The 130,482-nt window shown below is 53.8% G+C and overlaps 45 protein-coding genes and 1 non-coding gene across 46 annotated transcripts in view; 22 read left to right on the top strand and 24 right to left on the bottom strand.

Moving 5' to 3' along the window:
• The window catches only part of SETTUDRAFT_37704 (uncharacterized protein), a gene marked incomplete at both ends in the record, with an annotated part of 2,158 nt that extends 1,481 nt beyond the window's left edge, over positions 1-677 (top strand). Inside the window, one exon of the mRNA XM_008024716.1 lies at positions 1-677. This exon is cut by the window's left edge and continues 1 nt beyond it. Within this exon, the coding sequence (XP_008022907.1) occupies positions 1-677 (677 nt within the window).
• A 10,770-nt stretch (positions 678-11,447) lies between these two features.
• SETTUDRAFT_105303 (uncharacterized protein) lies at positions 11,448-13,047 on the bottom strand (the record flags this gene model as incomplete). Its single annotated transcript, XM_008024833.1, has 5 exons — positions 11,448-11,879; positions 11,929-12,102; positions 12,152-12,205; positions 12,258-12,389; positions 12,445-13,047. 5 exons carry the CDS (start codon positions 13,045-13,047, stop codon positions 11,448-11,450), a joined length of 1,395 nt encoding a protein of 464 aa, XP_008023024.1.
• Positions 13,048-15,730: 2,683 nt separating this feature from the next.
• On the bottom strand, positions 15,731-16,629 carry SETTUDRAFT_167739 (uncharacterized protein; the record flags this gene model as incomplete). The annotated part of the gene is made up of 1 exon (XM_008024834.1): positions 15,731-16,629. A coding segment is annotated over one exon (423 nt), but the record flags the coding sequence as incomplete, so codon positions are not given.
• A 2,476-nt stretch (positions 16,630-19,105) lies between these two features.
• On the top strand, positions 19,106-19,606 carry SETTUDRAFT_37707 (uncharacterized protein; the record flags this gene model as incomplete). Its single annotated transcript, XM_008024717.1, has 1 exon — positions 19,106-19,606. The coding sequence occupies one exon, from the start codon at positions 19,106-19,108 to the stop codon at positions 19,604-19,606; it is 501 nt and encodes a 166-aa protein (XP_008022908.1).
• A 3,525-nt stretch (positions 19,607-23,131) lies between these two features.
• Positions 23,132-24,064, bottom strand: SETTUDRAFT_127726 (uncharacterized protein; the record flags this gene model as incomplete). Its single annotated transcript, XM_008024835.1, has 1 exon — positions 23,132-24,064. A coding segment is annotated over one exon (890 nt), but the record flags the coding sequence as incomplete, so codon positions are not given.
• A 165-nt stretch (positions 24,065-24,229) lies between these two features.
• On the top strand, positions 24,230-25,277 carry SETTUDRAFT_167741 (uncharacterized protein). Its single transcript, XM_008024836.1, has 3 exons — positions 24,230-24,538; positions 24,600-24,786; positions 24,852-25,277. Exons 1-3 carry the CDS (start codon positions 24,236-24,238, stop codon positions 25,139-25,141), a joined length of 780 nt encoding a protein of 259 aa, XP_008023027.1. The 5' UTR covers positions 24,230-24,235; the 3' UTR covers positions 25,142-25,277.
• A 388-nt stretch (positions 25,278-25,665) lies between these two features.
• SETTUDRAFT_167742 (uncharacterized protein) lies at positions 25,666-30,376 on the bottom strand. Its single transcript, XM_008024837.1, has 3 exons — positions 30,196-30,376; positions 26,032-30,115; positions 25,666-25,977 (listed from the first exon to the last, which is right to left on the bottom strand). The coding sequence occupies exons 1-2, from the start codon at positions 30,283-30,285 to the stop codon at positions 26,042-26,044; spliced, it is 4,164 nt and encodes a 1,387-aa protein (XP_008023028.1). The 5' UTR covers positions 30,286-30,376; the 3' UTR covers positions 25,666-25,977; positions 26,032-26,041.
• A 959-nt stretch (positions 30,377-31,335) lies between these two features.
• On the bottom strand, positions 31,336-32,881 carry SETTUDRAFT_175939 (carbohydrate esterase family 15 protein). Its single transcript, XM_008024838.1, has one exon. It carries the CDS (start codon positions 32,698-32,700, stop codon positions 31,528-31,530), a length of 1,173 nt encoding a protein of 390 aa, XP_008023029.1. The 5' UTR covers positions 32,701-32,881; the 3' UTR covers positions 31,336-31,527.
• Positions 32,882-34,539: 1,658 nt separating this feature from the next.
• On the top strand, positions 34,540-35,982 carry SETTUDRAFT_175940 (uncharacterized protein). Its single transcript, XM_008024839.1, has 2 exons — positions 34,540-35,391; positions 35,454-35,982. Exons 1-2 carry the CDS (start codon positions 34,557-34,559, stop codon positions 35,933-35,935), a joined length of 1,317 nt encoding a protein of 438 aa, XP_008023030.1. The 5' UTR covers positions 34,540-34,556; the 3' UTR covers positions 35,936-35,982.
• A 903-nt stretch (positions 35,983-36,885) lies between these two features.
• Positions 36,886-38,708, top strand: SETTUDRAFT_147487 (uncharacterized protein; the record flags this gene model as incomplete). The annotated part of the gene is made up of 1 exon (XM_008024840.1): positions 36,886-38,708. The coding sequence occupies one exon, from the start codon at positions 36,886-36,888 to the stop codon at positions 38,509-38,511; it is 1,626 nt and encodes a 541-aa protein (XP_008023031.1). The 3' UTR covers positions 38,512-38,708.
• A 671-nt stretch (positions 38,709-39,379) lies between these two features.
• Positions 39,380-41,937, bottom strand: SETTUDRAFT_105640 (uncharacterized protein; the record flags this gene model as incomplete). Its single annotated transcript, XM_008024841.1, has 5 exons — positions 39,380-39,533; positions 39,913-40,387; positions 40,447-40,695; positions 40,746-41,440; positions 41,492-41,937. 5 exons carry the CDS (start codon positions 41,935-41,937, stop codon positions 39,380-39,382), a joined length of 2,019 nt encoding a protein of 672 aa, XP_008023032.1.
• Positions 41,938-44,470: 2,533 nt separating this feature from the next.
• Positions 44,471-46,009, top strand: SETTUDRAFT_105426 (uncharacterized protein; the record flags this gene model as incomplete). Its single annotated transcript, XM_008024842.1, has 2 exons — positions 44,471-45,079; positions 45,281-46,009. The coding sequence occupies 2 exons, from the start codon at positions 44,471-44,473 to the stop codon at positions 46,007-46,009; spliced, it is 1,338 nt and encodes a 445-aa protein (XP_008023033.1).
• Positions 46,010-46,618: 609 nt separating this feature from the next.
• Positions 46,619-47,415, bottom strand: SETTUDRAFT_159609 (uncharacterized protein; the record flags this gene model as incomplete). Its single annotated transcript, XM_008024843.1, has 3 exons — positions 46,619-46,812; positions 46,887-47,192; positions 47,340-47,415. 3 exons carry the CDS (start codon positions 47,413-47,415, stop codon positions 46,619-46,621), a joined length of 576 nt encoding a protein of 191 aa, XP_008023034.1.
• A 1,177-nt stretch (positions 47,416-48,592) lies between these two features.
• SETTUDRAFT_127743 (uncharacterized protein) lies at positions 48,593-50,607 on the top strand (the record flags this gene model as incomplete). Its single annotated transcript, XM_008024844.1, has 1 exon — positions 48,593-50,607. One exon carries the CDS (start codon positions 48,593-48,595, stop codon positions 50,366-50,368), a length of 1,776 nt encoding a protein of 591 aa, XP_008023035.1. The 3' UTR covers positions 50,369-50,607.
• Positions 50,608-50,671: 64 nt separating this feature from the next.
• Positions 50,672-50,756, top strand: SETTUDRAFT_t109. The gene has a single exon. It is a non-coding gene; the product is annotated as a tRNA-Ile (tRNA).
• A 321-nt stretch (positions 50,757-51,077) lies between these two features.
• Positions 51,078-52,114, bottom strand: SETTUDRAFT_175944 (uncharacterized protein; the record flags this gene model as incomplete). Its single annotated transcript, XM_008024845.1, has 4 exons — positions 51,078-51,475; positions 51,528-51,761; positions 51,818-51,989; positions 52,050-52,114. The coding sequence occupies 4 exons, from the start codon at positions 52,112-52,114 to the stop codon at positions 51,152-51,154; spliced, it is 795 nt and encodes a 264-aa protein (XP_008023036.1). The 3' UTR covers positions 51,078-51,151.
• Positions 52,115-52,955: 841 nt separating this feature from the next.
• SETTUDRAFT_105665 (uncharacterized protein) lies at positions 52,956-54,206 on the top strand (the record flags this gene model as incomplete). Its single annotated transcript, XM_008024846.1, has 1 exon — positions 52,956-54,206. The coding sequence occupies one exon, from the start codon at positions 52,956-52,958 to the stop codon at positions 54,204-54,206; it is 1,251 nt and encodes a 416-aa protein (XP_008023037.1).
• A 2,240-nt stretch (positions 54,207-56,446) lies between these two features.
• Positions 56,447-58,668, top strand: SETTUDRAFT_127750 (uncharacterized protein). Its single transcript, XM_008024847.1, has 2 exons — positions 56,447-56,895; positions 56,970-58,668. Exons 1-2 carry the CDS (start codon positions 56,594-56,596, stop codon positions 58,345-58,347), a joined length of 1,680 nt encoding a protein of 559 aa, XP_008023038.1. The 5' UTR covers positions 56,447-56,593; the 3' UTR covers positions 58,348-58,668.
• Positions 58,669-61,213: 2,545 nt separating this feature from the next.
• SETTUDRAFT_127754 (uncharacterized protein) lies at positions 61,214-64,220 on the top strand. The gene has a single exon (XM_008024848.1). The coding sequence runs from the start codon at positions 61,695-61,697 to the stop codon at positions 64,017-64,019; it is 2,325 nt and encodes a 774-aa protein (XP_008023039.1). The 5' UTR covers positions 61,214-61,694; the 3' UTR covers positions 64,020-64,220.
• A 2,617-nt stretch (positions 64,221-66,837) lies between these two features.
• SETTUDRAFT_167746 (uncharacterized protein) lies at positions 66,838-68,445 on the bottom strand. The gene has a single exon (XM_008024849.1). It carries the CDS (start codon positions 68,284-68,286, stop codon positions 66,892-66,894), a length of 1,395 nt encoding a protein of 464 aa, XP_008023040.1. The 5' UTR covers positions 68,287-68,445; the 3' UTR covers positions 66,838-66,891.
• A 183-nt stretch (positions 68,446-68,628) lies between these two features.
• On the bottom strand, positions 68,629-69,009 carry SETTUDRAFT_26425 (uncharacterized protein; the record flags this gene model as incomplete). The annotated part of the gene is made up of 1 exon (XM_008024671.1): positions 68,629-69,009. The coding sequence occupies one exon, from the start codon at positions 69,007-69,009 to the stop codon at positions 68,629-68,631; it is 381 nt and encodes a 126-aa protein (XP_008022862.1).
• A 3,254-nt stretch (positions 69,010-72,263) lies between these two features.
• On the top strand, positions 72,264-73,527 carry SETTUDRAFT_167747 (uncharacterized protein). The gene has a single exon (XM_008024850.1). It carries the CDS (start codon positions 72,280-72,282, stop codon positions 73,420-73,422), a length of 1,143 nt encoding a protein of 380 aa, XP_008023041.1. The 5' UTR covers positions 72,264-72,279; the 3' UTR covers positions 73,423-73,527.
• SETTUDRAFT_167748 (uncharacterized protein) lies at positions 73,509-74,415 on the bottom strand. The gene is made up of 3 exons (XM_008024851.1): positions 74,048-74,415; positions 73,609-73,992; positions 73,509-73,558 (listed from the first exon to the last, which is right to left on the bottom strand). Exons 1-2 carry the CDS (start codon positions 74,351-74,353, stop codon positions 73,849-73,851), a joined length of 450 nt encoding a protein of 149 aa, XP_008023042.1. The 5' UTR covers positions 74,354-74,415; the 3' UTR covers positions 73,509-73,558; positions 73,609-73,848.
• A 205-nt stretch (positions 74,416-74,620) lies between these two features.
• Positions 74,621-75,341, top strand: SETTUDRAFT_26428 (uncharacterized protein; the record flags this gene model as incomplete). Its single annotated transcript, XM_008024672.1, has 5 exons — positions 74,621-74,663; positions 74,719-74,780; positions 74,950-75,096; positions 75,164-75,271; positions 75,330-75,341. 5 exons carry the CDS (start codon positions 74,621-74,623, stop codon positions 75,339-75,341), a joined length of 372 nt encoding a protein of 123 aa, XP_008022863.1.
• A 151-nt stretch (positions 75,342-75,492) lies between these two features.
• SETTUDRAFT_26429 (uncharacterized protein) lies at positions 75,493-76,038 on the bottom strand (the record flags this gene model as incomplete). Its single annotated transcript, XM_008024673.1, has 4 exons — positions 75,493-75,614; positions 75,663-75,739; positions 75,788-75,879; positions 75,934-76,038. The coding sequence occupies 4 exons, from the start codon at positions 76,036-76,038 to the stop codon at positions 75,493-75,495; spliced, it is 396 nt and encodes a 131-aa protein (XP_008022864.1).
• A 272-nt stretch (positions 76,039-76,310) lies between these two features.
• SETTUDRAFT_167751 (uncharacterized protein) lies at positions 76,311-77,154 on the top strand. The gene has a single exon (XM_008024852.1). The coding sequence runs from the start codon at positions 76,401-76,403 to the stop codon at positions 77,103-77,105; it is 705 nt and encodes a 234-aa protein (XP_008023043.1). The 5' UTR covers positions 76,311-76,400; the 3' UTR covers positions 77,106-77,154.
• Positions 77,155-77,835: 681 nt separating this feature from the next.
• SETTUDRAFT_127772 (uncharacterized protein) lies at positions 77,836-79,388 on the top strand. Its single transcript, XM_008024853.1, has 3 exons — positions 77,836-78,274; positions 78,324-79,198; positions 79,264-79,388. Exons 1-3 carry the CDS (start codon positions 77,846-77,848, stop codon positions 79,268-79,270), a joined length of 1,311 nt encoding a protein of 436 aa, XP_008023044.1. The 5' UTR covers positions 77,836-77,845; the 3' UTR covers positions 79,271-79,388.
• A 749-nt stretch (positions 79,389-80,137) lies between these two features.
• On the bottom strand, positions 80,138-81,729 carry SETTUDRAFT_26432 (uncharacterized protein; the record flags this gene model as incomplete). Its single annotated transcript, XM_008024674.1, has 2 exons — positions 80,138-80,539; positions 80,593-81,729. 2 exons carry the CDS (start codon positions 81,727-81,729, stop codon positions 80,138-80,140), a joined length of 1,539 nt encoding a protein of 512 aa, XP_008022865.1.
• A 704-nt stretch (positions 81,730-82,433) lies between these two features.
• SETTUDRAFT_26433 (uncharacterized protein) lies at positions 82,434-83,650 on the bottom strand (the record flags this gene model as incomplete). The annotated part of the gene is made up of 2 exons (XM_008024675.1): positions 82,434-82,853; positions 82,904-83,650. 2 exons carry the CDS (start codon positions 83,648-83,650, stop codon positions 82,434-82,436), a joined length of 1,167 nt encoding a protein of 388 aa, XP_008022866.1.
• A 744-nt stretch (positions 83,651-84,394) lies between these two features.
• SETTUDRAFT_37733 (uncharacterized protein) lies at positions 84,395-85,989 on the bottom strand (the record flags this gene model as incomplete). Its single annotated transcript, XM_008024718.1, has 3 exons — positions 84,395-85,153; positions 85,208-85,887; positions 85,956-85,989. The coding sequence occupies 3 exons, from the start codon at positions 85,987-85,989 to the stop codon at positions 84,395-84,397; spliced, it is 1,473 nt and encodes a 490-aa protein (XP_008022909.1).
• A 345-nt stretch (positions 85,990-86,334) lies between these two features.
• Positions 86,335-87,653, bottom strand: SETTUDRAFT_26435 (uncharacterized protein; the record flags this gene model as incomplete). Its single annotated transcript, XM_008024676.1, has 4 exons — positions 86,335-86,640; positions 86,689-87,392; positions 87,436-87,501; positions 87,614-87,653. The coding sequence occupies 4 exons, from the start codon at positions 87,651-87,653 to the stop codon at positions 86,335-86,337; spliced, it is 1,116 nt and encodes a 371-aa protein (XP_008022867.1).
• A 662-nt stretch (positions 87,654-88,315) lies between these two features.
• On the bottom strand, positions 88,316-90,271 carry SETTUDRAFT_37735 (uncharacterized protein; the record flags this gene model as incomplete). Its single annotated transcript, XM_008024719.1, has 1 exon — positions 88,316-90,271. The coding sequence occupies one exon, from the start codon at positions 90,269-90,271 to the stop codon at positions 88,316-88,318; it is 1,956 nt and encodes a 651-aa protein (XP_008022910.1).
• A 651-nt stretch (positions 90,272-90,922) lies between these two features.
• Positions 90,923-93,697, bottom strand: SETTUDRAFT_167753 (uncharacterized protein). Its single transcript, XM_008024854.1, has 6 exons — positions 93,524-93,697; positions 93,196-93,473; positions 92,649-93,146; positions 92,268-92,549; positions 91,786-92,218; positions 90,923-91,735 (listed from the first exon to the last, which is right to left on the bottom strand). Exons 1-6 carry the CDS (start codon positions 93,666-93,668, stop codon positions 91,116-91,118), a joined length of 2,256 nt encoding a protein of 751 aa, XP_008023045.1. The 5' UTR covers positions 93,669-93,697; the 3' UTR covers positions 90,923-91,115.
• Positions 93,698-95,083: 1,386 nt separating this feature from the next.
• On the top strand, positions 95,084-96,154 carry SETTUDRAFT_104952 (uncharacterized protein; the record flags this gene model as incomplete). Its single annotated transcript, XM_008024855.1, has 1 exon — positions 95,084-96,154. One exon carries the CDS (start codon positions 95,084-95,086, stop codon positions 96,152-96,154), a length of 1,071 nt encoding a protein of 356 aa, XP_008023046.1.
• Positions 96,155-96,332: 178 nt separating this feature from the next.
• Positions 96,333-96,778, top strand: SETTUDRAFT_175956 (uncharacterized protein; the record flags this gene model as incomplete). Its single annotated transcript, XM_008024856.1, has 2 exons — positions 96,333-96,606; positions 96,632-96,778. Exons 1-2 carry the CDS (start codon positions 96,469-96,471, stop codon positions 96,776-96,778), a joined length of 285 nt encoding a protein of 94 aa, XP_008023047.1. The 5' UTR covers positions 96,333-96,468.
• Positions 96,779-97,430: 652 nt separating this feature from the next.
• On the bottom strand, positions 97,431-98,840 carry SETTUDRAFT_37738 (uncharacterized protein; the record flags this gene model as incomplete). Its single annotated transcript, XM_008024720.1, has 1 exon — positions 97,431-98,840. The coding sequence occupies one exon, from the start codon at positions 98,838-98,840 to the stop codon at positions 97,431-97,433; it is 1,410 nt and encodes a 469-aa protein (XP_008022911.1).
• A 512-nt stretch (positions 98,841-99,352) lies between these two features.
• On the top strand, positions 99,353-100,126 carry SETTUDRAFT_167757 (uncharacterized protein). Its single transcript, XM_008024857.1, has 2 exons — positions 99,353-99,485; positions 99,543-100,126. The coding sequence occupies exons 1-2, from the start codon at positions 99,380-99,382 to the stop codon at positions 99,941-99,943; spliced, it is 507 nt and encodes a 168-aa protein (XP_008023048.1). The 5' UTR covers positions 99,353-99,379; the 3' UTR covers positions 99,944-100,126.
• Positions 100,127-101,879: 1,753 nt separating this feature from the next.
• SETTUDRAFT_26441 (uncharacterized protein) lies at positions 101,880-103,872 on the top strand (the record flags this gene model as incomplete). Its single annotated transcript, XM_008024677.1, has 4 exons — positions 101,880-102,252; positions 102,298-102,485; positions 102,535-103,583; positions 103,659-103,872. The coding sequence occupies 4 exons, from the start codon at positions 101,880-101,882 to the stop codon at positions 103,870-103,872; spliced, it is 1,824 nt and encodes a 607-aa protein (XP_008022868.1).
• A 509-nt stretch (positions 103,873-104,381) lies between these two features.
• On the bottom strand, positions 104,382-105,641 carry SETTUDRAFT_159625 (glycosyltransferase family 8 protein; the record flags this gene model as incomplete). Its single annotated transcript, XM_008024858.1, has 1 exon — positions 104,382-105,641. The coding sequence occupies one exon, from the start codon at positions 105,639-105,641 to the stop codon at positions 104,382-104,384; it is 1,260 nt and encodes a 419-aa protein (XP_008023049.1).
• A 189-nt stretch (positions 105,642-105,830) lies between these two features.
• On the bottom strand, positions 105,831-107,876 carry SETTUDRAFT_167758 (uncharacterized protein). The gene is made up of 4 exons (XM_008024859.1): positions 107,490-107,876; positions 107,053-107,435; positions 106,596-106,998; positions 105,831-106,548 (listed from the first exon to the last, which is right to left on the bottom strand). Exons 1-4 carry the CDS (start codon positions 107,645-107,647, stop codon positions 105,912-105,914), a joined length of 1,581 nt encoding a protein of 526 aa, XP_008023050.1. The 5' UTR covers positions 107,648-107,876; the 3' UTR covers positions 105,831-105,911.
• A 4,353-nt stretch (positions 107,877-112,229) lies between these two features.
• SETTUDRAFT_167760 (uncharacterized protein) lies at positions 112,230-113,523 on the bottom strand. The gene is made up of 5 exons (XM_008024860.1): positions 113,381-113,523; positions 113,033-113,248; positions 112,886-112,949; positions 112,780-112,837; positions 112,230-112,733 (listed from the first exon to the last, which is right to left on the bottom strand). The coding sequence occupies exons 1-5, from the start codon at positions 113,429-113,431 to the stop codon at positions 112,607-112,609; spliced, it is 516 nt and encodes a 171-aa protein (XP_008023051.1). The 5' UTR covers positions 113,432-113,523; the 3' UTR covers positions 112,230-112,606.
• Positions 113,524-114,132: 609 nt separating this feature from the next.
• On the top strand, positions 114,133-117,174 carry SETTUDRAFT_147537 (uncharacterized protein). Its single transcript, XM_008024861.1, has 4 exons — positions 114,133-114,847; positions 114,896-115,210; positions 115,262-116,604; positions 116,664-117,174. The coding sequence occupies exons 1-4, from the start codon at positions 114,249-114,251 to the stop codon at positions 116,858-116,860; spliced, it is 2,454 nt and encodes an 817-aa protein (XP_008023052.1). The 5' UTR covers positions 114,133-114,248; the 3' UTR covers positions 116,861-117,174.
• Positions 117,175-120,161: 2,987 nt separating this feature from the next.
• SETTUDRAFT_159629 (glycoside hydrolase family 5 protein) lies at positions 120,162-121,577 on the bottom strand (the record flags this gene model as incomplete). The annotated part of the gene is made up of 2 exons (XM_008024862.1): positions 120,162-120,983; positions 121,038-121,577. The coding sequence occupies 2 exons, from the start codon at positions 121,575-121,577 to the stop codon at positions 120,162-120,164; spliced, it is 1,362 nt and encodes a 453-aa protein (XP_008023053.1).
• Positions 121,578-124,551: 2,974 nt separating this feature from the next.
• SETTUDRAFT_175961 (uncharacterized protein) lies at positions 124,552-128,415 on the top strand (the record flags this gene model as incomplete). The annotated part of the gene is made up of 6 exons (XM_008024863.1): positions 124,552-124,887; positions 124,943-125,060; positions 125,109-126,359; positions 126,415-126,739; positions 127,307-127,752; positions 127,791-128,415. The coding sequence occupies 6 exons, from the start codon at positions 124,552-124,554 to the stop codon at positions 128,354-128,356; spliced, it is 3,042 nt and encodes a 1,013-aa protein (XP_008023054.1). The 3' UTR covers positions 128,357-128,415.
• A 337-nt stretch (positions 128,416-128,752) lies between these two features.
• On the top strand, positions 128,753-129,361 carry SETTUDRAFT_105417 (uncharacterized protein; the record flags this gene model as incomplete). The annotated part of the gene is made up of 1 exon (XM_008024864.1): positions 128,753-129,361. The coding sequence occupies one exon, from the start codon at positions 128,753-128,755 to the stop codon at positions 129,359-129,361; it is 609 nt and encodes a 202-aa protein (XP_008023055.1).
• Positions 129,362-129,806: 445 nt separating this feature from the next.
• SETTUDRAFT_159632 (uncharacterized protein) overlaps positions 129,807-130,482 on the bottom strand; it is a gene marked incomplete at both ends in the record, with an annotated part of 1,768 nt that continues 1,092 nt past the window's right edge. Inside the window, one exon of the mRNA XM_008024865.1 lies at positions 129,807-130,433. Within this exon, the coding sequence (XP_008023056.1) occupies positions 129,807-130,433 (627 nt within the window). The remainder of the gene's footprint in view (positions 130,434-130,482) is intronic.

Below are 130,482 nucleotides of genomic sequence, written 5' to 3' on the forward strand. Positions count from 1 at the left end.
TCGTATTCGGGGTCATGGTGACGGCACTCTTAGGTAAATTCAAGCGCCTCAAGATGCAGATGATTACAGCATGCGCAATACAGACTATATTCTGTGCTGTATTGGCTACTGTGGTTCCAAAGAACAAGTATGCATGGTCTGCATTGCAGGTCTTCATACTAGGCCCTTTCTCGTGGATTGTTATCTTATGCTATGTTGCAGCCGGCGTGAATATTCCGTTACAATATCTGGGTCTAGCAACGGGCCTCATCGGCACATTTAGAAGCATGGGTGGTAGTGTTGGAAACGCGATTTTCAACGCTATACTGAACGGTGTTGTGAACGATAACTTGGGCAACGCTATTGCCAAAGCCGCTCTTTCAACCGGACAATTTGATCCAGCTAACATCGGCCGTCTGATCGGCGCGACCGTCGAAAATGCCGCCGGCGTTCCTGGCGCGTTCGCCACAGTTCCTGGTATCACTCCTGCAGTCGAGGCTGCCTCGGCTCATGCACTTCGAGAGGTGTATGGGAAGGGGTTCAGAATGATTTCATACAGCACCATTCCTTTCAATGTCATTGCCATCCTATTGGCTCTTGTAATGATGGATCCATCACAGTACCTTACGAATCATACTGCGGTGCGATTGGAAAACGAGCATAAGGATGGGAAGGATGTTCTCAAGGGTGACAGCTAAGGTGTTATTAGAAACCACATTTCTGTACTCCTAGTCAGCTTATTTCTTATCCTCTTAATTAGTTCTAGATATACAAACCTCTAGTCTACCTAAAGAGACTCGAGATTGATTTTGTAAATATACTACATTTTACTACTGCCTATAATCTACTATCGCTTGTTCTATGTCTAGTAGCTACATAGTTGTAGTCTAACACGGAAGAGGTCCTAAGAAGTTCTGTTAAATTCAGAGTACATAGATACTTTACAACTACGCTACATCTCATACGTAGTATTATATATTTTTTCCTCTACTAAAATGTACATGCTATGTAGCCTAAACGAGGTATTGACAGAATACTTCTAGCTTCACTTGGACTTAATCCTCCACGTTAACATCTCAAACTAGCCTTATTCGTAGTAAAACTTGATTGTTCATTTGAATATCAGCTAGAAAGATGATGTGCTGAATCTCAGTAGTAAACAACCCATATTTATTACATCCAATTTGCCGAAACCAGTGGATACATGACCTCCCGATTCAAAGTTGAGAAGATGAAGAGAATCCTCCAGGTGGGCTATCTGTCCACAACTGGCACGTACATAACGAGCAAAACCAACAGTGGAAGCTTGAGGTCGTCAAGGACAAGGGGACTAGTCGCCCCGTCTTCATGATTAAAAACATGAACTCTCCAAGCAGCAAGCTCTAATTCGAAATGAAGTTCAAAAGGCTTTGTAGTTTATTGAGTTTCGATGCTAAGACGTCTGCAGAATGCCTATATCTTTACTGTGGCGACGGCGAGGACGGGACCCCCGATCACAGGATGGCAATTTGGAAAGGAACTCAACGAACACCAGCTCTGGTACATTCACCCCAGAGCTAATTGGGTAAGGAAGGGACAAATAGTCAGGTGAGTCACTAAATGGTGGTCTAGAAATTGGGGATAGGTGTCTAAAGAAAGGTCTAGGATCCAAAATCATGGTACGATGACCTTTGTGGATCTGTTCACTGGCGGTTCGGTGAACGGGTGAGGTTATTTTTTTTCTTCTTCAAATCTTCGAGGATGAACATGTTCAGCTAACCACTGCTCTCATACGATAGAACGCGTATTGTAGGCTGGCAAGGGAGCCTTGACAGCGTAGGCGCCCATCAACTCTGGCAGATTGAGTTTATATGATAGTATATGATAGTGATGAACTTGGTGCGACTGTAGCCGTACACAATACTATTATGTGCAGAAGCTATCATCTGGTGTAATTTGTTTTCATCGTCTACTTTGTTATGATACTCTTGTAAAGGAGGCTACGTCTAGGGTGGCGAATCAGATCCGTATATCGGGTGGCTTCAGCCCCACTACGTACTACCTTTTTAATCTGTATGAGTTGCGAGGTAGTAGTACGTAGAGCCACTGTAGCCAAAGCCACTAAATGCCGATATCTCATACGCCAGTCTATAACGATGTATCAACCAGCGTATTATTCCTAGCCTTTACTATATACCGTAAATTAATGCACGGGTTGGTCAGCAAGCCAGCCACCGATAATGGCACTGCACATGCCACAGCCCGTGACGGCCATCAGGCGCTTTTCCCGCCACGTCTTGCACCAGCACCAGCACGGGGCGTGGGATGGATTGCATGCATGACATGGAGCTTTGACGGAGCGCATGCAACGCAGCAACGCACATGACGGGGCAACCTGTCGACCAAAGGCTGCAGCTCCCAACGTCCAACATGTCCCGTTGAGAACCGTGGTCCATGTAACCACGTACTTGACGCAGCAACCAGCATCGGCATAACGGTTACCGATGAACCACCATGTCGCGCATTTTGCACAAACAGCCACGCTACCCGCCGGGGCACGATTGGGGGAAACCGACAGAAAGAGAGCAAGAGACTGTGCGTGTGCGTGTGTGTATACACACCGCCTGTCGATTGCCGGCCGCACACCCCTCGTTCGTTCCATCCCAACAAGACGGAATGATTAGTCGGCTGCTACTGTACTGCTTGCACTACGAGGGGTCTCTTTTTGCTTCCCACCAAGCAACCGCGCCGTGCTGCATATCAGCGGTGTAAAATCAATGCAACTCCGACAACAAATCCAACTCGATGCGAGAGGAATCACGTTACCCACCACCACTACCACCACCACCACCACTCGTCGGTGTAACTGTTTTGCGACGCAGATTTACCCCGTCGGACAGGCATGACCCTGGGTGGTGCGTGAAGAAGGAAAAGAATGGATCATGTGCGCAGTAGGGATGGCAGTGGTGGTTGTGTATGTCCATAGTATCAACAGCGCAACATCACCAAGTCCCCCAAGGAAAGACATGCACGCCTTTCGCACAATCATACTGTGACTACACACTACACACATGCCACGCGCCTCACTGCCGTTCAGCAACCAAAAAAAAAGAGGTTGTCTTCCCCTCCTCCAAACACGCGCCGCACCGCCCCTCGCTAAAAAAAAGCAAATATTGAATGGCTTTGAAGTGCGCATGGGATTGGACTGGTGGTGCTTTTCTCCACACCTCCACTAGATACAAAAGCGGCCCGATGGAGCTTAGCGAGTCTTCCTTCCAACCACTGGTGTTCCCCCCTCGTCTGTCTCTCTCTCTTCTGCGTTCTTTTTCGCCCAATCGGCTGTAGTCAAGGGCGACATCGGAAATAGATGGCTAGATACTGTATCCGTGATCTTTCACCGCTACACGTCCATCTGTCGGTCTGTCGGTCTGTCGGTCTGTATGTATGTATGTATGTATGTATGTGTGTGTGTGTGTAAGGATGTACCGATGGATGTATGCCCTCGGGCCGTGAAATCAATAAACGCAACTACACCTACTATGGAGGATGCAGAGCTAGTGAACCACGGTCGACTCTCGCAACCAAGAAATCAGGGAAAAAAAATAATCCAAGAAGCGAGTTGACAAGTTAGTTTGTGAGGGAGTGAGTGAATGAATGAATGAATGAGACGTCCTAGTAACAATGATTTGAGTATTGCGCATCAAGACGGAAATGAATAAACGAACGCGTGCTTACCGCGCCTCTACCGAACCCTATCCAAACCCACTTCTCCACCGACCACGGATGAATCCATTCAGCGCGTTAGCCCTCCAATCGCTACACCTAGTTTAGCCCAGCCGGGTGAGATAGACAGACACAATCACAATGGAGCCAGCGGCGGCGGCGGCGGCGGCGACGGCGCGCCATTGCCATGGCCAACTGTCTGTCAAACAAGGTTTGCGCTGGCGCGCGGGGGGGAGGGGGAGTGGGAGCGCCCACGCAGCTAGCTACCCAAGATACCGGTAGGGACCCAAGATATAGCTAAGCGAGGCGATTGGTACGGGTAAACATGGCGAGCGAGCCAGCGAGTGAGAAGAGAACATAGAGACGACAGATCGGACAGTGAGAGAGTGTGTGTGTAACACAGGGCGCGCGCGCACGCCACGGTAAGCGAGAAACGACATGGGGGGGTGTATAATATTTCCGTTTTTGCATGCTGCGTTGTTGGTGCATGCAAGGTTTGGAGCGTGGTAGTGGTAGTGGGAGTGGGAGTGGTAGTAGTAGTAGTGGTAGTGGTAGTGGGTCGAGTAAGTAGCGGCGCTTACTTGCAGCCTGTCACTCCATGTACGTCGTGTACATACACTTGGAGGGGGGTGCAAGGATGCAAGAAGTCAGGTACCGTGGGTTTTAGACTACCCAAGTCTCTGTTCCAAAAGTGTGGGAAATCTTCCACCTGGCCAACAGGCGCGCAGCGATCACGACTAAAATAAAAAGAACGTGGGGCTTACCCGTATCGAAATCCATACGCCATGGAAATGTACTCGGCATCGCTTTGAGGGCGGGTTTACTCGTCCCATTCTCTCTCCCTCTCCCTCTCTTCCACTCCTTGGTGAGCTGCTCACATCGGCGGTACCGACGTGAAATGTTTCAAAACCAATATATAAATAAACAAAAAAACAGACTATGGTTGTTTCGGAAGGTTGGAATTGGCTTTTTGCTCGAGTCTTGGAAAAGAGGAGCGTTTTGGCTGGGTCAGGGTCAGCTGTAGTGTCCTGTACTAGCATGTATGTAACCTTTGGCTGCGAGTCTAAACAGGGGAGGGTGGAGGGCAAGGAAGAATGCAAGCGAAGCGTGCAGGCCAGTTTTGACAGGAAACGTCTGCTGTGGGTAATCCGGTGAGGATTCCATCCTCGTTGACTTGTGGCAATAAGGGGGGTGGGGGGGAGGACAAAGGGGATCGAGCTTAATCTGCGGTCTAAACGAATGATGTGCAGTCGTTTGGATGCATCTCTCGTGGGTAAACCTTGTTCGGTCGCGTGGATCCCTCCCTTCCCCGCTGCCTACATGTGCATGCTCAGCTAACTGCTGCATGCCAACGCGTATGCAGGGTGTCATCATGGCGGGCGCGGTATCCTTTCCCCCCCTCCCCACACACACACGTCCATGCTCCGCGGAGCGTAGCTCGGACGCTTTACTGTAGTACCTGCTGCTACCAATTTCGATCTACACTCATTGTGGTAGCCTGCTCCGCGGAGCGACGAGCATGTAAGAAGGGTTTCCTGGTCACTGGATAGTCGAGTACTGCCAGTCATGCCTCGCCATGTATCCTCGAGTACATGATTTGATGCGCTTGCTTGCCACTGTTCTGGCATGTCGCTCCTCCAGACGTAGCAATCTCCGGTGACCTGACCTGCCCAAGACAGCGCACGGGTCGGAGCACATGACAGCAGCCGGGCATCGACTTGTGAGGGATAATATCGGGTCGCTATACTTTGGTCGAGCGTCTGGGCAGCCACGTAGGAGCTACACTGCTGCTGTGCAGTACCCCGTGTACGATCTGCGTATATTGATGTCGGGGGTGCTGGCAGGGCTCTATAGGTTTGGTCAGCCATCTGGTCGTGATGCATCGTGTGTTGTGGAAAAGCTGCGTCATGATGCCGCCGCGAAATCGACGCAGGCCAGGTGTCCAGCGTGCAGCGGAAAGCAACAAAAAAGCCGAAAGGTACCGATGAACAAGGCAGAAGCCCTGATGTCAGCGACACATGTACATGTCCAGTCATCATCTCCTGAAGCACGAGTATGTTCGACCAAAGATCGTGGTGCATCTGCCGGATGAGCTGGCACTTGGCCAGGTAGAGGACAAAGTAGAAGACAAAACAGAAGACGGGAGGACGAAAGTGTCTTGACTGGCCTCTAGGTTGATCTTGTAGTAATGACTTTGGACATGATGTCTACTTGGTAAACGCTCAGTGATGGCAATATCAAGCAGTGCCTCAAGGTGGGTCTTTTCAGACTCAAAAACATGTCGTCAGAGCAATGTCAGTACTTAGTTGCTCCGCCAGCTTCCGTGCTTGCGTTAATGCACCATCACGTCAATATCAAAATGACAAAGACATTGACGTTCCCCCCCACGCCTCACGTTCTCGCCAAGTCGGACCTCGCGCCTCTCCTTCTTTTTGTCCTTGATGCCGTGCCACTGCATGCCTTTGTGCAGTCGCACCGCGCCCTGGCTCCCGTGATTCCACAAGAAGCCGCAAAAGACAAGACATGTTCCCGAAGTCTCACTGCAGCTACAGAATGAATCTTCTAGTATGCAGCCCCATGACCCCGGCTCCCGAAGTTCCCCTGGCTTGCCAGGTCCCGAGCGGGCTCGCTAGGGCCTTCTCGGCACTGTGCGACAGGGCTTGTTTTTGATAGATGAGAAACAGGAGGGCGGGGTGGCTTGATATGGACTCACGGAAGGCATTGACTGGCCAGATGGAGTATTGGACATGGCGTATACAGACGATGGTCATGGAAAAGCAACATGGACGAGAACAATTTGTCGGCATGCCGAGGCTTCGGCTTCAACGCAAGCGTGGCGGACAGCCCAGCAGCACAAGATACGAGCAGAAAGATGCATAGAGTCGGACATGTCCGGAAACAATAAAGTTTGATCATCAAGTTTGGAGAGCCGAGCGTCATGAGGAAAGTCCCGTCGCGGCGAGCGTGTAACCGTCAAGACGGGCAAAGGTGGACTGCAGCATGCACCAGCACCCATGGCCCAACTCACCCCCCGATGCTGAGCTGTCTGTAGATGATGCAGCTTAGCGAGGGAGTTGGCTGAGTCAGTGTGTGTGTGAATGGGACATGGCAGTCGCACGACTGCACGTCGTTCTCGATGCGGACATGGCTCGGCCCAAGTAGGAGAAGGCGTCGCACCAAGGCCACATGCTAGGTACCTGTGCAGCTGAGTAACAGAAATTTGACAGGATACAGGTGGAGGCCTCGCCGTGTGTGGACGCGACGTATGCATTAACCTTGGGGCGAGATGGGTAATGGACGACGAGCCCGAGATCTCTTGAGGCGCCGACTCGACAGACAGAAGGAGGGGTCCAAGACGACCCACTGCGCTCGCTCTTATTTCTACATACATACTTCAAAGGCCTCCGCATTTTAGAGTTTGGCCCTACTGCAAAAGAGTATGTATGCAGACGAGGCATGTCCACAGGCATACCAGGCCCTGCGTTCATCTTGTTTTTTCCCGCACAATTCTCCGATGACCACAACAGGACGATACTGCAGAACGCGGGCTGCACTGCGGTTCAGCAACGAGGGCGTCGTGTGTGCGTGAGTGTGTGTCTCTTGACGTGCGTTTCAGGGCCACAGGTTCGCAGCGCGACAAGTGGAGACGACAGAGTCATGAACCCAGAAACGGGCGCAGCAAGGGCCGTATCCATACATGTACGTACTAGAGTATGTACGCACAACCGAAGCGGAAAAACCAGAGGCGGAAGACGGGGGGAATCAACGAGCGAGTCCGGGGCGCTTCCAGGATCGGGATGTGTAACGATTGATGTAGTCGATTCCGCGCAGGGCCGTCGAGGCGCTGGTGCTGCCAAGACATGGGGTACTTTGGGGCACACGAGCTGAGCACGACGCGTCCATTGTTGCGCTGCTTTGGGGCTGCTCCGCCGACGACAATGATGAGGATATTGGACAGGATGGAGGCTTGCACGTCGTTTCTTATGCATTGATGCCGGCCAGTTGGGCGCAGCGGCAACATCCAGATGGGTTCCCGGCGCACGGCCTCCATTTTCATTGCCGTACAGTAGGTAGGCGTCGTTCGGGTTCGTGTTTGCCAGCGCACTCTCTTCCCCATTCCACGCGCAACCAGCACGACTCATCTTCCCGGCTGGCGACGTGAGGCTCCTCACGGTTACGCCGTGGGTGCAGGTGGATACCCAGCTGGTCGTCAGGGCCCGCAGAACCGCTGACTCGGCGGGAGACGGCCCCTCGCCTCTTGGTTCAGGTGGACCAGGCCAGGTACACGGCCACGAACGAATCGGCTAAGGTGCATCATCAGCGGATTTGGGATTGAGCCCAATCATCAGGAGCGCACGTACCGGCAGGTGCCATTTGGAGACGGCAACGGGCAAAAGCTTGTGTGCATGCTATCGATGTCGTCAAACGTGTTGGACGATTGACAGCGGCCCGCTGCCGACCTCTCCCACGACCAGCATGGAACAAGAACAAAGGGAAAAACGAACACGGCACGTCTTCCCGGCCGTCAGTGCCCAAGGCGCGCACCACGATGCCGTGAGAAGGGACCTTGTGAGAAGGGGCGAACAAGACTGTGGTTTTGGTTTGACGTGGGGCAGCGTATAGGACGCTAATGATGACATTTAGCTCAAGTCGTGAGCCCCCCCCCTCTCTCCAAGGTCTTGCTCTACCGACGACACGCCATTCCCCGACTCTCCGGTGTCGCCTTGGCCCCCCACGTTGGGAATAGGCGGAGAAGAAGAAGACGTGCACTATTGCAAATAGCCTTACTATATTGCACCATGTACAAGCTGCTGTTCGCTTTGCAAGGTACGAGGGTATATACGTGAGCGCTTGCAAACCATAATCAAGCCCGTACAAGGCCGTCGCTGAATCACAACTGGCGCTGGGACTGACATGACGACCCCACAGCGGGGCCTAACTGGAATAGTACCCGGCTCTCCCTCAGGCATGGTTCAGCCCAAGCCTCTGATGGACAACAAGTGACCTGCCCAACTCGTATCGTGAGCCCCTCGCCCCTGGTCCACAAGAAAAATTCCTCACCAGGGCACAGCATGTTGACTCGCGAACCCTGGATGGGGGGGCAAGGGGAGGGAGGGAGGGGTCCATGTACGTGACGCTTTACGGTCACTTGCAACGTCATTGCTGCTCTGTATAGTAGAGGGCGCTGCGTCTGGAGCCGCATCGACTGTCAAGATCGACGGCTAAGGATGCAGATCGGGGCCGGACAAGGCTGTGAGTAGTGTCGACATGTCAAGCGTCAAGCGCCAGTGTCAGATATGTTAGGCGTTGGCAACAAAGGGCGCCGTTGGCTTGTTTGTGGTGGCAGTGGTAACTTGCATGTTTGGACGTTGGGCGCGTGTGCAAACTACTCGTCGGCTAAAGGAAAGTGAGGCTTTTGGTTCGTCCGTCGGGCTGTTCGTCTGCTGGTTTGTTCGTCATGGATCAGCGCCCATGGCGGCGAGCCGGCCGGTGACGTGATGCTGCATGTTTGAAAGATAGTAACAGGCGCGCGAGAAACCGCCGGCTGGAACACGGTGGGCGGTGGGTGCTGGATCCGTGAGGCCGAAAACATAGTACCTAGGCCCCCGTACTGGGGCCAGCAACCCTCAGGGATGCCCGGCGCGGGCAAGAGAGCGAGAGCAGCCACTGTCCACCTAGTCAATGGCCACTTGGCATACGGGCGCCTGAGGCCCAGACACGCAGTGTACCCTTTGGCGCATGAATATGAGAGCGAGAGGGCGAAAGCGAGAGACGCGGGCTTAGGCTGACAGGTCGAGTGTGCAGCCAATCAGACGCGGCGCCCTTTTGATACCCGCGATGCCCATGAATAAGTTTTTCAGCGGAAGCGGCCCTCGCCTCGCTACCAAGTTCCCTCTACGACAAGCTGTCTAGTCAGCGCGTCTGATCGATCGTCGGATGCGTGTAGCCGTCGCCGCCGCCGCCGCCCTGGTGATGACGGCGTCGTCGTCGCCGTCGTCACATTGCCAGAAGGGTCGCGGCTGTCGTCGTCCAGGCCAAGGGTTGTAGCGAGCAGATGCACCTACACACACCTAGACCTAGACCTATTCCTAGTCAGCCAGCTCATACGTAACCATCTAGGGCTGGAGTCCATAGTTACACCGAGTTAGCGAACTCTTTCCACGCCAAGCTCTAGGCCCTTTTTCCGCTTTCCATCTAAGCGGCAACCAGCTCCGAGTTACAGGTGACAGCCCCCCCCCCCAGCTGCCGCCGCCTCCCGCCTTGGGCCAATGGCCGCGCCTCGTCGGTACATGCTGGGCTGGGGGCATATCCGTCGTGGCAAATGACAGCCGAAAGCTGTCTTGGTTGTCGTTGTCGTCCTGGTCCCTGTCCTTCGGGGGAGGGGGGCGAGATAGGGAGAGAAGGGAGAAGGGAGAAGGGGAGAGGGAGAGAGGGCGACGGTCAGGCAGCGGGGGGAAGACGAGGGCAAGAACGCCCGCTCGCCCCCACCAAGCACTCTCTTTCCCTCTTTCCCTCTTTCTGTGTGTGTGTGTCTGCCTCAGTCTCCCGCACGCTCATCAGCCAATCCCATGCTCGCTGTTGCAATCTTGCAAGTTTCATCGCCAACATCATCACATCACATCACCCACCAACCTCTCTCCACCCCACACGGACACACACACACACGCACACACACGCACCCCCTAACAATTAAACTCACCGGCTGCGTCTCGCTTCCGGAGATCGAGAACTTTCTCTGCTGCCCCAAAGGGTTTGCACTGCCACGCCTCCCCACCGCCCCTCGTCCCATGTGCCTGTCCAACCCTTACCGCGTGTCAGGGGGGTTGGGGCCTCCCCCCCCCCGGGTTCCAGGACGTGTATTGTAAAGTGAGTGTAGATGCGGTAACAAGCACGAGGTGCGGGCGGGCGGGTGGGTGGGTGGGTGTGTGGCGACAGGAAGGGCTGCAGGCGGACATGACCAGCACGAAGGATCGTCTTGCAGACAGTCAGCAACGCAAGATGCAGGTAAGGGGAGAGCATGGCGCGCATGCACATGCAACATGCTTTAGCTCCGCAAAAACTCTCTCGTACGTACATACGGGTCGTGAATCAAGCGGTGAGGCGTCAGTGACTTTGCATCCCGAATCTCCTCCTGTCTGCACTCTCTCGTGTCCTCGTGCCCTCGTGCCTTTCCCCCCCCTCTTCGCTGGCCGTTGACTTGTCGTGTCGTGGCACTGTCATGTGATGGAACAACAGATGCGATCGAGATGGTTTCAGTCTTGTCAGATTGATCGATTGATTGATTGATTGATTGCTATTCTAATCCCAAAAACTACTGCTTGCTTTGCTTTGGTGATGCAACCCGTATCCACGATGTAAATTGCTCTTTTTTTTTGAAGTCTTTTGCTGATGCTGCGCCCCCTGCAGGCCAAACGATCAGCGTCGGTATACTTGATTTTTTTTGGGTCGCGCCGGGGAAACAGCGCATCGTGTAGAGAGTGATACAGGACAAAGCATCAAACACATTATACTGTTACTTGCGCAACCATGCCGTGGGGAACCCAGTCCCCCCCCTTTCCCCAACTTCTAGAGACCATATATCAGAAGCAAAGAAACAAAAACATGGCAGTGCCCGTCGCTGCGCTAGCTTGGGTACTGATCACCCGTTGCCCACCCCTAAATGCCCAACTTTATTCCCAGCGCCGATATCCCGTAAAACTCCCGAAACATTGCCAAAACAGTGCTCAAATGATGCTACATGATAATCAAACTACCCTGCCCACGGCCTAATAAAGCTTGCGCTCGGGGAACACCATATCGTCGTACCCACTCGCTGGCGGTTGATGGTAGCCCGTGGGCATGGGCACGTTGAAATCATATCCACTGTCGACTCGCTGGATGCTGTCTGATGACATGGAAGAGCTTCGGCTGCTGCGTTCGCTGCTGTGCTGGTGGAACGGGCCACCGAAACTTCGCGACAGTGAGCTCATGGGTAGCGCCGCGTACGACGATGGGTATGACGACGCCGAAGATGACATGGCCGAAATGCGACGGTCCTTTCCGCGTCCCTTGATGCCCTTGTTGGAGTTCTTGTAGAGCGAGGCAAAGTATTCCCAGAGCTCCTTGTCCTCCTTGGACACCCAGTCACCCATGCTGATCGTGGCAAACTTGGTGGTTAGGTACCTGAGTGTGGCAGCGTGAAACTTGTTCTGATGTGACTGCGTCTTGTCAGTGACTGGTCGTCATTTGTCGGCAGGCAATACACACCTTGAGATTGCCAAGCTGGGTGAATTGCTTGCCACAGTCGTCGAGCTTGCAGGTGAATGGCTTGATTTGTTGATGGACAATCTTGTGTGCGCGTACGTTGCCGCGCTGAGCAAATGTCTTTCCGCAGATGTCACAGCTGTATGGGCGCTCGCCAGTATGCCTTCGCTCGTGCGTCTGCTAGTGTCAGTATGGTTGCAGGGGGCACGCGCTGGAGGAAACATACCTTGAGGTTGCCCAACTGGGAGAAGGACTGTCCACAGCCTGGAGCCTTGCAGTTCTGCGGTCGAGTGTCAGAGAGATTTGGGGTTTTTGTGTCAGGATAGCCTTACAAATGGCTTAGCTCCAGTGTGGGCACGGATGTGGATCTCTAGGTGTGTCTTCTGGTAGAAGCTCTTGTTGCAGTTGGGCACTGTGCACTGGTATCGTTTTCGGGGTTTCTGCGAAGGCTTGGTGGTTTCGTCCTGCTGCTGGGGGTTAGGCACAGTAAAGACCAAAAGAGCGGTGGCGGGCGCGTACCTTGGGCTCTGTTGGCTCCGGGGCATTTGTCTGCTTGGCCTGGATGGCCCTCATCAGAGTGTCGACATCGGTCGAAAAGTTGACAGTGTTGCTTTCTGTGGGCTCCGAGTTGGAGCGCTTGCAGTCTGCCGAGTAGTTTGTGTCGCTGTTGCTGTTGTTGTAGATGGGATTTGACTGCAGTGGCGAAGTGCTCTCAGCCTTGACCATGGGGTTGAACAGGTTGCGGCCATCGCGTACCGTGGGCAGTGACTGGACATCGGAAGATGGCGGATACGAGACGGGGTTGGGGATGCTCGATGAGTAGTATGAGGACTGCGGCATGGTGTAGGGGTTCACTGAGGCCGGGTCATATGCGAATGCTCCTCCCGACTGGTAGGGGGCCGAGGTGGGGAGGCCGTTTGACGTGTACAGAGGCATGCTCATGTCCATCTGGGTGGATGTGGGTTGGAAGCTGCGGGAGACGGGTGCGCTGGTGACGGAGCGTGTAGCGTCGTACTGGGGCATCATGCTCGATTGGTGCATGCTGGATGGCATCTGGAAGGATGGTTCCCGTCGTTCTTGCCAAAGACCAGGAGTTTGATGAGGTGCAACAACAGCAGCCATGCTAGAGGGAGAAGCTGGTACCACTGGGTAGACGGTGACAGATTGGGGAAAGAAAGCAGTAAGTACGGCTTGGGCCGGAAGCTACTGGAAAAAGAGGATATCAAGACGGCAACACGGTGAAGGAAGAAGGATACAAGATCGGATGACGTGGGAGTATTGTAGATTTGCTCGATCGATCTGGTTGGGATTGGGGTGCCTTTTGGGCTTTACATATGGATGGGCCAACCCGATACACTACCACACTGAGCATCCCGCAAAGCAAGGATGGTTGATTGTTGTGGAGCCCGAGTGGCCTAGGGACTGGAGCGGACATGCTTGCAGCAGGACAGACAAGGAACATCGCTCTCGCATGCAGCCAAGAAAAGATGGGTGGTGGTGTTAGTGCAGAGCTGACGAGCAGGGGGGGGTACGGGGCCCAGCATCCGACCGGGATGTAGCCTCAGGGCAGAACCGGGGGTACTGTCCCAGGTGTGAACGGACGCAAAGTGTCGCCGTCTCATGTGCAGTGTGGGGGTCGTCCCAATGAGGTCGCCCAAGCCACACTGGATTGGGCGAAACATCGATGGCCGTGATCTTTGGCACTAGCCACTGGAGCCAGCGCTGGGGACATGGCGAACGGCGCCCAACAGCTTTGCGACTCCCATGATACACGCATCCAGGGCTGGCATTAGTGTTTCGAGGGGGCTGGCAAAACAGCACGGTTTGTTTCCAGCACGGTGTGTCTGTGTGTGTGCGTGTGGTCGGTGTGTGTCTAGGTACGTGTGAGTGAGTGAGTGTGTGTGTGTGAGAGAGTATGGGTGTGTATGTGTGTGTGCGTGTGTGTGCGTGCGTGTATGATGTGCGTGTATGTGTGTGTATGTGCGTATGAGCGTGAGTGTGTGTGTGTGTGTAAGTGCGTGTGAGTGTGCGTACGTGTGCGTGTGCGTACGTGTGTGTGTGTGTGTGCTAGACCCCTCTGTCCCTCTCTGACAGGCCACGGGAATTTGTTGGACCTTGTCGGGAATCCCGGTGGTGATCATCGCATGCTGGCGTTATCGTGGCTGACCTGGTCTTTGGTGTGTGGCAGCGTAGTGTCGAGGGCGGCCCACGGTATTCCGTACAACCACACGTGGGTACAGATACGCGCTATTGTATTCGAGCATCGACGGCGTCGTGGCGGACGACGCTTCTTCCCGGGGCGTTGACGGGACCGCAGATGAAGCGCATTCCCCCCCTCCCCGCCCCCCTTCACGGAGCGCCAATCAGGCCAGCATTGGGTAAGGCTCATCAGAGGGCGCGCGCGAATTGAACGCCTCGCATGGCAAAAGGCCTTAGGTAATGTGAGGTTCCGCGCCGACGTGAAGCTGATTGTAACTTTCCCGACAGGCCTTAGCTTGTATGGGAATCCCCGACTGTCATCGGGGGGAGAGAGGGCGAGCCTGCCGCCCCACTGCGGCGCTAGCCCGACGTCCCTGGGGCGTGTGGGTAGTGCGTGCGTGCGGGTGTGTGTGTGTATGTGTGTGGTGTGCGGTGTGTGTGATTGTCTCTCTCTCTGGGCGGAAGCTGAAGATGCGACTTGGGCCGTAGCAGCAGCATGGTGGGTGTGTGATGCGAAAAAAAATGGATGGATGGATGGATGGATGGATGGTGGGTGGGTTGGGGGAACAAGGTTGGCCAAACGAGGGGCGGCAGGCGGCGGGCAGCGGGCAGCGCTCGAGAGGAAGGAGGGGAGGTGGGGGGGCACAGGTCACGTGGCCAGCAGGATGCCAAGCCAGCCACCAGGCGCCCACTTGCTTTGTTTATTCACGCCATTACGGCAGCTTTGAAACAAGATATCCAGCCCGCTCGAGTGGTTGGGTGACGCCCTTCCGCTCGGGCGGGCTCAGGCGGCCGTGTGCATCCTTCTTCGCCCACAGCCTTCGATGGGCGGCGAGGCCACGTACAGAGCCTTCCCCAGGCGCCTGTCCGCTCACGACGCCCAGGGTGTTGCAGGCGATCTCCTCCCGCCCGGTCCACCCTTCATCTCAGATCTCCCGTGGCGTTATCGTCGGCGACATGCTCCCCCCCCCAAAAAAGGCCCCCGCTACCCACTGCGCACACACGCTGCCACTGTGCGCCGTCGCAATTGCGCCATTGCCATCGCCGCCAACGGTCCCTAGTACCCCCATCCCGGGGGCCCTCGCATCCAAAAGACCCAAATTTGGAGCTCCACATGGCCTAAAGCCCTGGCACGGTTAACCATTTCCAAGCTTCCGTCCACGCCGACAGGGCCGCCCGCCGCCGTGTGCTGTGCGTTTGGCGGCCGTTTTGGCAGACGGCCATTTGGAATGGCGGGCTGATGTATTCAACCATGTGCACCACCATATCACGAGAGCATGGACATGTAGCTAACGCCAGCGCGCTGACCGAGCACGGAATGCCCAAGGCCCGACACGACGCTCGACAATGCCATGGTGCAGACAGGCCCCTTGTGGCCACACGGCTTTGCATTCCGAGTCCCCTTGTCTCTTGGTGGCCGTCGGTCGTAGCCTCGACAGATGGGTGTTGAGAGGCGCATGCAAAGTGGCCAGGCCAGCCGCTCGCCCCTTGGACATGGATATGGCGTCCCAGTGTCCAGAGCAGGCAATCTGACCGACTCTGGAGCCTTACAGACAAAGAGGTGGAGGGGCCTTGGAGGGCACCGATTAGCGAGAGAGGGAGGGAGAGAGAGAGAGAGAGAGAGAGAGAGAGATGCTGGGGCCTCGGTTTGGCCACCATGGCATGGAGCACATGTGCAGGGGGGCATTCCGTCTGGCGTGGGCGGCTCCATGTCGAGTGGTGGTGCCGGTGCTGGGGATGCTGTGTATGACGGTGGTGGGTGAGTGGCTGCGTCTGTTAGGGAAATTCAAGATCCAAAATGGTGGACCTGCAGTAGTGTCAAACATGGGCTCGATACGCTGGTGAGCTACACTTTGCGAGTCCCCCTTCTGGAGATTGCCGAGTGGTGACAGGCCATCGGTCAAGGCTGGAGAGCCGTGCTCGCAGGCACAAGCGTGCAGTCGACAGTATCATCTTGATGGACACGGACTGCAGGTGGGTTGGCGTGGGCAGTGGGCGTGGGCGTGGGCGTGGCATTGGCAGTGTCAGTGTCAGTGCCAGTGCCAGTGTCAGTGGTGGCAGTGGCAGTGGCAGTGGCAGCGGCAGCGGCAGCGTGGGGAGTCGAGGGGATTGGCATAGGGCGGCCAATGACAGAATGCGGCGGCGACTTCTGGCAGCAGGCGTCGGGGGCCGGTGAACTGGCGGTGGTAGTGGCAGTGGTGGAGGGGCAGCGTGCGGCGGGCGTGGGTGGCATGGCAGATGGAGTCGAGTCGACTGCAGTCGAGTTGCAGTCGAGTTGCAGTCGAGTTGGTGGGCATGTTTCCGTCACGGGCGGGCCCAAGCTCGCTAATGCGGACGGCAGCAGCGGCGGCGGTGCGCGGAACCAGCGGCAGCAAGCCGCGGCCCTTGTTCGGGCGAATGCGAGGCCGCCATCACCGTCGCGCATCCTTGCCCGCGGTTGGTCGCCATGGCCTTGGAGCAGTCGGGTGGAGCATCTCGTCCAAAGCCTTCCACCACCAGCAACGCTACACTAGCAGCATGCAAAATGTCACGTCGTTGGGGCCATGTCGCGCGTCTCTTGTCGATGCACCCCCATCCATCCATCAACACACACACACACACACACACACACACACACACACACACACACACACACACACACACGCACACACACCCGCCCATGCACGCATGCATGCATCTTGCAGTTCGTCCTGTCAGACCCACCTGGGTTAGGATGCGATGGACGACCAGGGCTGCCCGCCGTGTCACTGTCCAAACGGATAGGCCCGAGGCCTTCCCCGGGGCCGCTGGCGAGACGGCCGTACCCATGTTCCCTGCACGCCATCCATCCCATCTCAGATCGCCTTGCCCACCACCATGACCATCGACACCGATATCGACTCCTCCACCGACACCTTGGACACCACCAACATGGCCGCCCTGCATCGCGTCTGCTCCACGTACGTCTTCACCGCATCGCCTCCCAGGTAATGGCAACCCCAGTCACGCGCCAGGCCGCACCCTTCACGTCACCGCTCCTCGACAGCGTGCCGGTCAACATCATCACCACCACCATCATCATCACCACCATCATCGCCAAGTCTCGCATCCTGCTGCGTGGCCAATGTCAGCCATGTTTCGTCTGCAGTCGCATGCCCTCTCTCTTCCTGCTCACCGGACACGGCCATGCAGGGAAGAAGACGAGGGATTCGCGCTTGTCCCTGGCCATGGCATGCCTCGACGTCGAACCTTGCCCAACAGAAAACCTCGGTGCCCGTTGGCAAACGGTTGGTTGGGGCCATCCCAAGGCGACGGTGCAAAGGGCGCCTGTGTCATGTCATGCTAATACATGCATGTATCATAGTCGTCCTTTTTTCCCTTTGCAGACTTGTAACCACTCTTCGGACTTGATACTTGTTGAGTCGCTGCAGGCGATACTGCCTTGAATCCATCACTATTGCCGGCCAGTGGATAGGCCCGTGTTCGGCTTGGTTGCCCAATAGGCTTGCATCCATGTCGCCATTCTTCCTCTCGCGCCCACTCTCACCCCAACTAAGTACTCGCTGCTGCATACAAGCGACACAAGCGTTCCGGTCCATACTCAAGACATGGCACCCGCACTTTTGGTACACTTGTGCCAGCCCGTCTTGCGCGCCCCCATTCCACATGCGCTGATTGACTGTCGCCAATATTCATGGCTGCGTGTGTGCGTGTTCATTTTTGGTTGTTTCTTTTCTTCACAAATCAAGCCATGACATGGGGAGCGGTATGCGAATTTGCTTTGCAGCGGGCCGCAGCGTGGTGCAACACGTGGGAAGTGTCATGGGGCACTGGTGGTGATAAAAAGCTGGCGGCGTCCTGGCCTTGGTGCGTAACCCCGTCTTTGCACCTCAGCCCACGCCTGGCTGTCTGGCTGTCTGTCAATCTGTCTGGCTAGCAATGGATTGCCGTGTCAATTAGGGTTTGGACATGTTCGGCCTCGGATGCACGTCACCCCGCCCGCCCTATACGCACACACACACACACACACACACACACACGCGCGCGCGCGCGCTGCACGCTCATCAGCAGACCCGACAGATGGGCTTGAAACTCGCCATGGCTCGACAACCGCAGCGCAATTGGTAAGCAGCCGGCTGACGCGCATACAACAAGGCGCCATTAGCGGCAGGTTGAAGCTTGGTGGGTAGCGCGCTTGCAAAGGCAATACCTGACCAAGCACCCACCCAAAACGGTACCTGAGAGGGTGTGGGTGTCGAGTCAGCGCCCCTTTCAGGCTGTACGTACGTATATATGTATGTACCATGTATGGACGCATGTATGTATGTATGTATGTGTGGAGATGGGTACAGATACGAGAGCAAAGCATCTATTACTCCACAGGCCCCCCTGCTCCATGCTCGACATGGCCATGGCCTTGTCCTCCCTTAGGCGACTACAAGCTAGCAAGCTGGCCTCGGAACACAACAATGACGAATTTGTCACATCAGCCAGGACAGGGCGCAGCAGGCGCAAGGATTATGCGAGTCGGCCATACTCCAACCGACAAGACGTGCATGATCTGAAAAGGCGATACCGATGTACCTGAGCGATCCGCAACAGTGGGGGCCCTCGATGAACCATGGTGGATATACATGGAAGGATGGACGGCGACGTGCCCATGCGTATGCTCGTGCTGGTCATGGTGCTCGTCCTGGTGCTCGTCCTGGTGCTTGGGGGAGAGAGAAAAAACATTGCGTCCGAGGGGCGGCGTGGTGTTGCAGCCAAGTACATAGGCCCAACGGCCGCAAGCCATGGATGCATGTCGAGGGACCGTCTCTGGTCATGGCCTCTTTCGCTGCTGTCCAAATTCTGGCCAAGCCGTGTCTCTGAAGGGGCTCCACCTATATGTCAACATGGAGGATACGGTTGCCTGTATCCGCGCCCACGTCCGATGCATACCGCTCGAAAAGGAACCACTGGATGAGTGGTGTGCCATGCCGTCGACGGGCCAGGCCAGGCCATGGCCGCCATAGGGGGAGGCGAGGGGCGCCATTCCAGCTCGCGTTTACGTAGCATCCCAACGGCAGGGCGACCTGAGCGTCACCACCGCGGTGGCCATGACCACGGTGGTGGTGGTGGTGGTGATGCTGCTGGTGATGATGATGATGATCTCCCCGAGGACGATGTGCGGCACATGGCGACTCAGATTGGCGAGCTGCTGTGTGCCTGCGCCATGTTACGTCGAAGCTGTGCCAGCCTGCCGGTTGCCGGCACCCTCTCCCGCCAATGTGTGGCACTGTCGAGGCGTCTTGTCCGCGGCGTCTTGTCGTCGTGCCAGCCTTCCAACGCGCTTCCCAGCCTGGTGGTGGTGTCGGTGGTGGTGGTGGTGGTGGTGGTGGCGGCTGCATCGCTACGCCGCGTGTCCATGCATCTCATCTCATCTCATTCCCGCCCGCCCGCCTGCCCCGATGCACTCGCAGATGCAAGAAGAAACCCTCAGATCTCTTGCGCCCACCCGTAACAATAGATCGAATGAGTCTGTGTGTGTGTGTGTGTGTGTGCGCGCGCAGTCGGCCCTTTTGTGGAGTCCGCCCCCAGACGCTCATCGGTGAGCGGCACCCGCTTCCGCTTCCGCCTTTCGTCAATCGCGCCTGGTGTGAGCCGTGCCTCGAGATCTCTTTCGGTTCCCTCGACACGCCTCCACCAACCACGGCCCCAGGCCCCCTCCTATAACGCCTACACCTACACGTGCAGCCGCCAAAGCCTCAATGTCCATCACGAAACCTGGCCAGCGCCCCCCCCCGTGCCATCACCATGGAATCAAGGGGCGGTTGGCCAGCCTGCCACCCCCATGATACCCCTCAACACTCGGTCGTATTCGCTTTGCCTTCTCACGCATTCCTTCCCAGCCTCGAATCCTTTCCAACCTTGCGCCCCACGCCGCAGTCCCCTCCCTCACCGTCATAGCAGGTTTTCTTTCCTTTTCTTTTCTTCGCCGCCGTCAAAGTGAAGCGAAGGGCCGATCATGTCCCCTCCCAGTCCCTCTTCTGATACCGATATTCACACTCACCACTCCGGCACAATGGCTCTCCGCCATGTCTATCACCAGATCAGTAATCGTCCATGCCCATCTCTGTGCGTCACCGCTGCTTGCCACCCTCCCCGTTACATCCTCGCACTGCTTTTGTGCCAGGAATTCTGATTCTGAACCCGCGTACCCGACATGCTGGGCCTTGGTTTGAAGCCCACGCGGGAGAGTCACTCGCCAATCTGTGCATACACGCACACACACACCTGCTTGCCTCACGGTTAAACCCGTCTCACCCACATGCACATGGCCACAAACATGTATCTTTGACTAAACGCACCCAAAAGCCTGCCTATCTGCCTATCTCTGTTCCCCACCATGTCTCTTCCCACTCGCTTCAAGCCATGACCTCAGCCCATGTCCACAGCTACATGGCATATGTACACACGGACAATCTACCACTACACATCCATCCGCCCCTCTCTTTCTTCCCTCTCTTTTGTACATGCCGTCTTTCTACTCTAGGACATTCCATTCCCATCGCGAAACACACCCCCGATCCATCTTGACCCAATCCAGCCTAGCCTCAAAACATTGCACGCCCTTTCGCCTCCCCCCACCACCCTTGCAACGCCAAAAAGAAGAAGGGAAAAAAAAGTAAAAAAACAACACATGGATGCGCACGATATATGCCCTGTATACACGTTAGCGAGTAACACCATCTCCATCTGTGTCTATCTGCAGAATGTAAAATTAGCCCACAACCCCCCCTCCCCTCCTCCTGTCGTCTCCTCTGCTCTGCTTTGCTGTGCTCTACTCTACTCTCCCCTCCCTTCCCTTCCCCTTTGTCGCCTCCGCGGTCGCCTCTCCTCGGCCCTGCTTCCCCTCGCCTCGCCTCCTCCTCCCAACCTCCATGCATACAAACCCCCAAAAAAGGCCTCCAAATCTCCTGATGCAGCTCCAGATCCTGGTCCTGATCTCTCGTCATGACTTGTCTAGTGATGCTCGCCTAGCCGCTTTCGACACTGACTGCATATCCCATCTACTTAGCCGGTTTCGACTTGAAGCGGGGAGCGCAATGTGTGCCTGTGGTTCATGCGTTGTTTTCTTCTTCTTCTTCTTCTTCTTCTTCTTCTTCTTCTTCTTCTTCTTCTCCCTCTTTGCTGTGCCCTGTTTCTTGGTGTCTTCTTTGCATGAAACGTCCATCCATCTATCGATCGATGTACGCGCTGCTGGATGCAGTAGAGTCGGGTGGAGTCGAGTGGAGGATGGGGGGAGGGGGAGGGGGCGCCTTGTTTCATCTTCACTCGCATCATGTTCTAGAATACGTGTGGAAGCAATCAGCATGCATGGAGGGGGGGGGGAGCAGACGGAGAGCGAAGGAAGCCTCCGTATCTCCACCTTCTCGTATCCGTCTATTTTCCTTTTTTGTTTCTTTGCGCCCGCCTTGCTTTGTTGCTGGGCTTGATTCGCGTGGCGCTGAATATGGGGCTCGATATAGTGGCGTGCCTTTTCTCCTATTCTTCACATTACGTATCTAGTCATTGGAGATAACTTGCTCCTGTCTACAATAGAGCACAGTACAGTGAGGAAAGGTGGGGACGCCGACGCGCGTTGCAGCACTTTTCGGATACATGGTTTGTTCAGCTGCTTGCATCTGCCATGATTCACGCATGCTCAATTAGCATGTTCAGACCTTGAGTGTACATTTGGCGTTTTGCTGCATTTGCAATGTCATGTCTGTGGTTATCTATCTACCTGTGCCTATCATGTGCATGGCTATCCAGTATATTACGTAGCCGGATAAACACGGAATAGTATTGATAAGAGAGTTGAGCCAACATGATAGCATCAACACAGTGTCGTTTCCAGCCTTTAATATCGAAAGCGGGTAAGTCGCGGCTATGGTCGCTATGTCGATAGGTTAGATGGGGGTTCTTCCTATCATTCTCTATTCCGAGAGGAAATCGTAGACACAAATCGGTAGGAGAATCAAATAAGGCCGACATGAGTGTAGTTAGTTTGTACATGTGTTCAATTCCTATTTTCAGATAGTTGTCACAAGCTTCGTCTGGGGACAGCATTAATTTACGCATATACGTGTGAGAAGGATGTTTTTCTACTACCATGTCAAAGAGAATCATGTGCTAGGAATTTAAAACAGCTAACTACTTGGAGTCTTCTTTACATCTTAACCAAGACGAGTTGGCTTGTTTGGAAGAATGTAAACAAGAGGGGAATGAATATCTGCTGAACAATCACATCAAGTTGTATGTTGATGTAGATATGAGCTTGAAATCTTGATGGAACTCAAGCAGAGAGTATGATGTGTTATAGTTGGATCAGTTACTCTAGGATTCAGGCTTGAAATTACTCATCTAATCTTGTACGTGTTCTGAACACTCTGTTTTACTTCAACTGTATGTTATTTACTTCACAGCAACTATCAATCAGGAGAGACACGTTCTATTCCTACCGAATGAATGTACATTAATTGGCTTCAGGCCCGTCCTTTTACAGGTTTGCAACTGGATATCTGTCGAAAGCATGGAATTGATTGGTCAAGTCATCAGGTCGTATTCATGGTTATATATCTCAGGACTACTGCATGATAGACGAGAAGAAAAATACACAAGTATCATACTTAAGTAGACAGATTCTAAAACTGTAGCCATTACAAATACCAAAAAAAATACAATTCATTCATTCTAGAATGCGGACGCAAGATGTATGAATAAATGTTGGTGTTTTACATTTACAAACTACGGATTACTGTACTCGCGTCTTGTAGTTGAAATTAATAAAACGTTTGTCCTCCGTCTCATTCATATTACCAAACACTACAGGCTCGTTTCAGCAGTTCTCGACATATTTCCTTCTTGCCCTTTCGTCATTGGCAGCGAATCTCTCGTGACATGGCACCTTTCACTTCTATATTTATAGTCGCCTATTTGCCACCCTTGCACAATCTTGTATCACTGAAAATCAACGCGGATGACAGCTTCTCAACTACGCGTCATTGCTTCATAAACTGGGTATCATTTACACTCTAGCCTCCTCCTCACCTCTTCCCCTTCTTCCCCTTACTCTTGGCACTACCCCCACCAGTAATACTCCTAACATCCTTTTTGCTCAAACTCAACGTGCCACCCCTAAACTTGCCTATGCTAGGTCCGCCAACGCCCCTGTCCCTCTTCCTCTCCACCTTCTTGCCTGACGCGGATTTGTTCTCCCGCTCCAACACGATACCCGCCTCCTTGGCCTCTGCCCTGCGCTTTGCCTCTGTTGTGCGCGCCTTGAGCTCCATGTGCTTGCGCTGCGCCATGGGCATCTTTTTCTGCGTAAAGATGGAGCCCTTTGCGCCGAGTGACTGGAGATGCAAGTCCATGGATTTATGGCGGTCGACACCCGTGGCGGTGAGGGCGCTGGGTGTCGAGGTGCCCGAGGAAGAGGCGGAGAGGAGGTGCGATTCGCGAAGCAGTTTTTGCAGCGCAAGGTCGTTTTTGAGATTCGTGGCTTCGGTCGCGTCGGCGGCGTCGGCGTCGTCTTTTTTCTTTCTGCTCTGCGCCGCCGCGGCGCTGCGCGAGACTGACGTGGGCGGTTTCGACGACATGAAGGCTTTCATTTCTGCGCGTTCGGTATCGTCGAGCTCGTGCTGTGTGTCGTGGTATTCGACCACTTGGACGTCGTTTTCATGGTCGCTTATGCCTGACCAATCTGATTCTTCTTCTTCCGACTCGTCTTCCTGTACCGGAGTTCCTTCTATCTTGGCCTTTTTGGGTTCTGTAGGCAGAGGCTTGAACTTTGCTTCAAACGCGCGCCGGAAGATGTCCTGGAGATGTTCGCCTTCCGAGTCGTCGTCCGAGCCCGACGAAGGCGAGGGTGACCGCGAGGACTGCTCGAGTTCTGCACGCGTGACACGCTTCCGCTTTCCTAGTGCTGGCGCCATTGTTGTTTGTCTCGGTGTGTTGCAGAGGTGGTGACGGCAATGCGACGCAGCAGGAAAGTCGCCAAAAAGTTTGGAGCAGCGGAAATGCTTAGCGCCAAAACCGGCTCGGACCGCCGCCATGTGTGACGCCTCCCCCGCCTCCTCCAACTCTCTATCCTGCCCGCAATCGCACCATGACGCGCTTCCGCCCGTGTATAGACCTGCATGCCGGCAGCGTCAAGCAAATCGTCGGCGGCACGCTGAGCACCACAGCACCCGACGAGCTAAAGACCAATTGGACATCGTCGCACCCATCGGCATTCTACGCCGACCTCTACAAGCAGCATGCCCTAACGGGCGCACACGTCATTATGCTCGGCCCAGGCAACGAGCAAGCCGCGCAAGAAGCGCTCGAGGCCTGGAAAGGCGGCATGCAAGTTGGCGGTGGCATCACCGAGAAGAATGCCGCAGAATGGATTGACAAGGGCGCAGACAAAGTAAGCGGCATGCATGGCGGACCCGACAAGGCCCAGGCCAGGACTAATGGAAGCGCGGTAGGTAATCATAACATCGTACCTGTTTCCCTCGTCAACCCTCTCCATGGACCGTCTACAGGCCGTCCTACGCGCCCTGGACAACGACAAGTCCAAGCTCGTCATTGATCTTTCGTGCCGGCGGAAAGACGACAGGTGGTTCGTGGCTACAAACAAGTGGCAGACGATTACCGATTTTGAACTCAACAAAGGTATCTATATCAAAACTAACTTCATGGCCAAGCTTTGTGTATACATCCGTCTAACGGACCGACAGACTCAATATCGCTTCTTGAGCCGCACTGCTGTGAATTCCTGATTCACGCTGCTGATGTCGAGGGCCTGCAGCGAGGCATTGACCACGAGCTGGTTGAAAAGCTGGCAGAGTGGTGCAGCATACCCGTTACCTATGCAGGCGGCGGCCGCTCAATCGAGGATCTGGAACTCGTCAAGAAGCTGAGCAACGGCAAGGTCGATCTTACCATTGGCAGTGCTCTGGACATTTTCGGCGGCTCCAGCGTCAAGTTTGAAGACTGCGTCAAGTGGAACCAGGCACAGGAAGCATGAGCTGTTATACGTAGCTTGATACAGCAGCCCTCCACGTCTGGCGATGAGACAACAACAAAAAAAAAGCATGGCAAGAAAGCAACATGACACTACTACTACTACTAACACGGACACGCAAAACTCCAGTCCCCTTGAATTGAAAGCCCATAATCGTACATTCTCTCTTGTCTCTAGAACCTTGAAATTAAACATGAGAGCCTTTGTTATCGAGAAAACAGGGAGGAGGGGGGGCTACAAATAAAGAGAGCTAAAAAAAAAGCTACTGTAGCCATGCAAATCAAACCCCATTGCAGAGAGAGAGAGAGAGAGAGAGAGAGAGAAAAGAAAACGAAAAAAGTACCCCAGAACCCCTGAATCATGTCACTCAATCAAGCGTACCAAAGCATTCCTTAGGCCCTTTCCCCGCCCCCCACCCACCACACCCCCTTCCCCCAATGTGTGAATATGAAGAACACACACACACACACAAAAAAAAACAAGCTTACTTGCGCCCGTTCTCGTGCCCAAAAACAAAGACGAAGAAGAGAGAGAGAGAGAGAGAGAGAGAGAGAAGAAAAAAACGCCTGGAATGCGTCTTCTTTGCGGATTGGTCAAGTTAATCTTTTTCTTTTTTCTGTGTGTCATTTTCCCCCCTTCCCCAGGTCTTTTGCAATCTTGTACACATGAAGGCAAAAAAAAAGAAAAAGAAGAAGGAGAAGGAGAAGAAGAAGAAGAAGAACTTAGCAGACATGGAAAGAAGGCGTGAAAAAAATAAAATACTAGGGCTCAAGGATCGTATTTGAACCGAGCCGCAACCGCAACCGTGTATAAAACAAAACAAAACTACGTCCTGTCATCTGGCAACAGTTAGCGAGAAGCGCAAACCAACGTCTTTATTGAACACGACATACCCCTTCAAGTTCAAGTCCGTGGCGTACCGACCGCGCTCGTCATTGCCGTGCTAGCACCTCCCTGAACACTACTACCATCATCATAATCTTGCCACTCTGGGTGCTCCGCCGTAGCCTCCTTCAACTTGTCAAGCGCAGTCTGCTCAATCAGATTGGCATCCGCAAAGAGCAGTGATGTGTCCTCGTTGTACGTCCGGCAGTTATTGCACAGCAAGCCGAGGTCTTGACGGAACTGCTTGACAGACTGATACTCTTTCTTGTTGATCTTCTTTTCAATCTGCTTCATGCAGATGGGGTTCTTGATGAGCTGGTAGTAGTCTGGATAGTCCCATTTGTCTGGCAGCTCAATGAAGGGATCAATGATACCACGGTTGGGAATGTTGGGGTCGGATGACTCTTCCTCCAGGTCGTTGAGAGCTTCGTAAACAACATTGACAATCTTTTGAAGCGATGTCCGCTGCCCCGCCGGCAACAAGTCTTTGGTAGGTGCAGGTCGGCCACGTTTCCGTGGTGCAGGATCGGCATCGAGCGAGGCATCATCTGCTTTGCGCTTCTCCGCCTTCGGCTTGCGGCCTCGTTTTTTCGGCGCAGGCTCCTCTGAGCTGGCGCGTGATGGTACTGGGGACTCCTCTTCCCGCGAGGCCTTATTCCTACCGCGCTTGGCGACCTTGGCCTCCTTGCGTGCGATAGCGGCTTCAATGGAGTCATCGTCATTGTCAACAGCCTCTAGCCATTGCTCTTCGGTGAGACCATCGTCATACTTGACACGCGTACGCTCTCGGGCGCCACGACCGGCAGGGGTATCGTCCTTCTCGTCAACGACAGGTGCCTCTTCGTTCAAGTAGATATCTGGCAGTTCGCTCTCACCAATCAGGCGGCCAAGAGGCTTACCCGGACCATAAGGATCTTCGGCGATGCGCTTGCGATCCATTTCCTGGAATATTGCCAGCTCTGACTCATGTCGCATCATGATTTGGTTCAGATCGTCATCATCCATTTCCTCTTGTTCGAGACTCTCAGCTGCTTCGGCAGACTCCAACATGATACGCAACATGGCGTCTCGCTCGTCGTCTTTGGACTTGTTGTCGAATTTACCAGCTTGAATGACCTTGCCATCCATATCCAACTTGTAGTTGGCTCGCTCGAGAATCTTCTCTTCAACCGAGTTGGATGTAATCAGACGCAGAATGCGGACCTCGTTCTTCTGACCGATACGGTGAGCACGATCCTGGGCCTGCAGATCCTGGTGAGGATTCCAGTCAGAGTCGTAGATGATGACGGTGTCGGCAGTCTGAAGATTCAGTCCAAGACCACCAGCGCGCGTCGACAGCAAGAAACAAAAGTACGGTGAGTCCGGGGCGTTGAACAGTCTCAGCAGGTCTGAACGATCGTCTGCCTTTGTCGCTCCGTCCAATCGCAGGTACTGCATGCCTCGAAGTCGCAAGTAGTCCTCCATGATGTTCATAATCTGCGTCATCTGGAAGAACATGAGGACACGATGGCCGGTAGCTTTGAACTTGGGCAAGATTCGATCCAGAAGCTCGAATTTACCTGCCGAACGCCACAGGAGATCGTTGGTGCCCTTGGTAGGGTTGATGACATCCTCGACCTCTTCAAAGACAAAAGGATGGTTGCACAGCTTTCGCAACTGCATAAGCATGTTGCTCAAACCACGCATACCAGTCTTTCCACCCTTGCCGTCGCTGACCATGAGTCGGTTGTGAGTGACAAGCTGCTTGTACAGCTTGGCCTGGAGGGTAGAGAAGTTGCACTTGATCACACGCTCGGTCTTGTCGGGGAGATCCTTCTCGACATCGCGCTTCAGACGTCGGAGCAAGAAGGGCCTAAGAACCTTGTGCAGACGACGAATGACGAGCAACTGCTCTTCTTCAGTGAGCTCCATCTTATCTTGGCCTCCGGTGTTCGCAAAGGGCGTGTTGAACCACTCATCGAACGACGTAGCCGACTTGAAGATGTTGGGAAGGACGAAGTTGAGCATCGCCCACAGTTCTGTCAGGTTGTTCTGCAGCGGTGTACCTGTCAGAATGAGTCGATAGCGTGTTGTGTAGTATTGTGTGATGGTCATGCTGAGCTTCGAGCCGGCGTTCTTCATACGGTGACCCTCGTCGACAATCATGTGCACCCATTTGATCTTGCTGAGAATCGGCCTGTCTTTGATGATGAACTCGTATGTGGTGAGCAGGACCTGGAACTGACCCCAGCGGATTTGCTGCTGGTACTGCTTACGCGAGTTCGGGGGACCCTTGTACACAATCTTGCTAACGCTGGGCGCCCATTTCTCAAACTCATTTGTCCAGTTGGTAAGCGTACTCAGCGGCACAATAACGAGATAAGGTCCGGGCTGTCGCTTCTTCTCAATGAGGTAGGTAATCAAACTGATTGTCTGAATGGTTTTTCCGAGGCCCATCTCGTCGGCGAGGATACCGTTGAGGTTGTTGTTGTACAGTGAAATCATCCACTGCAGACCCTTGAGCTGGTATTCCTTCAGAGTACCTCCGACCAAGTTGGTAGCCTGCTGGGTAACCTCTTCCTTGATGCGGTGAGCAATCTCGTAGTAGTCCGTCTTCTTCTTGCCCGGTCGGTCTTCGTCGCCAGATTCGTCGCTGCTGCTGTCCGGTTCAGGCTCGTATGAGTTGTTTGCAGATCGCTGTTGCGCCTTGACAGAGTTGGCGAGCTGCTTCAAGAAACCATCGGTCTGCTTGAGGAGATGTGAGATACGAGTGTCCTTGGCTTGGCCCAAAAGCTTGAGGTACGTCTCTTCGTCGTTGGACTTGAGAGCCTGGAGACGCTGCTTGGCTGTCCGCTCGATGCGCTTCTGTTCCTCCTTTTCGATGTTCTGGTGTGTTGTAATCATGGTACGGCCAAGCTTCTGCAGGCGTATTCGCTGAGCCGCGCCAGCCTCCTGTAGCTCTGTGCGGTGCTTGCGGATAGCGTCGATGAACTCGTGGTGCTTCTTCTTTTCCTTGGTCTCGCGTGCATCGCGTTGCTGCTTCTCGAGCTTCTCCGTAAGGCGGGCTTCGCGCATGGATTGCTTCTTGAGACGCCGGTAGACGGTTCGGTTGGCGGTCATGGCGAGGTTGTCGGCGTGGATCATCTGCTGGGCGATTTCTCTCCGCAGCTTTCGTTGCTTCTCAAGCAGGTTCAGCTTCTTCTGCTCAATGACAAGGGCCAGCTTAACCTTTCCGTCATCTTCAGGCGTGTCGGTCTTGCTGGTATCCCATGAGCCGATGTTTGCATGCATCTTCTCCAGCTCCGCCTTCCTTGCGGTGAGGCGGTTGTAGAGAAGAATCTCACGCTCCTTGCGCATTTCCTCCATACTCTGCTGCACAGCATCAATGTCGACGCCCTGGGGCATGATTGTCGCGAGGTAGGGTCGGTTCTTGCGCTGCGTGTGGGAAATGTAGTTGACGTCGCGGAAGACTTCGCTGCTCCAGGGATCGATAAAGGTATCCGGAAGACGAGGCAGCGTGCGGGTCTCTTGCACAGCGCCGCCTGCTGTACTTGAGGCACTGCCTGCACGTGTCGCGTTATCGAGCATCTGAGAAGCAGCGGCGACGGCATCAGCAGCATTTTGGGGCTTCTTTGTCTGGTGGTGGCCAAAGATTTGCTGCTGCATATTCGAAGGCAGGGGAAGGCCTTTGGAGAGATGCTTGAAGGCTCCGATCTGAGCGCGCAGCATCAGAAGCTGGTCCTTGGACAGCGCCATCGAAGCACTGCTCGCCGAGGTGGGAGTCTGGCCGTCGGTAGCGGGAACCTGTGCTCCGGCAGTCGCAATCTGCATGGTAGACGACGGTCCGCTCGAGGCCGGCGCGGGCACCGTGGTCTTGCCATCAGCAGGCACAGGCGGCTTTGTGCCGTTGGGCATGCCGGTCGGGGTGCCGTTTTGTTGCGCGACGTGGGGGTCGACCTGGCCCTGCTGGCGCTGCTGCATCTGCTGCTGCCGGAGCATCTTCTGTTGCTGCTGGTACTGGTTCTGCTTCTGAACCATTGTGAGGAGGTTGCGCGCCTTGATGAACTCGGGATTGGACTCGGGGACGCCTTGCTGCTTCATGGCGGTGTAGCGCTGGAGCGGGCGTCAGTAATGGGGGGATATGCGAATGCGCCGAGGGGGCGAGCGAGAAGCATGGCGGGCCGAGGACTTACTTGAAACACATGCTGGATCTGCTCGCGGGTGATGTTGGCGGGCAGCTGGCCCTGGCCGGGCATCTCCGGGTTGGCCTGGACGGAAGCCATGGCGGCGTGGGGTGACGGTGCTGGTGGAGCAACGGGTGCGCAATCGAGGGCTGATGGAGAGGCTCTGTCAAGTCGCAGACGCGGTCGCCGCACGTGGTCTGGGCGCCCGAGATCGCGCGGGTGGGAGGGAACGACAGTCGAGGGGTGTGTTGTGGCGTGTGTAGCGGCCGTCTATGACATTATCGGGCGGCGTGGTGGTGGCAGAGGGCTGTTTGGGGATGGAGGCGATGGAAGGGCGTCGGGAGTCCGCTCGTCGCAGAGTCGCGTCGTTTCCAGGAGGCGGAGGCAAAGCGCGCAATTTGCGAGCGGGCGGCGGCAGCGGCACAGGCGCACTCAGAAAGCGTCGAGGACCGCTCTACGCGTCGGGAAGAGCGTGTTGCGGGGATGGGGAGATGCGGGCGCAAGTCTTGGTGATATCGGGATGGGTGGTGAACGTCTGCGAGGTCTCTCTAGCCTGAGCGTTTGTCCGCGCGCAAAGGGAGTTAGCGGCTTGGCGGGCCGGCGGGTCATGTGATGGATGCGAGGATGCGCGAGACAGGCCACGGCGGCGGCGGCGGGCGTGGCGGCGGGCGTCTGGCTTCTGTGCAATTGCGCCTGTTCACGCTCACGCTCACGGCACGACGGAGTTGTGGGGTGAAGACAAACAACGCGCTTGACGTGGGCTAGTGCCGAAATGAGCCACCGCTTCGGAGGCGCAAGGAACGAGTGGAGTGCCACGTCCATGACCCCTCCAAACCTGCTACCCAACCCTCCACCGAACATCAAACCCGTCGTTCCACTCTTCGCCGCCATGGCGAACCCCCGAGCCCGCGCCCCAGCCGCCCCAGCGGGCCTCCAGCCTGCCCGTGGCGCCCGTCCTTGTCCCCAGCAGCCGCCGCGCCCACGAGAAGCGCCTTGGTGGTGAGGTGCCCAAGTGCGCCCGGCACGCCAGCGGGAGACGCAGTGCACTCGCCCGTCTCCCCCATGCCCCCCCGGACGCCAGAGCACAATGCAATGACTGCCCATTTGGGCCTTTTCGACATGTTGGCCTCCTCCCTCGTCAAGTGGCGTCTGCCAAGAGTTGCTGCTTATCCCGGGAGTCGACGAGCATCAGCTGACCAACCCTCGACACATGGCTTGTGCAACAAGGCTGCTCGCTTTGCAAGCATTGGCATTCAACTACGAGTCGTTGCTATGTACATGTATCCCGCTCGGAGCCACCTGAAACCACACGCCCCTTTTGCCATCACGAGACCACACATCCTACGTGAGCGTGGGCGCCGTCCAGTCAATGTAGGTCGCAGCATCCGCGCCAGACGGGCCCTTTTCGATGTTGGCCGTGTTGGCGTTCTGGCCAAGCAGGAACCGGCTGATGAAGGCACTGAGGTCGGCCTGCTGGCTCGACGGGAACTGGCAGTGGTTGTGGTTGCCCGAGCCTGTAAAGCCCATGTTGTCTGGCACGCCAAGAGCCTTGTAGATGAGACGACCAGCCTTCATGCACGCGGTTGTGGAAACGGGCCCCAACCAGTCGATTTCGTTCTCGATAACAAGCAGACCACGGGGCGCAACCATACCCGCGAGCTGATGATGGTCGGTAGCGAGCGTACTGGACCGAGTGCTGAATGAGTTGAATCTGGGCGAGAACCACACATTCTCGCCGACAATCTGGCTCGACGTCTGGATGTTCTTACCCTTGGCCTTTTCCGAGTCAGAGATGCGCCAGCACGCAGCACCGCCAGCACCAGACTCTTGAGGCAGACCGAGAGCAATCCGGTCCACCAGGGCCGCCGCAACAAACGCACCCTTGCCGTTTCGCGAGCATCCAGTCACACCAACGCGCTTGGGGTCAATGCCCGCAGCAGGAGTAGCCTCGAGAGCATCCATGATTCGGTCCACTCCCCACGCCCACGCAGTCAGGGCACCGGCACTGTGGCTCGAGCCGTACAGATCGTAGAACTTGCCCTTTCCACGGCTGCTCTGGCCCGACTGCTGGGCAACTTCATCGTTGTTGAAAGTGATGGTCGCTACTTCGCTCGGAATTGGGATACTGGCAGCACCGTAGGCGATGATGGCTGGGAATGGTCCGTTTCCACTGGGCTTCTTGATGGAAACAGAAAAGGAGACGGATTTCCCAGCCTCGGTCGAAGTAATCGAGAGCGAGGAGCCTGAAAAGCTTGCAGTGACAGTGGAAGGCTTCTTGGGGAAATCACCAAGTTCTTGGGCCTGCAGAGCTGCGCTGACCTCTCTGTTTTTGCACGCAAAGTCGTCTTTGGTCGTGACGGACCTTCCGTCGAAAAACTTGAAAGGGTTGGGTAGCTTGGAGTTTGTGGTCGACGGGAACGTTGTGGGGACGTTGCATGTTGCCTGGCGCTCCTCCAATATAGGCGCCGCAAGAACAGCACTATACAAAAGTGAGAAGACGACTGAATGCTTCATACTGGGCTGGTTGGTGGTATTCTACACGCTATGTGCTCAAGTCAGTGTTTCGGCGAGTGTCTTGACCTTTTATATGTTGATCCTTCTCTCCACAAACACTCCACATGTTTCTGGCATAATATAGCTCGTAAATGAAGCTACGGAGACGGCCTGCTGGATATGTAGCATGCGTACGGTTCAATCAAATTCACTGCCTTGGCATCTGTTGGCGCCCATTCCTCGTGCCACGCGAATGTGGGACATTGGTCAATGGCATGGGGAAGGCCCCAGTCATACCCCGCAGATCGCACTACATCCTCTCGTCGAATAGAGGAATATTGACCGTCTCTTTCAAATGGACTAGGCGCCGTGGTCTGTTTTGTCGTGATAAGGATCAGTATGACTGATGACATCTTTCAGTCCGAGATTTATTCCATTGAGCTACCGCAGCATCACCTCACGTCGTCTGACGCTTTGCTACGACTACTTCGTATCGCAGACGTCCTATTGATGGAAAAACCGCTCGTGTCCTGTCTATTTCAGTGTGTCGATTGGGATATAAAAGCTCCCTTAAGCCGCGAGGCAGAAGGCTTGTACTCTAACAAGCTTGGCTCGCAGCCACTCCCAAACCGTATGCCCCCACCTGACGTATGCGCAGGTCCGGGTATGGAGGATCCACATAGGCATTGTGTGTAGTACAATTCTTGGAACACTCTGCCAGGGTCCCGAAATGGTGCTACGATAGGCCGTTGGACCCAAGACCCTGGCTCGGCACCTAAGACATGATGGATATTGCGACCGGCTCTCCATGCCCATTGTTGCGGGGTGCAGTGGGGCACTTTGTTTGAGCTGGCATTTAGCCTGTGCGTCCCACGTAATTTCATCCGGCAGTATACCATCAGATTCTCTGACATGTTTCTGTAGTCTCTGGTCGTTTTCATGGAAGGCTTGGATCTACTTGGATTCTCTAGTTGTTAGTCAGGATTCATTGGCACCATACATGATTTGCTGTATGTGGACTTTGAGTTGGTGATGGCTTTGCGAGACGAAAATCAGCTTCGTTAGCGGAGGTTTTTCTTATTGCAACCATTGCTGCAATCTCGAGTATACTAGAGTACCAAGTCGGATCAGCGGATAGTGGGTTGCTCATGCTGCATGGCTCAACGTGGTGGCACTGGAGATCCGTCTCTTGTTTGGGGTACTTGAATCTAAAAATCACGTTAACTTGAGGAAAAGCGAGGCAAGTTTGATTCGCGAAAAATCAGAAAATCATATTTTTGACTAACACATGGAGGACAAAGTATGCTGAGTAGGTTCTAGTATTCGGAAAGTTGCATAATTCCCTGTTTACCAACCAACATCGATGTCACGTCGCACGGGCGAAGAATCTTGGGCTCGAACCGGGGCCATTTTCTTCCTCGACGTTAATAGTTGATGCAACTCTGCTAGTATTAGTTTGGATGAGCATGTGGAAATCAGAATGGCTTGACGGAGGAAGAAGAGCTCAACGGGGAGGGGACGGGTAGTCAGCCGCGCTTACCAAGTTTGGTACTACATAGCGGGGGCTGTGGATTTCGGCACCCCTCTCACGTTCATGCGGTGCGGGTGTTTCAGGTCCGTCGGTAGGGACAAGTGAAGACGAACTACAAGCCGGGGGAAATCTTACAAAAGGCTATCTACGAAGGCGTCCGTCGAACATCACAACAGCCAGAGCAAAGAGAAGGAATCATATCGCACCGTGTGGTTGGACGCATCCGAAGCAAAGCAAGCTTACCAAGCAGTCGCCCATTGGCTGCCTGTCACCTCGCTCTCTATATCTCTACCGATCAAGCCGTGTTTTGATCCCCTCAGCAGAATAACGTTTAAACTCGCCTAACATGGCAGGTGAACGACAAGCAGCAGATGCCATCCGTTTCTACGACTCAAAATCCTGGGATTACGACGCCACATGGCACAACGACTTTACCAGGCGGTTCATGACCTACGTGGACATACAGCCAGGCCAACAGGTACTGGACCTGGCTTGTGGAACTGGACTCCTCACGTTCCGCGAATCAGAGGCAGTGGGACCAGAAGGACATGTTGTCGGGGTCGATGTCACGCCCAGTATGCTTGCGGTTGCGACGCATAGAAAGACTCACGGGGGAGACAAATACGCAAACACGACGTTTCTCCAGGGCGATGTGTTGCACTTGGAAGAAACGGAAGAGCTCAAGGGCAAGCAGTTTGATGTCATTACCGTGGCCTCTGCGCTCGTCTTGTTTCCCGACCCCAAGGCTGCCATCGAGCACTGGGTCGAGTTTTTGAAGCCTGGAGGCGTCATCGCAATGGACGCCACGCACCCGAGGAACTTGGTGTCTGGCATGGTTCTCGAGAGGGTGGCTCGGAGACTAGGGCTCCCTATCGCATACAACCGCTCGTGGAGCAAATCAGAGGACACGCTCCGCCAGATGATGGAGTCAGCGGGGCTGGAGGTGGACCAAGTCGTCACAGTCGAAAAGCAAGCAGGGTACGGCAAACGGTCGTACGAGATGGAGCAATGGGATGATTTCTTTGTCGAGAACGTCATTGTCAAGGACGTTGCAAGGACGTTTGCGAACAACGACATTAGGAGAAAGGCACAAGGCATCTACAAGGAAGAATGGGGGAAGCTGGCGATAGAGGGCAAGGTAGAGGAGGTGGATTCGGTGTTTCTGGGTATAGCACGGAGACGTGAGTGGCCCATGCAGCTAAAGTTGAGCGTGGAACGAACTGACGCGACATTACACATACAGCTGCCGACGGGTCGAGGTACATGGCGCCAACGATTCAAGACGAAGTCGTGTTTAGAGGGGGATGCCGGTGCGGTGGGGTGCAGTACACATGCCGGGCAGCCCCTTCAGACCTCGCGTTATGCCACTGCCGGGCATGCCAGCAGGTGTCGGGGTCGGGCTTCCTTGCTTTTACGCGTGTGCCCCTGAAAGACGTTAGGTTTACGCAGGACCAGACTCGTACGAGTCTGAGGCTGTCGAGCGTTGCAGAGCGTACCTTTTGCTCGGGGTGCGGTGCTCCGATCTCCATGGCCTATGCTTCGGGCGCGGACGAAATCAGCCTGTGCATGGCGACGGTGGATGTGGACAGCCTGAAGACGGGCAGGACGCCGAAGGTGGCCCAGCACATGTTTCTCCAGGAGAAGGCGGCGTGGGTGACGCTGGCAGAGGACGGCAGCGAGCGCTGGGGCACGTCGGAAGACGCACACGTGCTGGTGGCGACGTAGGGCGGCAGATGGCGGTAAGGAATAGGAATAGGAACAGGAACAGGAATAGGAATAGGGAGAGGTGCCAAGCGACAAAAGGATCGAGTCGTGAGCGAGGAGGGGCAGGTTGAGCACTGCAGCTAGCTGCTGCTGCTGCTGCTAGGTACTACGACGAATGCGTAGCCTTTGCCGGCGGCCACGACATGAAGCCCGCATGGTTTTGTGCGTGCCAGCAGCGGCTGTCGCACAGTGCTTCTTCTTGGTGCTGGTGTTGGTGTTATTCTTGTCGCTGTGCTTGTTCTTCCTCGCCTGCCACGGCGTTTCCAAACACGCCGCCGGCCCATGCAGCCCGCCAAGGCAGCGGGCAGCGGGCGGGCGGAGCAGACGCGGAGACGGTGAGGGCGTCGCGCAGGCGCGCACTGAAGAGATTTGAAGGCGACTGCAGGGTGACTGGATGCGGTGGCGGCTCATTGGCCGCGGCGGTGGGTAAGCCGTGTATACGTGTTGCGGTGTGCGAGCATGACGAGGCGGGCTAGCCGTCCCAGCCTCACAAAATCCGCCTCTCCCTGCCACTCTACTTTTCCTGCCCCTCGAAACGCCGCCCGCCAGGACAAAATCCTCGCGCCCGTTGCTTTGCCCTCGTCGAGCCTCTCCTCTGCCCGCTGGCGCAGCACCGCACCGCCTCGCCCCGACGACACGCCCGCTGCTTGTTGTGTGTGTCGCCTGCCCCCTCTGCACATCCCTCCATCTTTCCACCCAGCGCTCCCCCCCACCTCGCCTCCCCCCGGGCGCCCTCGATAGCTCGGGCTGCGGGCTGCCCTTCGCGCACGCGTACACGCTCGCGGAAGCACGACACGGCGTTGACACAACGTTTCACAGCCGCCTCCTTCATCTCCCTCGCCGCCGATCCAACGGCAATACCAGCGCTGCTCCCCCGGCCGCCCGCCACCTAGCGGCACTAGTCGCCCATGATGAGCCGTCGCACATCCCGTGATCTGGAGGCGCAACAGCCCTCGCAGCCTCCCTATGCTGCCCACGGCTCCCAGCGTGCCGCCGCCACGGTCCAGCCATACCACGCGCGCAAGCACTCGTCTCCGCTGCCCGAGCATGCCGCTCGCCACTTTGACGACATCGACGCGACCAGCCTCCAACCGCCTCCCTCTGCTCTGACACCCTCCTCTGCAACCGCCTACGACCCACATGCGCCTTCCCCACTAGACGACTATCCCCGCTCCGGCCGCACCACCCACCAGCGCTCGCTGACAGGCACCATTTTCGACAACTTCAACCGCGCCACCTCGACCATCCAGCAGCACACGTCGCGCGCCTCGTCCCCCTCCAAGTCACTGGCCAGCTTCATTCCCTCGCGGGGCACCGTCGAGTCCAGCGCCAGCCAGCCCAAGATCCGGGCCATCCAGAACTGGTTTACCGGCTCCTCGCCCAAGAGCGGCTCTGCCCAGCACGACGACGACTATTCAGACTCCGAGTCGGCGTCTGGCGAGGAATACGACTCTGAATCCGAGTCGGACCAGGACGAGGAAGAAGAAGAAGAAGAAGAGGAGGAGGCCGGCACCAGCATGATGTCCAACATCTTCACCCGCGGCTCCTCTCTCACGAGGGGCGCCTCCGAGAGCCCCCCGCGTTCAGAAGCCGCCCAGCCCCAGCCCCAGACAAAGCCCCAGACAAAGCCGCCCGCCCAGCCAACCGCCAGCAGCAAGTTTGCCTGGCTGCTCAAGACACAGAAGAATGCCGCAGTCCCTCCCCCGGCACAATCACCCACATACCACAACCCTGACGACGAGCTGCTGAATCTCAACATCTCGCAAGCTCTCTTCCCGCACGGCCCCGCAGACCCTCTCGCTGCGTCGTCGTTCCACGACCTCCTCACCAATGCCGAAGCATTGCTCTCGCGCTACCAGACGGCCTACCGCCAACTCTCGACCGCCCTCGTCGACGCACACTCGGAGCAGAGTGCGCAGGAGGACGAGCTGGACGAGGCCGAGACACGGGCGCGCCATCTTAAGATGCAACTCGAGACCATGGCTCAGCACGCCGACGAGCAGGACGAGCAGATGCGCTCGCTCATGGAAGACCTTGCATTTGAGCGAAGAGCAAGGCAAGAAGAAGAGGCGGCCCGCAAGAGGAACCTGGCCCTCATCCGAGGCGCAGCCCCATGCGAGCATGCCTCGTGCCAAGATACCGCTATCCGACGGCATAACCGTGTTTCGGGCTCTGGATTGAGCGTCGATTCAGGATTTGAGTCGGAAACGGAGACCGACGGCGCCAGTGTTTCCTCGAGAAACTGCTTGAGTCCAACCAACACCGAACGTTCGCACGCGCTCGACACCGAAGTCCAGGACAGCCCGTCCAAGACGCGTAAAGCTGCACCTCCGCCCGTGCGAAACACGAACCAAAAGGCCACCATTGCACAGGGCGGATGGGGCTGTGCCAATTGCGAAGGCGGTGCTCAATCCGCCGTGTGGGGTCGTCTGGCCAAGGAGCGAGAGGAGAACCGCACTCTGAGACTTCGCGTGGAAACGTTAGAAGAAGCCGTTGACGGTGCTTTGAACGCTGTTTCTGGCGCTTGGGTCATGTAAATAGAGTGTGTGTATGTGTGTGTCCTAGTACAATTTGTGGAAACGGCACTTTTGGCGTACGGTGTGGGAACCAGGGGAATTTTCTTTTCTTTCGTCTCTTCAACGAGGATAGACACTTTGTTCGCCTGTAGCTTTTTTCTTTCTTTCTTTCTTTCTTCTTCTCTATTTTCTTATATGTAGTACAGATGACAATATGCACTACCATTTTTTCTTTCTTTCCTCATTACACAGCAGTGCTGTGAGTGAGCGTCTTTCTAACATACACATGTTGCCAGTCCATGATGCAGTGCACGGTCGTTGTTGGATTAGAGTTGTGAACTTACGGCACATGTTTGTCCCGTGTATCCCGTGTGCGTGGCTTGCCCTTGCAACACCACCCGCCGTCATCCGGTCAGAATAGGGGTCTAGCCCCCTTGCACAAACCCCCAACACAAAGTCGAGTAATGCATTGCAACGCACATATGCATGTATATAAAAAGGCCCTTGTATGAATCGCTAGAGGCACTTCTCATAAGGAATATCCATGTCTTGCTAATAACCGACACGAAGGATTCATTTCCACCGCACTGTGTCATGCACATATCATATACATACATACATACAATCCCGGTACTATGCTAGTCTTGGGGGAATACACGAATGGTTTTTTAAAAAAAAAAATTGGGCATCTCGCTTAGAACCCACAGCGAAATGGATAGCCAGGAGAGAGAGAGAGAGAGAGAGAGAAAAGGAGATCAGAAAAGGAAGAAAAAAAAGGAGATCAATACATAAACCATGCTGCTTTGGTATTAAACAAAAACACACACACACACACAGTGCCTCAAAAATATCTACATGGCATGTCGTTTCAAAAGATGATTTCATTTTTTCATAGCTTTTGCTCACAGCAGCCGCTGCCGACGAGCACCGACGACGGGTTCTTGGTGTTGGGCATGTCGATGGCGGGATTGCGGTCGAAGAAGTCGCTGGGCTTGAAGTGGATCTGGTGGATTTCAGAGGGCATGACGGGCCAGTCCTCGACGCTGCATTCATATTAGCAAACTGAAAAAGAAGAGAAATAATAATAATAATAATAATAATAATAATAATACAGAGGTGGCTTTCAAAAGTTCTTGCTGACAGGGGTTCCTTGGTTACCACCGAAAATATAGCCGAAGACTAAGAATTATACTATATTCGCAACTAAAAGCCCTTAAAATGGAAGTTTGGAGAGAATAATAGCTACTAAAGTATACACTTACAGTAATACACTAACTATATTAGGCATTATTTCTTGCACGCTAAGTAAATAATGGAAACGTTATTACGAGAATTCGGTCCGATGGATCCGCGCCTTAGCAAGAACTTTTGAAAGCCACCTCTGTAATCACTGGGTGATTATTAGAATTAGGGGATACGTACCGAGGGTTGTGTGTCAGGGCAAAGACGCTCCATAGGACAATGTCGTCGTTGGTCACATTGTCTTTTCGCGCTGCAAAGTCGTGCACGCCGTTCTTCTCCGTCTGGCTCTGCATGGTGTACTTGCCGCCGGCGTAGAGCTCGCCGTCGCGGTACTTTGTCACCCACACGTGATGGTTGGTAAAGAGGGCTCTGCGCTGCTGCACGCTACCGGGGGCCGCGAGGATCTTTTGCGTGGGCAAGGGCGCGAATTTGTATGCAACGGGGTTTCCGCTCTTGGGGTTCGTCTTGGAAGGGTTGATGATTTTGAAGACGCGGTTGTCAAAGGGGTTGGCGTCGAGACCGCCCGACTTGTCGACAACCGTCTTGCGGATCTCGTACCAGTTGCCGTTGGGATTCGTTTCCTCGTTCCACGGCGCCGTGTGCGATTCCTCGTACATGAGTGTGTTGTTGTGTCCGTCAATGGCGGGATCGACGCCTGTTTTGGACATGGTTAATCATGTGTTTGGATGGGGAATGCAGGATAGAAAGACTTACGGACTGCAAAAATGTGCTGGTGGTTCTGGGCGAGCACGCCGTTGGCAACGACATTGCCAAAGTTTGAAGTCTTGCCTGGGTCAATGTTGACACACGAGACAATGCCAGTGGCGCGGACTTCGAGGCCAATGCCTCCAGCCGTGTCGAGCTTGAATGCAAAGACGTATTCGTAGTTTGCAAGGGTGAGGATGAACTGGACGACGAGCTCTCGCATGCGCGTCACGACAGCGCGTCCGGTTCGCCAGTTGGCTATCAAATGTTAGTCAAAATTCCATCAAGTTGGATATGGAAATACTTACTGTGCTTCCAGCCAATACCGGCGTCCTGCTCATGCAGACAGATAACGTTGGGGTGGACCCTGGGCTCGCCGTCGTTGCCAATGATAACGGCGTCAAAGTACTTGATGGCACCTAGACAGTCGCAGCCCAGAGAAAGGTTGTTGGCACAGGCACCAGCACCTCCGTCGCCAAAGTCAAACGCCTGCTTGCGGGCGTACTGTGGACGGGCATCGGCATATGGCACCGTCATCTCGCTGTTGCTCATACGGTAGATGATACTCCTTCCATCGTAGTGAACGTCGTGCAGAACAACGCCCTCACGAGCGTTGAAGGACACCCTGAAGCGCCACTTTTGCCATTCAACCAGGGATTCGTCCGTGACCTTGAACGAGGGACCGTCTGGCTGTGTGATGTTGATGGGCTTGACGTCCTGACGCAGTCCGCCGCCGACCATTTCAGGAACATACTCGGCTGGCTCGCAGTGATCAAGAACGCGTGGTCCGCGCGTCTGGGCCGTCAGACCATCGCCCTTTCCACCAGTCGCCAGGCGCTCGACACGGACAATCTTCTGTGTCTCGGCGTCCATGACGGCGATGAGGGGCAGTGGGTAGGCGTAAAAGTTGGAGTCTGGGTTTCCATTCCTCAAGTCCTGAGCAAAGCAGAGGCCTTGGAAGTATCGTTTGTTCTCGTATTTGGGTTCAACGGGACCATATGGCCTGGAACAGTTAGTGTATGTGAAGGAGAAAAAAAAAGTATATTTGACTTACCATGGCTCAACGACCAACTCAAATCCCTCGGGAATGTTAAGCTCGGCAACAGCCGATTGGAATTCGGGACTCTGCTTGCATGCATTGACAAGACGCTCGAATTCCCATGGTGATAAGCTAGGCTGGAATGTCTTTGAGATAACCTCGTGACGGACTCTCTTTCGCTGCTCAACGTCGACGACTGACTCGTGGTAGTGTGCAACCTTGTCAGTGCCAACCACATCGTATTGGCAAAGAGCCAATCGTGGAGGCCGCTTGGAGGTGGGCGAGTGGCCGGGCTTAGCAGCATGCTCGAGGTCGAGGTACTGCTTCATCAACTCCTTGGGGGGTTCTTGCAGGTAGATCTCCCTGAAGTCGATGACGGCGTCTGTGTGGAGGGAGAGAATGACATCACGGGCGATGCGTGTTTCCTCAAGGCTGAGGATCTTGAAGGGATGCGGCGCCATGGTGATCTGAGGTATGGATGATTAAACAAACAAGCAAGGTGGTTTACCTCTGCAATGGAAGAAGATGGAGACTGAGGAGAGGAAATGTCCAGAGTGACGGTCTGGGAATCCTTTTATCATTAAGTATCAAGAGGTATACATGGGTGTCTTACCGCACCGCATCTGACTACCGTAGTAAGCGGGGTATGCGCCTGATACGGCCATGGAATAGGCCGAGCATGGTCGTGGTAGTCTCTTGGATATCGCATGGACCTGCTGTATGCGGCCTAGCGCGAGGATATGGTAGAAAGGTCTTACACACGGAGCACGGCATGTTACAGTATACGCAGGCGTAGAAGCATGGTCGATAAGAGCATCCGGAACAGGCGGGTGTGTCGAGATAACGGCGCATGTTTGGGGCATGTTGTTGCGGGGGGGGGTGCATTCGTGGTGGTGAGAATGGAAGAGGACTCGGCCATGGGCGCGCTATACTTACTACTTAGTTACATGTACAGCGCCCGCGGCTCACAGGCAGGGAGCCGCTAGACTCGAGGCATTGGCAGGGGGGCTTCCTGCAGACGCAATAGGCGCACGCCGTGGTGCGGAACCAGTGCGGAATCGCAGCATCGGTGGCTGGGGCAAGGCGACAAAGGCCTTGATAGCCGCGCCACTAGCCGGACACGAGAAACAGCATGTCGACCGCCGGTTGGGCCCGGCTGGCAAAACCTGCCATAATGGTGAGCCACATATGCGCTGTTTGCCGCATACAACAGCAGCCCAGTGGCCGGATGTGTGAAAGCGGCAGGCACACGCGAATGCCACACGTCTTTTTTGCCCGTCCATGTCGCCTTGCTATGCCCTCTGCCCGGGATTAAAGTAGAGGTCGATGCAGAGGGTGCAATGCGCATTGCTTGTTGCTTGACTTGGTGATATGAACGCCATCCCGACTCTCCTCTGCTGGACCCAACCCTGCTGCACTCTTCATCTTCTTCCACGCTCGCATCTACACCACATTCTCTCTCCAACACCACGCATGTCTCCTGCATTCTCCACTACGTTACGGGGCATATTCTTCCCGTGCCCTGGATTATTCACAGAATCTTATCTTGCGCCATGCAATCCACTTCCAAACTGCATACCCACACAGTGTCATTAGCGACATGCACGATCCCACCATGTACCCTAATTCCGCTCTACGACCACACACTCGATTGGGCGGGTGGTAGGCGTGTCGCAACAATCGTGAATATGGCTGCACTTTTTCAGGCACGGGAGCCATACTTTGCATCCAGGATAAATTGCCTTTGCCAACTGGGACTTTGGAAGCCCGGGAGAAATCCTTGGTGGCAACGCCGACATTGTCACGTTGCATGCACACGGGCTCTAGTTGACCGCAAGGAAGATGGACATGTCTGCAAGATCCCCGATGCCGTTGAAGAGCTGGGATACGCCTTGCGTTCGGCCATCGTGCGCAGTTCAACTCATGCGGCGCACAGATGAATGAGGCCTTGACCGTAACTAGGACGGCCTAAATATCTTGGGGTCGACTCCCGCACAACCACCATTTAGCATCGCCGTGGCACTGCTCACCCTGTGCTGGGAAAAATGCTGGGTTACAATGAGAGCAATCGCCACGTGCACAAACACTCTTCTCTCGGCTGAGCATTGGATCATGTGGTGCTAGTAATACTGCTAACAGGCCTTGCGTCCACGTTGCCCACTAGCTTACAAAGGCGGTGACCTTCAAGCGTGGCTTGTAGCGTGTCTTGCAGCGTGTCTTCGGCATGTCTACCAGAGTCTCTCCAGCATCTGTTGGAAGCATGCGTCTGCCAAAGTGGGGACTCTTTTCATTGGATCCGCCCTTTGTACACCACCAATTCACACCCACTTTGCCATAATTCAAAATAGAACATCCTTGAATCACCAGACTCCCATCAATCACCACCGGATCGGGTCTCCCTTTCCACATCAGGAAAATGCATTGGTGGTTTAGTGGTAAAATTAGCCGTTGCCATTTCTCGAGATAATTCGGCTAGCCCCGGGTTCGGTAAGTCATCAACACGCCTCAGTTCTATCCTGGCTGGTTCTAACAGTATTCTAGATTCCCGGCCAATGCACAACATCTTTTTTTTTGCCGTTTTTTTTTGCCTGGGGGTGCGGCGGATAAGCGAGAGCTGCGCCACGAACACTGCCACGGCCCAGCCACAGCGCGGCCCAGCCCCAGACCCGTTTCTTCCGTCATGCGTTCTGTTTGCAGCTACGGGCCCCATGCCTTGCTGTGACTTGTGCCTGTGGGTTCTTAATGTGCTGGCTCGCCGCGAGCCCGGGCGACTCGGTGGTCCCTGTCCCTGTACATTTGCGTCACTCAGCGTGACAGCCATCTGAGGCCTCACGGGCGATGCAGCTGTGAATTTCCTCGACGCGCTGTCAAGTGCAGCAAAGCTCTTTGATCTGGCAGACATTTATTTACCTTTGTTTTTGTTTTTTTTGGTTGCATACTGAAACTCTGTCATTAACCGGGTCGCAGGAAGCTGCCACAGCACAGCACAGCACCATGTTCACAGGCACAACGCCCGAGTCGCTCATAGCTCGGTCAGACTCGCGGAATCCGGCGACAACGTGCAAAGGCATCACGAAATCGGGACGGCCATGCAGACGGGCTATTGACGCAAAAGAAGGCGAGGGCGAAGGCGAGGGTGTCATCGCCGTTACATCGGTGGCTGGCGACGGCAGCGACGACGAGATAGGAGCCGCGGCGTATTTTTGCTGGCAGCACAAAGACCAGGCGGAAACACTAGCTGCGAAACCATCTACGGGACCGGCCACGCAGCTGTACCCGCTGAAAGAGAGGAACAGCATTGATACCCTGGTGGAGCGACTGGGTGTGCTCGACGTCGAAGAGCAGAACGAGGCTGCTCCACGCAGAAGGAGGAGTAGCCACCAAGGCGGGAGGAGAAGAAGAAACTCTGGATCACAACCGCCCAAGCGCATCAACCGGCCGCCGACATGGGATACTGTCGAGGGCCCGTTGATGTCTGTTCCCAGCGATGTCATGGCCGAGAGGAAACGAAAAGAGCGGCCGTCCAAGGCGTCGCCGCCAAAGGAAAAGCGCGGCTTCTGGGCTTCCTTGTGCTGTGGCTCCGCAGACGACGAGTATACTGAAGTCGCGCGGCCGCAGCCGCCGCCAGCAGCACCAACAGCAGCACCGCCAGCAGTACCAGCACCAGCAGAAACACCCATGCAGGAAATACCACCGTCACAACCGCCTCGAGCGCACCACGGGCGTTCTCGAAGAAACAGCGGGCAAGGCTCCCGACCAGCGTCGTCGTCGCGTCCAGGCGCTCCATCGCGCCCCCTCAACCAGACCACACGCGAAGACTCGGAGACGGCCATGCTCTTGCGCTACATACCGACGACGGTGTCGCCCAAGCTGGCGTCGACGCTGCTCGCCGAGCTCTCCAAGCCCATTTCGCCCCACGACGAAGAAGGCTTCATCTACATCTTCTGGCTTACGCCAGAGGCGGCGGGGCCCGCGCCCGAGACGGCGGCCTCGAGGTTGCTAGCGCCGCCCTCGTCAGCACGCGGCGACCGGGGCCGTCGACGGACGTCCGACGTGATGCGCCAGTACTCGGTCAAGGGTGACGAGGGCACCAAAAAGGCAGCGCAGTCGCAGGCGGCGGGCAAAGACACGATTCTGCTCAAGATTGGGCGTGCCAACAATGTGCATCGCAGGATGAACGAATGGACGAGGCAATGCGGCTATAGTCTTTCGCTCGTGCGCTACTATCCCCACGTGTCGTCCACGTCGACGCCGTCTGCAACCCCGTCACCCAGAGCGTCGCCGGCAAATTCCAGACAGCCGTCGCAGTCCGGGGCCGAGGGGGTGCGCAAGGTGCCGTATGCGCATCGCGTAGAGCGCATGATCCATGTCGAGTTGGAGGAGCAGAGGGTGATTAAGCAGTGCGAGGCCTGCGGAAAGAGCCACAAGGAGTGGTTTGAGGTCGAGGCTACGAGGGACGGGGTCAAAAAGGTGGATGAGGTGGTCAAGCGGTGGGTCGAGTGGGCCGAGTGGGCCGAGAAGAGAAACGAGTAAAAGGCAGAGAGCTAGACGATGCATTAACCGTTGACAAGCCAGTCTTTGTCTTACTACCGTGAAAATCACAACCGAGGATGTAGCGTGGCTACTGCAGCTTACAAGCTACTTGCAGCATCGTTGTTGGCATTGTTGTCAGAAGATGAGAATTTCATTGGGGAATGGGGTATCTTGTGTAGCTATAGCAGCAATCGATTAACGAAAAAAAAAGAAAAAAAAAGACAATAACAAACGCTCAGGATGTTTGCGACCTTGGAACAGAGGCGGGCCCGGCATGTTAGTGGTGGTGGTGTGGGGGAATGGCAATGGTCCAACGTGGCAGACACTGTACAGTAGAGAGCTTTTGGTAGTGGTGGCGGCGGCGAGGGGGAAAGGAGATGCAGGCTTTGCACAAAAAAAAACGCCGCAGTCGGTCTAAAAAGTGGCAGGCATGTAGAAGGACAAGTTTTTTCCGTCTCTTTTTTTTTCGCATCGCAGCGAGCGATGAGCATTACCCCTAGTCGTGTTGAACGTCTTGCTGCCCATGACGTCGTTGCAAAATCAAATGTATATACAGTTGGAATGGCACGCCTTTGTTGTCGTCGCCGTGGGCGAGGGATGGCGTGGCGTCTAGAACAGGCCGATGCGGGGTCTCCAGTCGTTTTCAGCAGACTTTGGGTTGACGATGATCTGGTAGGGAAAGGGGTTGGCGTCGGTTGTGGTAATGGGGGGGATGTGGTCTTTGTCTCGGTTGACGATGGCAATGATCTTGTGCGCCGCCTTTTCCAGCGACTTTGTCATGGCGCGGCGGACCTTGAGGGCATCTGCGCAAGGGGGGGTTAGTAAAGGTTTGCGGCGACAAAGGCGCTGGGCTGGGCTGGGATGGGCTGCCACGTACCAGTCTCGGTCCGAGGCTGGGCGAGCGTGACGTCGAGCGTCCACTGCTCCCAGCAGACGTCCTCGTCGGCCTTGGCGAAAAAGTACGTCTTTCTCCTCTTCTTCTCGAAGAACTGCACGACAATCTGGCCGCGGCCGCGGGGCTGGTGTGTGCTGTCGATGGAGCGCACGAGCGCAAACGTCTTCTGCTCGATGAGCGTCTCGAGATCGACATCGTCGATGGCGGGCAGCGTCAGGTCGAGCAGGTCGCGCGTGAGGGGCGATATCGAGGTGAAGTAGCGGTGGAAGAAGATGGTATGGAGGATTGCTGTTGCAGCGGTTAGCCGTGGTTGCAGCGGGCAGAGTCGGGTGGGTAGCGGGTAGTGGGTAGTGGGGTGTGGTGGGAGTTGCGCCGGCGCCCAAAACAAGCCGCTGGGGAAAAACGAGAGGGCGGAAAAGGGGGGGGGCAACTTGCCCTTGACCACGTCCTTGACGAAGGCGGCGTCGGCGAAGATGTCGAGGTTGTACTCTGGCCGCCGTCGAGGTTCCATGCTGGGGCCGGGCTGGTGGGAGCCCGAGTGGGAGACAGGGAGGGCGGCGGGCTTGGGCCGCGCAGCGTGGAGAGGCGGGCGAGAGGCAGCGACGGGGGCGTGAGCAGAGGGCGAGGATGCAGAGAGGCGGGTCGCGGCGGTGGGCTTGGAGGCAGAGGCAGCAGCGGGCGCGGGCGAGGGCGAGGAGACAGCGGCGTGGTGGTGGTGGTGGTTGGCGGCGGAGGAGGAGGAGGTGGAGCGGCGGGCGTAGGGGAGGCGTGTTTGGAACAAGTATGATGGAGGTGAAGTTTCGGGCTTGTGCGGGGCAGTCGCGGACGAAGACGACGGCGGGTATTGGGCGCCGGGCGTGGGCGTGGGCGCAGGCGCAGGCGTGGGTGAGATCATCAGGCTAGCCATGGCCGCTTGTGCTGCTTGTGCGTGTGCGTGTGCGTGTGGGTGCATCAGCAGCCCCTCTCCGCTAGGATGGCTGTGCGGGTGCTGCTTACTGCTGTATACCTGTTGTTGCTGGGCCGTGGGCGCCTGGCTCGCTGTATTTGTATGCGCCGGGCTCGCCTTGCTGTGTGTATATAGCATACGGCGTGACGCGACAGGCGTGCGAAACGCCTCCAGGATGGCCTGCACATGACGGCTTCATGTGCCTGGCGGGCGGCGTGAATCACCCCACTGTCATCTGGCCGGGCTGGGGGGCTGCACCCGCTTACTGGCGGCCCGCTAACACCCACCACGCCTACTGCCTGCACGCCGGCGGCCATGTGTCTACACTAATCACCATGGCCATGATGATGATGACTGCAGCGCGCGAGTCTGGATGCTCGCCTACATACATGGTGCTAGAGACATGTCTTGCAGGCTGGCATGCTGCAGCAACACCAGCCCTGACCATCCGTTTCCCAGCTCGCAGCCCGCAGCCAGCAGCCCGCAGCCCGCAGCCCATGCCCGCCGCGCCGGCTGCCTGCGCACGTCGCCGTGGACATGGCTGCCCACCTTGGCCTGGCGGTACCACGCCAAAGGTAACTCGCGCCCACGACGCGGCCGCCCACACGGCCCTCCCCTGTGCCTGCGCCTGTGCCTGTTCGGTGCATGCCGGGGTGCTGGAGCCTCCGCCTGCCCACGCCAAGCACGCCGTCGCCCAAGTCGCGTCGCCCCGTCCAGCCCAACCATCCATCACACACGCGACATGGTTGGCACAAAGCGACGACGCGACGCCGACGACGAGAACGACGAGAATGACGCCACTCCACAAAAGCTGCGTGCTCGCATCGACAATGACGCCCTAGAAAAACAAGACCACGACCACGACCACGACCACGACCACGAGCCCCCCGAGGCCCACACGCCGTCGAGAAGGGGGAGGACACGTCTGGCCGAGCATGCCACCCCGCGCTCCATCCTGAAAAAGACGGGCTTGCCCAATGGAGTTGCTGCCACCCCACGCTCCACGAGGAAGCTGCTCTTCGAAACTCCGACCAAATCCGCCAAACGCGACTCCCCAGACGCCACCCCGACCCTCGTCCGCAACGCCGACCGAAGCGCCCGCAGGAAGAGCAACAGGCGCATCCTCGAGCGCACCCTGAATGGCCTGGACAGCGACGAGGATGCCGAGGACGAAGAGGACGAGCTTGCCCAGCAGATTCTGGAAGAGCCAGCCGACGATGCAGAACAGCCCGCAGACGAAGCCCCCCAAGAAGAGGCCCCTGTGCCCGAGACGCCCTCGAAGCGTGGAAGGGGTCGCCCCAAAGGCTCAGGCAAAGTAGGCCGCCCGCGAAAGCAGCGCTCGCCCACGCCGCCCACCGAACTGCCTGCCCACGAAGAGTACTTTTGGCAGAACCGCCCCGCAGGCTCAAAGACGTCCAACAACACCCTCTCCGCACAGAGCCTGCTCAACCACGACGAGTACTTTCAATCAATCCAGTCGTACCAAGACCCCCACCAGCCCGAGAGGGACTTTCTGTCAGAACTGCACGGCCGTGCATATGACCAGTGGATATTCCAACTCGAAGAGGGCTTCAACATTTGCCTCTACGGCTACGGCTCCAAGCGCATCATCACCCAGCGATTCATGGCTCACTTCTACCATGCCCTCCTCGACCGCGCCCCCTACAGAGGAACAAAGAAGACGCCCAAGATAGCAGTCGTAAACGGCTATGCCGCTGGCACAACCATCAAGGAAGTCTTGATCACAGTCGCATCGGCCGTTGTGCCTGCGCATCTAAAGCTTCCCAATCAGCCCACCGCACTGCTCGACTTTCTGCTGGACCATCTCACAAACAATCCACCGCCCCATGCAGTGCCCGTCATCTTGAACTCAATTGACTCGCCCTACCTTCGCAAAGGCACCCTGCCGTCCATGCTCGCCCGATTAGCCGCCCATCCCTCCATCAGTCTCGTATGCACAGCCGATACGCCCCATTTCCCTCTGCTATGGGATGTTGGTCTCAAAACACAATACAAGTTTTTATTTCACGACGCAACTACATTTGCGCCATACGACGCTGAGATAGACACTGTTGAGACTGTAAATGAGCTTCTGGGCCGCAGCGGCAGGCGAGTGGGCGGCAGAGACGGCGTGGGCTTCGTATTGCGCTCACTGCCCGAACAGGCCCGCGAGCTGTTCCGCATTCTGGTCATGGAACAGCTGGCTCTATCTATGATGGAGGGTGCCGACATGGACCAAGACGACGTTGCTGCGACGCCAAAGTCCAAGGGGGCACAAGCAAAGAACCCACCGCCAGAATCCAACCAAGGCGTCGAGTACCGCGTGCTGTATCACAAAGCCGTCGAGGCATTTGTATGCACGAGTGAAGTCAGCTTCCGAACACTGCTCAAGGAGTTTCACGACCATCAAATGATAGAAAGCAGGAAAGATGGCATGGGCACAGAACGGCTATGGGTCCCGTTCCGCCAGGAAGAGCTCGAAGGTCTTGCCGAAGACCTCGCGGGAGAGGCTTTTTAATTGCCATCTATGTACAACACGTTAATCCAACCGCGCCATGCATTAACACGAGCATTACAAATACAATTCGCTTGCTCCTGCACTTGGTCCTGGTGGGGCCATCCACATCCACATATGTAGCGTCGTCGAGGTGCGGGCATACGCCGGCAGTTGACCCGGCCTTACAAGAAATTTCTCCAGCCCCACCATCCACGTCTACCCGGAATGTCAGCTTCACATCACGCACTTTCTGCACACACACACACACACACCACCAATATGCCCGATTTATGTTCCATGATTTATCCCGAGCTTCCATCAATTGGTCGCTTAGCTCAGTTGGTTAGAGCGTGGTGCTAATACCTTGTATGATACGCCAAGGTCGCGAGTTCGACCCTCGTAGTGACCATCCTCATTTCTTTTTTTTGTTTTTGAGGGTGCTGTAGAGTATGTTTTTGCTAGACACGATATGATTTGGGTAGTAGGATAGCGGGGACAACACGGGAATACTGAAGTTTTTGTCTATTGTCTGTATCCATGCATGCAAGAACTGCATGTTCGCCATATGAAAACAAACTCAGTATCTTGCAATTCCTGGTTTTCAAGGGTATCACAACATACGATACTTCTTCCTGAAATACACACACACACACACACTACACTGTTATGCTCTGACACAATGATTATCATCATGTCATTATAGTCTCACATGCTCGTGCAAACATATGTGGATACTAATGACATCAATCATCACGTGCAAGTCATCACGATTGCATGCCTGCATACGACAATCTACACCTACACCTACTCCTTCAGCTTCCACACGCTAATCATATCCTCCCCTCGGCTCTGTTCAAATGACTCGGGCGGCTTCCAATAGACCACTCTTTCGAAGCTGCCCGTCTCTTGACCAACACCAACGACATTGCCTGCCTCATCCACCGTGCCGTCAGCGCCGTCAGCCAGCAAATTCCAGTGCACGCCATTGAGACCCCATGGTGGGCCCTGTGCCTTGAGTGGCTTCCACACGGGAAACTCGAGACACACGAGCACGCCTGTCGGCGCCAAAAGAGTCTTGATGCGCTGGGCCCAGTCCTTGCGCATCTCCGGGAGCAAGGCACAGAGAAACTATCATCATCAGATGATTTCGAGCACCTCGGCACTGCCATGATGCGCTTACCGTGTAGTCATAGATGAGGTCGAAGCCCCGGAAATCGGGTCCAAAACCGGCCTCGTAGTCGTTCCGGAAGAAGTCCCCGAGCACCACCTTTGCAGTGCCGTGGCTGGAGGAAGCATCGAGTTGGGCCTTGACATTTTCATTTGCGGCATCGACTGCTGTTTGCGAGACTTCGAGGCCCCATACGTCAAAGCCGTAGCGTGCGAGGAGAGCTACATCGTGGCCCTTGCCGCAGCCCTATGCCAGTTCAGCACCTGCTGCTCAGCCATCTTCCGTGGACAAAGACAACATACGGGTACAAAGGCCCTGAGCTCACGCTTGCCCCGGTCTCGGAACAACGTCTCACGATACGGATGCGTGTCTAGAAACGCGTGCAAGGCAGGCGAAGGTCGGCCACGATCCCAAAGATGGGATTCATCCTTTTCCCATAGCTTGGCCCACCCATTGCTCTGCGCATCGCGGGTCCTGGGCCGGCGTTAGTTGGGCCGTGGCTGCGGGTGTGGCGGCATGCTGGCGCTCCATTACTTGTAGTCATCAAAGTGTGCGACGAGGCGAGTCCGGTTTTCGAGAGACCGAGCCTCTGTGGTCATGGTGGTGATTGTGTGTGTAATTGATTTGGCTATGCAAGGATGCGGGATCAAACGGCAAAGCTTGTAAGACGGGGTCTTAGCACTAAGCCTGTGCCTGGCAGCCCGCCTCGGGTCGCCCGATAGCACATCCTTGACGTCATCCCCCGCCCTTGTCTTCAACCACCATCCATCCTCCGACACTCTCACTCTTGTCCTACACCCTCGCACTCCTGCTTCGCTGCATATGCGCCACGCCGGTCAATGCAATCTGCTCATGGCACAACGTCCGCTCAACCTCGGCGCCAATCGTGCGACAGCAACTATGATATCGTCACACAGTCAGACAAGTGCGAGTCCGCCTCGTCTCAGCACATCTATGGGTCGCATTTCTAAGACCCTGGCCCACTGGAGTAGTCCTGGCGGTACTCGGGTTCCGGAACCACTGTAGCCAAATTGGCTGTGCTGTGGCTCAGCCGTTATTCCGAATAAACGAAGCCCCGACGCCCTGCTTCGCTGCTTTGCGGACGCCAAACCTCACCACTCAGAAGCGAAGGATCCGGCTCCCAACGTCATGAATGCGCCAATGTTCATGTGAAACAGATTCTCGGAGCATGGCTGTGGGGTCCAGGATTCCATGCAGCGAAACAACAGCCACTCGTTGCTTGGGTGCAGAAACCCTTTTAGGCCAGCACGTCACGTTCCACTCGCTGGCCGCTCCATTAGGCCATGGGGAAGCAGCTTTGCAGCAAATACTGGATCAGGGTCGCACTTGCGGCATGTGTACTTAGAGCTGTTGGGGCTCCTCTCCCTCCAGCCCTTTGCTCTCAGCGCATCCCACTCTCCTTTTCTTACACCAATACCCATGGGCCGTCTTCTTCTTAGCTTGCCGTCTCACCGGGTACGCTCACTTCATCATGCGCGCAATCGCGTAGCCATTGTCTTCTTCATAGGAGCACTCATCTTCCATCAGCACATGTACCTAGTCAGCCGACAGTCCCTAAGTGCAAAATACACTGCCACCAACTTCAACTCGCGTGCTGGAGACCTGCGCGCTCGCTTCCCACCCGAAGACGGCTCCCGGTTCCAGGCTGAGCTTCTAGCCAACAGACAAGACTGGGAGGTCTTGGGAGAGGGCTTCGAAGGCAAGGTGTTTGCCTACCAAGACTCCGTCATCAAGACCTTTACACCAGGCCAAAGTCCGTTCCGGAACTGCGCACCCAGCACCTATCCAACTGCGAAATGGCCGACCGAGATACCTGCACAATTGCGGTTTGGAGGTTCTAGTCTGACAAAGGTAAGGGGAAGCGGCCATGTCGAGGATGCAAAAATAGACTTCAAGGGATTCCTCCCCCTCAAGGCACACTTCATGGCATCCAATTCACCCGGAAGTCCAGCAGAATGGCATCTAGTTACACCACTGTTGAAGGGCGGCACCCTTACTTCGCTCGCCAAGAAGCTCTCTACGGAACCGCAAACAAAATCCTATCGGGAGATTGATGCACTATACCGGCCAGCCTTTAACCGACTGCTTGTGAACATGGCCGCGTTCCACGATGCAGGCTATTGCCACGACGACATCAAGCCGTCCAACATCTTTATCAAAGATGATTCTCAATGGGTAATGGGCGATCTGGGTAACGTACGCGAACTCTCGCATCCCTTTCATTCATCGCGCATCTGGACAGACAACAAGCAGCTTGCCGACTGCCGAGCCAATGACGTCGTTCGAGTGCTTCGATCCTACCTAAAGTTCATCCAATCCTCCCTACCCGATCCTGAGCCTTTCAACACGGCCCTATTCCAAGCAGCCGAACCCACGAGCAAGCTTTTGTGGTGGACGCTCGCAGACGCGCCCAACATGAGCGCCCAAGAACTTCGCCAGCGCTCCTTCTTCGAATACCCAGAGGCAGCGCCCGCACCTGACACTGACGAGCGGTTTCCGCCACCTGTACCTCCTCGCCGCTCCTTGTTCACCCTATTTTCCTCGGAACGCAGCGTACTCGGTGGCGCGGCTGATGCTGCACTCCGGACTTCAATGAACGAGCTTAGTGCGCGTCTATGGGCCTGGGTTGGTTTATTTGGTGTTCCCGAGGGCGAGATTTGCGAAGCTTGATTGATACCCATGCATCTTGTTTTCCTCCTTTTTATTATTATTACATCTGTTTCTAGTCTGGTAATGATAATAATACTTTGTTCTAATGTATCTACTTCTTTCTTTACGCTGCTCTACCGGATTCTGGATGGTGGCAGCCAAGAAGGAATGAGTATCTAGTTGTGTGATTATCTACTGCTCTATAGAATGGAACGAAGAATAATATAATGATGATGTAGTTATAATCTATACATATCAGCTTACGCACGTCTGTGAAAATTAGGGTCAATCAAGAATGACAACTATAAGAAAGTCAAAGATTAGTGTTGATTTCTGAGTTGAGAAATAGATGCGTGGTCTTGTCAACCTTTCATAACTTGTATGTATGATCTACTTGGCGTAAGAATACATAAGCTATCCCATGCAAGACGGCAGCACAAGAAAGACATTTTGACACAAGAGTACGTAAGTAGCTAGATTTCCATCGGTCACGCTTCGATAATAGCTCTATCGCCCCCCCCCCCCTTATGCACCTCATACGCCTCATAGATACACAATTTCCAGCCCAGGCGCAGCAGATAGAATTCCCAAGATTGCGTCGGCATCACCGCGTACGACTTCTATTCACTCCATGTCCTCGGCGTGCTCTTCATCGCCATTTATGCCGCTATTCTCAATACAGATCTCGTGCTCCTACTCCTACTCCTTGCTGCTGACTAACTGACTAACTAAATTAGGAGAGAGTATTTCGAGTAAAAAAAAAACGTTGGTAATAGCCTGTTGAATCCCGGTTCAGTCCAGTCGCCTCTTTTCTTTTCCTCGCTTCTAATTTCTTTTTTGTCCTTTAGTCTTCGCCGCCCCCCCTAACTTATCCAACATACAAGCATGACCAAAAAAAAAACGCAGAGAAAAAAAAAAGTTAGAGGCGGAAAAACATAGGATGAAGAAGCAACAAGTAGAACGGCAAAACGGGAAAGCCGCGGGAACAAGCAATCCAGATAGACCCTCGAAATAGGGGGAAATGAAATCTTTTTACTTTTAGATACTTACTTACTGTTTTTCTGTTTTCGCTTGATGGAGGCTCTCTCTCTCTCGCTCATCATGTATTTATCACGAGGAAGACCCCCCTTTTGAATGGCATGCAGCAGTTCGTATCGAGTTGATCTTGAGTTTGCATATGACTAGTTAGGAGGGCCATTTACGATTCGAATTAGTGGCGGACCATTGTTTCTTTGTACTCCTTGCTAGTGCTAACAATATAGGAGTACTTGAACCTACAACCTTAGGTAGATTGTCGAACACCCTGTTTTCACCTGCAACATCAAGTATACTACTTCCTCTCAGTCTGGAAGTATGGATGATATCACCGCTTACTTACATGCCATGGATACAACACCTGCGATAGGAAGCGGCATACTGGGTAGAGTATTATTAGAAATAACAGAAGGAATACCGCTTCATCCCACTCGAAAGATGTATCTGTGTCCTGCTCCAGCAATCGCATCATGTGGATAGCAGGTACATTTCGTGGGCTTCAAACATATCTCCAGGTAACTAAATAGATTGAGCAGCTGTACTAACGCTATCTAACCCATCTCTAACGATAATTCACTCATGCACCTCAGCACCATGTCCTCTCGAGCCAGCAAACGCTAAGCGCGCCCTTTGCGGGCTGTCGGTTCCATCGTCAACATTGACCGTCTGGAACAGCTATGGCTACTTCGTGCACACTACATACATACATACATACATACACATACAAACATACTTTTCCAAGCCCTCCAAACCAGCGCCATTTCCGCACCATCCCACATGCTCACTACACCCAGTTTCCCGACACGCACAAGTTGTTTTGACAGTCGCCAGCAACATCTCTACTTACACCCCCCCCCCTACTCACCAAGACATGGACACGATGGCTGAAATTACAGTTCCCACACCTGCATGAGCGTATGACTACATCTTGCGTTAGCTAAATGAGTAATTACTCAAGTTGGAGAGAGTTTGGAACATTTCGTAGAATTACAAGGGCGACACGCTTCGTTCTGTCGAATATGCGGCTGACTCAGCGCAGACGCGCACAAAGCACAGACTGACGTCGCGCGCCGAACTTTTTTAGCCGCATCACAAACAATCTGTAAGAATCTCGAAGAAATCCCCTTCTGCAGCCACCACGATATCTTTGGGTTCGCAAGTCGGCTGGTAGAGGCTGACGGTGTATTGAGTAGGTACAAATGAAGATAATAGAACTAGTTTCACTATCTCGTCCACTGCGCCCGGTCGCTGTTGCTGGCCTCGTTCCTTCGCGTTTGTGTCTAGTAACTCACACAAGATTTAGCGGCGTCTCAACAGCCTCCCTTACCTTCTACAACAGACACCACACGCAACGACAAACTCAACTGCCCACCATGCCCCCACCACCAAAACGCAAGTGGCCTCGCGGTAGAGGAGGCGGAGGAGCCGGTGGCGGCGCCGCAGACCGTGCAAATGGCGGTGCATCAACACCTGGAACGTCTACGCCTCGCTTTTCCATGTCACAGCAGCCGAAACGCCCAAAGATGGAGGATACCCAGCCCAAGCCTGATGCTCGCGTCGACGTGCGACAGATGTACTCTACAGCAGCAGGCGAGGCGGCGCCAAAGCCCTTTTCCGAGCTGAAGAACAGGCTACACAAGGGGCTGCTTGACGGCTTGGACAAGATGGGATTCGAGTAAGCAGGCCCTTTGACGAGCCGGCTTCTTGCTGCAGACGTTGACACTCAGGGGCTTCAGCTAACGACCACAGATACATGTCCCCCGTCCAGCAAAAGGTCCTGACCGAACTACCCTCATTTTCATCAGACTGTGTTGTACAGGCAAAGACGGGCACGGGCAAGACGGTGGCGTTCCTGCTCCCCGCGATCCAGAACCTCCTGGCCGGCAATATGCCCCCGAGAGGCAAGGTCGCTATCCTCGTCATCTGCCCTACTCGCGAGCTGGCTCTGCAGATTGCAAAGGAGTGCAATGGTGTGACTGCGTGTCTGCCACGGAAGATGGAGTGCCACACTGCGTTTGGCGGTACCTCGCGTGCCTCGAACCTCCGGGCTTTCATGAATGGCAATCCTACTGTTCTGGTGGCTACGCCTGGAAGGCTGGATGATATTCTGGGCGAAGAGGAGGTGCGCGAGAAGTTTACTCATCTGAAGACGGTGGTCCTAGACGAGGCCGATCAGATGCTGGACGCCGGATTTGCCCCTGCAGTCAAGCAGATCTTGAGGCGCATACCGCCAAAGAGCGATGGCTGGCAGGGAATGTGCTTCTCTGCCACGCTGCCCGAGCAAGTACTGGACATTGCCAAGATTGTCTTGTTCCCTGGCTACACACATCTCTCGACGGTGGATCCTAACGAAGTACCCACGCATGAGCGTGTCCCGCAATTCTCCTTTACCGTCCCTACCGTCGGCCAAACATTCCCCGCGCTCTCAGCGCTGATCGAGGAGGAGTACAACCAGAACCCTACCGACTTCAAGGCTATTGTCTTTGGCACAACAGCAAACGGCGTGGGCCTGCTCTACGACCTGTACCGGAATGCGCTGCCTCAGTTCCGGCTGTTCGAGCTGCACAGTCGCATGTCGCAACCCGCTCGGACGCGGACGACCCAGGACTTCAAAGAGGCTTCAAGCGGAATTCTGTTTGCCTCGGACGTAGTGGGACGTGGTATGGATTTCCCCAACGTTGGTCTCGTCATCCAAATTGGCCTTCCGTCGAGCACCGAGCAGTACGTACACCGAGTCGGGCGTACAGCGCGTGCGGGAAAAGACGGACGCGCTGTTCTCATTCTCTTTGAGCAGGAGTCGTTCTTCCCGCACATCAACAAGACACTGCCCATCAAGCCGTACCCCGTCGATATCGTGTCGCGGCTGCCCACGCACGAGGCCAACATTGAGCGAGCCTTTGTCAACGTCGACGAGGTGTCAAAGTCAAAGGCGTACCAGGCGTTCCTGGGCTACAACAAGACATTTCTCAAGAAGCTGAAGCTGACGACGACCGAGTTGGTTCGTCTGGCAAACGACTATGCGCATTCCATGGGGTGCCCTGAGCCGCCCCTGATGGAGAAATCGACAGTCGGCAAGATGGGCTTGAAGGGTGTGCCTGGCCTGAGGATTGGGTCGCGAAAGCCGTAGCAGTATCAAGTGTCCGATCTCTGCTACGAACCAGAGTCTTACATTTGATTGGACATGGGGCAAAACAAAAAATTTCCTCATTGGGGCGTTGTCCGGTATGTGCGTTTTATATATACATATATAGAAGGGGAATGACTCACTCGATCATCATGTCTATGGGCCTCGGGGTCCGTCATCACGATGGAAATGAATGAATGGATTCAAAGTCACGGGTTTTTAGAAGGATAAAGGGGAAATGGGGAGGGACACAGGATGGCATAGCTTGTAGCACTTGGGGTATACCCAGATGACCCTTTCTTCTCGAAACGAAATAGATTTCTGTCATGACCCAGCCCAGCGTGTTCTTCTTGCCCATAGATACTGTTGTCTCATATCTGAAAAGAAAAAGAGGTGAAAAAAAAACCAGTTTCTTACTTTCTTTCTAGTCATGTCCATTGATTCATTTCTATTTCTTGTCGCCCCGGGGCAGTGGGTAAGATTTGGAAAGCAGAAAAAGGCGGTATATCGAGGATCTAGGCATGCGAGGACGATGGCACGTCTTGGGTTTGGAGTGGACAACGTGTTCCAGTGGTGGAGAATCGGGCGCCCTTTTTTTTTATTCAGACTAAGGCTAGGGTGGGGAATACGAGACGTTGCAATGTGTACCTGGCAAGTTGGAGAGAGCGTGTGCCATGGATATGCTGGTATGTCACCGGACGACGTTCCGATGATTGCCAGCGTGGGGCGGGCGGCTCATCATGCTGATCAGCGGCTTGTCCCCTCTACCACCTCTGGATGCTCAACAGTCTCTGCTTTGTCTTGACCGCTTACAAGGAAATTGATGACCCCCCCCCCCCGGATTTCCGCAGGCTTGCTTTGATGACACCGAAATTTTACCATTGCAATCGCCTTTTTTTCCTTCCTTTCCACGTTTATTTTTTTGATTTCCGCCCCCCTTTTCCCCCTGTATCCTTGTTCGGCAGTTGGAAGGGAACAATCTGGCTCGAATCTACAGTAGGCATATATCTCCCACGAGGACTGCCGGCCTGGATCGGAATCTTCCGCCCCCAAGCCTCATCTCAGATCTCGGGATCGAGACACGTCAGATTGAAAGGCAAAAAACGTCATGATTGTCATGCACAACTCACCAGCAGCCCTGTTCCCTACAATGTGTACAATGCTTACTACCCGCGCACTGCAACAGACCCACCACGCTCATACCTGTGACAACGGATGAAAAAGAAAAAGATAAAGGAAAAATCTTTTTTTCCCTCATACATGTCTCGTTTGGTCCGTAGCCTCAAACTAGCCACATGTCACGAGGTCTGGATCGTGATCTGTGGTGGCAGAGGCTCGCTTAAGGGGTTATTAAAAGGACCACAGACGTTTTTTGACAAGTGGTTAGCGCCGGGGGTGGAATCAAGGAAGTAAGGTCAAAGGCACAAAGACGTGTCGAGGTGACGGGAACGACGACGACGAAGAAGAGGAAGAGGAAGAAGAAGAAAAGAAGAAGAAGAAAGAGGCCGTGGACAAAAAGACGTGAGTGTACCGGGTTTCTGGGTACGGTAGCAGGCTGCAGGATGGAGTTAGCTGCGCGATCAGTGTTGAGTGGGGTGCATCGCTGGGGGAAGGCTCGCCGAGGGCCATGGTAGCGAAGTCGGCGCGGCATCAAGACGGCGTACGTTGGAGGGCACTAGCACTAGGCACTGGTGGGCCGCTCAGGCAGCCGAGCGACGATGAAAGCCGGATTGGGGGGATCATGTGCGTGGCGGCGATGGCAATGGCAATGGCGATGGCGATGGAGCAAAAGAGCCGTGCAGGGCGTGTAGCTGGGATCGAAATGAGCATGGGCGGGAGCGGTTTGCAGACGGAGGGTTCTGGACCGCCAGGCAGCGTGTGCAGCAGCCTCGTGGGTTCCGTCGGCCCTCGACAGGTACCGAGCGACGGCGACGGCGACGGTGCTGTGGCTGCGGTGGGCGAGCTGAGTAGGGCGCTACTCGTGTGAGCCAGGGTGCCTTTTTGTCGAGTTTCATGCGCCCCTAGCGGCTGGGTCAAAGAGCGCCACCTTGTGCCAGAGCGAGGGCGCGGATAGGCTGGACAGCGCGGCTCCCCGGGCGATAGGAGGGCTGCTATCCACCGGCCGTTGCTGGAGCTGGTGTTTCACCGGCGCGTCGAGCGGGCGAGTCGTGGGCGCCATGCTTTGAGTAAGTATACGAGCGGGTGAGTGAGTGGGTGAGTGTGGGTGAGTGAGCGAGCGAGCAGGCAGCAGGCGAGGGCGCGACGAGGCGATCGAGTGGTGTCGGCGACGGCAAGATGGATAGCGCCGGCGATGAGGCAGCGGGCGGGCTTTGGGCTGGGCTGGGCTGGGGGTGGATAAAGAGGGGGAATTGGGTGTTGATGCGGGCAGCCATGGCGAACAGCTGGCTAGTGGAATTGCCGGCACGAGGGGCGCTCCTGGGCTGCTGGGGGGGCATGACGTGAGCTCCTTCCAAGGAACGCGTGCTTGGACCTGCCCATTGGCCGTGGGCCCTTGCATCGGTCGCGCCTGCCTTGCAGCCCGCAGCCAGCAGGTGCGTTTGCACTGCCAGCCAAGCACGGTACGCTGCAGCAGCGCGCCTTCCCATTCCCACCAAACCAAGGCATGCTCGTCGCGTCGCTCTTGCTGCTGCTGCTGCTGCTGGCCGCTCTTGCTGCTGCTGCTACTCGCTCCTGCCTGCTCTGGCCCTCGTCGCCCTGCGCGACTTCCCCCGCTATCCACCAGCATCAACATTGCCGTTCACCTTCCTCTTCTCCTCCTCCTCCTCCTCCACCTCCACCTCCACCTCCTCCACCCCGCCGCTGCCCCCCCTTTCGCGTCCCCCTCCTTCCCCTCCTCCACCTTCTTCTTCTGCTCCTGCCATCTCCATCCAGCATAGCATCCCCATTGACTTCATTTTGGCTGCCCCCAAAAGCAACGCCACACCGCTTCCGTGCTGCCGCGCTGTGCTGCCGGCAGAACTCCAGCAAGTCGTCGCAGGTTGCTTCTTAGCGCGTGCAAGCGAATTGCTCCGCTGCCTCACATCGCCGCACTGGTTGGAGCGCAGCCCTCGTCGCGCGCCAAACACGCTCCGTTGCGCTGCCAGTCGCGTCCAATTTGGCCTCTACATGCCAGGCAGCATCTGTCCTGGGACAATTGACAGCCCATACCTTACCGCCTCTTCAACGACACGCTTGGCAATCGTCAGCGCAATCTCAGGCGAAGGCACCCGCATCGACCGTGCCCAGTAGGCCCGACGCTTCCATTTTGGCTCCCTAGACGCGACTTCACGCGTCATAGCGTCTGGAGAGACTATACAAGGCTTTCGCAGCCCTTGTAGCTTGGTCTCGCCATGGCTGCAGCGCGTCGACACCCTTCCATGCAGATTTTTCAGGACCCTGTGCAGCCTCACCACCACCTCGACGACGCCGATCCAGCCCACGCTTCCGACGCACGCTACCTCGACCCTGTCGCTTCCGTCACCGACGTGTCCAACCACGCCAACACGCTCCTCGCTCCCCCCGTTGCCCACACCGCCAAACCATCGCCCCGCAAGACCCGCCAAGTCTCGAGTTCCCCTCCACCCAGCGCTCTCGTCGAAAAGCGCCTCGACTCCCTCACCCTCCCCCCGCCCCAAGAGCAGCGCTTCCGGACAGACGCGCCTGCAAAGAAGGACCTGCCCGCCCTCTCGCAGCACGCGCACCAAATGGCGGGCCATCTCCAGTACTGGCCCGGCCATGGCTCGCACATGGACAAGGAAAACGCCTACTATGCCGGCCCCCTCATGTCGTCTTCCATGTCGGCAGCAGAGCCACCAGCCAAGCACGCGTCAAAGACGCCCATGATGGGTGCCGGCACCGCCGGCCCACTGCGAGACCGGACCAACTTCAACTCAACCACCACCCCGACCACCACCACCAAGAAGCAAAAACCCGTCAAGGATGCCAAAGCCGACGAGGCCGACGGACCGCTACCCGAGCCCGATCAGATGCCCAGCGTCGAAGACGACGGAAACAAGCCCTCGTACAGCTACGCCATGCTCATTGGCATGGCCATTCTCCGTGCACCCAACCGCCGGCTAACACTGGCCCAAATCTACAAATGGATCTCGGACACATTTGCCTTTTACCGCAACTCGCAAGAAACGGGATGGCAGAACAGCATCCGCCACAATCTCAGCCTCAGCAAGTCGTTCTCTAAGCAAGAGCGACCCAAGGACGACCCAGGAAAGGGCCACTACTGGGTCATCAACGCCGGATTCGAGAAGCAGTACCACAAGATCAAGCCCATCCGCCGACCGGCCCAGCCAGAGTCGTTTGCCCCCGTCTACACCAGCGATCTTCCCCGTCCTTCTCCCTCTGCAACAGCCAGCTTTCCTGCTTTGAGCTCGACCAAGGGCTTCGACTCGAGCAAATACCCGGAAGAAACCGACCTGCCTTCTTCAGAAGCCACTATCCCCTGCTCGGATCCTGCTGCACACGACGGACAGGATCCTCTAAGCATGCCACCGCCCCGCCAAATACCTTCTTCGCCCCCACCCGCCGACATTCACTCGTCACCGCCTCCCCCCGTCTCACGGTCTCGCTCAGTTCGCGACGACACACCGCCACGTGCTCCGCGCTTCCCTTCGCATAGCCGTTCGGGCGGACGCAAGCGCAAATTCCATGGCCTTGGCGACAGCGGCTACTACTCATCCATTGAATCCTCAGCAATCAAGGGCAGCTTGGCAGGTCCATTGCTCATGTCCGAAGCAGATCACGATCGGCCCAACCTGAAACGTGGGCGCGCTGAAGAAGAGATTGCCCGTATCCGCGGCTCGTCTTATGATTCTCCCACTAAAACTCGGACCCACATGAAGCACGCTGGCAGTACCCACCTGATCTCGTCACCGCTTCGCCAGGCAGATAAGGTTCGCGACCCTCTAACCCCTGCTATTGTGTTCAAGCGCCCAGCACTACCGCCTGCGTCGGCTTCGCCCAACACCAACCTGCGCAACCACCGCAACAAGATGCGCGAGCTTGTTGGCGGCTCGCCAGACAAGAGCCTGGCCATGTGGGTTGACACTTCGTTCCTCGACAACAAAAGCTGGAGTCCAGCCGTCAACATTCCCAATGAGGAGCAGGTCAACCTGGTCGGCCATGGCTTCGAGAGCACCTTTGACATTTTCGGTGACTTTGGCTACAATGAAAGCCCTATTAAGCGCTCTGCCAAACGTTCGCGCCTCGAGCGCGCCGTCACGACCAGCGGTGTTCTCGCCGACATTACTGGTTCCAAGACTAACTCACCCACACCCAACTGGAAGATGTCGTCGTCTTTCCTCAACATTCCTGACCTGTCTCCTGTCAAGAGCCTGTCGCCCATCAAGGCCCCCGTGCTGAAGCCTCCCATGGGGTCTTCGACTGCCGAATCTGCCCACGCGAGCACATGCAAGGACAAGGGCCGCAGTGGGCTGACCCCCCCTCAGTCGTTCAATGGACCTGCAAAGTCCGAGCCTCAACAGCAAGATGACGAAGACATTTTCCATCTCCTGCACAGTGATGAATCTGAGCCTGGTATTGATCTGCTCCAAGGCTTCGAGAAGATTGGAGCCAGGCAACTGGCTGTCGCCCCCAACGGATCTCCGCAAAAGAAGGCGCCGCGCCCTAGCTTGACGCGGAGCTCGACGACGCGCTTCTGAGCGAGTCGATGCAGCCGTTGTGATTGGCCTTTTCTGACATACACCTTACCTTAACTTTGTTCCGCCACGTCTGGATCTCAACCCCAGGATTTGGATACCTCTTTCTTCGCCATTCTCGATACCCCTCATCTTGCGACTACAACTTTTTAGCTCTTATCTCGCGACCTTTTCTATTGCAGTCGCTCAGATCATCACTTTGGCTACTCTCTGGATGGTCCGTTGGGCCATTCTTACCTCACGATGTAACGACAAACGATACCCACGAAAGCAACGGCTAGCGCTTCTATATTGGCGTCTAATTCGACATTGACAGGCAGCAGGCAGGCAGGCAGGCCATGTGGGCGTAGACGGCTACGCCAGCCACTTGTGTCTAGCAGGGTGTTTTTAGGGTTTCTAGTTTCTTGTTTCTTTGCGAGCGCTTACATATACGCGTAATGATATACACATGGCTGGAGGTGGACGGTGGAAGCCTCGGCTTGGGGATGATGACGAGCGCATTTTACAGTCATTACTACATGGCTTAATGATCAAGTGTGGACGAGGACATGCATGCCTGAATGTAGGAGAATTGATAGTTTCCTTGCTCTCCATGAATGCATCGTTTCTCAGATTTGACTTGTTCTAATGCTCTTGCCCTGTGGGAATTTAGGCAACATCCCTCTTTAGGTCTAATACATACGACCATAGGACATTTTCCAAAACTCGATCCCGTTCGCTCTCGAGAAGTTAAACGGTGTACCGGCGGGCTAGTAGGCAGGTGGGTGACCACTGGCGAATCCCCGCTGTTGTATGTTTTTTTTGCTTTTTTTTGCTCTAGACTTTGGTATCTTGGCCAAGTCTGTTCCCTTGTCGTTATCCTGCGTCGTTATTCTGTGTCGTCGCGACTAGTCTGTATCCCCGAGAGGTAGTCATGCACCATGCGAGCAGCCTTGGTAAAGACCATCTAGACTCAACACCATCCGTTGCCTTTTGGACACGAGCACCGAGAAGTGGAGAATAGGGGGTATGCAGTAGTGGTAGTAGTGGCGGTATTAGTAGTCTTAAAACGGGCCATAACGATAAAAAGAAAAGAAGGGAAAAAACGGTTTGCATAAACTCCACGCTCGCCGACCTACCTAGCTGAGTCTAGCGCCTTTGGCTTGCTATTAGGGGCAGCAGGTGTAGTAAAAGGGGGGATACTTGGTGTACATGGGGGTTTCTTTTTGTTCTTTTCCAAATTCAATCATCTGGATCTGGTGTGGTTCCCCCCCCCCCCTTTTCTCTCTCTCTCTCTCTTTGGGAAGAAACGGTGCTGGTGTTGGTGTTGGTTGCTAGCGCTGAGCGGTGGCAGGCGTGTGAAGCACGAGTAAGTAGGGAAAAGAAGGGGGGGGGGCTTTGATGCGCAGGCTACAGATAACTAGCCACAACTACAAGTACACTACGGCCACTAGGTGTAGACTTGGTGTGTCTGTGTCTGTGTGTGTGTGGAAAAAAGGGTTATCGCCGAGCATGCATGTAACAAAGAAAACCAACTCTTGTTTTCTTACTCTCTCACTACACTACACTACACTACGCGCTTAGTCGCAGAATAGCGTACGTACGTAGCGCGACATTCCCCAATCCACCGAACCCTTGACCCAGCCCAAAAGGAGTCTCGAACAACCGATCTTTCTATTCTTTCCCTCCCTCCCTCCCTCTCTCTTCTCACGCACATGCCGCCTACAAACAATGCAACTGCAACATAAACGTAACCCGGAACCGTAAACGAGCCGGGGGAGAGGACAGCGGGGGTGGTATAGTAATACCCCTCCCTCCGAACATAAGTACACAGATAGACCCCCCCGAACAATGCCGATCGCAATTCGCGCGTCTTTCCAATCACGGCTGTACACATTTCACGCTTTGTTTGCGCCCGCCCCCCCCCCCCCGCGCTTTTAGTCTTGTTTTCACTCTCTATCTTGTGTGGCTACGGCCTCGCTTCTTCCAGCATACTGTAGATATCGCTTGTTTACGAGTACAGGTGACCTTGTTTACATGTACTGAGATGGCTGGTGGGTCTTGTGGCTGGGCTGAGTTCAGCTTGGCTTTGTTTATGATCAACATATGTATGTGCATGTCTGGAATCAACAAGACTAATCATGCCATGCCATGCCATGCATGCATGCTGTACATATATACGGTACGTGAGATAGCCAGATAGATAGATAGATAGATAGATACGCATATCTCATCCAAAAAAGCAGGTTTTTACCCTTTCCCGACTGCATATGTAGCAGGGCTGGCTGTGCCAAGACGACTTTATTTAGCATTCTCCCTCTTCCTCCTCCTCCTCCTTCTTAGCTTGCGGGCGCGTGTGTTTGTGTGGTGCATGCAATATGTCATGTACGCGGATAGAAATGTACAGGGATGCGAGATTGTCAGAGGAGGGGCGCATAGCTGCACGATTGGATGCGCGGGGCGTAGCGTTTACTTGGGGCGGCGGGTGGGGTCAGGATGGGAATACGGCGGGGGTTGTACATATGTATGCATGTGGCAAGGGTTGGGCTTGTTTAGGTTGGTCGGGAGGAAAGGCTTAGTGATTACGGTGACGGCGTGACTGGCTACTGTGTGTACATGTGTGGACGGGTTAGAGGAAGTGCTCGGATGCTGGGGCAGAGAGGTGAGTGGATAGAGTCTGTTGGTGGGCGGATAGAATGTGTGTTTTAGTTTTGATTTTGTTGTCTGGGGGTGTATGGGGTCATTGGGTCGTGAGTGTGCTGCGGAAGTGTGGGGTATCTTCTGAGGAGTTGTTGTTATTGTTGTTGTTTACATATCACGATCAAAGTGGAAACAGAGTTGCTAATAACGAGGCAGTTTTATTCTCTGCCAACTTTTGATAGATTCCCTACGGCTCTCATGTACGGTAGTCGCCGTTAATGGTGACGTACTCGTGGCTAAAATCACATGTCCAGAAGACGGCTTCATGGCCGGCCTTCTCGCTCAGACTAACTTTAATCTCTAGATCCTCGGCTTCCAGTATCTTTGCGGCCCGACTCTCGTCGACTTGCTCCGGCTCGCCCTTGACCAGCAATTTCAGCTCTTGGCTGCCGTCCGTCGGCACAAAGCTGACGCTCGTCTCCTCAGGCACCACCGAATCGGCGCCTTCGGCATAGCCCGTCGCGCACAGAATGCGCCCCCAGTTTGCGTCTTTGCCGTAGAGCGCCGTCTTGACCAGAGGGGAACGTGCAATCGTCGACGCCACGCGATGGGCATCTTTGTACGACGCGGCGTTTGTGACGCGGATGGTGACGAATTTTGTTGCTCCTTCGCCGTCCCGGACGACCAGCTTGGCCAGGTCAATGGCGAAATCCGTCAGTACCTTTTGGAAGGCTGCAAAGTCGGGAGAATCCGAAGACGTGATTGCTTGGCCCCCTCCCGCGCCGTTTGCCAGAATAGCGACAGTATCGTTTGTGGAAGTGTCGCCATCAATGGAGATGCTGTTAAAGGACTTTTGGATAGAGGCAGAGAGTGCTCGGCGCAGGGGAGACGCGGCAACGGGCGCGTCTGTGCATATTATACCCAGAAGAGTGGCCATGTTGGGGTGAATCATGCCGGCGCCCTTGGTCATGCCCGCAATGCGGTACTCTTGCTGGGCGCTTGGAAGCGTAAAGGTCTTGGAGATGAGCTTTGGAAAAGTGTCGGTGGTGCAGATTGCGCGCGCAGTGGCGAGCCAGTGGTCGTGTGTGTCGCCGAGGTTGGTGTAGGCTGTGGGTATCTTGGAGGTAATCTTCTGGATAGGCAGACGCTGGCCGATGACACCGGTGCTCATGACGATGCTCCGGCTTCCTTCCAAACCGTCCTGGGCCTGTCCGTCTTGGATGAAGCAGGCATCGGCCTCTTTGCCCATGGCGATGGCGTCTTCGATTCCGCCACGGCCTGTGACGGCATTGGCGCACCCCGAGTTGACGACAACAGCCCTGATGCCCTCGCCCTTGGTCCGCTTCAGCATGTCCCTGCTGACTGTGACGGGAGCAGCCTGGAACTTGTTGGTGGTGAAGACGGCCGCTCCAGCGCACGGCGTGTCGGATGCCACGAGGGCGAGATCGTCGAAACGCGTGTTGGAGGCCTTGACGCCAACATGTGCGCTGCCGGCCTTGAAGCCGCGAGGATAGGTGCCTGAAGTAGGCACATACTTCTTCTTGGCCGGGGGGATGACGCCGTCGCCTGGTGCGGCATATGACCGTATCTGGGTCGCGAAGATGCGGTTTGTGCGGGTGAAGAAGCGCGGGGTTGGGCGTGTCAGAGACATGCTGGCGGCGAGGGGCAGCAGAGGCTCTGGTGCACTGAGAGAGCTGTCAGATGGGCGTGCTGGATGGCTGTGGTGGTTGTAGTATGCGGCGACTGCTATGACGCAGAAGCAGTGCCCAAGACGAGCATGCTTTCACCCGTCCATGGGACAAAACATACCACGAGGCCCTTTTATGCGTATTCCCGTCCTGTGGCTCACTCAATTGACGTCCTGCGCCCTGATGGTCGTGCAATGGAAAGCTGCAAAACAAATTTTTAAAAAAAAGAGCCAGGTGCTGTAAGCTCTCGCCGTTATCGCAGGCCGCCGAGCACCCGCGGCAGAGGCTAATTTCCCCCTGCGCGTCTAGAGCAGCAGCGCGCCCAACGTCGAGCCCACCAGGTAGCAGACGAGGATGGTGTATCGCGCCATCACGACATGCTCTTTCTGTGCCACAAACGGCGCGATGACGAAGAGAACGGCGGCGGTCGGCAGACTGGCGAGGATCGAGGTGCGCAGTCCGCCGGCAAAGGGGGCGACGAGGGCAGAAAAGCTGCCATCCAGCGCTACCGGCACGCTGCTACTTGTGCTATAGAGCACAAAGAATTGGAATATCGTCAGGAGGAGCGTCGCGACGAGCAGTCCATACTCGATGCATACGCGGCGGCGCTGGTCTCGGCCTGCAATCTCGAGGCTGGGCTCGGTGATGGGAAGCAGGGGCGTCTTCTCGGCAAATGTGGAATACATGATGAAGATGAAGATGATGAAGAAAACGAAGAGGACGAAAGTAAATTACGAGTGCAAAGGTTCAACCGCAGGACAAAAGAACACTTGCTGGAGCGGATTGCTGAGATTAAGTATCAGCCGCGCCTCATGGCGCTCTGCACAGGCTATGGGCCAAGTATCAAGGTGCAAGAGATACGCTGTCTTGGATCTTGGCTTATGAAACAGCCGGGCCCGATGTCATCGCCGTAACCTTGGCCTTCCTCATGGACGAGTTGCGACCCTTGTTTCAGGCAAATAGCCCGTCCTGAACGTTATTGCGGGGATAATGAGTCGTGCCTTGCCAATACCTACCCCATACGACTTGAAACCGTAGCGGCTCGCCGTATCGCCGTGTCGAGATGCCGAGCTTCGTGTGGCTGATATTTGATCGCGCCCTCGCCGATCACAGCGTCCATTGAGCAATACCAAGACCTTCATTTCATCTCCCAGGCCTACACGTCGGTGGACCGCAGTGCCATCGCCCAGTCCACACGGCTGCCCGTAGCCTTCGCACGCGTCATACCATCCTCTAAACAATCAGCCCAGGCAACCAAAAGAACTACTGCAACATGTGCATGAGTAGAGTTCAATAGCTTCAAACACATCAACAACTGCGAGCGGGGCATGTCACGCTTCCGTTCGTCTCACCCGCTCCAAGACCCGGTGGAATACGCGTCCAGCTCCTCTCTCGCGTCTCTCCCGACGTACGTATCAAGACAACATTGCCTGCTCTGTGCGCGTATTTGTCGAGGAAACAAACACTCGGCAGCAAGAAAAGCCATAGCAACACAAATGGCACACATTCCAAATGCGCTCTCACCCTACTTCTAGTGTTCCCATCAAACCACCCTTCACTGTCCACGCGGCTCGAAAAGCCGAGTTGACCTCGCCACACCGTACCGTAACATTCACCCCCCAACTCGAGCCAGTTCCACGCGTTCATCGTCTCTGGAAAGCCTCCAAAGAAAAAAGCACGTGTACCCAATAGAGACAGTGACAAAATCAATGCTTCGGCATTTAGCCCCGTCCCGCTCCATCAAGGACGCCCTGCATCACGGATACACGCAATCAAGCAGTCATGAGCCACGACGCTGGGATAAAAAAGCAAGGAAAATATGACACATGCCTCATGCGTTCATCCAGCTCACTGGCCGGCTGACCGACTGTTCAAGACGTGTGTAGCAAGTAACGACTCCCCAGCATTCCTTGCCACGAACGCCCTTCTACGCATTCTCCGTTTCCCTCTGTTTCAGCCACCCGTGCAAAATCTCCTCTGTGTCTACCGGAAAAACGTTATCTCGTTCATCTCACCCCACAATACACTAACTCTCTGTGTGCATATCTTCCCATCCGTATCATCGCAAGCAAAACAACTAACCTCCTTTTCCCCCCTTTGTTCTCGTATTCCTCGCATCCCACATCCCGACCCAGCATTCTAGAATCGCGATGCCAACACCCGTCCAGCCTTGCATTTACAGCGTGGCGGGCATGTCTATGTGTGTGTGTGCGAAGAAACGCAGGGAACACTTACGTGCAGAAGCAACGCAAAAGCAAGCAGATATCAAAAAGAAACCACTCCAAACTAGTCTCTGCAGAAACTAAAAAGTAAAAAAGAACATCATCATCCCCCTTTCCTGCTCCTACACACTACCAAAAAGTCCCCCACATACCCGACAACGCTCTCTCGTATACACTCGCTCGTACATAGCCAACGTGCCATTACCCCAGCTACTTGGACGCCAAGACAACCTCGCATTGCACGAATCCAGCATAGCCCAACACAGATGGGCTCATGACCCCAATATTCCTTCTCCCCCACCCTCGTCTTCATGTGTTGTCATATGGTTGAGCAGAGCCCCGTGTGCCAGCGCTACGGGGGCTCACACGCGGGCATGTGCATATAAACGGGGGGGCATATGGGTGCTCCCAGTGGAAAAAAAAGGAAAGACGAACTTGCAAAGTAAAAGGGCCTTTTCTTTTCTTTTTGTCTTTCTCTGCGCTCGAGACGGTAGGCGGGCAATGCTGGAACGGTCAGGGTTGGTGCTTTGGAAAACTGATTTTTTTTTCAAATTGTATGTACGTACGTATGTGTTTGGAGGCTGTGTTTTTGAGTTCGAGTTCGTGTTCCCGACCTTTTTGGGTGCCGTGTTGGTTGTCATGAGGGGGTGTGAATGTGGTTGAACACAGTAGGCAGTTTATTATGCACAATACAGTATTTCTCGCAAGTATCGTAGAATCAAGACTTCTTTTTTTTTCCTCCTCACACATCAGCTGTATACAGATGTCGATGCGCACCACAAACCGTACACGCGGATATCACTGGCGGAAGAAACCATACACACAACCGCTTTCCCACCATCTGTCTACACCAAATCCAAGTACATGTCCACCTCAGACCCACGCACAGCCTTTCTGCAAGCCCAAAGAATCTTTCCTAGCGCTCAGATGCAACGACACGTACAGAGCGGTCAGTCCTCTCTCGCAAGCGGTCAGTCCTTTGTTGTTCGCGCACGTAAATGTTGAGGCAAATCCCAATCTGATAAGTCAATGAGCAGCCGTCGGCTCGGCCCTCACCACTTGGAGCAAAGAGACAAAAGAGAGAGAGAGAGCAAAAAAGAAAAAAAAACCAACGGTCCATGTCCTGCCCTCACCTCTCCTTGGGAAAAGAGCAGAAACTAAAAAGAAAAGGAACGTGTTCATAGTTGTCACGAGTGGTGAGAAAGAACAGGCAAGTGCTTCTCTCGCTCTCTCCCGTCCGTATACAGCCCCGTGCATCCATCGCGCTTGTCCTTTGAGCAAACAATACAAAGACCGCGCGACTGCGCTTCCTTCTCAACATACTGCTGCCGCGGCCCCCCCCCACACCTTTCACACCCCCCCTTTTTTCCCACCCCCTTTCAGCCTTGTTTTTACCACACACTGGGCCTTCGACGTCGCTTTGGCTGACTGGGTTTTGGGGCAGCAAAGGCGTATATACAGATCAAACTTTTTTTTTGGAGGGGGTAACATTGGATTGGAGAGACGAAACGAATTCGAAAAAGAAGAAAAGAAAAACACACGGAATATAAGGGAAAAAGAAAGAAAAAAGAAAAACAACCAGGAAGAGGATACGGAACGAGGAGTGGGTTTTTGATTTCGCTTCACGCCTGGTGGTGGTGGTGGTCGTTTAGTTGAGCTTGTTTGCACTTTGGGGGGTTGTGCGAACGACAAAGAATTTTTTTTTACCTTGAGGGGGGGTTTCGGGCCAGGGAAATGAGTCGTTATAGCGATCGAGAGACGATGAGTCCACTTTCCAAGGCTGATCTTGGGAGAAGTGGTAATGGGACGGTGGCGAGTCCTACGCCGGTGACAAAGACGACGCCTGGCTTTCAGCTCAAACCGACAATCGTTGCGACCTTGTCAAGTCAAGAGGCAGGAGGATGCTACGACTCCTTTGTAACAGGCATAGAGTCGGCGTCGACTGTCCAGACCAACTCTTCCACAAGAGTAATAACAGCATCCTCCTGCCCCTCCGCCACCATCTCCTCATCCTCCACCACCACGTCAGCGGCATTCACCACGCCGCTTCACCACACAAACTACTCGACACCAGCAATCACCACATCCTCGCCAACACTCAATGTCGCAGGCATCCCCACACAGACTTGGGAAACACGAGCCTCTTCCTCACCAGCAGTGCTGATCTCGACCGCCACAGCAGTCCCCACACGGGACCAAAGCGAAGAGATGCCCGTGGGGACAAAGGTAGGCCTAGCCATGATACCCATTACTGTCGGTATCTGCGCATGGGCCATGGTCCTGCTGTTCCTGTGGCGACGACGCAAAGCACAACAATCACACCAGCGCCTCATGTCCATCTCATCTCGGCCTGAGAAAAACTACTCGCATCTGCTGCCATCGCTGGGCAGTACTTTCAGGGCGAGCCGGGTCTTCACCATGACTGCTTTTCATAGCCAGGACACTGAAAGCCAGAGGACACAGATCACTAGTGAGTCATTTGGGGGCGGCGTACACGCGCTTACTTGCGACCAAGTGGCCACCCGCGGAAGAACAATGGCAACATCACCGCCACGGAGCACTTCAAACCCAGGAAGGAGAAAGACGCCTTCGAATGCAGACTCGCCAATCGACGAGTCAAGTCCCTTCCGACTCACGCGCGAGGGCACCAGGCGAAACAGCTTGGGAGCGGAGATCTCTCATTTGTGGCCGGCGCCGCCGCCATCGGCCTGGACCAAGCGACAGGAAGTCCTCGAACAGCTGCCTTCATCGAGGTTTGGGCGCGACATGAGCTTGCCAAGATCGCTGCGTCCCAGTAGGCGGAGTTCGCAGAGTCCACCGCGCTCCATGCGGTCCATTAAAAAACCTGCCATCGGCGAATCCTGGCCTTTGCTATAGTCAATCGCTACAAGCAGCCGAGTAAGCTCTTTTTTAATGTTTTGTTATGATAATGACGGTCGGTCCTCAGAACGTTTCACTATACCCCCCCATCTGGATTCAGGCGTTCGGGAAAACCTTCACTCATGCACTTGTTCTGTAGACATGTTAACAGTTAAATTCTAATGATATGGCCAATAGACACACCCTATATTTCAATCTCTTTGTGCGTCCAAATGCAGCTCCACCGTAGTGTTCCTGAGGCTAGTGACCCGATCATCGTATCAAGACCTGGCGTCTGCTGCTGAGGTGTCGCCCCGTGGCGTGCACTTGCATACGCAGTCCTTGGCTCGGTACTTGCAGTGTCTCCTGGCTATTTCCTAAACAATCTTGGGTTTCCATCGCTATATTTTCACATGGCCTGGTGCCACGAAATCGTCACTGCGCTCAGTCGCTGGAAGAGCATCCTCGGCAGCCGCAGTTGACGCATTGAATCTCCTGGCTTTCGTTGAGCTGATCCTTCGGAACGCGACATATGCAGGTAGATCGAAAGTTTGTCTCCTTTGTTTGGATGCAGCGCGTGCAGCATAGCTGGATTGCGTTAGTCTTGCCTGTGTTCCTGTATGAGTACTTGTCGGCAACGTACCTTCTCGTAACCCTGCTTCTTCCACTTCGCAATCAGCATGGGATCTGCGTATCCGTTCTTGAGAAGATAGTCGTAGAGTTGCCTGCTGATGGCCTCCTTGTTGTAGTACAGGTCGTAGATGTAGCGCGAGCGCTGGTGGCTGATTTGGAAGATGGGCCATGTCATCTCGTACTTCTTCTTGCCCTCGTGTGATGCGTTCTCGGCGTCCCTCATCTTGGTCTGGAACTCCAGGAGCGTGTCCTCGATGTCGTCGAAGCCTTCGGGCGGGGCCTTGCGCGAGGCGCGTGCGGTTCTGACGGGAGGCATGCTAAGCGGTGGATGATCTTGGGATAGAGGCGGTGTTGCGTAATGTTTAGCTTATTTATTTCGGATAAAGCAGCTGCTTTCGGGTTTATGGTCTGACTGAGAGTTCTTGCTGTTCGTGGTGTTGAGTTGGTCAGCAACTTTGCGAATGTGAATGCGCCGCCAGGCAAATCCGCGCTAACGCCACGGCTTGGCACTCCACTCCACCCGAGCCGCATCGTCACTGCAACTCCAGCCCCGGATCACTTGGAGCTCCGCAACACCGTCAATATGGTCATTAACCCTACCTACCTCGCCCAGCGCACGCGCTCATGTGAGTGAAACACGGAGGTCGAGCATTGGGCGGATTAAGGCTAATGTGAGCATAGCCATCAACTGGGCGGATGCGAAGAAGAGGGTCATTCACAACTACCGGGACTGGCTGCGGGCGGTATGTACATTCCGTACAACCTACAGAGTGTGGAGATGGGAATAATACAGGCCCAACCATGATTGCTGCTGAAGAGGAGGGGCCGGAGCGAGACAGAACGCGTCGAGTTGGAGAGGAGCGGGCAGCAGCATCGACGTACAAGCGCATGAGGCTGACAGCAATCCTACAGGCTCCCGAGATCCAGACCATGTACTCGCTCAACATGCCCGTATCCCAACTGCGGACCAAAATGCGGCAGGAATTCGAGCGGCATAGATACGTCAATCAAATAAAGACAGTCGATGTGCTGCTCTTCAGCAGCCACCAAGAATTCCAGGTACGGCACAGATCGAGCGCGGGACATGAATACACGGGCCGGGGCGCTTGTGCTAATGTATGCCTAGGAAACGCTCAACTTCTGGAAGCAACTGTCACACGTGCTAAAGTACTTCCGCACCGAAGAGGAGCCCACGGCGACGCTGCCCAAGAACTTCATCAACGGATTCTTGCAGGTATGCATTTGACTCAAGCATAAAAGCGCAATCGCAGAATACTGATTCATGTTTCTAGGGTCGCAACTGAGTGGGCCTTGTGCTCTGGATTCGGAATTGAAATCAAGTCCAAGATGCGATATATATAGCCAAAGACAATACCATTTTCCTTCCGTTCGCCGTTGATCATGCTGTCCGTGAACGCCAACAATGCAGTAATGTCGCAAACCTCTACTACGGGTTTACTCTTCCATCTTATTCACAAACTCGTCTCGTGCAATGGTAAACTTCTTCTCAACCACATCGCACATGGCCATCAAATCTTCAAGGCCCTTCTCTAGGACAGTGTAGACGCTGACGCCATCTGAAGTCTTGTCAGTAGTACTTATGCGCGACAGGACTGGAAGCGTACCATAAGTCTGAATGCGCAGGTTCATCTTTGCTTCTGACGGGTGCGGAATGGAATAACCGCAGAACTCGACATCGGGGCTAAGACAGAGTTAGCTATTGGTAATAAATTTACAAAGTTTGTTTTACTTCTTGTGGATAATGTATCGCAGCGCGTTGCCTAGCGTGTGATCCTCGCCGTCAAACTGGAACGATGCCGCTGTGTCCGTTGAGCCAGAAAGCTTTCAACGAGGTCAGTCGCAAGTCTTCACACTTGATATCGCATTTCAACATACGACTCGGATCCTGTCGCGATCGACCGATGGGTCAATCTCCTCGTTGGTCTCGGACGTCGGGTCCAAGATCTGGACTGGCGTAGATTCTTGCGTGGCGCCGGGCATGGCTGTATGTCGCTGGCTTTCACGGACGGGTAGCTCAAGAGTGATATTCAGAGGCTGCGTGACGCGGTTCTTAGGTGCTGTCTCGAGGAGAAGCGTGACTTTGCAGTATCACAAATTTTGGGGCGAGGGCGGACTTTGGTTCGGCGACGCGGTGGTTGGCCAGAACTTTTTTCCAGCCCTACATGTCTTGGCACGCATGACGTGGGGCGTGGGGAAAGTCACCACCTCTCCGAAGCCGCCGCAACTTTTTTGAGCAACGTCCCTTGTCCCTCCGAACACCGATTGAGCCCCCAGAAGTCAGGACCCTGATCATCCCAAACCTCCAATTCCATTCCACACATCAGACGCTTCCAGACGCCACAATGCCGCGTGCCTGCACCCTCAACCGCGATACCAACGAGACAAAGATCCAAGTCTCGATTAACCTCGACGGTGGCGACCTGGCACCCTACGAGCACAGCGACTTCTGGGCCGCCTACGACAAAGAAAAGCTCAACGGCGAGGGCGAAAAGATCGACAAGGACCATGCTACCCAAAAGTCTGCATCGCAGGAGATTTCAGCCGACACGGGCATCGGCTTCCTCGACCACATGATTCACGCTCTGGCCAAGCACGCCGGATGGAGTCTTCGCATACGGTGCAAAGGTGACCTGCACATTGACGACCACCACACGAGCGAAGACGCCTTTATCGCACTCGGCTCGGCATTCAAGAATGCGCTACAAGGCAGTACGGGACTTGCGCGCTTTGGACACGCCTATGCGCCGCTGGACGAGGCGCTGTCAAGAGCCGTGATTGACCTGTCCAACCGCCCGTATAGCGTTATTGATCTTGGGCTCAAGAGGGAGAAGATTGGAGACTTGAGCTGCGAGATGATTCCTCATTGTCTGCAGAGCTTCGCCCAGGCGTCTGGAACCACGCTGCATGTGGATTGTCTCAGGGGCGACAACGACCACCACAGGGCCGAGAGTGCATTCAAGGCGCTTGCTGTGGCAATCAGGCACGCGACCACGGTCGTGAAGCAGTGGGAGGGCGAGGTCAGGAGTACAAAGGGTGTGCTGTATTAGATTCTGGTTTAGTAGGTAGACCAATGCGATATCAAGAAACGAGAATGACTGCATGGAAATTACCACTCCTAATGGGTCTATTGGGCGTCTGAAGACATTACCAAGCTAAGCGACCATACTTGTTAACTGTTGATCCTGAGCTGACGGTTCTTCGAACTTGAAACCAATGTCTTGGTGGCGTATCTTGTAAGTATTCCGGCAAAGAACCCTCGATGCGTGTTAAGTGAACATACGATTGTTAGTACTTCTACCGCATGACGGGAATCTTGGGGGGGTCCTGAGTTTGTTACTGATTAGATGGTGGACAGCATATCCCTCGCCTGTCCAGTTCTCGTTGCAAACGCCATCGCGAACCAAGAGTTGTGTCTGGACCTCTTTAGTGCTACTTTGTTGTATCATTGCCATGGTGTGGGCGATGAATCTGGTGACGTTCTCTTCGGAATAGCTCATGTCACTGGGAAAGATGTTCGTAGAACTGTCTCCAGTGGATTCCGGCAGTGCCGTGAAACAAGACCCTTCTTCTGTCTGCATGGCGATGGTGGCGAGTAGACTCAGACTGTGATGAGTGGCTTCAGTAACAGCATGTATGTATGTCAAGGATGGAGGTTCTCCTGAGACCCCTACCGAAGCGAGCATGGCCCAAGCTCAATCCCGCGGCATCGCGAGTGGAGCTCCAGCATCAACACGCCGACGCCGCCAATTCCCTGCCGACGCCTGGCTCGCTCTTTCACGCCGCCGCTATGCTCTCCGGAATCCTCATCTTCAACCAAAAGGGTGAGAACCTCATATTTCGCGCATTCCGCAACGACTGCCGCCCGCGACTTGCCGACGTCTTCCGCATCCAGGTCATTTCCAATGCCCAAGTCCGCTCGCCCATCCTCACCCTGGGCTCCACCACCTTCAGCCATGTCAAGCACGAGAATATCTACCTGGTCGCCGTCACCAAGAGCAATGCCAATGCCGCACTCGTCTTTGAGTTTTTGTACCGTCTGGTAGGCCTGGGAAAGGCATACTTTGGCAAGTTTGACGAGGAGGCTGTCAAGAACAACTTTGTCCTGGTATACGAGCTGCTGGACGAGATCCTCGACTTTGGATACCCCCAGAACACCGAGACAGATACTCTGAAGATGTACATCACCACCGAGGGCGTCAAGTCGGAGAGGACAATGGTAGGTCCCTTGGTCCGCACCACGAGGGGGAGTGCTGACAACGCAACAGGAGGACTCTTCCAAGATTACCATGCAAGCAACGGGTGCGCTTTCATGGCGGCGAGCCGACATCAAGTACCGCAAGAACGAAGCCTTTGTCGATGTAATAGAGGACGTCAACTTGCTCATGTCTGCCACCGGTACAGTGCTCCGAGCCGACGTCAACGGGCAGATCATTATGCGCGCATATCTCTCAGGCACCCCGGAGTGCAAATTCGGCCTCAACGACCGATTGACGCTGGGCGAGGACCATCTACACCAACCTTCGGGCAACAAGGCAGGCGCAAAGGCGACGAGGGCAGCAGCCGGCAGTGTCACGTTGGAGGATTGCCAATTCCACCAGTGCGTCAAGCTCGGAAAGTTTGACGCGGACAGAATAATATCCTTCATACCGCCAGATGGCGAGTTTGAGCTCATGCGATACCGAGCGACCGAGAACGTCAACCTGCCCTTCAAGGTCCATGCCATTGTCAATGAGGTCGGCAAGACAAAGGTCGAATACAGTATTGCCATCCGTGCCAACTACGGATCCAAGCTGTTCGCAACCAACGTCGTCGTACGGATACCCACACCTCTGAACACCGCTCGCATCACCGAGCGAACCTCGCAGGGCAAGGCCAAGTACGAGCCAGAGCATAACAACATTGTCTGGAAGATTCCGCGGTTCACGGGCCAGAGCGAGTTCGTCCTGAGCGCTGAGGCTAGCCTAACAAGCATGACAAACCAAAAGGCGTGGTCGCGGCCGCCACTCAGTCTCAGCTTTTCATTACTCATGTTCACAAGCTCTGGGCTACTCGTCCGCTACCTCAAGGTGTTTGAAAAGAGCAACTACAGCAGTGTCAAGTGGGTGCGTTACATGACCCGGGCAGGTAATTATGAAATTAGGTACGTTTTTCCCCCCCCCCATCTATACACCTCCTAAACTACATGATCTAACGAACTCTCACTAGGTTCTGAGCATCGGGAACTTTCCGCATTATTCCTATTCTTATTCTTATTCATACAATTCGTGTTGCATTGTAGGCGTCGGGAGGGGGGCGGGACTTGCTATCTAAGATATCCTTGAATATAATCGAAGCACTATTCCAGCTTGTCGAAAATTTGCAATGACAATGGCCTGAATGGTCCGAAATGTACAGTGCATATAGTGCAGCTGAAAAGGGGAGTGTCTTGACCCTATTTAGCCGTTTCGAAGTTTTCCCTTGGGCGGGGGTTCACTTCCAAGGCACAGGAATAAGGGTTTTTATTTTGATGTATCACGATGGAGAAGGAAGATACATGATATGGACTGCTGGAACGTGCGTAGGCAGGCCCTCTGACTACCATACATATCCCCACGTGTGCCCAGAAGACCCTGCTTTTCTTCCCTCGATGAACATATCGATTGCAGCGTTACCATGGTGGAAAAAGATTCGCAGAGTATCCGCATCATCAGTCAGCTCTTTGATAAGAGCGAAGAATCCGAGAAAAGTAAAAATGAGAAACCGTCAATCTGCTGTTACAGTAAAAGCTGGACCTATGTACTTGGTGCCAGTGTTATGTATGTACTAAGCAACAGTCGTTTTTTTTTATACACAATTACTCGTACCGCTCTGACCACCCACACATCTGATCCGTCCTAATGTACATGAAATCTTTTACAAAGAAACACTCACTCCCTCGTGACTCATGAATCGTTGTCGTCGCCGTCGTCGTCGTCGTCGTCGTTGTATATACATCATGTGAACAATATTTTGACATACACACATACACAGACAAAATACCCACATGAGAACTGCCAGTAGATGCCAACAAACAAGCCAACAAGCCAACAAATAAACAAACTTACTCTTTCTCAGACCCAGAACCCACCCACAAAGGTACCTCGTCAGCCTTATCGCCACCACCACCGCCGCTGCCAGCGCCAGTCCTGCTCGCCCTCGGCCGCTTGAACTTTCGTTCGGCCAGCTCGGCGCCAAAACGCAGGAGTTCCTTCTCTGCACCCGATAATTCATCGTGAAGTCGCTTCTTGGTTACGGTTGTTTGCTCGTACTTATCCTTCATCTCCTTTGCTTTTACATCTAGCTCTGCAAGACGGGTGTGTAGGGCTGCGACTTCAGCTGCGGTTGCGTCTTGCTGCGCTTTGATGCTGCGGAGCTCGTGCGCATATGTGTCGCTGTCTGCTTCGGCTTGGCGGTATGCTGAGATGAAGGTGAGGGGTGAGTGGGGGTTTGGGGGTTTATCTTTCTGGGGGGGTTTCTTTAGTGTTTGTGTGGTGGTCGTGTGAATTGGGGACTTACGAGGGGGGTGTTTGCGCCTTTGTTTGGGGCCGTGGGCTTGGGTGTTGAAGCTGGAGTTGGCGTTGGCGTCGGAGTCTTGGGTGATGGCATTGGTGCCGGTTTATTCTCTTTATGCGGCTTACTGCCGTTTTGGCGGATGGAGAAACAGTGGGTATTTGGCATGGGGTTTTGGGGAGCTGGCTTCGGAGTGGCGGGAGGAGGTAGCATCTGCGACTGGAAGGCTCTCGAATGCTTGGCAGTGGGTGATATTTTCTGCGTAGAGGCTACGGGAGCTGAACTAGGAGTAGAGCGTGGAACTGCAGAAGCTGAGCGTGGAGGTGCTGAAGTTGGGCTTGGAGCCTGGGATGCGAAGCCTTTGGGTGGAGCGGTATGACGCGGGCTCTCTGGAATGAAAAGACTACTGCTGTCAGGAGATGAAGGTGATTGTGTTGAAGCATGTGGTATCGACGCACGCTGCGAAATGGCTTTGGCTTTGGCTGGTGCCTCTTTAGCTTTGTCTGTCAGTGTCGTCGTGTCTCGTAGTAAAGTAGTCGACTCCCTCCGCTGATATACCGCAGCAGTTGCTGTCTCGCGCTCCTGATATCTCTGCTTACTTCGCTCAGCACTCTCCGCGTGGTTACGAGCTGCGTTGCACGCTGCAGTCAGTGCTTTGATATAATGCGAGTCGATTCGCCACGGCACCGGTGGGTTGACCCGTTTGACGATGAAGTAGTACTTGATGACGGCCCGTAAGTGCAACATTTCAATGACGCCTTCTTTCTTCAAACACCTGAACGCAGGCGCAATGGCAGTCTGGCGTACGGCGTCATCGGCTGACAGGCCGCGTACAGGATTACCATGGCGATCAAATACGTTGAACCGCTGTTCAGGCGCGCGCTCGCTGTCCCCATTCTCAGGCTTGGTCAGTAGAATCCAGACTTGCTCTCCTTTGTCACTGTCTTTCAGCTGGCCGAATAGTATGCGTATGCCTAGCGAGTTTGGGCGGTCTCGTATTTTATCTTCAACTGGAGCGGCAGAAACAGATTTGACAGGCAAGTGATTGAGTAGCAGTGCATCTTCACGCATATGAGCCCGTATGTTTTGCTCCGCTTTCTCATCCTCTGTCTCAGTCTTTCTTGTTGGTGTTGGTGTTGCCATTTTGAGCTTGTCTGTCATGTCTTCTGTAAGTCCGTTAGTGTATCCTTGCACAGCATCAGCTTGTGATACTTACTTTTTATACTTGTATGATCTACTTTGAGATGCGACCACAGCGTTGGCTCTCGTGACCGCGTGTTTTTTATGCTTAGAGTTGGGTTGTTTGTGTACTGGTGGGTCCTTGTGTGACGGCAACTAGTAGCGGGGAAACTAGCGCGTCTGGCGGGAGAGCACGAGTGAAACAGGGTTCCACATCTGCCTGTACACACAGCGTCCCACATAAACCAAATGCTACAACTGCAAGGTTTCGGGAGAGGGAGAAACTGATAACAGTAATTAAGGCGATATCGGCATCGGACCACTGCTCTTCTCAGTAGGGGAAACTTAGCCCAACTATACATGATATGAGCTATCCGAATACAGCAAAGTGTAGCAAACGAAGGAAACACCACAGAGTAAGCCTGGTGAGCTGTATTGAGACATGGAACAAAGTATCAACTGAGAATAACTACATGGACAATTGGCAAACTCGATGTCTCTGACCGACTGCTCAGAGCTGAAAATGAATATCTAGTACCGGCGCGCTATCCTCTGTTGTACAGACCACAAGAACGCATAGTGCAGAATGGCTAGGAAATCCTAACCTTATGACTACGTCCCTGATGTCGTGCGGAAGCCTCAAATCGCACGTGAGCTTCACATACAGCTCATAGGCTGCCCTTGCGACGCTTCTCCTCCTGCTTCTGGTTGTCGATGTTACTCGTCCTTCTGATCATCTCATACAGAGTCCGCTCTTTATCTGGCAGCGTAGACCAAAGCTTCCTTTCCTCCTCGTTGAGAGTTTCGTAATTCTCGTGATGCGCCGCCTGCTCCTTCTTGAGCTCATTTCGTCCTTCATGCAAAGACATGATCTTCTTTTGCATAGAATCAATTTTTTCTTGGATAGACTTGATCTCTTCCTGAGCAGCCTTGATCACTTCGTGCGTGACCGTGATCTCTTCACACATCATCTTGTCTTTTTTCTCTCCAGCCTCAATCGCTCCCGAGATTCTACACTTTGCTCCGAGTAGTCGCATCAACGGCGGAGTTTCGGAGTTCATTGTTTGCGTGCTTTCACGGATTTGACGCTAAATATGTTAGCTATATCGTATCATGTAGTGTGAAAGATTCATCTTACATGCTGAGAGGGTGTGTAGTCTGTGACTCCTTGTGGTGTTGCAAAGACAAAGGAAGAGCTTGCAGCGTTGTCGTTGGCGGTATTGCTAGGACCGAGACGTTTACCTTGGTCGGAATCAGCATAAAATCCAGTGATTTGTAAAGGACGTTTGAGCTTCATCATACCTTCCATGGAAGTCGAGGGAGTCTGCCTGTTGGAGAATGTATTGCTAGGTGTGCTGGCCTGAAACGGAGAGAAGACCTCAGGGCGTGTGGCCCGGCTGACCACAGGAAATACTTTGCAATAGCTGAGAACAAATGACTTAAATGTTGCGTTGAGTCTGATCTGGGACGATAGTTGTCTGCCTTGACGAGACAAACTCCAAAGGAGATGGTACTTGGCCACATGAGGGAGTTGAGCGTGGGAGGGCTTGTTGGTACCAAAGATCTTGTCGAACCTGAAATTGTCGTCGGAAAAGAGAGCGTCCTTTGTTATTCTTGTATCAAGGTATCCGTCACTGCCTAGAGTGCTGTAATAGACATCAGGGAGGTCATTCTTAGGCTTCGGGTTTTGACTGATACAGGCGTAAACCTCCACATCTCTCCCTGCTTCCTTGGTACGACCAATTAGAAGCAGAGTGGTATGGATGGGCCAGTTTTTAACGATAGTGGTGCGAGTCTGTTGCAACACAACGTCATTGTAGGGTAGTCTCCCCAATAGAGCACTATTGTTAGGCTCCTGGATGAAGCTTTCGAATGTCGTAGACATGTCAGAGAATGATAGTGGCTTCTAGACAAATATGTAAGTAAAGTTGCTACACAGAGCTGTCCGAAGTGTGGTGTAAATTCCTTACAGGCTGCGCAGTGGAGTGGTATGTTGAGGCAAGTTGAAGAAAAGGTTGCAACACTTTAGGCAGCTATGCCTTTTTATTTATTGTAGTGGCAATTATGCCGTATAGCTATATTAAAGAAAGAAAGAAAGCAAATGAAAACAAGTGAAAGCAAATAACAATATCCAAACGTATAAACCTGGTGAAGCGAGGTGAAGGTAGCGTTCAGAAATTCTAAGGCGCTGTTTGGTAAGTGCCGATTAATTGGTTGGGTACATTATTTTATCTCTCTGTGTGAACCTGGTGGGTGGTAGGATCCTGTCAAACTCTGTTGATGTTTTTTTAGAAGTGATACCTAATTTTGACTCTCGTGAAAAGATCAAGCTACAAATGTGGTGAATGTTATTTGCCTGACGAGAGCATAGTTGATCATATCAGCCTGATTTTGGTCGATGGTTATTTCGATAAAGTTTTATATGTTGATTACATTTCACACGAAGCAGACTCCTGTTAAGTCCAATTTAAACATCTTTATCCTGCTCAAATGATAGCATGCCCTCAGCATAGCTCTCCCGAAACCCAATAATGTCCACCAATGCAAATAATGCCTTACCCAGTCATTCCCAAAACATCAAATGACATACCGTTCCACCATACCAAGAATACCTCATCGAATGAGAATATCAAATCGGAATCTCGCCAGAGACTTCAGAAGAAGTCTTCTGGCGCTTAGCCGTAGGCTCGCCGTTGCCGTGAAGCTCATCGTGCGCGAACTGGACAGCCAAATGCCAGAAACCCGCAATATCAGGATCCATCTCGCTCAACTGCCGTTTCTCGCTCTTGAGTCTCTCGCTCACAGCCAACGTGTCCGCCTCGATCTGGGCGTCTGTGTCGGTTATCTCCCGCTTCTTCGCGCTGATTTTTTCTGTGATCGCTGCCCTTCTGCGCTTGATGTCTTCCTTCACACGCTGTATAGTGGCCTCAAAATCCTCTTCTTCCAGTTGAAGTTCTTTGAGTTCAGCGATGTGGTGCTCCTTCTCAGCAGCCTTTTGTTGGATCGTGCTGCTTAGGATACTTCGATGTTTACGTGAGGCAGACAGTGACTGGACAATGTTGCGGATCTTATCGCACTGCGGAGTCTGAAGCAGGTCAGTATATAATAGCTCGTGCTTGTATAGCTCAGTATGAAAACAGACCAATGGCTGAGAAGCAGATGGTCCTGTGACTCCTTCTGGACGCAGTCGAGGGCTGACAACGGCATCTGGGTTGGAAGTTTCGGACGCATGATTCTCACACGCAGCGCTACTTGCGTCATGTTCGGTCTTAATCGACATCTGCGGGCTGTGATGCTGCTGTTCTGTCGATGTTGTAATCAGAGGTGGTTCCAAACTTGTGACGCAGCTAGTATCGTGTCCGGAAATGGTCTCGGTCGTATACATGAGCTTCATAAAATTAGAGCAGATCAAAAGTGAAGATTTCACGTATGTAATACTTACCGGGTCAGTTACTGAATGATCCTGAGTGAGGATGAGGGATGATGCATTCATGCCAAGCGTATCTGCCAAACTCTCACTCGTACTCAGTTGCCTGGGAGCACTCTTCCTTGTCTCATGTTTGCTCTTATTCGCATAGTCTTTGAACATCTGACATCCCTGAATCAAATCTAGGTCTGGCACTGGAATTGGCACTGAGAGCGTAATGCCTTTGCGAACAAAGAAAACCTTGAGGACACCTCGAAGCGCTTGGAAATGAATCTTGCCGTTTTCGCTTACTAAGGGCCTCCAGAACTCGTGAACTTGGAGAGCACCATATGACTTCTTGATATCCTCGACGCTCATCATAGTCAACTTCATCTTTGCAGTAAGTCCGACGAACGTCATAGAGGGCTCTTTGTTGTCGAACGAAGGAGACCGAAGATACACGTAGACCTGAGACATGGTGGCTTCATCCTCCTGATACATGCCAAAGAAAAGCCTGGAAATGCTGGACCGGTGTTTCGAGCGCTTGGGTTTATACGCCCTCTCGTACTCCTCGAAGAGTTGATCAACTTCACTTGCAGAAGGAAGATACTGGAGGATATCCGCGTCCGCACCCAGCACTTCGACGAGCTCTTCGTAAGTTGTAGCTTTGGTAGACTTTGATTCACTCATTGGAGTGGGCGAGGTGACTGGAAGGCCTGGATAAGTCAGCGCGCCCGTTCTACGTTTCGCAGAACGTTTCGCAGAACGCCAGGAGGATACTTACCGCAAGAGGGTGGAGATTTCGAGCCGTCAGTCATTTTTGGAGTGAGGTTGTAGTTCGGGAAGCGTAACAAAGAATGTTTGTAAGTGAGATGGGTAGAGTGCTAGGTAGCGGGTCACATGAAGGATTAGGAAGAAGGAAACGCGCCAAGCGTCATGAATATATGCACCAGCCAAGTGAAGGTGCCCTGGGGAATATTATTCCGAAGTAAAGGAGCAGAGTGATAGAAGAAACATGTAACCGTATTCTGTATACTGGCTCTTCTTTTGACCACTCGTGTATATTACTAGCTGCTAGCTAAGTAAAGGCGCAGGCCATACAAAACACCAAAATATTCCCTTTACCCCAACATAGCTATACATGCGGAGGAGAGATTCGGATTTCAGTCCAGTCTGCGGCGCTTAGCATTATGCGAGCGCTCCACCTTTCTACCCAATTCGAATGCAGCCTCAACGTCCAAGCTACGGAACAAGATCTTGCGCCGAGCCAAGATGTCAGCTCTTTCTTGCTCGTTCTTTTTGCGCTGGCTCTCAAGCTCGCGGCATCTTAGCTCCATCGCAGTATGCTCCTGGCGGAGTTTGTGGAGTTCGGCGTTGATCGTTTCAGTATTGGCTTCGATTTGCATTTCCATTTCGTTGAGGTCGGCCAGGTCGGAGAGCATATCGTCGTCATATGACATTTCCATGGCCTTGATGGGTCAGCTTGGCTTTTGGGTGCTTGTTTGCAATCGACTTACGCCCTTGTCAACCATGTTCGGCACCTGAGGTGCGATGGGGACATTAGACTCTCGCGGGGCCGGGGTCTGCTTCTGGAGCCTCTCCGGCAAGACAGTCCCGTCGATAGTCATGTCGCTGTCCTGGGTGTTTACCAGTGTAACTGATGATGCGCGTGACTGCCTGCTAGACGGCGTAACCTTGATCTCGTCCTTGACTTCGCTGCAGGCCGACTTTAAGTCGTTGAGGAAGCTCTTGTTGACAGGCAGGGGGTACTTCAGCTCGCAGATGCCGTTCTCGTTCTCCTCGATTGCGAGAATCTTCAAGAAGTAGTACTTTGCCAGCGCGGTGCATTTTGCCCTAGACGGTTTCTTGGACATCTTGAAGGCTGGAGTGTAATCGGTCACTGCAGCACAGATGTTTTGACCATCATGAATGACCCATTCTTCTGGCTCGGCTTCCCATGAATAGAAATGTACTCTAGATTGAGAATCTTGAGTTGGTGGGAAGAGTACAATCCAGACTTTTTCTTGCTTGGCAGGCGAGCGGCTCGGAATGCTGCCCAGTTCTAGCATGAAGGATATGGCTTTTGGTTCGTGAACCTGCCGGTGAGCGACATCGTGAAACGGTAGCTTGTCGAGAAACGCAACAAGTGGCTCTCCCAACTGCTTACGGAGCTCAGCTAGGTTGGCCGAGGCAACATGTGATGTCTTTGAGCTGCGCTCCACTACTGTCGTTAGTTGTATCGCGAGACTGAATCGTTCACGTACTGGTGTTTGGTCTCTTGACTTCCCTCGCCACAACAGGCTGAGAAGTCCTCAGCGAATAGATTTTGTCTATTACGATAGGACGAACGTGAGTCGTGTAAAAGTCGCGTGGATTGTTTGGAGGTTGTTTGGCGTGACGCGTCGTGGGGTCTATCACGCAAACGCTCGGTTCAGCCTTCACTTGCGGACTGCGCTGAAAGCGACAAGGCAGCAACAGCCATAGCTATGCCGGTGAAACCTTGACGTCAGGGTATATTCCATTTGTCCAACTCTTCTCTGGCTCCTCGACCCACTAGAGGGAAAGCAAGCAAGAAGCCTCAATCATCGTGAATGTGAACGGGCAAATTATGCTCAAACAAGCCTCGTTATTGTAATATACACGATATTTCTGTCATCTTTCTCCGGTCACATGATGCGTGATAGCGATTGGAAGCATTAATGCTTTATCACAAGTTGCGCATGGCAGAGATTGGAAACATTCGTGTCTTATGCCGTGGCAGCATTGCAATATCCCAATGCATAAGATATTCAGGGCACAAGCTTCAAGCCAGAACCGATAGATACATAACAGAAGAGAAGTAGTAATAACGCAGCAAAATGAGGAGGGAGTACTCATTCTCTAGCTACGATATCTCTGTATCGTTCATATACCCGACCCAAAAGCAGTTACGTGCGCACTGCTCTATTACAGCATATGCACATAACGAGAGGTTAAACACCATCAGTGTCTTATGTATATGTCAACCTGCTATTTTCCATCTAGTCATATGCATCGTCTGAAACCGTATTTCTTCGCACTGCCTGAAGTAACTTCTCCTCCGCTCCCACCACCATGCCATTATGTCCCTGCAACACCTTCCCAGATTCTGAGACCCTGAATCTCCTAGGTCGACTCAGAATCCTCTTCTGAAGGCTCCTCCGCTGAAGACTCGCTTTGTTGCTGCTGCTCTGCAAGTTCATTCAGCATATCCCTGATGTAATCCATTCGTCTGCTATTCTCGGCGACAGCATCCTGCAGCATGTGCAGCAGATGCGTGATAGCAGCGACGGAATGATTCGTTTGTCTTTGTGCCTCAGCGACTTTCTTCTTGATCTTTCTGATGGCGGTTTTCCGCTGTTTGCTGGGATCGCTGGGATGATCGGCGAGAGTGGAAAGAGGACGGCGACTCAGCGCATTGAGAGGTCTGTCTGGAAAACCATCTTGGAGGAGCGAACGGTGCATGTGCTCGCAGACAACTTCATGCAGAGATTCGTCAGGCGCGTTGTTCTCTTTCTCTGACCCGTTAGAAGCGGTGTCGGTCTGAGATGCTTCGTCCTCATGCATCGGTCTGCCTGAGCTAGATCTGGCGGCAACACCCAACACTTCCGATTGAGCAGAGCCCAGAACGATGGTCGAACCGCCCCGAAAACTACTGGAGTTTGTTTCCGAAGGAACGGTACGGCGCATAAGCCTGCCAGCCTTTTTGGAGGTATTGGAAAGTTCGGACACGACTTCATCATTGTCGTCATCGAAGGCATTTGCCGACTTGGTCATGGAAGCCCTAGTTGCGCGACGTGCTAAACTCCCAGCGCCCACTGATTGATGCCTGCGAGACTTTGGCTCGTCAAACTCAGTCTCCTCTTCACTAGCCAATGCATCATCATAGTCTTCGTAGTTCGAGCTAGATCTTGACACCGCCCTTGCCATACCAGCGCGGTCGGCATATCCGGGTCTACCGCGGTGTTCTGGAGTCTTGGGCCTACGCTGCGGAGACTGGACTTCGTCTTCGTACACGCAAATGTCTGATTCCCCAGGGGACGAAAGTCGGGTGCCCCACTCCTCGCACACCGCTTTCAGATTATGGACGAATGTCTGATCGATGGGGATGAAATGGTGCTCGAAGCCATGATACGAAGCTTCAGCAGCAAGGAGGAAGTAGTACTTGATGATCGCATACAGCTGTGCTTGGCTGCTAGCTTCCTTGAAGACGGGAAGAAGATTGACTCTGCAAGTTTCGATATCATCCTCCCAAACGACCTTTTCGAGGTTGCCGTAGATGTTTTCCACTTCCATAATCATATCTGGACCGATGGCGGAGTTCGAGCTAGGTTTCAGATATGCCCAGACTGGGTTTCCCCACTTCGCCATGTCGTGTATGCCGTAGTCGCCAAGAAGTAAACGTAGTCGGGCGTATTCTGTAGGCTTGCTATGCGTTGAAAGGTCCAAGGAGCGATAGCCTGGGAGAAGCGAGAGCAAGTGTGGTTCAATTCGATCCCTGAGAGCGGACAGGGCATCCGGTCCGGCGGGCGCGATGACATTTGTCGTTTGGGGTCTTGCATGGTCTGAGGTACTTTTTTCGTCGCCCTCTATATGGGAACTGGAATCATGTGGTGTAGTCGAGTTGGTCGTTTCGTGTTGAATGTATGAGGGGGGAACAGGTACACCTTCGGGGATCTCTTCTGGTGGGTTGGCCACATTATTGAACGAAGTGCCTTCTAGATCATGTTCCGCATCTGCAGATTTGGTAGCGTCCTGGAGCCAAGAATAGATGCGAGACGCATTCTCTTCATGATCCCTATGGTGCTGTCTCTTTCTACGCTCATCGTTTAAGTTGTTTGGTTGTGCCTCAGTGCGGGCTGGATGATCGGACCCAAGCTCATCTTCATCGTCTGCTTGGCAGGAACCGATGGAGTGTTCAACCGATGAGGCGCCATGTTCCCTTTCGCTCTTTTTATTTGATCTTCGGGCCCCTGGAGTCTTTCCAGTACCTTCATGACTGTTTGTGCCGTGTTTGTTCGTAGTCGTGTGAGATTTTCTTGAGCGCTTCTCAAGTCCGGAACCAGAAGTGGAAGCAGCCATGGCGGGCCAATCTTTGCGCCCTGTCGAGGTCGTGGGATGTGAACAGTTTGCAATCCTAAGGTCACGCAAGAGAACTTGGAAGACGCCAAGTAGCCTTGGTAGTGCGGGCTCGTATGTCGTCTCGCGCTCAGTGCCGTGTTTTTCCGCTTGGAGGCTGAGAAAAGTTAAGTATTTCCGTTCCGAACACGCAGTCGCGGTGGAGATTCGTAGAGTCGGGTTGTTCCCACTACCAGCCAAATGCGCACAAGTTATATGCTCAGGAGGGTGTGAGTGACACGCAGCCCCAGTGACGCGACCAGTAACCGCCGGGTGGACGTTACTAGTTCGAGAGGGTCGTCGAAGATTTGGGTGAATATCTCCCCTTTCAGTCAAGCGCGTTGCGTGCCGCGCGAGGGACCGGCCACGTAGAGATAGAACATCGTGTTGACCAAGAAATCATAGCCGACAAGGAAGAACATTCACATGCCGCACCCGGGCCTTTGACCTCGCATTCGATCCTTTTCTATAAGTTGTCCCGGTAGAAAGAAAAGGCCAAGGGTGTGAATGCCCGTGTTGATCAAGACGACCAGGGCTTTGGCGCTGCTGATGGACGATAGACTGTACCGAAGAGCATAGTAGGCGGGACATGGTTTACGATTGTAAAATGTGAAGTGATGCTGCACGCCAAAGGGCACAGGTTGAGATTCATATTAAACCAATACAACGACTACCAAAGACTGCAAGAGGAAACGAAACGCCAAGGCACCTGCACATTTGATGAGAATAGTAACGGATCGTCTGTCATAAATTCCAGTCGTCGTGAAGTGCACTGTTTGCCATTCTTGACCATTCAGCCCTCGCCAACTTACCAGAGCTCGCACGTCGGCTCCTTAACCTTGCACTGGAAACTCTCCCTGAATTCCCTTGAGTTTGCCATTGTTCCCAAGATCCTGGCCCACTTAGGCGCATGAGGATCAGTGTAGATGCGGTTGATTGCAGTGTCCTTGCGCGTCTTGCCACACCACCAGTTGCTGTAGCTGACGAAAAACATCTGCTCTTGGGTGAAGTGGTCCAAGCCAGGGAGGTTCTTGTTGGGTGTCTCGGCTGAGCGGCGCTTCCATGCTTGGAAAGATGCCGATAGACCACCAGCATCAGCAATATTCTCGCCGAGTGTGAGACGTCCGTTCACGTGGAGGGGCTTGTCGTCGGGGCCTGGGACTGTGAAGTTGGCGTACTGCTCGACAAAGCATTGAACCTTGTGGTTGAAGGCATCGATTGTGTCCTTGGACCACCAGTCTGTGTAGTTGCCATTCTGGTCGTAGTGGCGACCTGTACTGTCGAATGCGTGGCTCAACTCGTGGCCAGCAACAGAACCAAATGCACCATAAGACATGTATGCAGGGACGTTGACGTCAAAGACGGGAAACTGCATGATACCTGCCGGAAAGACGATTTCATTGCCAGGAGGGTTATAGTACGCATTCACTAGGTCAGTTAGCAGATGTATCAAGAGCATCCAGAGTACAATCACTCACCAGTCGGGACGCTCATGTCCCATTGGTCGCGATCAACGGGCTTGCCGAGAGCGGACCACTCTTCCTTGACGCCAAAACGACGCATAGCAAGCGCATTCTTGAAGAAGGCATCTGGGGATACATTGACCGTGTCGTAGTACTGCTCAAGCGTAGGCGGGTCCATAATGTCCGGGCTCTTGGTTGGGTAACCAATCTTCTGCACGATGTTGTGAACCTTCTCGACGGCCTTCTTGGTGGTATCGTCATCCATCCAATCAGCCGCCTTGAGCTTTTTGGTGAATTCGGTCTTGATGTCCGTGATGATGATGTCACCGAACTCCTTGGCTTTGGCAGAAAATGCCTTCTCAACGAAGAACCGACTGAGAATCCACGCTAGGCCGTTGTCGACGTGGTTGACGCATGTGCGCCATCGCTCTGGAGCAGAGTCGGGGTCCTATTCAAGTCAGAAATCATGCTTATCACGTGGAAGGAGACGTATGTACCTTGCCAGATAGCACATTGACAAAGCGTTGGTAGGGCTTGATAGCGTCCGCCTCAACATAATGAGAGAAGGACTGGACAGCTTTCCAGATGAAGTAACTTTGAAGCACATCCTTAGGTGTCTCAGCCACGATTTTGGACAAGGCCTTGAGGTAGTTTGGGCTTGTAACGATGACTCGCTCAACCTTGGTATCCTTGGGAGCCTGGGCTGCAAGCAATGCTTTCAAATCGACTTCGGGAACAAGTGCTGCGGCTTCATCGATATGCATGGGGTTGTAGGATTTCTAGAGTCCGGTAAGCCTTTGCTATAGGTAGAACAAGCATCACATGGTCGCTTGGCAAGATCGTCAAGTGTGTGTAGAGCGAATGGGGGATGGACTTACGGTGACGTCTTCTCTGTCTTCGGTACTAGGGGATGCAGCTGCAAGCTTCTTCTCAAGGTCAATGATGGCCGCGAACGCATCTTTATTCTGATCCGGGTAAAGAGCCTTGAGAACTTCAACAGCAACATCGCGATATTTCTCGACGAGCTTTTCATCTTGGTATCGCTCCTTGGATGGCAGTCCAAAGCTCCAGGGTGGGCTGACAGACACAACAACCGTGTCAGGGTCGGTGTCATCAGCACCTGTACCAGTGGAGACGAGGCCGGTGACGCCATACTTGGCCAAAAGGAGAATAGTGTCTTTGATCTGGGACTCGGAGGCGCCCGCAGGGTACGTCTTCTTGATCTCTTCCAAGATGCTCACCAGCGGCTTGACACCAACGCTCTTGATTTGGTCCTCGTTGAGACAAGCATCGTAGGCAGCCTTCATCTTGTCGAAGTTTTGCTCATCTGCCGATTTCGAAGTGGACTTCAGCTTCATAGGCGAGAAGTAAGAGTGCTGGACATGGGTTAGTTGTATATGCTGACATGATCTCGGGCAAGCTTACCTTTGATTCCTTGGGGTAAGGTGCTTCAAGGATGTGGCGCAGCAGCATCTGCGAGTTTTCAGACATGATGGTGCCCGTGAAGGCATCGCCCTGGTCAGCCCGGAGGTCATGGCGGTCCCTCCATCCACCGCAAACAAGTTCCTCAAAGTCGTCACATGGATCAAGCTCCTTGTACTCAGGAGACAGGTTGTACAAAATTTCAGATGCGGCATGTATGCAAGCTGGAGTCAGGCAAACCTCGCTCTCCTTTGGCTGAACAGGTATGGGCTCATAACGCACTAGAACGAGTCAGCGGCGACATCAGGGTAGCCCGGAAAAACATATATACCACGGGGCAATCCATAGATGATGAGCGAAGCTGTGGCGGCGATGGCAAAGACTCTGCCCATCGCGTGGCGTTTGGTCGAATGTACTGCCGGCTGGTGTGCGGTAGCACGTGTGCCAGACGCGAGACGCGCCTTCTCTGACATCATGGTGAAATGCTAGCAATGCGTGATGGAGCTGGGGAGATGGAGGCGTGTAGAGATGATGATTTGGGCGCCAGCCAGCTGTACACGGAGATGGGAGAATGGGGGGAGCGGAGAGAGGATGGAGGATGGACGTGGCAATGGAGTAAGCGTCGAGTGGAGATCCGGGGTGCAGCTGACACAAGGTTGGCGCGGAAACGCTAGGGCGAGGGGCGGGACCTTGCATGTGCATGACTCGCCCCCGCCCTTTCTCGGACGTCATCCATCTTCCCCCGCCCGCACAGCCATCCATCTCGCAACGTCAACCTGTCACAGCCATCTCCATTTGTTTTTCTTCATATTACAACCCGATTCCAGGCTCATTTGGGAGACCCGAGCCTGCACAACGCGACTACTCGTCCCGGGGACTCCGCCCATGCCTAGAAAAGAGACCCAGAAGATGAGCCTCCGTTAGACATTACTGGCGAAACAGTGCATTCAGTCACTATCGGTGTTGGTGCTAAAGCACTTGTTTCCATCAGGCATATCCTTACATTTCACAAACTACGTGTGAGATGGACCTAGGAAGCAACTCCAATGACCTGCAATCGACCTGTGCACTGGGACGCATATCGCGTTATTGACATCAAGAGCACAGGCTTTTTCAGTGACCCACGGGCGTGGCTTCGGACAGCATCCAGTTCATTGCGGAAAGAAGTATTATACATCCATACAGCAAATACCAGTTGCGGTCTAGTGGCATGCGATTGCCCAGGGACAGCAATGGCCATGCCATATCACGTGCTCTATATCACCAACCACGCATAGCAAGAGTGTTGACATGACGCATAAAAGCTTTCGCAAAAAAGAAAAGAAAGACCCAGTATCTCGGGAAGACGACGATTGGTTGCAACGCGAAGCTACCGTCTTCTGTGCCTGTTCTTAGTTCAAGACTACACACGGCGATTTGTAATACCATCTACACCACGAGCACATCTATGTGAAAGCTGCTTTTATCTTTCTGCCGAGGGCCACACTGGATCCCCGCAATTCATCTTCCGGTTTTATCGCGTTATCTCCGACTGCAATGTGCACAACATCGCGAGCAACAGATGGCGGCCGAAGCAATCCGTCTTTGGCTAACTCTGCACGAACGCTAAGGGTATCGCAATCATGCAAGACTGCAAACGTGCTAGTTTCGATGCAAGAAAGCGATACGTCCAAAAACAACCTAGGAGGGCAAGATACCCTGAGCCTCGGCCCGGTCGTTTCTCGGTGTTACCGGCGCGACGCTAGCAACACCTAGTATCAGGATATGGAGAACCAAACCCCACCCCGCCATAAATAGCGAGTGAAGCCTTCCGGAATTTCGGAATTGCATCAAATATTGGAAAATCAACCCCAAAGACTCTTTTCAACCCCTATTTCGACCTCATACCATCATGACCTTGGACTTTTCACACTATGGCGGCCCCTCTGAAAAATGGCTCGCAATGGAGAAGGCAGTGCCAATGCCATCAGTGGACCTAACAATGGACCTATCCGTCATTAAAGCGACGACAAATGGGCTTAGAGACCAGGGAATTGCGGAAGAAATGAAGCAATACGCACCGCAGGTCCAGATTAAAGACTACGTGATACCCACGCGCGACGGCTCGACCATCGATGCCCGAGCCATTCGCTCCGTAAAACTAGACGCATCCAAAAAGCATCCCGTTTACCTGTATTTCCATGGTGGGGGTTTTATCTTCGGAACACGCAACAGTGACGATCCGCTCTCCGCGCAGGTTGCTATCAAAACCGCGTGTATCGCTTTACACGTGACATACCGGCATACTCCCGAGCACACGTTCCCCACTGCCTGGAACGACTCGCAAGACGCCTTCGTATGGCTACACAAGAACATGGAAGAGCTAGGCGGCGATCCCTCCAAGGTCATTGTTGCCGGGCTGTCGGCAGGCGGCATGCTGGCAGCTTCGCTCGCGCTAGAACAGCACCTTGGCAACAGCGACGCTATCAAAGGGCTCCCCCCGCTCGCCGGCCAAGCCCTCTTCATCCCTTCTCTCGCTTATCCATCGACATACAACGAGGGCCCCGGCAAACTGCTCAAAACGTCGTCGTACGTCGAAAACGCGCATGCGCCTATTCTAGACGCCGCCACAATGCAGCATCTTCTCGAGCTCCTCAAGCCAGGAACTGTCGCACTAAAAGATACAAAGCTGAATGTTGTGAACGCAACTGCAGAGGATGTCAGGGGTATGCCGCCGGCGATGTTTGCTATCGCGGGCATGGATCCCTTGCGCGACGAGGCATTGCTGTATGCAAAGACGCTGGCGGAAGCGAACGTGCCGACGGATATCACGCTTTTCAAGGGCGTGCCGCATGGGCATATGATGTTCAAGGGATTAAAGGCCACAAAGAACTTTGAGGAGTCTGCTGAAAAGGGTATACATTGGATCTTGTCCAAGCCAGCGGCTACAGGCAAGTTTGAGGTCAAGGTTTCGCAGACTTGAATATGGAGATGAGTGGGGTTGGAGTGCTGGCCTTGAAAGCATTCAGAAACATGGTGGATGTAACGGAATTAGCAAGTAAAACAGCGATTTTAAGGATGCCAATGAATATCCTTGTCGAGATCAAGAAAAATATAAGTTTATACTTCGAGTTAATTACTTGGTTGCACTCAACCCCCATCCATCATTATCAATACTTTATGTCAAACTCCATGCCACTCCCAATAAGCTCCAAGACATCCTTGACAAACTCTAAATTCTCCAGTATTCATACCTCCATATCCTCATAGCAGTTACTCGCCATACTGTCCATCCCCATGGCAAGCATGCATTCCCCCCGTCCCATCACCAAAGCCGACACACACACCTCTCCACGTTCCTGCATCCCGCTCATATCCTCCTCTCCATTCCCCTCCAACCACACTCTCAAGCCCCCGCACCCCAACCACAAGCTCGTAAATCTCAAGCTCCACATTTCAGCACTCGCCCTGCCATTATGCCTACGCTTTCGCATTCAAAAAACAACTCACTTTCAAATACCCCACGTTTCCCGCCCAGAATCATGTCGTCGATATCGTGGCCTACGATGTGCATATTCTCATTGAGCAGCATGTGAGAGTGGAGTAGTAAGTGCAGGTCGGGAGGTCATTTACATGTTCTGATACCCGGGCGCAGTCATGGAGGATTATCTGGCGCTGCGATAGTCTGGTGCTATGACGCGGTGACTAGTGTTGGACAGGGGATTGATGGCATGGCGGGATTGGGATTGGCGGGAAGCGATGTCCACTTGGTGCAGGCGTAGTTGTCCGGCGGATGATGTGGCGAGGAGAACAATGCGTTGGCGCCGGCGGTCGCGGTCAGAAGATGGGTTTTGTAGGATGTTCATACAGCTAGTTGATGGTGTGGACAAACTTTGCTGTGTTTCACGTGAAGAGACGGAGAGTTTGATCTGTGAGCGATTTTGTCGTGGTGCAGATCTCTTGCTCATGACGCTGTGAGAGCGGCGTATGCCACGTCGATATGGTGATTTTAAGATAGAGTTGTGAATATATCGGAAAGAATTACATGATTCAATATTAAATAATCCGTATAGTGTATACTGGAAAATTAGCATGCTACTCGTTCGTAGCAGGTAGTAAGGTGTAGCGAGTTGAGGCTTAGTCAAGCCTTTCTATTCTTGGTTTAGCCCCACCAGGCTGAGGACAAGGCCGGAAATAACTCACCACATGGTTATCTGGGCCAACCCGCGTGCAACGGTGCCATAGCTAGATACCCCACGCTAATACCCGAGAGAGGTTTCACCCGTCTCATCTATGCTCAGTACGAGATGTATACCGGTGGTCCGAAATGCTGCCATCAGCATCTCCGCCACCATTCTCGGTGCAGGCCCACAGCTGCAATCTAAAATCCTCAATCGAGAAGGCGTGGTAGACAGATCTTTGTAGAGAGTGACGAGAACGACAGCAATGTCCCGGTCCCACTCGGTTTTGATGCTCAGTGTTTCGAGAGAATCGGGTAAGATAGCAGATAGGCGAGGGTAGTCTTGGCCATGGCAGTCTCCAAAGAGAACGAGACCGGACACGTTGAGATGTTTTAGCGCAGTGAATTGCCGGAAACTCCCGAATGCAGGGATGTCTTCGTCCATGTCGACCTGGCACGTAGCGTCCGTGGTGTCTATGGTTAGCGTTTCGAGCGAGTCGCTCAATGTCAGCAAGACGGATCGATATGCTGGAAGATCAATGCCCGCTGGGGGCGACGGCAGCCTCACGTGTTCACGAAGGGTGCTCAGGTTGCGCCAACGGCACTCAAAGCGCTTCAGCGCTGCAAAAGGCATCAGAAGGTGTTGGAGTGTGCCTTCAACAATGTCCTCGCCATCAAGGGACACTGTATCCATTACGATGGAAGCTTTTGAGCGGCGGAAACTATCCTCGTACTCCAGACCAAGTAGTGTTACAATTGGATTACCTGAGGGTCGAGGCCCGGCGTCGTATCGACGCAGGTAATGTGGATTGCTACCAGGGGTGTAGATCCACAATGTCTGGAGACGGTTGCTTGAGTAGTATCGTTTACAAGCAAACATGGATGCGTAGAAGGATACGCACGAGATGATGGCCTGGGACAGGTTCTGGGCGACGGTCATCAGGCAGACAGCTGCAGCATGGAGACGGCCAAATAGCCCGTGCCGCGACGCCAGCTCGTGCAGGTCTCTGGAGAAAGAATCGGAAAGCGATGCGTCGATGGAATCGCCCCACCACTTTAGGCATGACAGGCGATCAATATATTCTGACATTTCTCTCTTGGTCAGGCGGTCGGGCGATTTCTCCTCGCGCAGGCGGACGCTGGGAGAGTCGACGACGCATCCAGGGCTCTCGATGTAGCGGATATGTCGACAGAGCTCTGGCTGTGCGACGAGGGTACGCAGCAGGCGCTTCACCACGCGTGAAGGCGTCTGGGAAGAGACGATACACCGATAGAGAAGCGGAGTGGCAATGGCATTGAGCTTGCGGCATGTGAGGGCCAATGCATGAATGTCGAGCACAGTCGCGGTATTTGCCTGCCGCCGCCTGGCTTCAGCGCCGCGGTCCATCAGGGGACCGCGCTGGATGTCGAGATGCGATGCCACGGCCACGAGCAGCTCGTCGGGCAGCTCGGTGATGGGACACGGCGGGGCTTTGGCGGCGGAGTCCATTGTGCGGCCGTCGACGTCTCAAGGCGAGGTCAACATGAAGAAACCCCTCACGCAGCAGCGAGGCGTTTGGACGCGATCAAGGCGAATCGGGACGGTCCGGAGATTGCGCACTGGTGGCGACGACGCGATATGCCTTGAGTGCCGTGGTGGAGGATGCGAGGGTGCGAGCATGTGCAGGCGTTGGCATGCGCTAGAAGCCGCTAACGTCCGGAAGCCGCCTGAGGCCCCCTGGCCATCTGAAACTCGCCCTCCCTCAACCACACGCCGCCACCAATGTGCGAGTGCCCGTTGGCCTGCCGCCCTGTCAGAGACGTGGCGATGCCGTTGAATGTGTCGCAGCTTGCCCGGCCATCAACGCCAAATGTATCACGCTGCTGCCTTGGCGTCATCCGCGCCCCCAGATGTCACCACCACGGTAGACACGCCTGGACAGGCGTGCTACATATATAATCCCCACGACCAGGTACCGGCTTAGGCCAGAATCTGCCACACCACACCTCTCCCCTCCTTTCCCCTCGCCCTACCGACCGACCGCCGCCATGCCTTCCCACGGAGAGCGAAACATGGAGCACGGAAACCAGGCCTATGCCGCCACCTTTAACCAAGGCCATCTGGCACTTCCACCCAGCCAGCGGTACCTAATTGGTCAGTCTGCATGCATCTCCCGCCTCTCGCGGCCGGCCACTGACCCAGACCCTACAGTCACCTGCATGGACGCCAGAATAGACCCCACTGCGGCTTTTGGCATACCACTCGGAGCCGCCCATGTTATCCGGAACGCAGGGGGGTCGGCACGCGACGCCTTTCGATCCATCATCATATCACAGCAACTGCTCGGCACAAGAGAAGTCATGATCGTCAAGCACACCAACTGCGGCATGCTCACATTCGACAACGCAACAGCAAAGTCGGTCGTCCTGAAGAAGCGGGGCGAGATAGCGGCAAGAGAAGTCGAGCAAATGGACTTTCTGCCTTTCCATGATATCGAGATTCAGATTAAAAAGGACATCCAGTGGCTGCGCATCAAGGCGGTAGAAGACAACATCCGCTTCAGCGGCTGGATCTACGATGTCGAATCGGGCAAGACGAAGAGGATAGTCTGATGTTTTTTCCCTATAGTTTCGGCGAGCCAGGAAGATATACCCAGATGAATGTACAACAGTCTCCTAGACGTTTCTTCCTTGACATTGGATGGGCGAGGCATTACCGGCGTTAAGTGTGTACACGTTGCCTATTATAGACTAGCTTCTCAATTGCTGCCGACATCACAGGTCAGGGCCTTTCAACACTCAACATCAACACTGCGCACATCGACCAAACTCTGCCTTTTACTGCATCTCAGCACCACTCGCCCCTTTGAGGCACTTTCTATATTCTCAGAGCCACGCCGAAAAAGAAGACACGACAACGCAAAAACTGCCATCATTAACTAGCATTGCATAGTTTCTGCCTAACATATTTCTACCTGAACCGACTTGCAACTCCTGTTCTACATGCCGCATTCATCGGATCCGCTACATTTCATGGCACCAAGGCTCTGGATGCTTCCATATGACAATCAAATACCTGGAAGGCTCGAACAAGAACCAGTCTCACACCCTGAATATCCTCAGTGTGTGGAGTTTCGAGCGGCCGACTGCCTAGGAATACCCTGCACCGCAACATGTCCCACCAATGGACACGCAATAATTTGATCTACTAGCCGCAGTCAAATACGCATCCAAGTTACGACACCTTTCTATAATCAGCATAGAGACTTCAGAGATATCTTTTCGGAGACATAAGCTGTCCAGCAAGATACAACGACGTTTCCCTCTACCGTCATCAACGCCCATGGGATCCGTAGTCTCGAGACATTGTGTGTTGAGACTGCTCATATTCCCCATAATAATGAAACCAGCAATGCCATTACACTGCATTTGCTCGGCTGGGCAATCGATGCTGTCTCCTTGTTACATCCACGCTTGTCGTTTGAATGTATCTGACTCATCAGGGGTTGACCTTACAACTTTTTAATGCATTGGGTCTCTACATCGGTTAAACATCTGGAGGCCTTGACCATATCCCGAGCACATTTCTTGGATCGAATTTTATGACACCGAGCCATCAGATACAGTACTAAGGTGCCGCCTCCCTCTGCTATTGTCGTTGAGATTCAGCCATTTCATCATATTTGTTGGCTTCAAAGAGACCGAGTGAGGATGGACGGCCTTGGAGGATTTTGCGAATATGTGGGCTTTGTCCGGAGCCTGTCGATTATCTACACTGAACATGAAGGAAGTATCCATCAAAGGTAGTTCAGATGTCGAGGAAAAGGAGCTTTTAGTTGCTTTCATGTAAGCCAGCGTGCTTCACATCCTCAAGCTGTAAGACGCATCACGAAAGTTATGCTAAGCCGTATTTTACGCGTTTCCAACGGGTGAGATCGAAAATCAGTGCCGAAATCACACTGACCGCTTTTTAGGTGTTATTTGTGAGAGACAGTAGTCTGGATCCGGTGGAATATTACCTTTACTTACAATCAATTTACTCTCGGAAGCATATGTGATGGTCACTTTTATCCGTTTCTCTGTGCCTATATAAGCACGACTGTGTCGGGCTTTTCCACTTTCATCCATCATCTTGCTAGAGCGGCTTTTGTACCAAAGAAACTCTCAAACCTGGGCTTTCATCTCCCTTTACCTGACTGTTCCTTGTTGGGGCATCATCTATTACCGGTCTTCCTGCCCAATATCTCTACCGTAAGTCTTCTTGAATTTGCATTCCTTTACATTAATCTGCAGTACTTTACGGTACTTCACATCATACTTCTTTCCTTTACTTCCACTAATTTTTACTTCTTTGCTTTAATTTCCATTACTTATATTGCATCACTAGTTGGCCGAACCCCCACAAAAACTTCCAAATCGCCTGCGGAACAAGGGAAACTTCCATCTTACACTCCAACCTATCTTGCACCATTCTCAGGTACGTTGGGCCAACCTGGGTCTCTTCGACTTACTCATAAGCAATTCACTCCCAGCAATCATAACCCGCTCAATGGCTACGCCTGAACGTCCCGTGCACACCAAGATGAATGCGAACGCCCAGATTTGCGTTCCAACTATCACTGAGGCATCGCCTGCGCAAGCCTCTTCAAGTGAGGAAAGCACATCAGGTTCCGAGAAGTTCTTCGGCACTGCTTCAGAAACATCTCTTGAAGTCAACGAAGATGGCGGGGATAACGAAAACAGCAAATGTAACGGAACTGCTGAGCTCAAAGTCTCGGCTGATGTCGGCAACAATGTACTTACATCACCATGCAATTCTCCCAAGCCACGAGCAGAGATTGAATGTTCCAAGCGCAGTCCCGATGAGCAGCCAGACTCTGAGGAGATTGTTGAGACCAAAGACATCGCACTGTCTGGTCCTAGTAAGTGACTTCTTAGTAGGATGGCAGTGGCTGATACTGTTCAAGATGTTCAGCCTGAAAAGATCAACGAGGCAATTGTTCTCCTGAACAATGGCGACATGAACCATCAAACCCAGCAGAAAGCCACACAGCAAGCACCAGGACCATCCGAACCTACCCATAGCATACCACCGCATATGCGCCCTGATTTCCAGTCACGAGTATCCCGCCAGTCTGGACTTCAAGGCTCCAAGGTGATATCTCCAATCCACCCCTGAGTTCACACAAGACTAACCATAGCAGCACGCCTTTCCTCCCAATGAAGCATCAACAGGACCTCGCAACAACCATGTGCCATACGAATTTCGGCGCGACTGGGCGCAACCAGAGCAAGTCGTCCGGCTCCGCGCCGAACTCATCAAAGTCAAGAGCGAGCTCCACGCCGAGCGCAGCAAAGCGCTTGAGCTCCGCCAAACACTCGAAGCCTCGCACCGAGAAAACGTCGACGCCGCCTTCTCCACCATGCTAACCACGCTCCTGCACCAGCAAACCGAAGCGCTAGCCCTGAAAGCCCACGCCCAAGCCCACGAGCGCTCGCTCCAGCTCCGCGAGAAACACATCCAGCAACTCGAGATCTTCCTCGCACAAGGCCAGAAACACCTCATGTCCCACCACGCCGGCGAGACAGGTGACCGCCCCATGAGCAGCCTGCAACTTGAGCACGCCCAGCGACAAGCCGAGCTCGCACTCCGCAGCACGCTTGCCTCCACCGAAGCCCAACTCAGCCTCCAAGCCGAGACGCTGCGGCTCCGCGAGGCAGCGCAGGAAATGCGCGAAACGCAGTACAAACTACTTATCCGCGAGTCTCTGCTCGCCGAGCTCAAGAAAGCCAGTGCCACGAGTAGTATTTCCCGCGCCGAAGCCGCCGAAACGGCTCAAGCGCAGTACGCAGCGGGGTTTGCGCGCGGCGTCGAAACAGGGCGCAAGCACGCGTGCGACGAGGCTGTCGACCGCGCATTCCTGCAAGGCTACAAGCAGTGCCATTCTGCGCTTGCGGCGCTGAGTCTGCTGCGCCAGGGGAAACTGCAAGTGGGAAATGAGGAGTTGCAGTTTCTGTTTGATCCCGCGCATGCGCTGGGGCTGTATAGCGTGGGCGTGAGGATCGGGAGGTTGGATGCGGGACATGCGGGGGATGGAAACGAAAAGGATAAGATTGAGGGGGATGGTGTTGAGGTTTCGACTACTTCCATTCATGTTCCCCCTACGCCTCCTACGCCTACGACGCCTACGACTCCCCCCTCAGAACACGCCTCGCAAATCCAAAACGACACATCCACATCCGTACCTGAAATGTACGTTCCCCCCTTTTTCCTTTCTCTTCGCCCTAATCCGCTCTCCCACACACTTATACTAACACTTCACACCAGTATCTTCCCGCCCTGTCCCCCGGCCAAACAAAGCTTTGCATCCGAACTGCGACGCCACCAGCTAGCACTGCACAACGGGGATGTAGTGCTTGCGAATGCGGGGGCTGCTTGTGCGGTGGTTGGGGAGAAGGAGAAGGAGGAAAAGGAAGAGGGGGCGAGGACTCGAGAGGAGCAAGGTCGGAGTGAGAGTAGGGATTTGATTGATTTGCTGTGAGGTCGAGGTTTTTGCGTGTGGGTGTGCGTGTATTGGGTGAAAGGGGGGCCGGGGGGGGGGAATCAAGTGGGTAAAGAGAGGAGAGGACAGGAGAGGACAGGGAAGGCTGTGGAAATGGAGATACATTGGAGTCGATCTAATCTTTCAAAGAGATTTCCGCGTCATGGCAAATCAAAAGAAAAAAAAATGGGTGGGGTTGGGGTTTGGGAGGTGGAAAAGTTTCCCCGAGGAAGCTGGCCCCCAAGTACGTAAGTAGTTTGGAAATCTAGTGCGAGGGAAAGGCACATTCTTCCGAAGGGAAAACATCTTAGACAAGATTTCTTTTTTTTTCTACTGGGGGAAAATTGCTGGATAGTACAAACTTATTCTTCATTTACTGCTACACTTTTTGTTGCTGACATTTATCTTCTTTCGCATGGAGGTTCAACATGCTGCTCGAGTATATCAATTAAACAAATACATGCTTAACAATAGCAGCCTGAATGCATCAACTCAACTCAACGTAACACCTACCCACGCCTCGCATGAACAACCGGCCCATGTCCCTTTTCGCCCAGCATGGGCTTCCGGAGTATGGGTCCATGGGATCCCTGACCATACTCATCCGCCAGTTTCTGCGCGGCCTCTGTCAATTGCAGGTCGGCGCCCGTGGTATTTGCATGCTTGTCTATCTCAGTCTTCTCATCCCACTTCTTCGCGTAGTCCTGGGCTCCACCGCCAATAGCCTTCATTTCTGCATTCTCCTTGCCATCGGCACTCGCCACGTACTTGTGCACAATGTGCAACAAGCCTGTTTCGCCCTGTGCATCTCGCTCTGCATGCCACTGCTCAAATTCGTCCCACCACCACTTGTGCGTCTCGCCGTCTTTTCCCAGATAGCCTGCCGTGCCGTCGGGCTTGTTGCGCGCGGCCCACGGCTTGTCGACAATGTAGTGCAGAACGGCGACTTGGGCGTCGTCGGTCCAGATGTTGGGGTGCCAGTAGCGCCATGTTTTGAGGGCGTTTGTGCGCCACGAGAGCGGCGACCAGCGGCCATCAAAGGCTTCGTTGAGGAAATCCTGGTCGGGGAATTTCATGGCGCGCAGTTTGGCATTGCCGAGCTGTTCAAACTTTTGCTGCACGAAATCTGCTAGGGCTTTCGATGGGCGGTAGAGAAACGTGCCAGAGTTGAAGTTGGAGAGCGTGTAGGGTTCTGGCTTGACTTGAGCCAGTTGGTCGGGCGCGGTCAGAGGCGTCATTGCGCAGTTTTCTTTTGTCCATTCTGCTGGGGCCCAGGAATCATGGTCGAGATTGCAGACGCACGTGTGTACGGCCATTGTTCTCATGCCGTCGCCTCCAGTTAGGTAGTCGTCGTTGTGCTGGTTGAATACTAAGGGCGAAGGGTCCGAGAAGATCATCATATCAGCGTCGAGCCAGCACAGCCGCTCCCAATTTTGCTCCATGTCCCACAAGTCAAAGACTCGCAACTTTGTCCATGTGTCAATGAAGCGCTCGGCGACCATGCCATGGGCGGTCCCGTCCTCAGGCAGGCGGAGATGCTCGACAGGCTGTAGGATGAGGTTGGAGTGCTTGGCTTCAGCGGCAAAAGCATTGACCGAGGATTCTGGAAGGGTCTCGGGGGTGTAGCATATAATCAGCGGCGTAGACGGTGAATGCTTGTTCAGTGTGTAGGCGAGGAGTATAGCACCGGCAAGATAGGAGGGCCGCGTGAGGAGCGTCACATAGGCATTTTTCGACGGCGTGTCGCCAAGTCCCGTTTCGGTCACCATTTTGAGATGTAGTAGATCCTAGGGTCTGGAGAGAAGACGACACTTGCAATTGGCGAATGGACAAAGTCAAATAGAGCGAAGGTGTATGCAGTTGCAATTTGCTTGGCCCGCTGACGTCACGACTTACGCAAGGCAGTGAAGAGAGGCTAGCGTCTCGGTAGATGCTGAGCAAAGAAAGAAGCAAGTGCGGTTGGTTACAGATTCATATTACGGGTATCTCAAGAATCCAATATTTGGCGAGCACCATTTCCTATATCGTACACATGCCCATTAATAGTTCAGCCCGTCGTCCTCTTTGGCGAGCGCCTTGCCCCAGGCACTTTCAAACGGATCGTCTCCCTTCTCATTACTGGCATTAGCCGTGTCATTCAGGGCAGCCCCATCTTTGGCTAGCTTCGTCTCCGGTGGATGCGTCTCTGCAGCAGGCTGAGTCAAAGCCGCCACCTCCGGACTCTCGTATTCAAAGTTGCTCGAGTATACCACGGCTGCAAATGCCTCGAGCCCGCCGACGGCCTCGATGGCGGCGAGGTAGTCGTTGTTTGCTCCGCTGCCGATGCTGTGTGCCTGTCGGCAGAAGACGGCCAGACTGTTCGCAACCTTGGCCTTGACATCGCTGCCTACAATTTCTTGTATGCGAGCATTGCTTTCGGAAACGGGCGGGATCTTGTATGAGAGCTGAGAAATCTTGTCGTCGACGAGATGGGAAAAGGCAGCATCGAGAAGTTGAGTGAGGACGTGGGTGAAGGCCGGCGAGTCAATCAGATCCGAAGTCTCGTCAATGAGGCGGCGAAGAGACGTAGTCGTAGTGGGTGATGTCGACTCGGAGGATGAAGTCATGCCCGATTCGCGCAGGACATAGTCCTCCTGGTCTTGAGGTGGGAGGAGAAAAGAGAGCCATTTGCATGTTCTGGTGATTGTTAGTGGGCATCCGAAGTGAGAGATGGGGCAACATACCTCCGCTCTTCTTCCGTAGCGCCTTCGACCCTTTTGCGCACCTCGAGGGTGAGTTCAGACAGCCTCTCGAGAGTGATCTCTTCTCTTGGGTTCAGGAGACCAAAGACCTCCTTGACTGCCGCCTGCACTTTCTCAATCAGGTCCAAGCAGCCCTTGTGCAGCAGCCACCAGCTCAGGCTCAGGTACCGCCGGTTCGTCTCAAAGTCGTTGCCGTAGGCGTGGTCAAAGTTGTCGTCGTCGTGGTTTTCCATGTTGATGCGCAACCCCTCGGCGGCGGGTTGGGGCGCCGCGAGAGACACGACCGAGGCGAGGTAGTTGCGGCGGCCCAACAGATTCAGCTGGATGCGCGTGAGGAGAGTGAGGAGGCAGAGCGTGTAGAGCAGGGTAAAGGCTCGGGTGATTGCTGGTGGTCAGGTCAGCTTCCGCATGTCGGCGTTGTCGCGGGCGAGGCACGTACAGCTAATCTTCATCTCACTCCACAACTGTGCCTTGCTCTTCTTGGGCTGCTTCTCGACGGCCGGGGCCTCTGGGCTGGGCTCGGGCTGGGCGGCGCTGGCATCGCCATGGGTGGCGATCTGACTGGCATGGATGAAGCTGTCCGTCTGGAAACTGGAGCTCTTTGCATCCTCCTCGGTGGTGTCGGCAACGCTTGGGGGCGCGGTGCTGGCGAGCTCGCTGGGGCCGACGCTCCTGGCCAGGCGCTCTGCCTTTTGCTTCTGCAGCTCTTCGAGGACCTGCTCGACGGGGATGGCCTCGAGGATGTTCTCGGTGGCGGTCGGGAGGATGGCGAGGACGGTGAAGGTGCAGTCCTCCTGGTTCTGCTCGAAGCGGCGGCGCAGACTGTGCGGCGCGGTTAGCAGTCAGTCATTGCATCGTGGACAGGTGGCGGCGCACTTCTCCCTGGCGATGCGGTCCTCGCTCATGCGCTGTCTGGCCTCGGTGAGCTTGCCCACGAGATACTGCCCCGCCAGATAGCCCGCCCCGAGCACGCCGGCGCCAATGGCAAAGTTTGTGCGGTTGCGCCTGAGCCAGCGGCGCGTGGCTTGTATCATGCTGAAGGTGCGGAGGGCGACGCCGCCCGTGTGTGTCGGCGTGGAGCAGGCGTGGCCACGGCCGGGAGAGACCTGGGGGGCGATGTTGAATAGGCCAAGTACGGCGGCAGCTCTCTAGCGCGTCCCACGTAGGCCGCCGAGTAGTCGCAGCGCGATTTCCCTTGCTCTACAAGAAATGCAATCAGAAAGAGTTCGCCAGTGCAACGGCGGGTCCCGAGGGTGCAGTGCGGCACGTGCGAGGAGGGTGTCGTGAAGTACCAGCTCGACTTGGTGACCATGGGCCGAGGTTGGATGCCGCTTCGGGACACCAACTAGTAATCCCATGCCGGCAATGCACGACAAGCTGACAGACACCACGTCTGCTGTCATCGCCGCCAGTCATACCCACGACATGACGCGCGCGCTGCAGAATTCTATCGTCGTTCATTCATAACACATGCAGTAACGGCTACCAAGCATACAATCAGTCTACATAGGAAAGCCCCTATATCCGAATCCATGTGCCCCCTAACGAGCTGTCGCCCTCGCAAGTGAATGTACAATCTAGCGGCCGTCGTAAGAAAAGTCGTATCGTAAATGTGGAACCTTCGGAACGTATCGGGCGTTGTTTACGGCATCTCTGCTGCGCTTGGCGTAGTCGCTCTATGCTCCGCAGTGGCGGCGGCTGCGACACTACTGCCCATCGGCGACGAACCTTCGCCATTATCCGGGCTGGCCGACCATCGTGTCCTATTCAATACCGCGTTAGAACCTTGTACATGTACCAGCATGGACATTGCGAAGCTCGAGCAAGCCCTAGACCAACAGCCTGGTCTAGAGACGATAACAGCAGAGAGTGAAAAGAAAGCGCTAGATGTTCTAGCAGAGGGAAGCAAGCCGGCCTCGGTAAGTAGATGGGTATGGCCTGTGCATCCTCCCAAAGTATGTGGCCAGCCGGAGCTATTCGATCGCTGTGCTTCACGAGTATCATATACTAGTTCGCACACCAAGGAAATGCGCCAGCCGACGCATCAGAGGCGCAGGTGCACGAGGCAAGACGAGTCGATGACAAAGGGACAACAGATATAGCCCATCCTTCCAGTCTTCCTTTTCCAGCCTGGCCATCTCTTTAATAATGTCAACGTACCCTTGTGTGATTCCAGAGCATTAGCCACAGAAATGGCGTCAACAAGCCACTTCTTAGTCCCAGTGCTAACATGTCTGTGCACCTCACAATCTCCCCTCGTTTCTGCATATTCCATGCCCATACTCGGCCTGCGTTAGTCATAGTGGTAGACACTGCATATTAGCTGACATCATAAGACGGACTTCCGTAGAGGGCGATTTGCTGTGGCCTAGTTCTCCGGTAATAATAGTACAATTAATGAAGAGCTTTGGATGATCAGAGCGAACATCCAGGTAGTTGACGAGAGAAACAGACGACGCATGCTCCTAGTGCAGTGTACGAGAATCGTACGAGAAAACACTAGGAAGAGGGGCAACAAATTACAATATTCTTTCGAATATTCCAGTAAGAATCCAGAAGCTGAATGGCTGATTTGGCGAGTTGGCAATATGCGCATATTTCCTGTCAAGAGACAACATGCGATCCGTTGCTCCAGCTGTCTGGAACAATAAACTTGTCTTAATCTGCGTTAGTTCCGTCCAGATGGTATCCTTGGAATTGGCTCCACACGTTCGCGGGAACGCTGTCCGGGTACGGCATGCCAATCGGTATCCCTCTCTGGGCCAAGTACGCGGAAAAGCTCTCGTTTGTTTGGTTGGCGCCAACGTAACCAGGAAGGTCAATCGTCAACAGCTGGGGGTCAATGGTGCTCCTCTGGAATTCAAATGTAGAGCCTGGCGCTACATTGAAAGATGCTGAAGTGGCTGAAACAGGTACGTACCCAGATAACTCCAACTGTGCGCTCTCTCGCGTGTCTTGGCACCATTGTGGGCTTTCGGGTGTTGTAGCAGGCGTGATGATAGATGGTATTTGGAAGGGGGCGTTGCGCTGCTGTAATGGTTCTCGCGAGTGTTCAAGAGCCTGCATCTGTGCATTCTGTTCGTTCGTTGTGTCGGGTTTTGGTGCTGTGTCTACATGCAACGCACCATCTCTGGAACACGACGTGAGTAATTTTCAACAATACTCTAACTGACTGACCTTTTTGGCATGCTACCAGCGGCCTGAGAATCACCCAGTCCATTCGTTACACCACTAGCATGGGTACACTGCATCACATCAGCCTTGTACGCTCATCTCTTAATCTTCCAATGCACCCAGGGCTATATACCTTGGCTTTTTGACGCTTACAGCTATCGCAAGCCCCAATCTTCCTCATCTGCTTGTACGCAATCTTCTCTGTTGTACTCATCTTCTTTCTCTTTTGTCGCTGCGCTATAGGCCCGTCTGCAACGCTGAAGACAATCTCTTGGCCAGGACTCGTGTTCGACGCAGCGGACGGCCGTTTCAAGGACATTGCATTCACGACTTTCATTCCATGATAGTTATCATCCGTAACCGCTGGCGGCTGGTATGAGGTCGTCGGCGACGGGGGCGGTGAAATGCTTCCCTGATGCTTACGACCATGTAACACAACGTCAGTTACCAAGACGTTAGGATACGTCTGGGATCCTAGAGCTGCTTCTTCTGCTTGCATCTCTCTCAGTTCTTGCTGCAGAAACTCGATTGCGGCCATGTGCTTCCTTTCACGCAGATTTGCACCTTGTGGATACCGTCTCTTCAGAAGCTCAAGCATGGCATCCGAGTACACTTTTTGCTTGAAAACCATGCCTGCCCATGGCGGCTTATCATCACTTGTTGGATGCTCTCGACCGATGAGGTCCATTATCCGTTGTTTGCTTAAGCTGATCTTTAGATGGTGCGATTAACTGGTCCTGGGAAAAGCAAACTCAATCACACCGACTGTTCTTTCGTTCCTGTTCGATTCCTGTAATCACGATCAGCATGCAATAATCATGTCGGTTTATAGCCTTGCGACCATTCATTCGCTGATGCACCCAACGATAGCCAGATACATATCTGCATCTGTCACTAGCCACGAACCTAAAGTGAAGAGCTGTATGTGATTGGAAACACACATACCAAAGTAGTTCTGGTTAGAGAGCGTGTAGTGACATTTGGAAGGGTCTAAACAATGAACCGAAGAGTGAGGAGATGGCCGGTGAAACATGGTGGGGAGAGCGATGCTACAAGGCATCCACCGGGCATGTTGAAACCGATCGGACGAATGCACGGCGTCCCGACATGGCTACGCGGAGCCGAGCTCGAAAAGAACGGTGGCCAAATGAGGACAAACGGGTGTTCCATCCGGCTGATGTCGTGTCCGCATCACACTACCTGCAAGCACCTCGAATGCGACTGGTGCAAAGAACGCCACACCAAGGGAACTGCAAGCGCAGCGCATTCTGGAGGACCATCTCGCCTGTAGAACAAGGCGCGTCCATTGGCTCCAACGCCTTCAGCCTGCTGTCATCTTGGGCATTGCAGCTTGATATTGGGCAGCTATGCAGTAACTGTACCATCGGTCTCAGTGGTTCTCGCTGGACATGCTCAAAGGTTGCTGTTGCTGCGTTGCAACACATCGACATATCGATGAAATACCGCTGACGCCGCCACGCGTCGACACGGCATGGGCTCGTTCCTGCATTCTCGGGCTGATTGACGGTGGTTTCAACAGAGAACGATTGCGTTTCACTCGCGCAATGCCGAAGATATGGTCAAAAATGTTGAGGCATATGTATGCGCAAAAGTCATCGGTCACCACGCTGGGCCTCTGGACAAACTTGGTCCGATTTGGTTTAGCGCCAAATGAAGGGGGAGTTGTCTGGCTGCAAATGCGGACAACTTCTCAAGATGGCTGAAATATCTTTTGCTTGCCTACAGAAGCAGAGAATTCTTTCGTCGTGTGGATGACCGGGGTTTGCAGTATATCTCATCAAACCCCTTTGCAGACTGGAATGATGGGCAAGTATTCAACGCTTGCAGTCCTTTAACCACTCTACTTCTCTAGAATAAAGAGCGAGTGTAAGGCGTATAATAGTATTGCTGAGTGATTAGTCTGCAGGGAACGTATTCTTTTTTCTCAACGTTCTTCTTCTGTCAACGCTGGCATCGTGAACTGTCTACGCACTTCATCATTGAAAACACAGCAGATGCCGAGTCCTGTCATCCTCCTCATTGATGTGCTCTGTATTAATTTCTAGCCATCACAGTTTCTCTTTTTACCGACCAGAGCAGTGTAGGGTTTGATATCTCGCTTGTTTCCTTAGAAATTATTCCCAAATGTTGTACTTTTGCACACGTAGAGCTCCTGCGGCAAACACGCTTCGCTCGCCCGTTGAGAAGAAAAGTTTTATCATGATCAGGCGAGCACAACGGAGATACACTCCAAAAGAAATTTGCATAATGCGTGATTGGTTCTAACATTCGACATGCATCGGCATCAGTTGCAAGACGAGCAATTGCGGGTACACGCCAGCGGATAATGTGGGGTATTGGCCAGTTGTACGCCAACACATTTATGCCTCAATTTACAAGCAGCACCAAAAGTAGACCTTGCCATCTTGAAATTTACGTAAGCATGAAGCGTATGGGCATAATTGTAATTGATCATTGCCAAAAGGCAGGTGCCCTGTTGGTACATGATGTTATTGCTCACAGGCAAATTCTTAAACTCCTGAGCCAAAGAAAGCAACCTGCTACCCAATGCATTGCTTCTTGCCCGAGTAATCATGACATGTAAGGATGTCCGTCTCCTATCCTGTGCTAAACCATTTGTGAACACTGTCCGTATCTATATACTTTCACCCGCGATGCGATTCCAAGCTACAACAGCCGCACGCCTCGGAAAGTCCGTATCGATTGGCCTCCGCACAGCAGATGGCAGGTTATGGACTTCCTCGCGCTTAAACTGATCTGGTCATGCGACTGTCAGGAGTGCTGTAGCTACGACTGGTCTACGAGGCGTGGGGCTTGCCGGCGGAGTCGACCTTGGCACGGAGGTCGGCGGCGGTAGAGCCAGACTGGGAGAAGTAGCGCGAGAAGACGGGCTGGAGGAACGATCGGAAGACAATCTGGGCACCACTGCAAGGCGTCAGTTCATGCCCTTGTGTCTGAGCGAGCAACTTACGATGTCTGGGGGAGGGCCATCCAGAGGACAAGGATGAACTTGAAGGTGTAGTAGAAGGCTGCCAGAGTCAGTCGCGCGTCGCATGCGGTGGGCCACGTGTACTTACGGAACCAGTAGCTGGCACTGACGGCGCTCTCAAAGACGGTCAGGAAAGCAAAGGTCACCCAGTACTAGTGAGCGTTGTTAGTCACCTTCCCGATACGGCGTGCCGTGTGAAGTGCAATGACTCCGGCTATCAGGGCGGGGTACGTACGGTCAGCCACTGGGTGTCATCGACCTTGCTTGCGGAGAAGAGAGCCTCGAGCGAGTAGTAGCCGGGCAGGACGAATCCGGCAATGTTGACAAGGAACTCTCCGGCGATGTTGAAGAAGATGAGGAAGAAGTACAGGCCCGCGAGGCCGAGGACCATGTAGACCTTGGGGACCGACGTCTGCTTCTCAAAGTTGTTGAGGGCGGGGTATTTGGACAGCTACAACAACAACAACACGTTATCAGTGTGCACCGCTCCAAGGCTGGGAGGCCAGGGCAGCTCGCCAACGCCAGACACGCATCGTGTATTTTGGCAATGTGTCCCCCGGCGGAAGCGAGCGGAGGGGCTTACCTCTTTGTCGAGCTGCGACAGCTGGGCCTGGGCTCGGTCCTGGATAGACATGGTCGAGATGGTTTTTCGTGGGATGTCGCGAGGAATCTGGAGTAGAGATGCAGCGAAGTGGCTGTTCGGTCGGAGATGGGATGCAAGGTGTTGTTTGCGAGGGGTGGAAGCGGGAGCGGGTAGCCTGGAGAGATTGTGGGATGGGAGCAAGTGGGCTCGTCATCGCTAAATACGTCACCGCCTTTCACGAGCCAGCCGAAGCGCTGCAGCAGCCGCCGGCCAGAACACCTGGCGTGCGCGCGCCCGGCTGCATGAAATGCCAATCTCAGTGAACAGCATGCAACCCGGGCCAAATTAGCATTTCTTTTTCTGGGCGATCAGACGCGTGGTAAGATTGCGGGTGGAAGAATGACGATGGTCATGTGATGCGGCTGGCCCATGCGCGCCGGCCAGTCCGTTGCTGCAGGTGCGACCAAGTGCAGACAAAAGCGTAAACATCGAATTCACTCTCCCACAACAAACCCGTCCGAGGGCACCCGACAGCGCCGACGACGCCTTTTGGAGCTGGGCATTCTTTCTGGGTCATCTCCTCCGCGTTTTTGGCATCTTATCTGACAGCACAACGTGTCGGCCAGGTCCCTGGTCCGAAAACAAACAAGCAGCCCAGCAGCAGCGGAGCCCATCGACGGCCCGGCCTACACGCCTACGGCACTCATCTATAGCTTCAGCGCGCCCTCGCTATCCCCCGTGCCATTATCCGTCATCTTAGACACCCGCCCGACCGTGTCGTCGCCTCCTGAGCGCCGTTGCCGTGCCATTGTTTTGGTGTAAACAGAGAACACATCGGCCACGACGGGCACACACACACACCAACACCATGACTGATATCCGCCGCTCACGATCCAACACGTCCATGTCCACGAGGAGTAATCGCCCGCCCTCGCGCGCATCGACGACGAGCGTGCATTCGTTCGAGCAATTCCAACAGCCACCGCAATCCCGAGGGGGCCAGTTTCCCCAGCAGCCCCAGTATCACGCCCCATTCACGACCAGCGAAGCTCTGCAGCCCGTCCTAATCCAGGCGGCGCAACAGGTCAGCGCGCAGGACCATTTAATCAACATGAGCCTGGAAAGCGTGCAGCAGTACCTTGGTTACCCGGCCGACTCAACCACGAATCAACCGCAGCCAAACGGGCAGCCGGCGCAAACAGACCAGCACGCCTACCACAACCCCCTCCCCCAGCAGTCGCAACAGTCGCAGCAGTCGCAACAGCATAGCTTCATGGCGCCTTCGGTTGACCACGACGACAAGAAAAAGAGGGCTTCTACCTCGGGCGCGGCAACCAACGACAAGGAACTGCGCCAGTTGTTGAGCCAGAACGAAGGTCGCAACCTCAAGGACGTTGCGGCTGAGGTTATCCAGAATGACCGGACGTCCAAATCGGAAAAATCGAAGCAGCTGTTTGCCATGCTGTGGTGAGTGGCGCCATGTCTCGGGGCTGGAGTGATGCTAACAACGTACAGGCTGCAGTCAGTTTGTCGCGTCGCAAAGACCTCAGTTCCACGCAACCGCGTCTACTCCAAGTATGCAGAACGCTGCGGCACGGATCGCGTTATTCCCCTCAACCCGGCCTCTTTCGGAAAGCTTGTTCGCGTCATTTTCCCGGGTATTCAAACTAGGCGACTCGGTGTTCGCGGAGAGTCCAAGTACCACTACGTGGATCTGGAGCTCATCACTGATGGCGCTGATGGAGAAGAAGCGCGCCGAGCTAGCACGAATGCCGTTGCACACCATGCTATGAAGCGCCAGGCTTCTGGAACCCCAAGGCTCAACCTCGAGTATGTGCCACGCTCGTTCCCCCTGGAGGGACACAGACTGACCGACTGCAGCGCCATCCCACGCCTTGCTGCAGACAATGCACAGTTCCCACCGCGGGAAGCAAGAGTAGATTCACAGAACACTTTCTACACACCAACCTCCTCGCGTGGTGTTCTCTTCACTGATATCTATTCGCCGCATTTCCGACCGACACAATCTCGCACAAAGTCCGCATACGAACACGAACTCAAGTTCCCCACCCCGGATATCCTTGAAGCTCCGGACGCTTTCATCGTCGAGTTGCCTGATATCAAGCCCTATCTGCCCACGCGCACCGACCCTGACTCGGCTGATAACCTTGTTGCCATGTACCGTTCGCATGTCGTGTCACTGGTGGATTCCGTTCGATACTGCAAGGAGAAGCAATTTTTCCGTCTCTTCGGTACATTCCATGGTACTTTGACTGTGCCAGTGCAAAAGTTGTTTGCGGCGCCCGAGCTAGCACCGTGGATCAGAGAGTGTGATTGGATGATGTATCAGAAGATGATTCGCAACGTCTCTCAACTAACGCTCCAGGTCGCACCCCCACCGGTGCTGAAGTTCCTTGACAATGTTGCAAAGACTCTTCATGCGCATATCGCTGCCAAGTTCATGTCCCTGCCCGTCCACGTCCTTGAAGCAAAGCTAGAGCCCGCTACCTTGTTTGCTCACCTCCTCCGACAGATGCTCCGCGTTAACTCGGCAGCACACGCGGCAGCCGTCATGCTCACGGCAGAGAGCCACCGGACTCACATGTACGCCGACTGGCTCCAGCATGTGAACATCAAGCGCATCATTGCGAACGAGTTGCCTGCCTCATGTGCGCATGAAGAGGTATACAACATTCTCACAACGGAGATCCGCTCAATGCTAGGCCCATTGCCTCAAGAGATCCAATTGCCTTCCGGAACGATACATCGCGCAGCATACCCTGACCCGCCCGCTGATCCATCAGAGTCGGTCATTGATCGCATCGCCGCATTCTTAACTCGATTACCTTCACGCTTCCCTGGCGCGCATGCGCGCACTATTATGCATTGTATCAGTGCACTGGGGTCCGCAGCCCTGCGCGAAATCACAGTGGAGAACGGAATTAGCTTCCAAGGATGGTGGCTCACCAAGGTCTTTGTAGATGAGATGGCGCAGTGGCTGGCATCCATAGGAGGCTTCTTAGGCCACTCGCCGCCAGACTGGACCACTTCCAATTATTCGCCTGTCATGGGCGACCCTCTCAATGCGGGCATGACCAACGGCGGGAGTGGTAGTAACAACGATAGCCGGTACAGCAGCCTAGAAGCCGACTTTGGCCCTGACCAGTCGTTCATGTCGAATACTAGCCATGTAGCTATTCAGGATACTGGGTCTAACCAGGAAGGTAAGTCTGCCACCCACAACACGGACTTACATGGTAGTTGACTAACGCAAGATCATCAGTCAATGCTGGACGATTTACTCAACAATCATCACAATATAACATGAGTTTTGGATACGAGTACAGCTTGAACACGACACAACAAGAGTCGACGCATGATGACAGTGGCATAGGCCTTGGCCTAGGCGGCCAGGAAGACGGCATTGACGCCAAATTCGCGTCGCATCTATCTTCAGCTCTTTCGCAGAGCGTCAGCTAGTCTGGCCATTCTTGCTTTTCAGTCTTCTTGATCTTTTCCGCTTATGCTTTCACGAAGTCTCTGAGAGTCACGAATCACGATTTATCGTGCCCGTTTACGGCCTGTTATTATCTCATAATTATTACACTCTAGGGTCGATGGCGCCTCATTGGTTGGTGTGTACGAGGCAGTTGAGGCTGGTGATGTTGGCCTTGGAAGTTGTCTGGATTGCACTAGCTTGGCGTTTTTGGAAGGATATACCGCCTATATGGCTCGGATTGGGTACTAGGTGGGCGCGCTTTGTTGCTCTTCAAAGGAATTTGAATTGAGGTTTCTACCCAAATGCTGTATTTTGATTATCGTGTCCACGTCTCGTGTCTCAAAATCATTACATTTTCACCTCTGCGTTGGACCAGTCTTGCTGGCAGGTTGAATACGTCTTTTGGGAACATGGTCCCTGGGAATATTGGCGCCAGCGCTGTATCACACAAATGCATCCGCCTGATGCAGCCAAAGGATCACCGGTCATAAACTGATTGACCGACTATGATTGCGGGGGATCGGCAATATTATGCTTATCAAATTGCACTGGCTCCATACGGGTGACTTGGCAACACGTACGTGTTGTCACATGACTATCGTGTGAAGCAAAGTGTTTAAGGTCATAGCGACCGGAATAATTTGTGTCAAACGCGCCTCTTCAACTCATCTCCCATGCGTTCACCAGCCCGACACTCATGAGCCTCGTCAGCCTGTACACGGAGCTTTTGCTCCATGTCGCATCATATCTTCCACAATCATCTTTACTTAACCTTTCGCTGACGTGTAAACGCCTTCGACATGCCTAGGAAGCAGAGCTATACCGCGAGTACATCAATCCGCACAGGACGCTGTCGGAACTCACTCCACAAAAGACGCCAACGGTACATTATAACAAGCGACAGATCAGTGACTTTATCTTTCGCCTACTAAGTAGATCAGCCAAGATTGTCACGACATGTGCGCAGCGTTGAACTAAGACCGTATTCTTACGTCCTCCATTCCCGTCCTGCACAGCGCCCTCAGACCAACTGGAAGCCAATAGATTGTACGAAAGAGGACTATGATCGTCTAAGCCAGGCTGCAGTGGCCGCCGGTGTAGTTACGGAGGTCCTGCCGTACGAAGACAAGAGCAGCACATGGTTCAGAGCTAGATAGTTTGTCAGCAAACTACAGCTCATCAACCCTAGGTCAGCAAGAGCTTGGTACGAGCACATCTACGGCCGTGATGTGACTATCGGTGAGATACCATACGATACACAGTTTTGCACACTGCTCGTCTGTGGTCTTGAGGACCCTTATGTGGTTCTTCTCATGGCTTTCTTACCCAATATTCAAAAATTGAGTTTGCATGGCGCACCATACCACCCGTACTCCCTATGCTGGCGAGCAAAACATGGTTTCCGTGGTCTGAGATACTTCACTGTGACACCTTGGACCGACGACAGAAAATATAAGTCGACGCTCATCATGAATTCAATTCGCGGCTTCTGTTATTTCAACGTACCACCAATACGCCCAATCCTTGGGTGTATTCTTTATCTGATATCACCGTGCTGACCTTTCACAGTGAGAGTATGTTTATGCCAAAACCGGTATTGTCGGCTCCCCTCACCGATGGAGCTTGGTGCCCTAAAACGAACATCATGGCTAATTCATTCTAGCCAATGATAAAGTTCCCTTTGGAATTTTTCAGTAATGTTCTATGTTCAGGAAGCTTGGAGACACTCCAGGTACTCCGCGCTGGAAGCGGATGGCACGAGCTATACACGCGAGATTGGGGTACGCGGGGGGGGGATTTTGCACCGCCTACACCGTATAAATGGAATTGCCAGGAGCTTTAGCGGTTAGCAAAGCGTTGGCACAACTCGTTTCCAAGACTAAATAGTATCTATTTTGTCATAAACGAAGAAGATGCACATGATTGGAACCCAAGGAAATCCCTCGTTAGTATGTTGGATTTTGCAGCGAACCATGACTATTAAGAAGCAGGCGCGCCTCTCTTCAATGTGCTCTCGGTCTCTTATTATCGCCAGGAGTATCCATCCCCATTTTTCACTGTAGAAGGCATGTTTCGGCAGCCCTGGTACAGTGTCCAGTGGGAAAATGGCAAATACAAACGTGTGCATATGCGGAGGAAGAAATGGCTTGACAAAGACTCCATACGGGACGTGGTCATCTCCGAACAAGGTGCGATAGAACACGAACTTTAATATGCCGGAGACAATCATCACACTAGCGCATTGAGCTCCTCAATGTGGTACCTGGACGACAGACTATATGGTGATACTGATTCTGAGGGATCCGGGTGTTGTTGGGATTGTATCACTCCGAGAATAGCGGTTGCAGTGTCGGAAGTGAACTTGTGAGTTCCGACATGGAGCAATAGCGCAGATGGTGGAGATGGCGCTTGCAAATACAATTGATGGATGATATATATTTGGCAGCAATGTAAACCGTGATGGTTTGGTATTAGCATCACCACATGGAGTATCGACTGGCTTCTTCTTTCTGCGGTATTGCAGTACCAGCTGGAATACCTAATCGCCTGGCAAGTGTACTACTACTACTAGGTCTACCGGTAAAGCTCATGAGAGGATCCACGCTTGCCATTCACCCCCTATCCTGCCATGCTCCGCCCCGCATACTTAACGTTCTACGCTAGCTTTCCGCCATCGTTACACTAACAGACGTAACCTCCATACACTATTCTGCACGATCAATCTCGGCGGCCGGCTGGTACTACGCGCTCTTATAAACCACAGTAGCCTGCTGACCTCTCTCGCCCATCGACCCCAAGAGAAAAGCCCACGATTGCAGCTTATCATTGCTTTTTACTGCTTGCCCGTTCTCCTTTGTCACACGATCAAGGGTCTGATGATGCCGTCGCTCGTGACTTGGGCGTCTAGTGCTTAGCATAGAAGCCTCGTGTGACCTGTGAAAACGTGGTCGGTTATGTTGCGCAGCATGCCGCTAGCCCGCTAGTAAGATTTTTTAGTAGGACCTAGTCAGAAGAGAGAAAAAGGTTGTCTTATCTTTAGCGGCAGGAAGACTACTTACGCCAACCATAGAGCAGGGCAAGGCAAGCTGGATCTCAACAGCAAGAGTCGCATTCCCACAGCACGAAAACACAAAAAAGAGAGTTATAAGATTTATATTTCTGGAACATATGGGACTATAGAAGCGAAGAGTTGTGGCTGTAGAAAAACATGAGAAATTGTGCTGCTTTGGGCAAACCGCAGTGGACGAGCAAAAGAAAAGACGAAGAAAAAAAAAACACCAACTAAATATGAGTGTCTCTCTGTTTACGCGCGCGCCGCGTCATTCTCTTCGTCTTGGCAATCATACCCTGGGTTCCAAAGTACTCTGTGCAAATGTCTCTCGCGGCGCTGGCATCCAGGTCCTCGACTGTGGTAGGCACCCATTTTTTGTAGACGAGGTAGCTGTAGTCCCAGCGGGGATCGTTGAGCTGGGTCCTCCAGGTCCAGAAGATCCAGCCGTGAGTTTTTTCGTAGAGGGCTTGCTGCGCGATAAACCACTGCTTGTAGAAGGCTTCGTTTTGGGCGAGGCGCCAGTCAAATTCGGAAGAGTATTCGTTTTGCACGGTTAAACTCCACTCCTGGACCATCTTGGGCGTGTCGCCGTCGGAGAGCCGGTCGTCCTCGTAGCAGGTGTAGTACATGTAGTCTGCTTGCTTGGCGTCGGGGTTCTTCGCTACCACGGCACCGCCGATGTAGTTGTGGTCGTCAAACATGATCTTGGTGTCGGCGGGTATGTCTGACCTGGGGTTGCCAGCGCCCCAGAGTGTGTCCATGAACTGCACGTGCAGACGGTCGTCCTCAGCGATGCCGAGGTCATTTTCCGCATCGCGGACGGCTTTGAGGGCCTGCGGGTAGTACTTCTGGGTCAGCGTATCGATCTCCTCTTGAGGCATGCCGCCTTGGTCACGCGCGGTTTGCGGCTCGTTTACCACACCGATGATGCCCACGGAGGATCTGTAGGCGGCGTTGGTGTGCACACGCCGTGTCATCCAGTCAAGCCACCTGGTGGCACGGTCATAGTTGCGTTGCGTGAAGAATCCGGGCAAGTATTCTACGGGGAGGCACTACGTACGATCAGTCATGTGCAGGATGAAAAGGGGCTCAAAAAGCAAACGTACCTGGCCTGTAAACGGGTCCTTGGTCTTCTGAGCTCCCGGCGCACCATGGAGGTCCATAACAACATACATGCCCAGCTCCGCAGCCTTTTCCACAACGGCATCCAGATATCTTAGATCCATCCTGGGAAAGTGTTCGCTGCTGTCGACGATGCCTCGGAGGCTCCAGTATCCAATCGGTATCCGGATCGTGTTCAGCCCTGCATTATGGATGTCCTCGATCATGCTTGGGGTGATCCAGCGCGCATAGTGAGCATTGAACGCAATGTCTGCCTGTTCCTGACCGAGAGAGCGGACACAGCCGAACTCTGAGCAGGCGCCGCCGCAGCCCATGTCTGACCATTCCCCGCTCATCATCCAGGGCTCTGACAGCAGCCAGCCGCCGAGGTTGACGCCTCTGATTTTCCAGCTAGGAAGGGGATGAGCGCGTTTTGAGAAGGAATTGCTTGTTCGGTTGAAGGCAGCAAGTTCGCGGTGTTTGGGCGTCCAAGCGAGGGCACTGGCCGCCAGCAGCGCAGTGACGAGTGAAGATCCTCCAAACATGGTGTATTAAGAATAGGCTGTGTTTCCCAACTTGGGATAGAAGGAGTGGAGCCCCAGAATTTGAGACGGCGAGGACTGATCTGAAGTGAGCGACGCAGTTGGGGGACACACGGGAATATATACGTAACTTTTGCCCAGGTCAGTGGCGGAGAGGATCGCATGGAGATGTTGCATTGGCACGGCTTCTCCACGAAACTTGCCACAGGCCTCTTCTTGGCTTACGCCTGAGGTGTGAACAAGATGTGTGAGTAGCGAGCATGATTTGTTCGATGAGTGAACTCGTGAGCACCATATGTTGTTGCTAGTATTTGGAAAGATTCGTGTGTAGTCATTTGACCACCTAACTTGCTCTTTCCAAGGTGAGACAATCAGTCATAGATTCCTCGAGTTGGTGGATAGTATACTGCTAATCGAGTCAGCTGCGTACGGATATCGGCCCAGCAAGATAGGTTCTGTGATGGTTTGGTCGCAGCTGCGGCCCGCAAAGCAGGTTCAAACAAGTCACAAACATTAGAATAGCTTTTTCAGTGGTTTCCAAACATGTTGAAACTGCAAAGAAGAGGTGCACCGAGGATGCTGGTGGGTTCATGACTGTAAACATCGTTAGAGGCCGTGTGCTGTGATTCGTTGGAGGGAAGGCGTACGCTAGTCTTCTAGTATCTGAATCCTGCCAAATCCTGGAAGATAGGGGTTCAGATGCCATTCGATAATAGGCGAGCGGCTGCAGCGGGATTTCCCTTGACGCGTCAGACCTGCTGCCAACTGTACGGTCCGTCTTGTAGATCGTTATCAATCAGGGTAGTGTCAATGATAGATTGTCTGAATATCCTCGAGAACAATCATGGAATAGGAAAGTCTGTCGTCGCGGCAATTGCTATGTTTTTGCGGCGTTAGGACGTCACTTTTTTGTTTTGCGTTGCTTTTGGCGTTTGATCGGGATATGCATTCTCTGAAGCAACAATCATACGTATTAGCAATTCCATGGGCACATAATTTTTCGGTAACCAACGACGTCATGCTCATGGCGTTATTGAATGGCACATGTGCTCGGGCATCATGATGGAACTAGTACTCGGTGTTGCTTTGATAACTTCTGGGTGATACCGCCACAGGCCTCGTACCTAGAATTTCTTGGTTGCATGAGATTATTAATTCCAGTGCTTACAAGTGCTTGTCCTGAATGCTGTGAATATGAACTGTGACTATTGGCGTATGAAGGCGCTTTGTTTTGGTCTCGTGTGCGCACGTCGATCTCGTGGTGCTAAGCTTATTCTCGGCAAGCAGACTAATTGCTTTACCACCATCATCTTAGAGTGGTGCTCTAGCCTAATCTAGGATAGTGTCTCGATTCTCAATGCAATCACAGCGGTGCTTAGGATGCAGGTGAAGCTAATCCACCCGGCTGAGACATCGTCTGCGCGATTACGAGATGGTTTTTCAGTCTGTTGCGCCATATGTTTGTCACGGTCGAGTATTAACATGAAAAAGGTCGCATGAGGCGAAGGCTATAAATATATTGAAGGACTCTGTGATAAGCAGGGCTGGATTCGTATGTGCATCGTTTACTTCGTACTAGCCTACAGTCAACACCTACTACCCTTTTGAGCAATAAAGCTAATTTTCTCATCGACTGCCTTTGATTGACAGACTTTCTGTGGCGAAAATGGCCTGAGGGGATAGACGGGGATTTACAAAGGTCGGATAATGTATTATCGCAACCCATTCAAATGCTAGGAGTTGGATTTCAAAGTGTCTTCCGCTTTCATGCCTGAAACGGGAAGACCATAGCCACCCAGTTCCTGGGTTGAGTGACTAAAATTAGGCCTCTCGGCCAAGTTATGGTCTAAATCTTGCTTTAGATCAGATCATCTAGACATGGTAATTCAGCATTCTCGTCCAAGATGCATATAAGATTTAGGCGACGCCCAGAATAAAACCAGGTTCGGAAGGCGACATGGAATGAACTGCGAAGAGATGTGCACGAAATGATGAAGTGTAGTTTAGGACCCATGCCGGTATTCCAGAATAGGAAGCGCCGGATAAAGCAAGCCGAAGAGTCAGGCGTGGTTGAAAGCGGAAGTGGACCTTCTTATCGAGTTGGTATGACAGGAAAGATCGTATATGAGGCTGGTGTTCACAACAAGATCTCCGAGGCGCGACCGAAGACGGATACTGCTATACATGACATGCGGTGTAACAAGCGACCTACACTAAACATCTTGGGAGGTGGATAAGAAGTGGGGCCGCGCTAACCGAAACAGGCAAATTGAGCCTATCTTATACAAAAAGTCACTAAGGCGTGATCGAACATGGACATTGCTATACACGCGGTGCAGCACACTGCACGTCTTCGCGAATGGAAAAATAGGACCCACTAACTGCAACAGGTACTGTGAGGCTAGCATCTACCAAAAATCACAACGGTACGACTAAAGAAGGCCGCTATCATATATGCGGGGTAGCGAGCCAACTATACGCGGTCAGCACAAAGACGCTGACATTGGGTCTGATGTATTCCAATGCCTTCGCGCGGGACTGATGTGATATAGAAATAGCTATTGTGGGTAGATGGTCAGGCTACTCTATTGGAGAAGTACCATGATTGCAGAGCTGCAAAGCCGGCGTTGAGCTAGTTGCTGGTTCGAGAGCGTCAGGTTTTTTGGGGTGACGGGGAACGTACGAGTGGAAAAGTGGGGTGCGCTAACCGGAGCAGGCGCGATTGGCCGCCGGGCCTGCTTATCGCATCGATAACGGCGTCTTGGACACAGACTCTGACCATTGGCATACCAACGGCTCGATGGGGAGATATTCAATTGGTACCGATAGGCGGCTTGCATCGAGCAACCCCGGAGCCGTCTTGCGTTGCATTGCCCCACCCAAATCGCCTAGGCTATAAGACCATCCAACAACTTTATACATAAACGTTGCTGGCCACACCCACCTTCGACACCGACTTCCACAGCATCATCACACCATGTCGCTCGAACGATTGAAGCAGGCTGCCTCCCACGTCACGGGCATTGGATCGCCGCCCCATCCTTTTGACCCCCTTAACGAAGTGGAAATCGAGCAGGCCGCTGCTATCGTCCGCAAGGAGCACAGCGATGTCTTCTTCAACGCCATCACATTGTGGGAGCCCCGTAAGGTGGACATGATGAAGTGGCTCAAGGATCCCGACCACACTCCGCGACCGCACCGAATTGCTGATGTGGTTTGCATTGGCCGCGGCAGCAAGGTGTATGACGGACACGTCGACTTGACCGAGGGCAAGCTTCTCAGCTGGGCATTGACCGACAACGTGCAACCTCTGGTGAGATTTGGAATCAATGAAATTGCCACAGGCGTAGTACTAACTTTGACCGTAGATCACCATGGAAGACCTGCAGATTGTGGAATCCATTGTACGAAAAGATCCCAAAGTCATTGAGCAATGCGGTATCCTGGGCATCCCGCCTGAAGACATGCACAAGGTTTACTGTGACCGTAAGTTTAATTGTCTCAATTTATCCGAGTTTCGCTGATCGAGTCCAGCATGGACCATTGGCTACGACGAGCGCTTTGGGACCAAAGTTCGTCTCCAGCAAGCTCTCATGTACTACCGTCCTCACCAAGATGACAGCCAGTACACATATCCTCTCGACTTCTGCCCCATCTACAACTCTGACACCCAGGAAATCATCCACATTGACGTGCCTCCCGTCAGGAGGCCGCTCAACAAGGCACCGCCCAACAACTACCATGCTTCGGCCATTGAGGCTGAAGGCGGATTCATGACTGGCTTGAAGCCCATCAACGTCACACAGCCTGAGGGGGTTTCTTTCAAGATGGATGGAAGATATATCAGCTGGGCAAACTGGAAGCTTCACATTGGCTTCAACTACCGCGAAGGTATCGTCTTGTCCGATATCAGATTCAACGACAAGGGCACCGCTCGTGATACCTTCTGGCGTCTGTCGCTCGCTGAGATGGTCGTACCCTACGGCAACCCGGACCACCCACATCAACGCAAGCATGCTTTCGATCTCGGCGAGTACGGTGGCGGCTACATGACCAACTCGCTGAGTCTTGGTTGTGACTGCAAGGGAGCTATTCACTACATGGACGCCGCATTCGTCAACCGTGCGGGCCAGGCAACCACCATCAAGAACGCCATTTGCATTCACGAGGAGGATGCCGGCATTCTGTTCAAGCACACTGATTTCCGCGACGAAAGCGTAACTGTAACGCGTGCTCGCAAGCTGATCATTTCGCACATCTTCACGGCTGCAAACTACGAGTACTGTGTCTACTGGATTCTGCACCTTGATGGAACCATCCAGCTGGAGATCAAGCTCACGGGTATCTTGAATACATATGCCATGCTTCCTGGCGAGGATCTGAAGGGCTGGGGAACCGAAGTGTATCCAGGTGTTAACGCACACAACCATCAGCATCTTTTCTGCATGCGCATTGACCCCAATGTCGACGGACCAGACAACACTGTGTTCATGGTCGATGCGGCGCGAGGAGAGGGAGAGGTTGGTAGCGCAGAGAACAAGTACGGCAACGCCTTTTACGCAAAGAAGACGAAGCTTAGCACACCCGCTCAAGCAGCAACCGACTACAATGGCGCCACAAGCCGGACTTGGGAGATGGCCAATACCAACAAAATCAACCCATACAGCAAGAAGCCAGTGTCCTACAAGCTGGTCAGCAGAGAGGTGCCGGAATTGCTGCCAAAGCCTGGCAGTCTGGTGTGGAAGAGAGCTGGTTTCGCCAGGCATGCAGTGCACGTAACCAAGTGTGAGTTTTTCTGCAATTACCCCCGCCGTATGCAGTGTATACTGATAATTACTAGATGACGACGACCAAATCCACCCAGCAGGCCGCCACGTTCCCCAGACTTCGGGAGAGCCGTCTCAAGGAATTCCGGCTTGGATTCAAGCCAACCCCAACGAGAACCTCGACAACACCGACGTCGTCCTTTGGCACACGTTTGGTATCACGCATTTCCCGTCTCCAGAGGACTTCCCCGTCATGCCAGCTGAGCCAATGACGCTGCTGCTGCGGCCACGCAACTTCTTTACCCGCAACCCATGCTTGGACATCCCGCCCAGCTACTGCAGCGTCCCAAGTGGGGTGAAGCAGGGCAACACGCTTGTAGACAAGCTGAGCCGGATGGCGTTTGGAGAGGAGAAGAAGACGGATGCATCATGCTGCTCTAAATAGAGACATGGCGCTGGAATCTATCAGAGTGCCACTTAGGGGGGGTTACGATATGTGTACATAGAATTTGATAACGATAATGAGATTTTGCTATGACAAACCAGAGATTTCACCTTGGCTTTCGCGATCGTCGTAAGGCTGACTGAACATGTTTCTCCGCTGCCAAGCCGTAGCGTCGTGCTGATAAGCACCCGATCGAAAAACGCCATGTCATGCTAGCGTAGCTTTTGCGGAAGACATTCCTGGCTTGCTGCATGCACATGTTGCATGCTGTAGGGTGCGTGGGCATGGGCCATGCGGCGGGTAGCCACGCGCCCATGACGTGACCCCACGCGACCCCCAAGTAGCTCCGACGCCGGGCCCAAGCCTCGAATCCACCGACCGCCATCTCTTCCCCTCCATGCTCGTCGATTGCGAGTCCGACTACAACAACGCCATGATATAAGGATACGCCTTTTCGCCCATCTTGCTTACCCCGCACTTTCAACGTTGCGCTCCTATCCCGAGGATGTTCTGGCTGATAGCGAATATTCATCACCCGAACCAGCAATGCCCCGCGCATTCCCACCAGTAGAACAAAATGTCCAGACCAAGCGTTCAAGTGTGCCGCAGAGCACGCTATCCGCCTCTTTGATTGAGAGCGTCGCCGGCTTCAGCGCGGGAGTCGTCTCCTGCCTCGCTGCCCATCCACTCGACCTTCTTAAGAACCGTCTGCAGCTCAATACGACGAGCAGATCGCGGCCGGGCGACTCGTTCCGCATACTGCGAAATGTAATCCAGGACGAGGGCGGTGTAAAGGCGCTGTACAGGGGACTATGGCCGAACCTGCTGGGCAACAGTCTTGGATGGGGACTGTACTTTCTTTTTTACGGAAATCTGAAACAGCTTTTCCAGAACAGACGGCAAAAGGGCGAGCATCTGGGAAGTGCCGAGTTCTTTTCGGCGAGTATCATTGCTGGTGTGTTTAGCGGTCCATATTTGATGAGGGTGAATACTGACTCCTTGCAGGTCTCCTCACCGGCGCTTGCACAAACCCCATCTGGGTAGTAAAGACGCGCATGCTCGAACGCGGGGCAAACCACCCCTCTGCATACAAGACCATGGCCTTTGGGCTTCGCCACGTATACGAGACGCGCGGACTCAAGGGACTCTGGGCAGGGTTTCTGCCCTCTTCCCTCGGCGTTTTGCATGGCGCTGTACAGTTTAGCATTTACGAGAACATGAAGAAGAGAAGAGCCACACACATTGGCGGGCAAGACAAGCTCAGCAACTGGGAATACGTGTACATGAGCGGGGGGAGCAAACTTCTTGCCGGCGCCATTACATATCCTTACCAGCCCATCCGAGCAAGATTACAACAGTACAATGCCGCTCAGCAGTACAGTGGCTTATTGGACGTGTTGAGGAAGACGTATCAAAACGAGGGCTTCTTGGCGTTTTACAAGGGCGTGATTCCGAATACACTACGCGTCATTCCGACTACGATTGTTACGTTTTTGGTTTATGAGAACACGAAGCTGTACCTTCCAAAGGTTTTTGCCGACGACGAGCAGCTGATTCATGAAGAAGACTAGACTTGCGTAGATGCGTGCAACTGCCTAGGATATTGCATAGAGCACTATACATGTAGATGCGATTTTTATCTTTCTGATGTCATTTTCATGATTTTGCTTTTTAACGCAGGTCGCAGCTGGGTATTACGGATTGATAATACATGGAGAACAGATGAATCACATTCATGAAAGTGTTGTACTGCGTTCTAATTGGTGCACATGCACCTCATACGCACTCCCGACACGTGTTAGCGCGTTGTGCTTATCGATAGAGGAATTGTTCCCCGAGCCAAACTGTCCTCATCGCCCCAGACTCCATATGACCACGGCTTGCGCAACTCCCAGTCGACACAAACCTTGACCGCATCCTCTTCTCCTGCCAACCCCCGCGACTGCGCAGAAAGATCAACCTTCACCATGGAGTCACCAGAGACGTTTACACTGCTTCCCCTCCAACTGGACCCCGCTACCCTGGACGTGACGGCGCCGCAAAGCAGCAGCAACGCCCTGGAAAAGGAGCTGGAAGCGCTCAACAACCTGCACCGAAACCTGCTCGACGTCGGCACACCAACGGGCACGCCTCCGCCCCCAGTGCCCGTGAATCCCAAGCGCTCCGCTCAAATCGGCAAGCTGCGCGAGTCGGGCAACGCGGAATTTAGAAAAGGCCACCACGACGCAGCCGCCAAGCTGTACGCTCTCGCAATCGACATGGCGCTTGCACGCCCCGCATGGGAGCCCTCAGGCCTCGTGCGAGAAGAAGTCTCGGGGCTCCTGAGCAACCGCGCGCAGGCCAACATGGCGCAGCAGAAGTGGGCCGAGGGCGCCATTGACGCCGAGGCGTCGGTCGAAATGAAGAAGGTTGGCAATGCGAAGGCGTGGTGGCGCCGCGGCAAGTGTCTGCTTGAAATGGGCCGTCTGGAAGAGGCGGAGCTGTGGGTTAAGCAAGGACTGGAGTTTGAGGCTACTGAGCAGGATCTGGTGAGTCTCAAGGATGAGATTGAGAAGAAGCAGAGAGGTGGGATTTAAGCCTTGTTGCGACTTGCATGCCAAGGTTGGTGCTGGGCATGTGTGTGTGCATCGGGCACGTCTTCTGGGCTGGCGAGGAAATACATCAGTCTTGTGTCGGTATAAGTATCAGCGCTGGGACGACGAGGGCATTGCAGGGCGTTTGGAGTGGAGGGTTTTTGGCCACGCATACGAGATATCGTAGTCCTGTGTGTGGGCTCTATACGACCTCGGTAGCATTTCTCTGAATTGGACACGTTTTATCCTGATGGTTTTTTGGGCACGTCTTGGGTGTATCAGCTATCGAGACTGGGCATTGCTGGGTACGAGGTTTGTCTCTGATTACGCTCATATCTTCGCTGACCTTGTACTCATACTTCCTTCCCACGTCTTGCTGTCTGAAAGCTAAAATATATATATATATCTAGTCCAGCCCAATCCATATCCTACGCAACCCGACCAAGTCCTATGTCGTCCGCGGCGGCACACTTCCAAACAGCGACACCAATCCCTCATTCATAGTCGGATGCGTCACAATCAACTCGGCAATACTCGTATACGGCAGCCCGGCACTCATCGCCAGCTGCACCACAGGCAACAATTCGCCCGCGCGCGGCCCCAGCGCCGTAAACCCCAGAATACCATCGTTGTCCACGCCCACAAGCGCCTTTGCAAAGCCACGCGTGGCATCCATTGTGCGGGTGCGCAGAAACGCCGCCATGGGCAGCGTCGCAAGACGGTACTCAATCCCCGCTTTTGCAGCATCCTGCTCGGTCAATCCGACGTGTGCGAGTTCCGGGTCTGTGTAGAGTGTATACGGGACGTGGCGGTCCCTTGTGGAGCGTAAGGGTGTCTTGTGGAGCAGCACGTCGCGCACGATTCTGAAGTCGTCGAAGCCCGCGTGCGTGAAGTGTGGGGAGCCAGCGCAGTCGCCGACGGCGAAGACGCTGTCAATGCTGGTGCGCAGGTATGCGTCTACCTTGACGTGGCCCGATGGCGTCAACTCGACGCCTGCAGCCTGCAAGCCTACATCGTGTGTATTCGGGAGGCGGCCCCCCGCGACGAGTAAATGGGAGCCGGAAAGCTCGAAGGGCTGGCCGTTGCGCGTGCCGGTTAGAACGACGGTTTCCCCCCGATGTTCC

This window comes from Exserohilum turcica, assembly GCF_000359705.1.
Source record: "Exserohilum turcica Et28A unplaced genomic scaffold SETTUscaffold_13, whole genome shotgun sequence".
NCBI classification, from domain to species: domain Eukaryota; kingdom Fungi; phylum Ascomycota; class Dothideomycetes; order Pleosporales; family Pleosporaceae; genus Exserohilum; species Exserohilum turcicum.

Bases quoted from the DNA above. Each gene is read 5' to 3' on its own strand.
- SETTUDRAFT_167746 (XM_008024849.1), bottom strand. From the start codon at position 68,286: ATGTCTCTGACACGCCCAACCCCGCGCTTCTTCACCCGCACAAACCGC.
- SETTUDRAFT_167760 (XM_008024860.1), bottom strand. From the start codon at position 113,431: ATGTCTATCCAGGACCGAGCCCAGGCCCAGCTGTCGCAGCTCGACAAA. The intron at 112,950-113,032 runs GTACGTACCCCG...AACGCTCACTAG, and splicing joins ATGACACCCAGTGGCTGACC to TACTGGGTGACCTTTGCTTT. The intron at 112,838-112,885 runs GTAAGTACACGT...TGACTCTGGCAG, and splicing joins CAGTGCCAGCTACTGGTTCC to CCTTCTACTACACCTTCAAG.
- SETTUDRAFT_167747 (XM_008024850.1), top strand. From the start codon at position 72,280: ATGAGTCGTTATAGCGATCGAGAGACGATGAGTCCACTTTCCAAGGCT.
- SETTUDRAFT_167758 (XM_008024859.1), bottom strand. From the start codon at position 107,647: ATGATACAAGCCACGCGCCGCTGGCTCAGGCGCAACCGCACAAACTTT. The intron at 107,436-107,489 runs GTGCGCCGCCAC...CGCGCCGCACAG, and splicing joins GACCGCATCGCCAGGGAGAA to TCTGCGCCGCCGCTTCGAGC. The intron at 106,549-106,595 runs GTATGTTGCCCC...AACAATCACCAG, and splicing joins GCTACGGAAGAAGAGCGGAG to AACATGCAAATGGCTCTCTT.
- SETTUDRAFT_175939 (XM_008024838.1), bottom strand. From the start codon at position 32,700: ATGAAGCATTCAGTCGTCTTCTCACTTTTGTATAGTGCTGTTCTTGCG.
- SETTUDRAFT_167748 (XM_008024851.1), bottom strand. From the start codon at position 74,353: ATGCCTCCCGTCAGAACCGCACGCGCCTCGCGCAAGGCCCCGCCCGAA. The intron at 73,993-74,047 runs GTACGTTGCCGA...AACGCAATCCAG, and splicing joins AGAAGCAGGGTTACGAGAAG to CTATGCTGCACGCGCTGCAT.
- SETTUDRAFT_127772 (XM_008024853.1), top strand. From the start codon at position 77,846: ATGCTCTCCGGAATCCTCATCTTCAACCAAAAGGGTGAGAACCTCATA. The intron at 78,275-78,323 runs GTAGGTCCCTTG...ACAACGCAACAG, and splicing joins TCAAGTCGGAGAGGACAATG to GAGGACTCTTCCAAGATTAC.
- SETTUDRAFT_167753 (XM_008024854.1), bottom strand. From the start codon at position 93,668: ATGATGTCAGAGAAGGCGCGTCTCGCGTCTGGCACACGTGCTACCGCA. The intron at 93,474-93,523 runs GTATATATGTTT...GACTCGTTCTAG, and splicing joins CATCTATGGATTGCCCCGTG to TGCGTTATGAGCCCATACCT. The intron at 92,550-92,648 runs GTAAGTCCATCC...ACCGGACTCTAG, and splicing joins AAGACAGAGAAGACGTCACC to AAATCCTACAACCCCATGCA.
- SETTUDRAFT_167757 (XM_008024857.1), top strand. From the start codon at position 99,380: ATGCCTTCCCACGGAGAGCGAAACATGGAGCACGGAAACCAGGCCTAT. The intron at 99,486-99,542 runs GTCAGTCTGCAT...CAGACCCTACAG, and splicing joins CAGCCAGCGGTACCTAATTG to TCACCTGCATGGACGCCAGA.
- SETTUDRAFT_127750 (XM_008024847.1), top strand. From the start codon at position 56,594: ATGCCCCCACCACCAAAACGCAAGTGGCCTCGCGGTAGAGGAGGCGGA. The intron at 56,896-56,969 runs GTAAGCAGGCCC...TAACGACCACAG, and splicing joins TTGGACAAGATGGGATTCGA to ATACATGTCCCCCGTCCAGC.
- SETTUDRAFT_167742 (XM_008024837.1), bottom strand. From the start codon at position 30,285: ATGGCTTCCGTCCAGGCCAACCCGGAGATGCCCGGCCAGGGCCAGCTG. The intron at 30,116-30,195 runs GTAAGTCCTCGG...CGCCCGCTCCAG, and splicing joins AGATCCAGCATGTGTTTCAA to CGCTACACCGCCATGAAGCA.
- SETTUDRAFT_147537 (XM_008024861.1), top strand. From the start codon at position 114,249: ATGACTGATATCCGCCGCTCACGATCCAACACGTCCATGTCCACGAGG. The intron at 114,848-114,895 runs GTGAGTGGCGCC...AACAACGTACAG, and splicing joins CAGCTGTTTGCCATGCTGTG to GCTGCAGTCAGTTTGTCGCG. The intron at 116,605-116,663 runs GTAAGTCTGCCA...CAAGATCATCAG, and splicing joins TACTGGGTCTAACCAGGAAG to TCAATGCTGGACGATTTACT.
- SETTUDRAFT_167741 (XM_008024836.1), top strand. From the start codon at position 24,236: ATGACGCGCTTCCGCCCGTGTATAGACCTGCATGCCGGCAGCGTCAAG. The intron at 24,539-24,599 runs GTAAGCGGCATG...GAAGCGCGGTAG, and splicing joins TTGACAAGGGCGCAGACAAA to GTAATCATAACATCGTACCT. The intron at 24,787-24,851 runs GTATCTATATCA...ACGGACCGACAG, and splicing joins CGATTTTGAACTCAACAAAG to ACTCAATATCGCTTCTTGAG.
- SETTUDRAFT_127754 (XM_008024848.1), top strand. From the start codon at position 61,695: ATGGCTGCAGCGCGTCGACACCCTTCCATGCAGATTTTTCAGGACCCT.
- SETTUDRAFT_175940 (XM_008024839.1), top strand. From the start codon at position 34,557: ATGGCAGGTGAACGACAAGCAGCAGATGCCATCCGTTTCTACGACTCA. The intron at 35,392-35,453 runs GTGAGTGGCCCA...TTACACATACAG, and splicing joins TCTGGGTATAGCACGGAGAC to CTGCCGACGGGTCGAGGTAC.
- SETTUDRAFT_167751 (XM_008024852.1), top strand. From the start codon at position 76,401: ATGCCGCGTGCCTGCACCCTCAACCGCGATACCAACGAGACAAAGATC.